The following is a 144,179-nucleotide window of genomic DNA, read 5'->3' as shown; positions in this document are numbered from 1 at the left end:
GAAATGAATTGATCCCTGGGATCCAAGAGTGAAAAAAAAATTCTTGAGTGATTACAATGCACTAGGCATTTCTTACATGGATGCGTCATCATAACCCCATGAGGTAAGTACTATTTTTATACTCATTTTGTGTGCTCAGTCGCTCAGTCGTGTCTGACTCTGCGGCACCATGGACTGTAGCCCGCCAGGCTCCTCTGTCCATGGAATTTTCCAGGCTCGAATACTGGAGCGGGTTGCCATTTCCTACTCCAGGGGCTCTTCCCGACCAGCATCTCCCGTGTCTCCTGCACTGGCAGGCAGATTCTTTACCACTAGCACCACCTGGGAAGCCCCAGACTCATTTTGCAGCAGTGGAAAGCAAAGGTTGAAAGGATAAAAAGCATCTCCAAGGTCAATCAGCTGGTAAATGAGGTATAGAAATGTGACGCTGAAGGCCATACTCTTAACTACGACATCGCCTTTGTGGCCAAGAGGGCTCCTTTCCTGACACTTCACAGCGCCCATGTTCTCACACTAAGGAAACCCAAGAGTCCTGACAGCCTATGTCAGTCATGGAAGTTTTTCTCAAGGAAAACTCACAATGTGAAGCTAAATCACAGTACCGGTCATCCCTCACCTGCTCCATCTTCCTCATCTGGCCCTATTCCAAGAACACGTCTGGCTCCAAAGCCACCTTTCGGGTGACAGACCTCCCATATGCAGCTTGTTTCTCAGAGCTCTGTCACTCCGCTCAGCCTTGCAATCTGGGAACCACGGCTGTATCCAGCACGCTGGCAGAGAGAGCACTTTCTGCAAAGTGTTTAGGGAATGAGGCAGACTGTACAATTCACAGGCTTGTTAATGAGAGCTGTATGTTTAATTCCCCATGCTCTAAGCAAGACCCAGGGGTATTCTTTTTTAACTCAGGAAAAACATAAATGCAAATAATTCCATACAAATAGAACTGTCCTGAATTAGAACTGCTCAAATGAGCCTGTGCACAATTATTCCAGCTCCTGATCATTACTAATCGAAGCTTATGTTTATACCATTACATTGTAACACACTCCAAACAAATGGGCTCCATCTCTGACGAAGGGACTTCTGTCATATTTTCTTTTGCTGAGTTTTATACATCCTAAGTCATTGTCAGCATTCTACTAAATTTTAAATTCAATTCCTTTTATTTTATAACTTTTTTAAAAATTTTATCTGGAGACATAGTTAAACAAAATCTGCTTAAACCTAAAGACCTGATATTGATCACATGGAAACTCTAGATAATAAAAAGAAACAAGTCAGATCACACTGTCTGGGTAATGCCGGCAACATGGAAGAAAAGTTCATCAGTAAAATTATTGCTCAGCTATAAATGTTCTTATCCCTTGTGGCTCAGGTAAAGAATATGCTTCCAACCCAGATTCGATCCCTGGGTTAGAAAGATTACCTGGAGAAGGGAATGGCAACTCACTCCAGCAGTCTTGATTGGAAAATCCTATGAAGAGAGGAGCCTGGCAAGCTACAATACATGGGGTCACAAAGAGTTGGACATGACTGAGCGACTAATACCTTCATAAATGTTTTCATCGAAACACACCCCCAAATAGTTTCTCTTAGATTTGCCATAGAGGACAGAGGATGTGATGTTGGCTTTTGTTGACCTGGGAGACGGATGAGCAGATTTAGAGGATACTAAAGACCATAACAAAGTCATCAGCTTGTGATGGTGCCAAGCCCTCCCTGGAGAGCAAGTAAGCTACCTGATTCCTTATTCTCTGAAGTCCAACCAGGGACACAGGAATAAAAGGTGTCCCCCCCACCCGTGGCTGCTTCACGTCGATGTGTGGCAAAAACCATCACAATATTGTAAAGTAATTATCCTCCAATTAAAATTAATTAAGTAATTTTTAAAAAATAAAGTAAACTCCCTGCACTCTCTTTTAAAAAAAAAAAAGTGTCCCCACCTGAATTCAGACTGAACGAAAATCATAGCTAGGCCTTATCAAAAATTAAATCCTCAGGAATGGTTACTAACAGAGGAGAAGCTGGGTGGTGTGGGTACTGCTTCTGGTACACTTCCAAACTTCAGAGATTCCACCAAAATATCTTTCATATCACGCTCCCTGAGCCCACAAAATCTGGTATAGAAATTGGCGCAGTGGGAGACGATCCACGGATGTCAGTCTTCCTGTGAATCTCACTGCAAAGACTCTTCCTTCGTCCCTACTGACACCTGTTCTTACCTGTAAATTACTATACAATGTCCACCACAACTTCCCCAAAGACAGAAGATGGCCTTCTTAGCTTCTCTAAATCAGTAATTTAATAGTTAGTGGAAACATGGGCTGTTCTTCACTGGTGTCTTTCAGGCCACCTCCTGATCCATTCCACTCTGCCTGCTCCACCGTGATTTGGGCTGGAACACCTGCTCCTCCCCCATGTCCAGTTTCTCCATTGCCTTCCCCTCCCTCTCTCCTTGAGTCCCCATTTGAACAGTTGCCTTATTGCTTACTATTTCTAGAACTCCCTTGCCCCTTTTAAAACTTCCACTGTTCCAGAGTATTTGGAAATTTTGTAAGATAAACTTGGGAAAGCCAGGGTTCTATCTCCAATATTGCCCTTAATTTAAAATATGTCCCTGGATGCTCTAGGATCTACCAGAAGTGAATTTCTCAACACAAGAATGACAGGTTCCCAAGCCCTGGGAACTGATTATATTTAGGTTGACAAATCAAATTACAGTGATTTCTCCTATAACAATGAATATGTGTTCCTAACTCTCTTCGTGTTATGGAATTTCGTGCAATAAAAATAATGAAATACAGCAGATGCTGCTAGTGCTTCAGTCATATCCTCTTACCCTCATCACTTCATAGCACATGGGCCAGACTTATCACAGCCTGTTCATGTGACTGTATTGTTTGGCTGAGGTCTCTCTGGCCTCTGAAGCCCTCTCTGCCTGCCCACAAAGAAGACTAGGAACGCTGGGAAATCAAGAACTCCCAGGAGCCGCTCTAACCAATGCCTAACAGGGGTGGGAGCATAAATACCCCAGCTGCCTCGCCCCCCAGGTGGGATAAGTCAGGAGCACACGTTCTGCACCGGCTCCTTCATTTTCTTCAGAAATCGCCTTCCAGCTGCCACAGCTGTAACTGTCCTCACACACCCTTTGCTGGCTGTCTCCTCCTCTCGTCTCATTTCCCCACTTCCTTCCAGCATTTCCTTCCTTCTCATTTAAACTACTTGCACTTGAGGTCCTGCTTCAGGGTCCTCTTCTGGGGACCCCAAGAGAAAACACGGGCCTGTGGAACAATGGGCCTGGGCGAGACACCCCAAACTTTTTCTGTTTTCTAAGTAATACACCATAAAGTAGAAAAATAAGAAGAAGGAGAAACAATAGCACTGTTAAAATGGTAAACGTTTTAAGTTCTTAATGCATTAAAGAAAATAACATGATTTGGCAGAATACCTAAACAAATAGCATGAATTTTTCTTTTCTCATGGAAGTATGCATGTGAAATCTATGATTTCTGAATTAAGAAGAAGAGGTGGAAGAAACAACATCTGAATTTTTAGGATGAAATGCAATGACATCACAGGTAGATGCCTATGGCTCATCGTTCTATATTCTTTTCTTCTACATTGACTTAAATTAGAAATCCAGGTTTGGGGGTTTTCTGCCAGTTTCCTCTTTTAATTACAAAAAGTTCTAGTTTGCTGTCTTTGGCATTAAGTCGTCATCTTCCTTCACTGGAGGTGCTTTTAAGCCCCATTTAAAGTACCATTTAAATAACTACCCCATTTAGATAACCACCACACAACTTATCTTAGAAGTGTGAATTTAATATAGGAGATTGTGTAAGTGGGTAATGGATGACTGAAAAGGCAAAGGGAAAATCTGGGCAATTTCAGGAAGCACTCACCACTCCTCAGTTCAACTCAGTTCAGTCGCTCAGTCGTGTCCAACTCTTTGTGACCCCATGGACTGCAGCACGCCAGGCTCCCCTGCCCATCACCAACTCCCAGAGCTTACTCAAACTCATGTCCATTGAGTCAATGATGCCATCCAACCATCTCATCCTCTGTCGTCCCCCTCTCTTCCCGCCTTCAATATTCCCCAGCATCAGGGTCTCCCGGGGCTAAGGAAAATGCAGACAAATGGAGCAGAACACAAGAAGAGCATCACATGACCAAACCAGTCTTCTGGGAAGAAGATTCTCTGAGACATAGACTTTCCAGTGTCTTTCCTGGCTAAAACCAGGAGAGTCTGAGGCAAACGGGCATGGCTGACCATCCTGGAGGAAACAGTGGTGCCTGACTGGTGGTGATGCCTCAAGTGCTTACCAGAGGGGCCCCACAGAGCTGGAACTCAGATCTCTGATTGGGAGGAACCTGCCAGCCAGCACTGGTACCTCTGCGCTGGTAAACAGACCAGGTTCCAGGAATGCAGGAAAAGCCTGGAAACGGGAACCAACTGCTGCTCCTCCAGGTTCAAGTCGCCCTCTAGCATCTCCATGGACACATCCCAGCAAGCAGCAGAGGCCAAAGGGCGAAGCAGAAATATGGCTTGCTTCACAAGCAGAGCACCAACGGCGGGTCTGAAATGAGGAGCAACAGCTTGATAACCAGCACAGCCACCATGATTTCCATGGTGTTCTTGGCTCACTTTTCACTTCCTTCTCTCTGTATCTCTCTGTGTCCCTCGTGTGTGCGTGTGTGAATCTCTCTCTTGCTGGCATTCCCTCTGATGATGACTCCTTCAGATCTACCACCTACCCTCCATGCTCATACCCTTTAAAACTTTTCATTATTTTCAGTTTCTCCTCAATACTTAAGACCTTCTTTTTTGCTCATCACTGGAATTCTTTATAAGGCCTCGTTCATGTTTCCATTGCTGTATTAAACAATTTTTTATCAACAAAACATGCAAGCTCAGGAGAATGGCATGATACACACTCGCAGGAGAACGTATAAGGATGAACTGAGGCACTAGAGAGAGGATGAGATGTGTGCTCCCCTCTGGGCTATTACAACCACCTGAGAAACATTTTCGCTGTCACCTGGCGTTTCTTGTTAGTGCAAAGCTTAGTTGCTGTGTGGCAAAAAAGATATCTCATTTGAGCAAAGCTGGTTTTGCATTTTGGTGATTTTATCACCCTATGTATTTGACACAGAAGAGTCAATTCATGCATTAGAGACAGGCATTTTAGCAGAAGGCTTGGAGTGAGAGCCAGGGCCACCTCCTAGACCTGAAGTGGAGAAGGACAGGACTCCTGGCCTCAGCCCTCTTGGGAGTTTCTCCACGTGTCTCACTGGAAATAACTTTACAGCCTCTCTTATCGTTCCTATTTACCTACAAGACCACTAAGCCAACCTATCCCTCAGGATTTACTTGATAACATCTTAGGCATCTTTCTTTACTGACTCCGAGCAGACAGGCAGGATTCACACAATGGGACTATCACATCTGTATTTCCCAGGAATTCTCAGACTATTTCAACCACAAATACAGACCCATCAAGTTAGCAGAAGCAAGAATTCATGACCCAGGCAACGCTATCAGGTACCCGAATTTCTCACTTCACCCTGCCTGAGTTCCTACCCCAGCCGCCCACCAACTTCCCAGGGTCTGGTAAGGGTCTGGTAGTCAGACAAAAAAGTTAGAATCCTTGACTTGCTTTTTCAAACTACTTTACAAAGCACAATGTACTGCAATAAAGACTTTTAACGACTTTCATCTTCAAAGAAACACCAAATTATGTTATAATTTATCTGAAACTTTAAATTATTTCTGGGATTGTTTCATGTTTTCAGTCTCTTGCTTCACACACATTACTCACAATTCCTGAGAGGGTCTTGGATGTGAGCTCGGCATTGCAAAATAGGTCACTGGCGTGCCCAAGCCTGATTCCTGCAGCCTGAAAACGTTTCCGTTTCAGACGTAAGCAACCATAAACTTTTTATTATGAAGGCAAATTTTCAGAGGCTTCTGCTGCATGTCTGAGACACCTTCTGGGTGCTGCTACCCAGAGCTGAGAGCTGATCATACCAGGATTGCCGTGAGGTCTACACACGAAACATCATCACCACTCCATTTGCATTTAGCTTTTACTTAATGATGTAGTCGTTGGGCAGGCACTCACTGAACCAAGGAAACAAATATATTTCTGCCTTGAAAAGCACCAAGAATACAAAAGAACTTTAAATAAGTTTCTCCCAAAAAAATCATTCTTCTGTCCTGGTGGGGAACATTTTCCACTTCTTCACAAGTGGGTTTCCTCCTGACTTTTGGGCTCCTTTGATTTTTACCCATGGTAGTCGAAGGCCCACCTGGGTCTTATGCCTTTAATGTCAATTAGCCACGATGACGGTAAAATCTGAGATATGAAAACAGTTCCCTAACCACAAGACAAGCAGGTTTAGGGAGCGCTCACACCCAGCAGCAGCAACCACATTTGGCCCTGGATCAAGGACAATATTGATGCCAGCCAGTTCTAAGACCTTCTAGGACCAAGAGTGCTTCCCAGGACCAAACATCTCAGACAGGCTCTATTTCGACTTCTTTAAAAGGTAGCAAGAAGTTCAAACCACCCCTTAGAAATACTCAGTGGCCAGGACTTCCCTGGCTGTCCACTGGTTAAGGCGTCACCTTCCAATGCAGGGGGTGTGGGTTCAGTGCCTGGTTGGGGAGCTAAGATCTCATATGCCTCCAGGCCAAAGGATCAAAGCATAAAACAGAAGCAACACTGTAACAAAATCAGTAAAGACTTTAAAAAAAAAAAAAAAATAGAAATACTCAGTAGCCCAGAATCCTGGGAACAGGCTCAAAGGCTTTGGGTAGGAAATTCACCAAGCACCATTAAACCTGGATGCGGATGTGCTTAGGTCACTCAGTCGTGTCTGACTCTTAGGACCCCATGGACTGTAGCCCTCACGGCTCCTCTGTCCATGGGAAGTCCCAGGCAGGAATACTAGAGTGGGTTGCATGTCTTCCTCCAGGGGCATCTTCCTAACCTGGGGATCAAACCGAGGTCTCTCACATTGCAGGTGGATTGTTTACCATCTGAGCTCCTTCTTCCTCTACCCTGTGCTATCCTGTAGTTTAAAGTGATGTGAGAAATCTGGAGGGGAGGAAAACCCCCTTTCTTTGCCCATGCTGGGGGTACACACCACACTCCCCACAGGAACCACAGGGGAAACCTCCATACCAACCGTCATACCCCACTGCCAACATGAACCACAAGTCTTACCCCACTTCTTACACAAAGTTCATTCCAAATGCTCTATACTAACCTTTGAGATTCCAACAGATTCATTTCAGGAAGAATACGCAAGTTCTGAGCATACTGCGTGTGGTGGTTTCTTTGTTTATTTGATCATTTCATTTTAACTCAGTCCAAGAACATACAAGCTCATGAGGAAAAGGACTCCGTCTGCCTCAGTGGTGCTCCCCATCACCTGTCTAGCACAAGACCTGTCACAGAGTAGACCCAATAATATTTGGTGAATGAATGATGTAAATGGAAGAAAGAAAGCATGCCCTAAAAGAAACCACTCCTAAGATGATTTGAGCTATGGACATACAAAATCAGCCTAGGTTAAAATCCTTTTCAATATTAAAAAGGTATCCACTTTTCAAAAAAACTTAAATTTGAAATTTTTATTCTTTCCTATTTCCTTTGAAATTATTTCTGAAAATTATCAGTTCCACTGCTTTATACACTTTATATGTCAAACTGTAATCCTCTTTCCATTTCATATATATCAATGATTGTATCACAAAGTGATACATGATAATATGCAAAACCAAATATGGCATCTATCTCGTCTCCCTGGACCTCGCTTCTTGAGGAAGGCTCGAACACATCACTCAGAAACTGTGTTTGTCTCAGTGAGAAGCTCTGTGAAAGCAGGGACCTAACTAGATCACCATCACCTAATGCATTGCCAACACATAACAATAGATAGTCAAGAAATATTAGGTAAATGTAATAGTTACATGGGCTCAGGCAATTGCTTCTATTTGGACGTCCTTCTTTTCTGTGAAAGGCATGAGTCTTACTATTTAGGGTAAATCCAGCTCCCTCCAAGAAACCACCCACTCCAGTGGAGATGCAGACATAGAGAACAAACGTACAGACACAGGGTGGGGGAGTAGGAAGGAGAGGAGTAGAGAGAGTAGCATGGAAACATATATATATATATGGTGGTTTATATATATATATATAAACCACCATATATAAAATTGATAACCAGTGGGAATTGGCTGTTTGACTCAGGGAGCTCAAACAGGTTATCTGTGACAACCTAGAAGGTGTGAGATGGGCTGGGAGGTGGGAGGGAAGCTAAAGAGGGAAGGGACATATGTATACCTATGGCTGATCCATGTTGATGTATGGCAGAAACCAATACGATATTGTAATAATCCTTCAATTAAAAAATAAATAAATGGTTGGACGGATCACCAACTCCATGGACATGAGTTTGTACAAACTCCGGGAGTCAATGATGGACAGGGAAGCCTGGTGTGCTGCAGTCCATGGGGCCGCAAAGAATTGGACATGACTGAGCGACTGAACTAAGCTGAAAAATAAATAAATTAAGAAAAAAAAACCTTTAAAAAGAAGCCACACACTCAACAATAATCTCTCCTTTCCTTATTCTCTCATAGCACATGGTATGTACTTATCAAATTAGACTGAGAGCCCCTGACAAGGACGTTCTCATTTTAAATTTTTTCTTTCTTTCACAGTGTTGAGTACAGTGCTTTCATGTGAAAGGGGCTTAGTTATAGTAACAGGAAGCTTTTGTAAAGACCAGTAATACTTTAAGTGATGGGCTTTGAACTATTTTAAGAGATTTCCATAGTGAATTCATTTAATTCTCACTACAACCCTATGAGATAGTTAATATCAAGATCCCATTTTACAGATGAGGAGACTGAAGCCCAGAGACACAAAATAATTACTGGCCATGATTCAAATCCAGATGCTCTGCCTTCCAAGTCTACTCTCCTTAACTAGAAGGAAACAAAACAAGCTAGATGGTCATTAACTAGTCAGAGGCTTACAGGATCAGCCATCCTTATGCACACAGGCACAAAAAAAACAACATAACAAATAAAAGCAGAAATGAACAGACACGGCCTGTAACTCACATGACTACGATGATAAGCAAGGAAGTGATGGATGCTTGTATGTCATTGAAGGGGTGCTCTGAGGTCACCCATGGAGAAGATTTTACAAGGTTGTGAAATATTTCCATTAAACATTTCCTGTCCTCTTACCCATCTGATAAGGGTTACACATCCATGCACGATGGATTTTTCTCCCATTCATCATTATATAGTGCACTTTAAGACTTTTCAATCATCAAGTATTTTAATTCAATACAAAATGTCCCTAATACCTCAACAAATAAATAAACAGGAGGTGTTGTTGGATGCATTCTTTTTACAGACATTGGAATTAATCATGAATTTTGCTCTTCTTTGTCAAGCATGCTTTGCCATCTTAAAGGAAAGTTGAATAGGTCACAGATTTGAGTTGAGCCTGAACTGTAACCTAAATGACTTGGGTTGAACATGTTTGTGTCTATCAAGATCTCAAGTAGCATTAAAATGCAAGTGTGCTGCTCCTAAGTCATTTCATTGCCAGTATTACAGAGACACATAATGATGGAATTTACCTATGCTTCACAGTGATCCTAGAATATTCTGTGTAAGCCATGTGCAGGGTTTCAATTACAAAGAGATCCTGGGCAAGCACAAGTCAAACGTTCGTGCTTTCATTTATTTTTGACTGATCCCAAATATTGGCATCATGTAGTGATTTATAATGGGATAAAAATCTCTGCTTCGTGAGTGTGTGTTGAGGATTTAAGAAGATGATACATGGGAAGCATTTTACAGGAGTGTAAATCACGGATGCCACCTGCTCAACAGGCAGGACAGAAGGTTTGCCTGCCCAGGCCTTCCCACCTCAGCGGCCGTTGCTCTGAGATTTGGAGACACCGGGGTCTGGATGTATTCCTTGGAAATGATGAGCCTACTTTTGTTACAATCTTATATTGTGTGATCTTGCGGAGGCAATTTTTCAACCTCTATGAACATTAAGCTATATATCCCCTGGGATCAAACAAATTTGCTTCAAGTAACTCATGCTCTAGATCTTTTCATGTGCATGCGACTCTTTGTGACCCCATGGACTATAGCCCGCCAGGCTTCTCTCTCCATGGGATTTGCCAGACAAGAAGACTGACGTGAGTTGCAATTTCCTCCTCCTGGGGATCTTCCCCACCCAGGGATCAAACCCGTGTCTCCTGCATCTCCTGCGTTGGCAGGTGGATTCTTTACCACTGAGCCAGCTGGGTAGCCCAGATCTATTCACATCTGATCCCAAAAACGTATGCACAGACTTGTTTGTAATAGCAGCCAATGTCCAGCAATAAGGGATGAGTTAGAAGGTATGGCTTGGGACTTCCCTAGTGGCCCAGTGGTTAAGAATACGCCTTGCAATGCCGGGGATGCAGGTTTGATCCCTGGCTGGGGAACTAAGATCCCACGTATCGGAGAGCAGCTAAGCCAGTATCCCAACTATTGAGCCTGTGCACCACAACGAGAGAGTCTGTGCACCACAGCGAAAGATCTCACGGGCTGCAACTAAGACCCCAGGCAGCCAAACAAATAAATATTTAACATAAGTAAATAAAGTATGACTCATCTGAAGAGTGCATGGCTGTGCAAACGTGGAAAGGATGCATGATCAATTTGGCACCACACTGAGATAGACAGATAAGTGAAATGAGTGAGGAGCCAAACAGTACAGACAGGATGCCCCTTGGGTGTTTTTAAAATAAGGAGAAGCAAACATATAAAATGGGTATGTGCACTGACTATTTCAGAAAGGATTCCCAAGAATGTGGGGAGAGTGGTTACCTGCGGAACAGAACCAGAGATTGGGATCTGGTGGGAAGATCTACATATCTTCATTATATGCCCTTTGGCAGTGTTTGAATTGTTCTTTCCACATTGAAGTACTACATTTTCAATTTAAAAGCCAGACATTATTTTCCCTACATGATTAGGGTCACCAATCGGATAGCATGACTTGTTTCCAGGCTTCCATGTGAGTTGAGTGTAATGTGGAGCCATAGGAACTGGACCAGGAATTCTGAACTCTGACTGGACACACACACACACACACACTGTCAACTGGTGTGTGCAAAATCCCTTGGTAAGGTAGCTTGCTGACCTAAACAATCATCCTTTTTGGGTAAAGTGTGTCTACCTGAAGGGAAGTTAAAAGCAAGCACAGTGGGAAGATTTCCCTGAAACTGCCTGGTGAAGAATACGTAGCTTGGGCAGGTTGGAACTTTTATTACCATTCAAAACACACCTCATCAAAACTGCCTAGAGAGAGGCTGTGCCAGGACAAAAACAAAACAAAACTTGAGCATTAATTTTTTTTAAATATGCATTTGTTCTTATGTTTCATCTCGTAGATACTGGTGTAAAACACTTAAAGAAGATGTCCACATTTGAAAACCTAAGCATGTTGCATAACTTGTCTCTAATTATACAGGAATGAATTATTAAGTGAAAAATGTAATTAGATGTTTAAAACATTACTGATAGCTCACACTAACAAAACAAACTGTGAATTATATTTTTTTAGCATATGATTCAGGCACCAGTTTTATAGATTTAATGTCCTTGAGGAATATCAGATGTCCTCAAGATCTGGAGTTTGATTTAACTGAAAGATACAGGGAAAACTTTGTAGCCAGCCAATCCCCCATCGGCTCCATATCTAAAGAGGATCAAAAGCGTGCGTTATTCCAGCTAAGGTTAGCAATAATTTATGCTGAATAAATTATCTGCAGTTTAGCTGCTTTCAGCCAGGGGCACAAGAAGTTATGCAATGCAAAAGGCTGCACACACCAGCATGTAGTAACATGCTGGGACCAAACCAGGCTGGGCCCATCAGAGGTGATCCGAGCCCAGTTTGTCATGGGCTTGGTGCAAAGCCAAGTCGCTGGCTCAACTGAGAGCTGAAGCACTTTCCCAGTTTCCACCCACTCACCTTGCCTAACCTATTCCTCACCTTGTCTGACCTGCACCATGAGTGTAGAAAGCATGCCTTAGAAATAAAATGGAAAAATAATGCACCATTTAGAAGTACAGCATAAATACACATAGATGAAAGCTGCATGCTCAAAAAGATGCTACTGATAAAAGTGACAAGAGGTAATTAATTTTCTAAACTAGAATGAATTCCAGATCTAGGGGATGCCTATAAATGCTGAGCCAAAGCTTTGGGACAGAAGTGGCAGGCAGCATGGGAAAAGTTCCAGAAAGATCCGCCCCAAGAATCCCCTTTTAGGAGCTGGAGTTACATGGGGACTGGCTCAGTGTCCTTGCCCTTCTGAGAGAACCTAGCCCACCTATATCTTTCCATGGTTGAGCCAAAAAAAGGCAAGACCCTTATCACAGGAACATGGGCTTAAACTGTCTAAAAGGCAAATGCATTAGTATGTTCAGTCACCTTGCAAGCTAATGACTAGACACTTGGAGCACAGGGGATCATTATTCCAGCATATCATCAGTGAACTCTTCAGAAAAGCTAATTAAGGGATCCATTAAAATGCTTACCCGAAAGTGAGGGTTTATCACAGAATCTCATTCGTATTTGAAGAATTTGCAAGATTTTCCCTCTGCCTGCTCCTGCCACCTTTCATTTCCTTTCCTGTGATCTCTAAAGATGAGCAAAATTAATTAGGGAGATTCTTATTTTCCTTTTATCATAATTTAGGTATCTCATTATTTCCCCCCTTCTCTAACACTGTTTGCTATGAACCTGACATGCAAACCCAAAAGAAATAGAGGCGGACAAACACTATTCATATATTCCTCTGTCAAGAGTAGCATCAGGTCACACTTGCCCAGAAAATTCCCTGTTCGCTTCTTTAACATCAGAAGTTAGTTGTTCTTTGATCATCTTTAGGTCTTTAAGTATCCTTTCTTGATGTCCTCCAAAGTAGGTACATGCAAGTTGGGGAAGGCATCCACCAGTAGAGTGTGGGAAGATACCCTACACGTTCTCTTTTACACGTCTTTTGTTCCTCATCTGATGATAATTATATTTTCTGTATATCTTACAATAAATAAAACATCTAGGTATCAATGAGATGGTGGGAGGGCATCACCAACTCAACGGACATGAGTTTGAGCAAGCTCTGGAAGCTGGTGACGGACAGAGCCTGGGGTGCTATACAATCCATGGGGTCCCAAAGAGTTGGACACGACTGAGCGACTGAACAACAATGGTAGCAATACTTACATATCATCAGTAAGTAAAAATAAATAATCACAAAGGAGGAATGTGGACTCAGAAGGTTTTACAGATGAGGCGAGCAGTCTTAGGGACCCACGGGCTGGCCCAGAGGACCATAGCATCAGTTTAGGATCGTCTGCCAAGTGCCGTCCACAGCCACAGGGGGCCCCTGTGGTGTATGTGCACAACACAGCTCTTTAAACTGCTCAGATTCTATGTTTGAAAAGAGGGAAAGCCAGCCGGATTCCCTAAGGATTCAGAGTCATCTGTGATTTAACCTTGCTCCTCTCATATTCAGGAATTTCTAAGGAATGAGTAAGTAAAATTGCTCAATAGACCCAGAGTGACTCCTCCCCCTGCACTGGGAAAACTATATAAAACAAACAGAAAATGCCAAACCAACTTGTAAGTTAGCTCACTGGATCCACAATCTAGCCTTCCTCTTTCCCTCAAAAGTAAGGTCTGAATGAGCACCGTCTTTTCTTTTTGACTCTGGGATTTTTTTCAGTTATAAAATAATATGTGGCTGCCATAACAAAGAAAGATAAAAAGAAAGAAAGTTGCCTGTGATGGCATTTTTTTTTTCTCTAAAATCAAAACTCTGTAGAGTCAAGAATCTACTGAGAAAAATATGTCATCATCACAATGGCTATCGTTTGTCCTAATAAGCCAGGGCTGAAAGAGACAGTCACTGTCTCTCACACAGTGGTAAATTTGGGGGACCAACAAGGCATCAGACATCAAATTCTACATCAATGAATAACCCCCGATGAGCACATTTCTATGTCAGTCAGCTCACAAAAGACCCTGGTGACTCGTGACAATGACAAAATCTTTCTGAATACTAAAAGTATTTCCCCTTCCCTTAATCTTTGCATTTACTACACTACCAACTATTAATGGAAAATTGATTTCGTTATTTCTGATGCTTCGTCTATCTTATCTAGGAAAAGTCAAAGGGAATCCCTATGGATACAGCCAGAGGGAACCATTCTTTACACATTTTTGTATATGATTTGGAAAGCCTGAGAAAACTGACAAATCACGAGAAAAAGAAATCTGTGTCCTGTGGAGTAAAACTCAGTACCTGGAAATTTCACTGCAGGAAGTTGAAATTGACAGATAGAAGCTAGCCCAGTTGCATAATATCACTTCACAAACTCACAGTGAAAAACGGTTCTGAAAGTTTAGCTCTGTTTCTCACAAATAGAATAAAATGACAGAACTCAAAGGGCATTAAGAGGTCATCTTTTCCAGCCTCCTGCCTCAGGCAAAGGAGGACTTCATCAAACAAGATAAATGACTGCAGGTACTGTTTTGTTTCCCTTTCTGTGTTTTAAATATTCAGAGAGATATTTAAATCCCTCTTAGTTACTTGGCTTGGCCAGAGTCCAATCAGCCTCTTAGTCATAGAACTTTTAATTGGGCTTGCAATTTAGTCTCATTTTCTCTTGTTCAGTTCTCTATAAAGGATGAATTGTTGATTGGTGTATTGTAAGAATATCCATTGATAAACTTGAAAAGAGTAGTACTGCCTTAAATTTACCGGAGTATAGTGAACTAGATACTCTAGCCAAACTATTTGCTGAAAATGACTAAAAATACTTAATGAAATATAAAATTTATCTTCTAACTTGCATCAGTGAGTTGATAAGAAAGTAAGGAATTCTCAGAAGCAAAAATCCAGGTCACAGCCGGATTCTGAATGAAGACCAGAGCCCCAAAACTGCCTCTCAAACTGATGTCAATAGGCAAACCAGATGAACTTAACTTGGTCTTCGAGGCCTCAAGGGGTACTGAAACAGCACACACAGCCTAAGATGGAACATAAAACAGGAGGTACACACTCCACCCCACATAAAGATACAATGCCAAAGGGCTGTATACTCAACACAGGTAAACCAAAAATAAATCCTCTACTCTCTAGGAGAGCACAAGTTAGATTATATCTTGAACTTCAAAGCTGAAAAAAAAAACTTCCCTGCAAATTTTTAACCACAAAGAAACCTGCCTCAGGTGAGCTTGGATTTCAAAATTAAAACAACCTGGCATTCTGGGAAAACAGCACTCTTATTTTAAAAGGATCCCAGGTTCGCCAAGCCCTACAAATATCTGGCTCAAGCAAAATTAAATCATCTATGAAGGACAGGACACCAGCTTCAATACAGATCTGGTGAAGTCCCCACAGATACACACTCAGAAAATAGGCACCACGGGGAAGTCACCAAAATCTCAAGGAAACAAGACACCCTAATTGTGGATTGAGTTTTTAGAAGACAGTAAGTTTCTGGTTGAATAAAAAAAACAAAGCATAAGTTCATAAACTCATAAGTATTTGTTGTCTGATAAACTAAAATATGACCATTTTTCAGGAGACACAAGCTTCACTACCACCAAATTATAGGAATAATTGCATACACTGATACATAAAGGAGGCTTGTTTATCTGCTGGTTTGACTATGTCTTCATTAACAATTTTCATTCTATCTACTCATGCACATGTATTGAATGTCCGCAAAAGGTGAGGGACCAGGCAGACAGATGTGGAAACGCATGGTTATTTCCCTCCAATGACTCCATTTTCCAAATAGGAAAAATGAGAGACAGGAGTTAGTGGTTTCCTTGTTTTTCATTTGCTTAGTTTTCTAAGCATCTATTAATTTTTTTTTCACATTTTATCAGATCTAAAAAATTCACCTCAGTATTATTTGCAAAAAGCTCAAAATTATCATATAAGCCATCATGGTTTTTTTTTTTCCTAACACCCTTCCACCCAGAGCCTCCTGTCCTCCTGATGATATATTGTTTGGAAATATAAACAAGTAGTAAAATGATAAGGAAAAGCAAGAGAATGCTTAACATAAAAGCATATGGGTTATATTTGGAATGAGAAGGAAAAGGTTTGGACCAGGAGGAATACAAATATAAAACCAGGAACTCAATCCCTGGCTGGGGAACTAAGATTCTGCATGCCATGCAACACAGTCAAAAATTTTTTAATCTCTATATGTGTAAATATATGCTATATATAAAATACATACATACATATATATATGACACATATATCTGTTAATCTTTTACATCAGGAAATTCTTTTATTTTGCCTTCACACATAACAAGATAGTTTAGCTGGGGACAGACTCCTATTTGATAATTATTTTCCCTCAGAATTTTGCAGGTCTTGCATTCAAGTATTGCTGTTAAGAAATGCAATGCCATTCTGATTCCCAATACATTTTTTTTTTAACTCTGTAAACTTCTCATTTTCCCTGTATCCTGATATATCATAATGAACCACCTCTATTCATTCTTTATTCATTCATTATGATGGATACTCAATAGGCCCTTTCAACTGAAAGATTTACGTTCTATAGTTGTAGAAAATTTTCTACTGCTAGTTCATTAATACTTCTCTCAGCTACCCTTTCACTCTTCTCTGCTTTTTGAACTCACCAGTCACAGGTTAGACCTCTGGGGTCAATCTTTCAGTTCTTATCTTTTCTCTTATTTTCCATCTCAGTTTTTTGGTGTTTTGTTCTGCTCTAGTTGGAGGAGAATTCAAGTTTATTTTCCAATCGTTCTATTGGGATTTTATATCACCTATCATATTTTTAATTTCCAATAGCATTTCATCCTTTCTGGTTACTCCTTTTCCAGTTTCCTATTCTTCCTTCATACATGCAGTATCTCTCCCTATTTCCTGAACTAAACTTTAGTTTTCTAGATATTTTCTTCAGTTTCCTGCCTTATATCAATTTCCTCTAAAGTTCCTTTTTTCTCTTTGTTTTAGTCTCTCTCATTTCACAGATCTCTCTCAAATGAGTAGAACTTCTTGGCTGTCTGCTTGTATTTACAACTGAAGCCCAAAAAAATCTAAGTGGAAGTTCTAGTTGCCTGGATTGGGCTTACTGGATAGTTTTCGCTAGAGGGTGATGGGCTATTAATATAATCTTTTCATTAGACTAACATAATGTCGATATGTAAAGGTCTTTTCTTTATGGCCATATTGTTTCTCCAGAGAAGAATCTATCTTCTGCCCCAGTTGGGTTTTGGGTGTGTGTTTTAGTGAGTGGGGGCAGAGGAGGTTAGGATAAAATGCCTGACTTCTAACGTGTTAGTATTAACCACGGAGTAGGGGAGGGGAACCAGAGGTCATTTACAGACATTCGCTTCATTCCTTGTCTTGAATTACCCACTCCATCCTTGCCCTTCCCTATGCCTGGGCTGTGCTGTGCTAAGGCTCTTCGGTCATGTCTGACTCTTTGCTACCGTACGGACTGCAGCCCACCAGGTTCCTGTGCATGGGATTCTCCAGGCAAGAACAGTGGAGCGGGCTGCCATGCCCTCCTCCAGAGCATCTTCCCAACACGGGGATAGAACCCACGTCTCTTACGTCTCTTGCACTGCCAGGTGCGTTTTTTTACCACCAGCACCACCTGGGAAGCCATATTCCTTGTCAGTAAATTCTAATTCTCTCTGGTTTCACTTGTCCAATATATAAACTTCTCACCCGCTGCCTGTTGAATTTGTCAACCGGACGCATAGGATGGGGCAGGACCCAAGGAATCCCACCACTGCATATACAGGGTTTCTGCCTGGTGCCTCTCTGCTCCCTGCCGTCCCTTCTCAAATCCTCAATATGCGCTTCCTCCTCAATCTGGGTTGCTTGCTCCTCACAGTCTCCCTCTTGAGAGCACCTGGGATTTTTTTTTCCCCTCTACTCTGCTCATTCAGCTGCAGCTCTAGGCTTCTTTCCTTTGCTGGTGTCTCCATTCATCTTCCTTTTGTGTTTGTGTGTTTACCCATTTTTACTCCTTTGCAGCCATTTTAATTGAATTTGGGGATGGAAAGGAGAAAAAGATGTATGGACATTCCACTATGACTGCAAGGAGATCCAACCAGTCCATCCTAAAGGAGATCAGTCCTGGGTGTTCACTGGAAGGACTGATGTTGAAGCTGAAACTCCAATACTTTGGCCACCTGATGCAAAAAGACCCTGATGCTGGGAAAGATTGAGGGCAGGCAGAGAAGGGGACGACAGAGGATGAGATGGTTGGATGGCATCATCGACTTAATGGACATGAGTTTGAGTAAACTCCGAGAGTTGGCAATGGACAGGGAGGCCTGGCGTGCTGCAGTCCATGGGGTCGCAAAGAATTGGACACAACAGAGCAACTAAACTGAACTGAACCAGAAAGAGTTGAGTTGAATGGGCTGGGTTATAACATGTGTCCATCATACAATACTGTTCACATTCTCTCTCAGACTTCCTTCAACCTATTTAAACATCTGGCTCCCACCTGAAAAGGCAGACACCATGTCTCATCTCTGTTGTATTCTCAAAGCCTACAACAATACATATTTGTTGAATGAATTAAATAAATTCAGAGGGTTTAATTCTTGATCATTCACAACAAAATCATGACGACAATTTATTTGCTGAGCACCCTGAATATGCCAAGACTGAGTCTAAACACTTTACAGATATTATTTTACCCAATTTAACCCTCATGACAGTGCTATGATGCAGATACTATTAATCATGCTTACAGATGGTAAAATTGTGGCTCAACTGAGCTAAATGATTTGGTGACAGACATACAATTAGCTAAAATGTGACCCAGCATTCATATGTAAATCTCAAGCCAGAAACCTTGTTTGTTCCATCTAAGTCTTTCCTGACACCCAAGCTGGTAAAAAATCTGCCTACAATGCAGGAGACCCTGGTTCAATTCCTGGCTTGGGAAGATATGCTGGAGAAGGGATAGGCTACCCACTCCAGTATTTTTGGGCTTCCCTGATGGCTCAGCTGGTAAAGAACTTGACTGCAATGTGGGAGACCTGGGTTCAATCCCTGGGTTGGGAAAATCCATCTAAGTATGCTGCTCCCCACCAAAACTTGACATTAAGAGAGAGTAGCAGCAAGACTACCTACACAGAGGCATGGCAAGAAAGGGCCTAAACCCAGAAAGCATGTACCAAATAGAGACGGGATACAAAAAGAGGATTTGCACCATGGTTAAAAGTCGCCAACCACTGATTTAAATTTGGCAGTTCAGACTTGAAAACTACTTTTCAAATTTCATAATTAATGTGCTTGCATGTAGCAGTTCTGAAAGTACTTTCCAATACTTTATCTTGTTTAAATTGCTAAACAAGGGCTCCCCTGATGGGTCAACGGCTAAGAATCTGCCTGCCAATGCAGGAGTCACAGGTTCAACCCCTGATCCAAGAGGATCTCACATGCCACAGAGCAACTAAATCCATGCACCACAGCTACTGAACCTGTGCTCCAGAGCCCATGCTCTGCAACAAGAGACGCCACAGTGAGAAGCCCGGCCACCACAACTAGAGAGTAGCCCCCACTCACTGCAACTAGAGAAGAACCTATGCAGCAACAAAGATAGAGCAAAGCCACAAAATAATAAATTTTTTTAAAAAGAAGCTATACTTCGAAAGTATAAAAATAAATTGCTAAACAAAACGATCAGAAATTGACTAGATGTGAATAAGGGGCTTTTAAGAATGAAGACTTTTTGAGCAGCATTTTTATTAGGCAAGGATAATATATTTCAGAAGAATATTTGAGTGACTAATACGACTAAAAATAGAGAAGTCAAATGCATACTGATTAACACAGTGAATTAAGTATCCCCAACTGTAAGTATGATTCTACATCATATTCCCCAGGAAAATATTTGGACTTGGAATTATCCGTTGAACAACATATTTTCATTCAAAAACATATTGAAATATAAGCAGCTCTCACACGCTTGCTTTTAGAATCATCGAATTTTGGCTTTGTTGAAATTACTTCTCCCATGGCTTCAATTTTTTCTGCATACACAATTTCATACCCAAATTGTGAAACAAAAACAGAATTTGTCTCATGGCAAATGATGCCATGCAACTAGATTCAACATATTTTGAAGCCTGACTATAGATGAAGGTCTGTGCTAAGCATTCTAGCAGATTTAAAGCTGAACAAGGCATGTTTCCAAACATTAAGGGAGGAAGCATGTACGTACAACACAATACAAGGCGGGCGTGGGCAGCACTGCGCTGGATATAGACAGGCTGGCTGTGGGCGTTCAGAGAAGAGGGAGCTATCAGAACCGAGAGGTTGAGGGGATGATGAACTGGCCTTGGAAGCATGGGGGCCCTCAGCAGGCAGAGGCAGGAACAAAGGGCACACGTGCAGGGCACGGTGGGCAGACTCCCGAAGGGGAAGGAGGAAGCAGGTAACACTTGCAGATCAGACAGAAGTGGCTGGGGCATGGATTGGAGGCCTGGGGCCGCCATCACAAGGCACCGCAAACTCGGCAGCTTGAAACAACAAAAATTTATTTTCTCAAAGCTTTAGAGGTCAAGAGTCCAAAATCGGGGTGTCAGAGGGCTGGGTCCCTCTCGAGGCTCTGCCTGAGAAACCCCTTCCTGCTTTCCTCCTACCTTCTGCGGGCAGCTGGCAACTCCTGTGTTCCTTGCTTGGGGCTGCACAATTCCGGTCTCGGCCTCCCATCCCCACGTGGCCCTCATCTCTCTGCGTTTCTGTTACCCATCTTCTTCTTCTTCGCTTCCCTCCCCTCCCTTTGCATTTTCTTCTCTTATTCTCAGGACTTATCTTTTGGTTTAGAACCTGCCCCAACCTGGAATGACCTCACCCTAAGATCCTTACCTCTACAAAGACTCTTTTTCCAATAAGTTACATTCTGAGGTTCATATTTTTATGGGGGCACAATTCAGGCCTCAACACGGCACCTCTCACATAAATGTATAACTTCAAAAATAAATTTCCTGGGAATTCCCTGGCAGTGCAAAGGTTAGGACTCACTGCCAAGGACCCAGGTTCAGTCAGTCCCTGGTTGGGGAACTGAGATCCCACAAGCTACACGGCATGACCAAATAATAATAATAAATTTCTTTGTATTTATTTTTGGTTATGAATTGAATCAAAAAATATCCAGGCAATAAATTCTTAAAGACAATCTTATGGTCATGTTTCTGAATTTAATTTTTAACCAGTTGGGAGGGTTTTGAGATCTTGGCCAGGTCCATATGACTGATTGCTGAGGGACACTTTCCCAAGCCCGCCACCCATCACATGAGTGGAAATACTAGCCACCTTGTATTACGGGATTCGCAGCTGTTCCAGAAACTGGTGTGAGTAATGCTGCCATGTGCAACTCTGCGCCTCCCATACCAAGAGAACTGATCTCCACATTTGAAAAATGCTCTGCAAAATCCTAAACAAGGGACCAACAGACATGAATCGAAAGCACTGTAAAAATTAAGGAAGAATATAAAGTCTAAACTAATCCAAAATTTGCTTTATGCACAGGAAGCATTTAGAAGCTGATTCTTAAGAATGGATTTTGCAAAAAAAAAAAAAAAAAAAAAAGAATGGATTTTGCAAGGCATTTCATAATTGCCTTAATTATGAAAAACACTTTTTATTGGATTAGGGGTACAATTCAATGCTCTTTGGATTCTGGATAAAGGACTCAGTAATTGTATAAAATGATAGACAGGCTTTCAGGCTTCTGCACTTGTTTTCTGACTCTGATTTAAGTGTGAAATTGATCTGAAGTCTGTATGGGTCTTCTATCAAGTATACTCAAATGTAAGCAATGTGGTTTCATTTGCACTAATTCAGTACAAAATATCCTTTTGCTCTGCAAAACGCAAATGCATCTCTTAGAAAAGAGAGTCCAATTTATGTCATGCTATAATCATAGCAGTTCTAAACTAATTTAGCACCCTGAAGAAGTTAATTAACATCATTAAAAAGTGCATCCAGTCAAGTATAACATGTGACCCAAATAAATAACTGAATGAACTTTCCTACTCTAGGGGTGACATGTTCCAAGGCTGTCCTCTTTCATCAGACTGGCCAACAATTGTTTGAAACATCTGACACTGACCACATTAGATGATTTTCATGAAGGTGTAAACCTACATGGCAGCCTAATAAACAACTTAAGTTTCATGGCTGACATTGATTTATACATCTTCTAAAGACATGGTGCATGAAATGATCAGAACAGTCAATAATGCAAGCAAAATGTATGGGCTTGAGATAAGAGAGCAGAAAACAAAATCAATGCCTTCCAGCTATTAACAGCAGGCAGCAGAGTTCATAATAGATGGCATTAAACTTGAACAAGTTGCATCATTCAAATACCTCAGAGAAACTGTCATTCCAACAGTAATTGCAAGAATAGCACTCACATAAATGAGTATATATGGCTTCAGCTTGGTCACTGAAGGCATTTTACCAATGAAAAGCTGCTTGGATGAATTGTTTGGGGTGCATCCTTATTGCAAAAATTTTAAAGGAGGTCACTAGGCCTACTAATAAGTATCATTAGGTGCATAAAATTTAGATAATGAAGAAAGTCAATATAATGCTATAAACCTTCACACACAAAACAGATGCACAAAGGGCAAAGCAATCAGCTGCAAATGGATGATTTTTTTTCCTTTAAAGGAATGAAAATGCATGGAATTAAATATTGCTATCTTGTAATCAACACAGTCATTTTTAAGCCCTACAGGTCAGATAAGTTTCTGTCTCAGAAACATGAAAAGAGTTCTAGCAAAGTATTCAGTGTAGCTGAGTGGCTGAGCGAGCACATTGCCTTAGAGATCAAATCGACCTGTGCCTGAATCACACCTCTACCACTTATTAGCTTTTTCATTTAACCTCTCTGGGCCTCTGTTTATTCATCTGTAAAATGAGATTAATTGTAAATACCTCAAAGTGTTGTTGTGACAATGTAATAACAGATGTTGGAAGAGTCCCTGAATAAACAGTTTCTGTCTTTATTTTCAGTATATGTATAAATTAAACCTTATACCAAATTTCTTAGAGACTGTTAAATTGACGTAAGTACTTCAAAAGAAGGTCAGCCCTTAATAATCTCTACTTATTACAAAATTACAATATTCAAATCCATAGCAGCTTCCTTAAAGAAGCACATGGTCAAACTGCTCTCTGGCAATTTGAACACGCTCAGGAGAATGATTCGTGTACAGGTTTATTCTCCACTTCATCTTTCTTTAAACATTATCCAGGTAAAGGAGGATTCAGATAATCCTCACGCACATTTTGCATTTAACCTTGAAATGATTTCAAGTATCAGAGGATCTTTTCAAATTCCAGGTCAGCCACCCACAGCTTTGCATCTCAAGATCACATTCTATCACCCACCAGTATTGCTGCAACTTCAAACATGACAGCACCATTTGGAATTTTGACTGCTTTTTTTTTTTTTCATTTAGGCAGCATGCATTAGTGAAAAGTCACATGGCATATTTCTAATGGCAAATGGTAATTCTTTGTCACACATTTGTATAAATTAGCACCTTTTTTTCTTCGTTTGTGTCATGAACAACCATTGCACTATGTAAACATTTTGTTGAAATACTGTAGAGTACATGAAAATGATCGCTTGTTAGGAATGCAAATGACTGTTTCAGGGCACTGAAACTAAAAATATTGACTTTCGGTGCTGGAGAAGACTCTTGGAAATCCCTTGGACAGCAAGAAGATCAAATCAGTCAACCCTAAAGGAAATCAACCCTGAATATTCACTGGAAGGACTGATGCTAAAGCTGAAGCTCCAATACTTTGGCTACCTGATGCGAAGAGCTGACTCATTGGAAAAGACCCTGATGCTGGGAAAGATTGAAGGCAGGAGGAGGAGGGGATGACAGAGGATCAGATGGTTGGATGGCATCACCGACTCAACAGACATGAGTTTGAGCAAGCTCCAGGAGATGGTGAAGGACAGGGAAGCCTGGAATGCTGCAGTCCATGGATTCGCAGAGTCAGACACGACTAAGCAACTGATCAACAACAGGATATCAGGACTAAAATATTGGTTCTTGGTAGGAAAGTGAGCATGGCCCTGGCCCTGGGATGTTATTCAGCAGTTGAAATAGAAACACTCCCAGTGTCTGCACCAGTCAGAAAGGTGATCCTACAGCAAAGGCTGAAAAGTACAGCTGCTGCTAGACCCGGGTCTGCAGCACAGAGTCTTCCTGTTCAAGCAAATGTCTCTCCACTGAGCTTCACAATGAGCCACCAGTGGTTCTTTATACCTGATTTTACACCTGAGTTTTGTGAAGTCCAGCACAGGAAGCTCTGGGAAGACCAGTGCGTGCGTGCGTGCTCAGTCGCTTCAGTCGCGTCCAATTCTTTGTGACCCCATGGACTGCAGCCCGCCAGCCTCTTCTGTTCATGGGATCCTCCAGGCAAGAATACTGGAGGGGGTTACCATGCCCTCCTCCAGGGAACCTTCCACACCCAGGGATCGAATCCACACCTCCTGTGTCGCCTGTGTTACAGATGGATTCTTTACCACTAAGCCACCGGGAGAAGCCCAGCAAGATTAGAACTTGAGGGTAACCTACCATCTACCCCTCGAACCCCCTGCCCTATACTAGAAATAGGCTGCATAAAATGTAATTTGCCCATTCTTATTTTCTGAGTACCTACGGTAACGGCTGTACTGACAAACCTACCACTGAACACTTGGTGATTGGGAGACATGTGGGCAAGCTGGGAAACTGATGGTCAAAGAAATACCCCTAAGTAATAATGCCACTAAAAACAGAGAACTGAATCACTGGTTTGATCATTTGGGTTAAATCTTTAAATCAACCCAGTGGTTTGAAAAAAAAAGGAGGGTGTACATTTAATAATACCTGCTGCTGCTGCTGCTAAGTCACTTCGGTCGTGTCCAACTCTGTGCGACCCCCATGGACTGTAGCCCACCAGGCTCCTCTGTCCATGGGGATTCTCCAGGCGAGAATACCAGTGTGGGTTGCCAAGCTCTCCTCCAGGGGATCTTCCTGATCCAGGGATCGAACCCACATCTCTTACATCTCCTGCACTGGCAGGTAGGTTCTTTATCACTAGCACCACCTGGGAAGCCCTAGTAACCCCAGAACTTTCTCTAAAAGAAAATCATATATAAAAGAAATAAAATGGTACAAAGAGAACTATTAACTTTCAGGCAGCAGAAAGGATAGTGTGGGCCATGGGGCAGCTTTCAGACCCTCTCTGCTCCAACCACAACAGGCACTTGCCTCCAAAGACTTTCCAATCCCATCAGAAAAGCAAGGATAACAAAGATCCAATGGCAGAACAATAGGAGGGACTAGGTAGCTTTTCTATATTAAAGTAGATGATACAATTAAATTCTGTAGGAGTTCAGAGAAGGGAAGTGTTGTTGGCCCCGAAACAGCAGGGCCCACTAACCAGGCAGGGGCTTCTGCCAATCACTGATGGGGTCAGTCTGCTTATTTCTGTGCCTAAATGCCACCTTCATGCCTCTGACACGTCACTCCCCAAATTCAGGTGCCCCCGCTCCCTGCTCAAGACCCTCCATCTCGGAGTGGTTCAGCTGGAGCTGTCCCTAATCACGACGGCCACCACCCCACAGCACCCAGGCACCCCTCTTCCACTGACCACCTCTCGCCATGAGAACTATCTATCATGCCTTTGTACATAGCCAATACTGAGGAAAATGGCAACTCAGGATCTTTCACGCACTGCGTGTAATAATAGAAACGGGTTTGCCTTCTTTTGCACAAACTAACCCACTGTCCTTCCAGAAATCCTTCTATGGTAGTTTACTCACTAAGTCATGTCCCACTCTTGCAACCCCATGGACTGTAGCCCACCAGGCTCCTCAGTCCCTGGGATTCTCCAGGCAAGAATACTGGAGTGGTTGTCATTTCCTTCTCCTTTATTAGAAATCTTTCTAATAAAATTCTAATAATTTCACTTAAAGAAATTATCATAGATGTTGATAAGTTTTAGCTATAAGGATATCCATTGTTCATAATAGTGAAGATCTGAAAATATCCGAAGTGTCCAATAATAAGGAATGCATGGAATGGAATATAATGAAGATGTCAAATATGATGTAGTAAGTAAATACTTATGAGTATAGAATATGCTTATTATACATTAAGTTGGAAAATACAGACTACTACATGATAGACACAATGTGATCTTACTGTATATATGTGTGTGTATATATATATATACACTATTATATACATACTATTATTTATATATATACTATTATTTTTATATAAGTCTTATAAATTAGATATGTATATAACAGTAGCTTACATGCACAAAAGCTGTCTGCCATCAAGTGAAGTACATTCATAATTTTACTTGATTGCTTTGGTATTTTTCTGACTTTTCATTGATAAAAGAAGCAAACCAAAGATGCTTATAATGACTATTCCTGCAAAACTAACATTTTCCTTTCTATCATGAAATATTTTACACCCACAAATGAGTTTATGGAATAATCTATTAGCCATCTAAGTATCTACCCCTAAGCTTGCACAACTCTATTTTTGAGCAACTTTGCTTTTAGCACAGGGATGTGAGAGATGAACAAAAGTAGGTCAGAATGCTGAAATGCTACATGGATTTACTCTCCAGTAATGAGAGGTTCCTTTCTGACTCCCTTAAACTCAGCTTTTAACTGCCCAGACTATCTCTAAAAAACCCCCTTTCTCCCAGCCTCTGCACCAGTAATAGTAACATAGAATGTAGCACAAAGAACCGTGATTTTTCCCTATTCAGGGAGCTGTTATCATCTGCTGCGGTAAGCTGGCCACAGAGCTTGGGCCCAAGCCTGCACACGGCTCACCTCCTGATTTCCTTAAATCTTTTTGCTTCTATCAGCCACAGGGAATGGGGACACTTAGAGGTAACAACTGACAATTTGAGCAGAAAATACAGAGAAAAGCTGTGTAAAGCAAGTGGCTCAGATTATAGCTGTTGACTTCTAATATTATTTGATAGATGAGGCCGCTACAATTATCTACTGCTCATGGGTTCCATTACTGGAACAAGAAGCACACAAAATAAGGGCAATTTCCCCAACAATATATAGGACCACTTAACTTTGTCAAGAGCCATTTCTGCAAGGGAAGTCCTTCTTGTAAAAGACATGAAGATAATGTCCTGGCAACTTGACATAAGCATTTACTTCATCCCACATTAACTGCCTTTTTTTATTTCTGCCATGCTCTAGTTAAGGCCAAACTGGATATTATTTTTAACTAACCATTTGTTTTAAAATGCATTCTTAGAATCTACCATTTTTCCCTAAAATTAAGTAAAAGGAAAAAGAACTCTAATAAAAATTTGAAAACCCCTCAACAGGTGAAAGAGTGAACAAAATTTCTTTTCTAATTTTTTCATGAATCTCCCTTGCAACTAGGTACCTCAAAACTATCAGACAGTTTTCATCCTTGAAAACAAAATCACTCTGAGATTTAACCTTATGTTACTAGTTAGAGATCAAAAAGAAACTCTGTCTCTAGAGGAAGAAGAAAGCAATACACGTTTGAAAGACAAATAAATAAATAAGGTGCCTGAGCTGTGAACTGAGTGATTGCACCCATGTTAACTGATCATTAATTTTGCATGTTGGATTTGGATGGCGTCATTGGGTGGGATGGGTTTCAGAAATGCTAGAATTGTATCAGGAATTATACACGTTCCCCCACCTTTGCCTTGGAGAATGGAAAGAGGAAGGAGGAACCTGAGGGAGAGAAGAAAATGTTTAAATCAGAAAAACACAGGATAACTCAGGATAGTGAAATTCTTATGAGAAATAAATTCCCATTCATGGTACTCTAGAATGGGGGGAGGGGGCGGTGGAAAGCTCACCCAAAGAGCCTTGATTATGTCTCCCAAACAGAGTCCACGTGTGTGAGCTTAAATGTTGCCTTATTTCCTAAATTAAAATCTTCCTGATGTCTTTCCCTCTTTATTCTTTTGCTTTGATGCATTTCCAAGCCAAATTACGGGGAAGCCTAAAAGGCGTACAGGATATCTGTAAGACTCCTTTCCTTCCCTTTTCTTTTCTTTTTTATCCCACTTTTCAACTGATAAGCAGTAGCCCAGGCCTGACTATTGGCAGGGCTGTGCTCCCTCTCCTCCTGCCTTGACCACATGCTATAGACAAATTCTCACAGGTACTGATCCAAGAAATGCCCAAGTCTGTTAAATTCTGGGTCACTGTGAGCATCCGTACATGGAGCTAGCTAGTCAAAAGGCATGCTCCTCTTCAATAATGCTCAAGAGAGATGCTTAAGTCTGTACAGTTTAATTATAACATTCAAGATTTTTTTTATTATTCTTTCTCAGCTCCCGAAGTCTTTTAAGTATCTTTTAAAAGGGCCTCTACACAAAAGGTAACTTCATCCAGGAGAGAAAGAAACTCGCACTTGGCCATACCACTTCCACTTGGGCATTGATTAGATGTCTTTTTTTTTTAACAAATTCAAAAAGAAAGGGGACACGATTTAAAACTAAAATAGAACCAGGCACATTGTACAAAGGATTATTTCAAGTAATTCTCCTTGAAACTATAACAAAGGAATGTTTCCTGGGGATTAAATGGACTGTCAGGTAATCAGAAAAGTTCTTTTAGGTTTTTCCTCAGGAAGAAAAAGAGCACTTTGGATGGATTTTGTTCCTGGCATTTTGTGACACTTTACAGCTTATTCCCTGGTGCCACACCGATTTATTTTATTATTCATGAGCTCCGTGAAGGAAGGAATGATCTTAGAGGTCCCCAGCTGGACCACACTAATAGATCCTTCTCCTATCCTCCATCTACTGTTACTTTAATATGGATAAGATTGTTTTATTAATGAGAGCAAATGGGTTTCCTGAATATCAGCCTCTCCTTTGGTCACTCTGGAACCTGATATACTTGATTAATTGATTTTCAACTTTTTGGATACCCACACCATTTTTGACACAGTACTTTTAAAAAAATTAGGACATAAATAAACAAAAGCTGTACTTCCAGGAAGTTACGTTCTAATGAAACAAGACTGACCTCCATTACTAATTGATGACGCTACAGTCAACTATCAATTATTCATGTCAAGATTATCCATGACACACTTTGCAGAGCATCCATTGTGGATTTCTAAATCCCAGGCTTTGCTCCTTCTCAGCCATCCAGACTTCAGGGGCACAAGGTCAAACATCTCACCATGCTATAGATTTAGCTGCAGGGGAGAGCAAGCCAACTTTCCTGTAGATCTCAGTCCTCATTCAGGGAGTGGGCATGGAGGACTTGGAATAAGGCAGTATGCTAGGCACTATGGGAAAAAATGAATTAAGTGTCTATTAAGCAAACCAGATGCCCACGGATAGGAGGGGCTAATTCTGCTGGTAGGAAGGAAGAGGAAACAGTTTCAATGGAAAAATGACACTTAATCTGAGTGCTGAAAATTGAGTGGATGTTGAGAGGCAAGCCAAGGGAGAAGACATTCTACACAGATTATGAGCAAAAGCATAGAAATGTGAAATAGCACAGTCCACTATGGACGTGACCGTTATTTAGCGTGGCCACGGGGCTGGCAGTGGGGCGGAGGGTGTGAGTTACTAACAAGGATGGAGCTGAAGAGATAAGCAAAAAGTGGCCTCAACAGGACTTCTTTATCTTGGGATTTGAAGGGAAAGAGAGGAGTTTAGTGTGATCCCTCTCCTACTCAGTACCTGGCTTAAGGAGCAAAGTAGGTTGCATCACTGAGACTGGGAAGGCTCGGGGTCTGGGAAGAAAGTGTTCAGGGGAGAGATAATGAGCTCAGTTTGGGACACGTTTCTCACTATGGCGCTGAGAGCCATTAAGAGGTTACAAGCCTTAAGATGACACCTGGACTCCAGGAGTGAACGGTGTTGCTGTCTTTGTGGTCGTTCAGTTGCTAAGTCGTGTCTGACGCTTTTGTGACCCTAGGGACTATATTCCATCAGGTATCTCTGTCCATGGGATCTCCCAGGCAAGAATACTGGCATAGGTAGCCATTTTCTTCACCAGGGGATCTTCCTGACCCAGGGATCAAACCTGCATCTCCTGCAATGCAGGCAGACTCTTTACCACTGCGCCACCAGAGAAGCCCCCAGGAGTGACTGCTATTGGGCTAATAGCTAACTAAAGCTGACAGATTATTCTCTCGCACACCTCCGTTACATAAGATAGGTTACCTGTAAACGTGTGCAGTTTCTTTAGCCTAAATGCAGATGCCTGTACAAATTCAGAGAGAAAAAATTCAAAAATCAAGGACTTACTACTTCTGTTGCCTAATCTCGATTTTTTCAACTGAGTGTAGCACTCATTCTTCTACTTTACTCTGGACATCTAGACACTACCTGGATAGTATCTAGACAGTATCTGGAGACAACTTCTCAGGTCCTAAAAAAAACCACATCACAATTAACATTAAAGTGGAACCACATTGATGACAGAGGGAAATGGCACCAAAATGTCTAGGATATGTCACTAGAATGACAATATGTTGCCATTCATGTATTCATTCATTCATTCATGCATGTATTCAACAAATATATATTGAAAAACATATTCATTCAACAAATATGCCCAGCCAGAGAATGAAGGAGACCCCTGAGATCCTGCCCTCTTGGAGCTGACATTCTAGTGGGTGGACACACATCAGACATCAGTATTTGGTGTAGGAAGAAAATGAGCTGGACTGAGATGCCTGGGGATGACAATTGTGTAAGTGGGGTAGTCAGGGGAGGTTCCCCTGAATAGATCACACTGAACTCTAGTAGAGCTGAAATTTCAATAGAGCTGAAAACTAAGAAGAAAAAGAAAAAACAGACCATGATCAGAGGGGAAACATTCCAGAAAGAAAGAGAGCAAAAGAGCTACGGCTGGAACTGGAACTGATCTAGGATATTCAGGAAACAGAAAGAAACCAGGAAGGATGCAGCAGGCAAAGAGGAGAATGAAGCAAGTTGATGCAGGGAACGCAGGGGAGCCCATCCTGGAGAGATGGGGGCAAGAGTTTCCACGAGGTCAGGACCAAACTCCGGTCCCAGCCCTTGTCAGACTTCAGTTGTGTGACTTAATCTCTCAGAAACATTTTTTTCCCCAAATCTAACAAAATAGGAATAATAAATATGTTTATCACTCAAAGAGTAAAGGAGAGAAATGATTCAAACTGGCTGGCACATAGGAAGAGCCCAATAAGTGTTTGTTCCCACCCCTTATCTTTTCTTCTTTGGACAGCAAAAAGGAAGCCCAGGTAGATTGTGCAAGTTTTCAAAAAAGTGAGCCTTTTCTGGTCTAAATGTGTGAGATCTTCTTTCCAGCAGTTCCTGATTTCTGGAGCTGACCTTCAGAACATCCTCTTCCAGGAACCCCAGGGCCAGAGGTCAGGGTTGTCGAGATAGATCAGGTGATGTGATGGTGAAAAACGTTCCCAGGTGAGCCAGAAGACCTTCACATTAATTTCCTGTGTAACCCTGGCATTTGTGAGCTGAGGTCTCACAAGTTAAAAATAAAACAGTAGCTAACTCTGCAAGATGAATGCTTTTGAAAATCAACAATTACTTTGAGGTCCTTGAAGCAAGGTACTTTAAAATGCAGGTTGTTCTCCTTGATCTTCACGGGTTTCCTGCTCCCCTAGAGTTTGGGGCGGGGTGCGGAGGGGAGGTGGAAGGACAAGGGAGGCATCAGGGAATACAGAAAACCCCTGACTTACCAACATTCCTCCCAGCTCTTCTCGATGGCAGACTGAGTCATTTCTGAAATCTTCTTTACTTAAGACTCTTTTCCTTCTTGGTCACCTCCCCATCGTCCCTTCGTCATTCCCAGAAGCCCCAGACAGGTCTGGCCCTGCCCTGTGGTTCTTATTCCCTCCCTCCGGTTTTAGTATTTCTTCTCAAAATTAATAGCATTTCTTTTTCTCCATGACTAACACTCTGTGAGTCCATGTCCTCCAGCCACACAACAAACTCTGACTCAAGGGCCAGACACCAGGCTCTTCTGCTGCCTGTGTTTCAGCTGGGTACCCTGGCAAAAGAGGAGGATGGGAAAAACAATCAAAGCTCACTCACTGTCACAATCAGTGGACCTGATTGCGACTTTCTTTAAACGTTGGCAAAAAAAAACATTTGGAGTTGACCTATGTGCAACTTTTGTCTCCATTCCCATGGAAACTCAAGCCTTAGTCTTACTTTAATATTTGCTCAATAAAAAAGACGCTCATGGGTTTTAGGTATAAATGATAAATTGCAGTAAGCTGAATGATGTGTATCAGTCCAGTTCAGTCGCTCAGTCGTGTCCGACTCTTTGCGACCCCATGAATCACAGCATGTCAGGCCTCCCTGTCCATCACCAACTCCTGGAGTTTACTCAAACTCATGCCCATCGAGTCAGTGATACCATCCAGCCATCTTATCCTCTGTCGTCCCCTTCTCCTCCTGCCCCCAATCCCTCCCAGCATCAGGGTCTTTGTGCGTATGCCCCCCTCCAAAAAAAATCTGCCCATGTCCTAATGTCCTAGTGGCTCAGATAGTTAAAAAAAACAAAAGACAAAAAACAAAAAAACCACCTACCAATGCAGGAGACACAAGAAATCCAGGTTCCAGCCCTGAGTCAGGAACCCCTGGAGAAGGGAATGGCAATCCATTCCAGTATTCATGACTGGAGAATTCCAAGGACAGAGGGGCCTGGTGGGCTACAGTCCATGGGGGTCAGAGAGTCAGACACGACTGAGCAACTAACAACTTTCACTTCCTAATCCCTGGGACCTATGAATGAGACCTACTTTGGAAAAGGGGGTATTTGGTAATATAATTAAGATGAGGATCATGAGATGAGAGTGTCCTACATTAACTGAGTGGGCTCTAAATCCAGGGACAGATGTCCTCCTAAGAGTGAGGTAGAGGAAGATTCCATGAAGAGAAGAAGAGGATGCAATGTGATCACGGAGGCAGAGATGGGAGGGATGCAACCATGAGGCATGGAGGCGGATTCTGAAAGAGACAGCCATGAGCCACGGAAGGCAGGCAGCCACCAGAATTGAGATGAGGCACAGAATGGACCCTCCACTAGAGCCTCTAGGGAGAGTGTCACCCTTGATTTTGGACTTCAGGCCTCAAAACTGTATTAACTAATTGACACTTATATCTTAGATGGTTACTGAACTGTGAGAAAATACATTTCTGTTGTTTTAAGCCACTGAATTTGTGGTAATTTTTTACAGCAGCTACAAGAAACCTATACGCTGTGTTTAGAGGAAGCATCGAAGATACGTGATTTCTTCTGGATAAGGGATTTTACATAGTGGCTCCTCCTATCAGTGGACAATCTAAACTTGATCTTCAAAACCACAGACTCGAGTTTCAAAACCAATCGTCTGTGTTCTGGCAGAGGCACGGTGAGGCAGAAAATCCACTGGAGAAATTATCATAACGTGTGTTTGCTTTAAACCTCAGTCATCAGAAGACTCAGGAATCAGTCATTAAGGAGACCTGGAGAGTAGTTCATTAAATGCTAGCATAGTTTAACACTTCAGGGGGAGAGTGTTCTAAAATGATCCATAAATTTTCCTGCCAATCAGAGGTTATATAAACTATAAATAAACTTATCTTAATGAGAAAAAAAAGAACTGAATACATTTAAAATGAGAATCCATTACCATGGTATGCTATGGCTATGGCTGAATATAGATACAGATTTTTATGTGGCCTGTGACTCCATTCCCTTCCAGGATCTCACTGCCCCAGGTCTCTAAACTGCATCAACTAAGCAACACTGTTATCTTCAAGGGTTGTTAGACTACAGCACAACTCTCTCTCTTCTGCCTTACACACACACACACACACACACACACATACACACACACACACACACACCCCCTTCATTCTTTCTGGATTCCCAGAAAACAAACGAGTAAGAACCAGTGAGCACACCTGTGATACAGTGCACTCTTTAGGCAATGCCTCAACTGGCAAATAGCACAGACAAGGGCAGATGCAAAAAGAGGCTTGAGAGTGCCCTGGGTCAGGAAGATCCCCTGGAGAAGGGGAGAAGTATTCTTGCCTGGAGAATCCCATGGACAGATGAGCCCAGTGGGCTGTGGTCCATTGGCTGCAAAGAGGCAGACACAAGTAAGCAACTAACACATTTTTCAGTAGTGACTTCTGGTAATTACTGCTTCTATCTGCTCGGTTGTTTCAGTATATCTAAGAGCAGGAGTAAAGAGGAGAAAAACCCCTGTGGACGAGCAGAGGTGCTGTGACAGAAGTCTGCTGTCCCCTGAACATCAGACTGAGGGACACACAGTCAGCCCTTTAGGTGTGGTTCTGAACATAGGGTTCAAATATCACTCATAAAGGCAGAGGAGAGACCCAGCACCATACGGGCTCCTGTCTGTGAAAAAAAATAGGGTCTGGACACCATTGGTTGGTGAGTAAAGAGAGGAAAACATTCACACCCGTGACACTCAGTGGCAGAGTAATGTTATAAAAACAATCTGCTGCAGAATCCTGAAAATTTTTAGAAAATACTTCTTGCATTTAGTTCAGTTCAGTTCACAATGGAGTACAAATAAAACAAGTCCTCTATGTACATTAAAGAGTACTATCAACAAGAGTAATCATAATGCTTAGGACACAATAAAATAAATGAAAAAATGTTATAGAGATAAGAGGAGAAAAAGCTACTGTATACACCTTTCTCTTGAAGAAGAGAAGAAAGCAGAAGAGCACCCTTCACCTCTGAGCATGACACCTACAGAAACAAGTCAGAATATCCTTCTGAAACCTTCAGGGGAAACAGCAAACATGAACTATAAGCAGAACCTGTTTGTTTCTGTGATTGCTCTGATGTCAGGCATTGTGATAAGCATAAAGAACTTTCCAAAACTTTTCAAGAAATGAAAACACAGCATATAGCCACAGTTTATATACAAGTCAAAGGAAGCACAAAGTAACAGAAAATAAAATACATTGCATATAACAGTAAATTTAAATGATTAATGAACTGAGAATTTGCAGGGTACGGAAGATTAAGAGAGAAAAAGAAAAAAGGGAGAGAGGAAGGAAGAAGGAAGAAAGAAAGGAAGTGAGGAAGGAAGAAGAAAAGAAAGAAGGGAGGGAAACAGAGAAGGTAACATAAAGCAAAATGTCCTCCAAAAAGTCAAAGAATAGAGAAAGAACTATCAGGCAGTCGTGTCCAACTTTTTGCAAAACCCTGGACTATAGCCTGCCAGGTTCCTCTATCCATGGAATTCTCCAGGCAAGAATATTGGAGTGGGTTGCCATTCCCTTGTCCAGGGGATCTTCCCAACCCAGGAATTGAACCGGGGTCTCCCACATTGCAGGCAGATACTTTACCACCTGAGCCACCAGGGAAGCCTTGAAATAATAATAATAGGAGTAAAAGCAGGACTCCAAGATGAACATCAAGTGAAAGAATTCAAGGCGGAAAAAGACACTAAGTACTTGTGGTAGAACAAGTTCATTTCTAATAATTCATCTTAAGTAAATTACTACAGATACATTCAAAGAGACAGCTCCAATAATGATCATTGCTTTCTCTTTATAATATAAGCAAATTGAAAATAACCTAAGTGGCTAACAACTAATCAAATAAAATACTGTAAAACACAGAACAAGATATTACAGAGCTATAAAAATATGTTTCACAGGCATATTTGGTGACTTGAGAAAATACTCAAGATCTGTTCTACAGTAAATTAAAAACAGGTTGCTCATCAGCCTATATTATATGATCTGATTTTCTTTTTCAAAAATATATCTATTCATTAACACCAAAAAAAGTAATCACAGCGAATTACATGCATTCTTGGACATCTCTTCCATAGGTGCATTTTCTTTTTCCTGCTGTGTCGGTTCTCTATATTCATGTCAGCCAATAACTTTAAGTTGGTTTATGTCTAAATATTGTTAAACTAAACACTGTCATACTTTGCTTATTAGATAAAATTTGCATAATATATGTGTGCTCAGTCACTGTCGTGTCCTCTTTGAGGACACTTTGAGACTCCATGGACTGTAGCCCACCAGGCTCCTCTGTCCACGGGATTTCCCAGGCAAGAATACTGGATTGGATTGCTATCCCTTCTCCAGGAGATCTTCACAACCCAGGGATTGTTTCCTACATTGGCAGGTGGATTCTCTGCCACTGGGCCACCTGGGAAGCCCTTTTTATATAACATAGAAGAGTGAAAAAAAATTGCCTCTTTTTTTTGCTACTGCTCTCTTACAATCAACCTCATCAAAGTCTCCATAGGCTGTATGATTTATATTAATAAACAACAGAAATTCATGTCTCACAGTTCTGGAGGCTTGGAAATTAGAGTGCCAGTATTGTCAGGTTCTGGTGAAACCCTCTTCTGGGTTTCAGACGGCCATTTTTTCATTGTGTCCTTGTCACATGGAGAAGAAAGCAGCAAGAGAGGGCCCTGGGGTCTCTTTTACAAGGGCACTAATCCCATTCATGAGGGTTCCACCCCCATGAAAATTCAACATATGAATTTGGGGAGGACACAAATACTCAGTCCATAACAGAAGGGTTTTTTCAATTTATTGTTACTTTTAAATGGCTCTATAATGACACTGAAGATAAATATTGTGCAATGCCTTATAATAAATTCCATGAAGTGATTCAAAGACTATGAACGAACGTCAAAGATTTGAGATATATCGACATTGTCACACCGAAAGGTTGAAGGGGCCCACGGTAAGGTCAAATGAGACTATAGAGCCACCTAAAACAACACTAGGGGCTTGACTGTCCCAAAAACACCTGGGTAGAAAGTGTATATAGTATATTTGGAGCATCTCCAAGCTTACGTCCTGATTTGGATAGTATTAAAATTTATTTACATTTCTTGATTAATTTTTTGAGGGCTATGACACCATCAGAGTACCCATAGTTATTAAAGAACTCACTCTTCCCTAGTACTTGAATAGAACCTATACTGTTGATAATTATAAAGACCCCCTTAGGGTAAGGATTATTAATTTGGATTTAAACTGAAGTTCAGTTTTTAAATTATATTCCAAAATATGATGTTATTATTTCCCTTTATATGTAAAGACACCAAGCAAAATATACAATGTTACCACCTGCTACTAGTTCAATACTATTTCCAAAATTAAACAATATAAAAAAAGAATTCCCAGAATAGAGACCAAAACAGAAAAACAAGTTCTGTATGTAGGCTAAACCACAGCAATAACAAGAATATGAAGGTGTGATTAGGCAACATTGAGAGATCAGCTTTTGTGTTTTTCTCTTGCATTTCCATATTTCTGCAAAGGTATGGAATATTCTTTGATTACAGTTAAGAAACGGCAACTTTTTATTGTACTGCATTCTCAATAGGTTCCAGTGAAATCTTAGAACTGACATGACAGATAGCTCATCTCAGCACTGAATTATGACCCCCAGGGTAAGTTTTAGGAAAGTCTTCTGAATCCAATATATTCCATGGAAAGAGACAAAGTAAACTCACTAACACTAACATACATACATACTATGTGAAGCTTCCCTTGCGGCTCAGCTGGTAAAGAATCACCCTGCAATGCAGGAGACCTGGGTTCAATCCCTGGGTTGGGAAGATCCTGGAGAAGGGAATGGCTACCCACTCAAGTATGATAGCCTGGAGAATTCCATGGACTATCCATACATACTATAGAGAATTTATAAACAACAATCTTGGTATTAAGACATCATCTGAACTTTTAGAAGTGGTGAAATATTTTATTTTAAATATGCACACTAGCAATGGAAGTTCTCCAGCACATCTTAAATTTCACCACATCCTCTCCTTCAACTGCTTTCTGTAAATAGCAGCAACTTTGGGTTCTGCAGATGGAAGATGCCAGGGTAGCATGGGACCTCACACCAAGTGAACATCATCCAGACCAGAAGAAAAATCTTCTTTGCTGATATTAAAAAAAAAAAAAAAAAAGAACTATGCTCAAAAACTGTTAAGCCTTATGAACAAGCTGAATTCTTTTTTAAAGTCTATAATATATAATCATCTATTTTTAACATAGACTTTTCCAAGTGGAAATTCAGAAAACCCTAGGAACAAAGCTTGAGATACATCATCGGAAGCTCACACTCTATCAGTCACAATCATGCCCAGTTGCTTCAGTCACGTCCGACTCTTTGCAACCCTATGGATTGTATCCCGTCAGGCTTCTCTGTCCATGGGATTCTCCAGGCAAGAATACTGGAGTGGGGTTGCCATGCCCTCCTCCAGGGGATCTTCCTGACCTAGGGATCCAACCAGTGTCTCCAGCATCTCCTGCATTGCAGGTGGATTCTTTACCACTGAGCCACCAGGGAAGCCCATCAATCACAGTGGAAGAAAGTAAATCCCCTGGGTCTATAACTTAGTCATCCAGGTAAAATGTCCTAAGCACAAGGCACAAGGAAGGGAGGGAACAAGGAAAGGAGAAGCCACATCTTCCTCAGCTCACACTGGAGGGCCTCCATTGCTGATCATACGGTCAAAAGGGAGCCATAACTCAAGGCCCTGGGAGAAACTTACTGGGCAAGAATAAGGCAGCTGTGTGAGGATTTGATCAGAGAAATAAGGGCTGTCACTCTTGTTCTAATAAAACTCGAGTGAGGCATCTTTAAGGTTTTCATGCTGAAACAGAAGAAGCATGTGAAACTCTAGAAAAACTGACACAATAGCTGCTTTATGATGTCTGGAAACTCTGCAGGTGGGTAAAACTTAAAAAGCAGAGTTTAACTTTGACCAGGTGAAGCAGTAATTAATAATACATAAGACGAGTGAGTGGTTATGCTTATATTCTGTGTGAAACCCCTCATAGAGCTAGATGTGGGCCTTCAGATTACATGTTCAGTGATTTAATCGTTTTGGCTACCACAATAGTTTCTTCAGGAGAAATCTTTTGAACAAGAGCCTTAAAAGTCACTAATGCAGAAGAAAAGGAGAACAGTCCAGGGAAGTACGGAAGGAACAGAACTCATCCACCAGGCCCCAACCAGTCCAACAAGCCACATGTGGACTCCATAGAACGCGGCTTCAAAACCATTAACCTGGTCCCACACTTTCTCTTTACAACTGAACACAGAAAGAAAGAAGTATGTTGGGGAGGAAAAATTATGGATAAAACATAGGCCTTCACACATTCCTGCGACAATCCATCTAGGCACTTCCTGGAAAGATCTATAAACGAGATAGCACAGACAGGATACTGAGGAGGGAACCGTGGGCCACAGAGCTTACTTTGCAAATCCAGCCTATTTCAGTATTCAAAATTGCCAACTTAGAGACTGGGAAGATTCACCACTTAACTGAGGAAACAAATTTAGACTTTTTTCCTAGAAATAGATGGCAAAGGCAGAAAAATGGCATCTTCAACATGTTGACAGAAAAGTAATTGACAACCAAGAAATTGATACTCATCCAAATTATCATTTGAGTAAAGACAACAAAAAGACACTTCAAGGCATATAAAGACGAAAAGAATATACCAGCCAAGGATGTTGTTTAAAAAAGAAAAAAAAAGGAATTCGGCAAGAATAAAGAGAACACAGAAGATGTAGAGCTTGAGATGAACAGAGGACTTTGTTAAAGGTAATAATTTAATTAAGTATTGTCTATTTAAAAAGTAAATAATGGGAGGGGGGATCGGGACGGGGAATACATGTAAATCCATGGCTGATTCATGTCAATGTATGACAAAAACCACTACAATATTGTAAAGTAATTAGCCTCCAACTAATAAAAATAAATGGGGAAAAAAAGTAAACAATAACCCTACAGTCATATAATAATAATAAACTAATAATAAATAATATTAAATAATATTTACTAAATATTTACTAAATAATTACTAAATAATATTTACTAAATAATAGTAAATAATAAACTACAACAGTCAATAACAATTATTTAAGTACATGTGTTAATATTGTTGTAGTCATTGAAAGAAGAAAATACTGCATAACTACAGACTTATTAAAAAAAAAAAAAAAGGATAGTTAAGTAACTACCTTAAAATTAAGAGTAACCTCCAAACACTGAAAATACACTTTGCAGTTTCCAAATCATCTGAAGAAAATGAAACTTAAAAACTATAGCAACATAACAAAAGTCAGGGAAGGAAGAGGGGTGGCAAAGGAAAAAGATAGTAAAAGGAAACACAAAATAAGATGGTGGAAATAAGTTCAAATATATAAGTAATCCTAATGATTGTACTTTAATGGCAGAAAATGAAGAGAAACCAAAGAGCCTCTTGATGAGGATGAAAGAAAACAGTGGAAAAGCTGGCTTAAAATTCAGCATTTAAAAAGCTAAGATGATGGCATCTGGTCCCATCACTTCATGCAAATAGATGAGGAAAAAGTGGAAACAGTGGAAGATTTGATATCTTGGGCTCCTAAATCACTGCAGATGGTGACTGCAGCCATGAAATTAAAAGATGCTTGCTCCTTGAAAGGAAAGCTGTGAGAAACCAAGACAGCATATTAAGAAGCAGAGACGTCGCTTTGCAAACAAAGCTCTGTATTGTCACAGCTATGTTTTTCCAGTGGTCATGTACAGATGTGAGAGTTGGACCACAAAGAAGGCTGAGCACCAAAGAACCGATGTTTTAAACCATGGTGCTGGAGAAGACTCTTGGACGGTAAGGAAATCAACCAGTCAATCCTAAAGGAAATCCACCCTGAATATTCATTGGAGGGACTGATGCTGAAACTGAAGCTCCAATGCTTTGGCCACCTGATGCAAAGAGCCGACTCATTGGAAAAGACCCTGATGCTGTGGAAGGTTGAGGGCATGAGGAGAAGAGGGAAACAGAGGATGAGATGGTTGGATGGCATCACCAGCTCAATGGACATGAGTTTGAGTAACCTCCAGAAGATAGTGAAGGACAGGGAAGCCTAGCATGCTGCAGTTCATGGGGTCGCAAAGAGTTGGACATGACTTAGCAGCTCAACAACAGCAATGATGGAGGACTTCAAAAATAGTTATTATGTAGCTGATTATTATAACTTTATAATAATATCAAGAGAGGCTGGAGTATTTGTATACAGATAGACAAATGATCCTTTGAAAAGTAAAAAGAAGCCTAGAGAAATAAACATGCCTATATGGAAGCTGGAAACTGGATATGTGACAGGAGTGGTAGCACAAATCAGTGGGGAAATGTTGAACTTGTTATTGAAAGGTGCTGGGGTAACTGATTACAAAGTGTGTTGGGTGTTAGGGATAAGTCGATCCCCATCTCACACCATATGCAAAATTAAATTCAAGGTAATTAAAGATTTAATATGGAAAACAAAATCCTAAAAGTTTTACAGGAAAATATAAGAATAGATATGTGTGGACTTTAGGTAGAGAAGAATTTCTTAGACAAGATAAAAAATACAAAGCAGAAAAACTGATAAATCTGACTATCCAAATTAAAACTTCTGTACAACAAAAACATGATGAACAAAATTAAAAGACAAGCGACAGGTTGAGAGAAAATATGTTCCTCATATAGTCAAAAAAATTGACTAGAGACCAAGAAATACAAATAACTCCTAAAAATCTATTAAGAAAACAAACAAAAAAGGACAGCCTAATGGGATGTGAATGGGAAATCAGCAAAGAATATGAAAAGGTAATTCACAGAAGAAGAAAACCAAAAAGCCAATCAATATGTGTAATTACATCAAACTCACTAGTAATCAGAGAAATACAAACTAAAACAATAATGAGATACCATTTCACACACTTCAGGTTGGCCAATATTTATACTCTGACAAAATTCTGGTGAGGGATAATGTGGAAAAACAGGGCTCTCATAGTCTACTGATGGGAACACAAATTCCTATCAACCTTCAAAGAGCAATTTGAAGATACCTCTGCCATGACTCAGCACATTTCACTCTTATAAACTACGCCATAAAACAGAAGTTCAGGACCCCTTTACATTCTTAAAAATCATTCAGGACCCCAAAGAACTATTATTTATGTGTGTCATATCTATAAATATCAATATTATTAAAAATACAAATGGGAGATACCTAATATATGTTAAGATAACATTTCTACAAAAAAATAACTATATTTTCTAAAGCCAACAAAAATTAGTAAGGTTTTGCAAATCTCTTTAATATCTGGTTTAAACATAGCTGAATTCTCAGATCTGCTTCTGCCTTCAGTCTTCTGAATTAGGTTTTCTGGTTGAAGTATATGAAGAAAATTTAGCCCTGTAATTGGAACAGATCATTTACCCACGCAAAGTCATGTAACATGATGGGAAATACTGATGTACTGAGTTCTACAGACTTTCCAAGTATGGACACACTTCATTCAGTTCAATTCAGTTGCTCAGTCGTGTCCGACTCTGTAACCCCATGGACTGTAGCACGCCAGGCCTCCCTGTCCATCACCAACTCCCAGAGTTTACTCAAACTCAAGTCCATCGAGTCAGTGATGCCATCCAACAATCTCATCCTCTGTTGTCCCCTTCTCCTCCTACCTTCAATCTTTCCCAGCATCAGGGTCTTATCCAGTCAGTCAGTTGTTCAAATCAGGTGGCCAAAGTATTGGAGTTTCAGCTTCAGCATCAGCCCTTCCAATGAATATTCAGGACTGATTTCTTTTAGGATGGACTTGTTGGATCTCCTTGCTGTCCAAGGGACACTCAAGAGTCTCCTCCAACACCACAGTTCAAAATCTTCAATTCTTTGGCACTCAGCTTTCTTTGGAGAAGGAAATGGCAACCCACTGCAGTATCCTTGCCTGGAAAACCCCATGGACAGAGAAGCCTGGGTGGGCTACAGACCATGGGGTCACAAAGAGTCAGACACAACTAAAGTGACTTAACACACACACAATAACAGCTTTTTTTTATAGTCCAACTCTCACATCCATACATGACTACTGGAAAAACCATAGCTTTGACTAGACAGACCTTTGTTGGCAAAGTAATGTCTCTGCTTTTTATACAGTATCAAAAGATGTGTTATTTATTAACTTTGTGTTGTGTTGTGCTCAGTTGCTCATTTGTCTGATTCTTTGCAGCCCCATAGACTGTTCACCACCAGGCTCCTCTGTCCATGGAATTTTTCCGGCAAGAATATTGGAGAGTGGTTTGTGATTTCTTTCTGCAGGGCTATCTTCCTGACCGAGGGATCAAACCTGAGTTTCCTGTGTCTCCTGCATTGGCGGGTGGATTCTTTACCACTGTTCCAAATCAGAAAATGTCTTTAAGTGTTGGGAAATATCAGCCTCACAGTGGCCAAATTTTCCAAGATTCTAAGTTTCACTTGAAAGTTCAAATTTTATCATTGGAAGAAAACACTGCTAGTTGTTTTCCTCGAAGCGAAAGCCTTTCTTTGTTCATTTTAGAGAAAATGTCTGCCAGGCACCCAGTAGTTCATCTGTCAGTGTAGGACAGCCACAGTTTGTCATTCGTGCAAGTAAAGATGGTGTTCCGTGAAGAAGCAGCTAGTTCAGCTTGTAACTTAAACAGCTGCAGTGTGCAGCCAAAAGGTTATACAGACACTCGACTCTGTGCCAGACAGAATTTTAAGACATGTATTCAAGAGTTGAGATTTAATAAAACTAATCCATTTTGTTAAACATTAAGATCGTTTTATTAAGTACTCAATGCTTCACCAGGGACATTCTTAAATGAATGACTTTCTTCTCTGTGAGTGCAGAGTGATGAAGAAGAAAATGACTGCCAGCACCATTTCTGCCATCTCTGATTCATTCTAAGGCAGCAATGGTTTCACTAATCATTGCTTTTCCCCATCAGTACAAATATCAGAGCAGTGAAAAGGGCAATTAACATCTCAGTATGATCATGAAAATAGTTTCAATCTTGAAGACTCCCTGGAAAAGGTAATATGGACCCCCGTGAGTCCATGGGCCACACATTAAGAAGTGTGTAAGGGAAACTGTCCTAGGGAAACATATGCATACGAACAAGCAGGCATTATCAGTTCCACATTACTTGTATAACGATAAGCTGGAACCCATCCAAATGCCCATCAACAGAAGAACAGATAAATAAAGTAGCACACATTCATCCAATGGAACACTAGACAGCATTTAATCCTCAGTGAACTAAAATTATATCCATCAACATGAATAATTCTCATTAACATAACGAGCAAAAAAAATTTACAGAAAAAATAAGTACAGTATTATGCCACTAATAAAAAGTCAAAAAGTTTGAAAACAATTCTATACTATACTAAACACTATATTTTAATACCCTATACTGAAAATATAAAAACTTACATGGGAATGGGAATGACAAATACTGAGTTTGTGATAATAGTTTAGGGGGAAGAAATAGAAATAAGATCAAAGAGAAGTTTATAAGAGGGTTCAAGTGCATCCTAATGTTTTATATAACCAAAAAATATATCTAGTAATATAGCATCATGTTAAGATTAATAAAGATGTATGATGAGTATTCCCAGGTGGTGCAATAGTAAAGAATCTACCCGCCAATGCAGGAGATGCTGGGGATGCAGGCTTGATCCCTAGATCCCTGGAGATCCCCTGGAGAAGGAAATAGGAACCCACTCCAGTAGTCTTGCTCAGTAGATACCATGGACAGAGGAGCCTGGCGGGCTACAGTCCATAAGGTTGCAAAGAGTTGGACATGATGAGCACACAGCTGGTAGGTATATATGTGTTCTTTATGGTAACTTCTATTCATGTGTATATATTTGAAATCTCTCATAATTTAAAAAATTAATTCTAGGTTTATGAATTTTTTTCTTGGAGCATCCTTTCTGCTTTTAAGAGTATCATTAATAAATATAAAATTGATTAAACTTATGTTCCATAGACTTGAATGCAGAGAAGAGTGAAATTGTTTAAAATGTGCAAGTTCTATGGACAAAGGATTGTCTTCAGAGGCTGAGAGCAGACATGTCTCTACATCACCAGAGAAACTCCAGAGCCAGGGAAAAATACTATAGGACTGTTCCATTCTTGATTCCTATCCACACCCTGCTTGATTATTTGTGAAATTCACTAGGATTAATTCACACTGACAATTCTGAAAAAAAAAGAGAGAGAGAAGAATTTTGCAGACATGCAGAGTGGCTGTTTCAGGGAGAAGGGGGAGGTATCACATGTTAAGGGGGTACCAAATGCCATAGGATGAAAATTGCCACACATGTTTAAGCCCTGCAAACTTCCGCAAAAATGCTAACAGGATTAATTTCCTTTTGCATTGTAATTTAAATTCAGTGAACTTTAATCTTATGTGTGAAGTCTTAACTCTCTCCTAATTAAGAAGCTTCTGCATATGTTATTTGTTACACATGTTTCTAGAGGTTTTTGTTGTTGTTGTTGTTCTTAAAGAGATAGTATTATATCCTTCAAATATTCATGACTCCTTGATTAATCACAGAAAAACTAAGCAACCCTTTTGGTTACTTTCCTTATCATTTTATCTCCCATTTCATCATTAATAGGACAGTTCCCAGAATGTGAGCAGAAAAAAAAAAAAGGAAATTAAATATAATTATAGGAATTTTACTAAGGAGTTTGACTTAATAAGTAGAAATTGCAACTATTAGATATTTTAATTTTATGGTAACATATCAATTTTATGTATTCATTCCCTGGTTTTACCCTATCCCAGCAATTAACTTATAGTCAATGTACTCAGTCGCTCCATCGTGTCCAACTCTGCAACCTTATAGAGTGTAGCCTACCAGGCTCCTCCATCCATGGGATTCTGCAGGCAAAAATACTGAAGTGGGTTGCCATGCCCTCCTCCAGGGGATCTTCCTGACCCAGGGAAGGGACCCCCATCTCCTGCATTTCCTGCATTACAGGCATACTCTTTACGGCTGAGCCACCACGGAAGCCCTTTAACACTTACATCAGTGAGTTACTGATGGAAGGGCAGTGAACTTAAGGATAATGGTCACTCCAGATAAAAGGAAAAAGAAGACAGTCCAGTGACAAGCTCTGAAAAAAATAAGCAAGTTGCCCATCCTCCTTCGCTTTTCAGCAATAAGAAGAACTGAGGACCGAGCTCTTTATCTCTCTAGCTGGTATCTGCACAGAGTATTCCAATCATATTTACAAACGCCTTGCACATTATTTATTCCTCACAAATACCTTATACCAAAGATGGGATATTTAAGATGCTGATCAGATGGTGATGAGTTCTATACTCTGGCTTAAACCATATCATCCCCAGTACTGCAATCAGTATTTTCTTCCTGTGAGTTAAATTCTCGTCCCATCAGTATGCTTATCATCCACAGCAACTCAAGAAGAAACAGGGTAAATGAGATTAAGAGGGAGTACTGCATTGGGTCTCATAGGAAGATGTATATTAAATAAGTAATTGTCAAGGTAACAGGATATTTAAAGTGACTTTTGCTAGACTTAAAGCTGAGGACAAAGATAAGTCACAGAGAGAGAGATGAAACTGGACCAGATAAATCCTCAGGATTTATCAAGAATCAGCCAACTTCATTTAAAAAATTAATAAGACCAGAGAGAGAAGATAAGACTGAGAAAGAACTAATAATACAGCTGGATGGGGGCAAATACCATGAGTCTTCCCTCCATAAGTAAAGACAGCTCCAAGAGCTTGTCTCCTAGAAGTTAGGTTTGTCTTTGGCACTTCTCACGCTGGTTGGCCATCTGCCTGTGCAGTGGGCTTGCTCATCCGCCCTCTCTGGGGTGGGGGGAGAGGGAAAAGGAGAGGACTGGAGAGACCACAGCAAGGCAGGGAGTGGAAACCACGCAGAGGAGCAGCCTGCTTTCACCAGTTGGTACGGTGAAGACGCACGGCTCTTCCTGATCGGGCGCATGGAAGGGGTCACGTGGGAGCAAGGATGCAGACCCGCCATGCAAGGGGCTGGCCTGGCCACCCAGGCAACCTTCATGCTCATGCAGAGGCGGTGGGGTGTTCCACAGAGGCAGGAGCTGAAGAAAGCTTCAAGGAGGTCAAGAAAAGAGACAATGACCTCCCACACGGAAATCTATACAGGAGGCTAAAGACCTCTGAAGAAGTCGCACCCTTAGAGAGAGCCATGGGATTTTAAAAAACTGAAGGCCTTCAAAAGGCAGGGAGCAGAGAGTGAGAGGCGGGTCCCTACCTTTCCCCACTGATCATCCTGGGCCTGAGCTGAGGAATCAGGGGGTTTAGAAGGAGGAGAAAAAGAACATGTTTTCAACTGAACTGACATGGATTTTTAATAACTGAACGGGATCACAGATCTAAGAAATCTGCCTAAACTGGGGTGGGGAGGGATAAATTGGAAATCGGGATTGATATACACATGCAAATATACATAAAATAGATAACTAATAAGGACCTGTTGTATAGCACAGGAAACTCTACTCAATACTCTGTCAGCACCTATATGGGAAAGGAATCTAAAAGAGAGTGGATATATGTATATATATAATTGATTCACTTGGCTGTACATCAGAAAAGCATACAACACTGTTAAAAAGAAAAAAAGAAAAAGAAAGAAGGACAATAAAGAAATCTGCCAGAGTTGTAATTAAGGGCTGGGACTGGAAGAGTCAAAAAAAAAAGAAAAGAAAATCAATGATTAATACAGTAGTTGAAAGAAACAAAAGCAAAAAATCACAAATCATGTCTTCTCATATCCTTACCAAATTCAGACTGTGCAATAAACTGATTGCATAGACCACTGAGTGTTGGGAGAACATAGACAGGGGTAGTTCAAGGGGAAGAATGTAGGCTGAAGAGGGATGAACCCGGCAAAGGTGGGAGAGGTTGAAGTGAGGGGGGAGGTGTGGAAGCAGCAACCCTGAATAATCATGGCAGAGATGCTGCATTTATTAATGCACTCAAATGAACAACATTCAACAGACAAACCGCTTGCTCAGTTTTTGTTTCCATACTCCGCTGCCCCCCACCTTCAATCTTCAAAGCGAAAGCTGTACTCAATGCCAATTTATAGAACACTGCTGAGTTAGCGTGTGGGCACAGTCATGATTAAGAGCTGGAGCGCTACAGCCAAAATATACAAGCCAAATTCTGGCTCTTCCACTTAGGAACTGTGTGCTTCTGTTTCCTCATCTGTAAAATGGGGTAACAATAGTATCTTCCACTTAGGAAGGTTGAAGGGATTAAATGAGATAGCTAGAATAACGCCCTCCATCTAGCAAAAGAGCAGGAGATGCCATCAGATGATTAACTGAAGCAATGTACATGAATGCCCTTTAAAAACTTAAATTACAGGTACCTAATGAATTGCCGTAATTGAGTTTTGATGCTGTTTAATTCCATGAAGCAATTCTCTCATGGAAGTACTCTACCTGAAGAAAAATCCTAAGTATTTCTGTGCGGGTGCTACACAAAACTCATGGCAGACAGAACTCTTTTGAGGAAACTTCCATTTACTTGACAAGAAATTGATTTTCCTGGCTATTTTAAGCATTTCAATATATGAAGCATAATCAAACCCATAAATACGTAAATAATAGCCAGTCACCTATAAGCCAACACAAGTAATGTACTCTGAATAAGTACACATAAAGAATGCAATCCACCAAGGGCCCTTCATTTTAACATTCTAATGAAACCATTCTGTTGCAAAGTGGGTATCAAAGTTATTTGAATTATAACTAAGTACATAGTAGCTGCTCAATAAATCTCTGTTGAGGCTGATGACGACACAAGAAATCCTGCATATTCAAGGAGATGGTTTTTCACTCTGGACCTTTTTCCTCCAATGAATGACTTTCAAACTGGTTTCTAAATGTGTTTACCTCCTTTGTGAGTCCCATTTAGCACAGGATAGGCTGGATCACTGTCAGGAGCAACTGAAGGACAAAAATCAGAACCACCATTTATTTTCTTGTTAAAACGAAAACTGCACCATGAATTTTGAACAAATTTAATGCATAAATACATATTTTGGGCAATTCAATGCCAGGCTTATCCAGTTCAAATGCCACCATATCATAAAACCAACCCATCACTGTCATTCACTTACACTGTCAATATCTGCAAGTTATTTCACATGCATTTTCATTTTTCCTTAAAGGGTAGATACTACTAATCAATACTTTCCTCCACCCTTCTCAAGAAAAATTACTCAGAGTCCATAACTCCAGCATCACAAAGTTATTGTCACTTTCTGGGGCCCAGTTGCCTTCTTTAGGCACTCAGCCTCAGCGACTAGGAATCAGTACCCAAGTGAATGTGTGCTCAGTCACTTCAGCCGTGTCTGACTCTGTGAGACCCCAGGGACTGTAGCCCACCAGGCTCCTCTGTCCATGGGATTCTCCAGGCAAGAATACTGGAGTGGGTTGCCATTTCCTCCTCCAGGGGATATTCCCAACCCAGGGATGGAACCCACATCTCTTATGCCTGCTGCATTGGCAGGTGGATTCTTTACCACTAGCACCACCTGGGAAACCCAGTACTCAGGCAAACGTGTACATTTATAACCTATCTACAGTACACATACAATCTCTTGCCATTTTTGATGCATTTAAGTGTGGCTTTTTGTAAAAATAATATGGTCCTGGGCTGGTAAAAAATGGAGACCGAGAATAAGAAAACTTCAAAGTGATATTAGGTTATGCCTCCAAGATTACAGATGGGAGAGAGAAGGAGGGGAGGGGAGGAGGACGGTGGGGGGTGAAGGGAGGGAGGGAGAGAGGATAGACAGATGAAAGGATGGAAAAGAGATGATAGATACATAGATAATAGAAGAGCGAGAAAGAGATAGAAGATACACAAATATTTTTAGATGGAATTAACAGATGTGGGTGGAAGCTGAAAGGAATCAGAAAGCTTGATTGTACAACAAGTCAATTTAAAAGTATTGACAGACTGAGTCTGTGGTCATCAGAAAGTCCAAATAATACAAACAACAATGTTATTTGCTAAGGGTTTCCTCTGCTGCAGGTACTGCCAAGCACCTCGCCTACGCTCTCTGTATGGATCATGTAATCAACTGCTCAGAACCTTTTCAAGTTACAGAGCAGCAGCTCAGAAGGAAGTGAGACAGTTAGAGGCATGAGCCAACACACCTTAGAATTTGGTCCAGAGGACAAGTTCTGAAGCCTTCCCAAGAAAGACATCAGGGCCTCAGAATTAGTGGGGAGGGGACTAAGATGGAATCAGCATTGTATACCCATGAAATACTGGGACAATTTCTCTGCACACTCTTTTGATTGACAAGATACCTCATTTCAGAAACACTACCATGAACTTAGAAAATGTTTTAATGAAATTTTACTGTACTCATCAGAAGATACCTATATATATTTGAGAGTGGTAACATACATATGATGCCAGAAATGCAATGATTCAAGTGATGGATAATGTTTATTGCTTACAAAATGGTCATCCAGCCCAATGTGGAACCCTAGAGTGCTGGCAGATGGTGAGCAGAGATAGTTCCAGACTCCACACTCTCTGGCTGGGTCACTTTCATCACTGTGAGCCTCAGCTTCCTTTATCTAGAGAATGAGGGTGGTAATACTAATCTCATAAAGTTACTGAAGATTACATAACATTTATTAGGTTGAATCATAGCAAATTGCTTACATACAACTGTTTTGACCAACAAAAATGGCAATTTCCTGTGCTTCCACGTACTACATATAAAGTGTCTGGTGCAGTCTGACTCATTCCATAGCAGTGGGGGTAGGACAAGGAGGAGGAGTTACCAATTCATGGACAGGACCATAACTCCAAGGCTCCCGCTTCCCCACCCACCCAAGTGTCCGCGGCCACCAGCAGAGAACAGGACGCCTGAGAATCTGTTAGAGAAGACTCTCTACCGTTGGTTTTGCTACCACCATTGACACTTCTGGTTGGGTAAAAAGCTGAATTGGTCACTGGGAGATTCAAGGGTGAATTGAAGGTATTACCTAGCTCATCTGTGCCTGTGGAAGAAGTGCAGCTGAGGGTTGGCATTATCAATGAAGCTTATTTATTTGTTTAAATTGTGGCTGCGCTGGGTCTTCATGGCAGCACACGGGCATTTTCTTCAGCGGTGGGATGGGGACTCTAGAGCACATGAGCCCAGGGGTTGTGGCTTGTGTGCCCTGCAGCATATGGAAACCTAGTCTCCTGACCAGGGATTGAACTCACACCCCGTGTACTGGAAGATGGAATCTTAACCACTGGATCACCAGGGAAATCCCCCACGAAGCAAATTTCTATTGCACATGAAGCAGTGGTGAACGGGAAGAGGGCTGAAGGAGGCAAAATCACAGGGATCCAGGTGGTGCCGCCTCTGCACGGAGTCACATGGAGAAAGCCAACAAAAGGTGGACGTGGAGGTCCAGGATCACACAGCCTGCAGACTTCATGGGGGACGTGTTCTTCAGATGCTCTTGCTATGATAAAACTTGCCCTCTCTTTCCTGCTTTACAGCAAAAACGGCTGGCTGGTAGATTACTGTTGAATTCTATTTCCGACAGTAAACTCTGGGGCAGGGTGGGGGTCACATGTGCACGCGGGGAGCACATGCTCTAGGCTACGGGCTGAAGTAGGTTTTGTCCTTTTATTCTACTTTATACCACTGTCTTGCTGCAGGTTTTAAATCTTAGCACAGGTACGAATTCAGGATTTTTGATCAGCTATGTACCACCTGCCAGGACTCAGTATGCCTCACTCACTGACAAATAGACAAATCCCTTGATTTCTTCCTTCCCCTGTGATATGGAAAATGCATTTGTCAACAGAATAAAAGAATGCTAGGAAGGAAAGCGTCAAGATCAGTGTCACACTAGACTAAGACTTATTTATGTTGAACATAGTCATCAAGGTATTAGCGCCTATTTTTATTAACAAGCTTCATCCTTTTCTAATTTTCAGAACCCCACAAAATGATGTTTATGTAATGATCCTGAAACTTATACAAAATCAGAGTCACTAGTATAAAATTATTTCAATATCATAACCTTATCATTTACTGTATTGTTAGTTCCGTGCAACAATAATTAAGAGATTCATTTTTGAAAGCCTGATTTATAAAACACAGTACAAGTAAAGATGAATAACATCTGATTCATGGCACCAAACAGCTCACAGTTTAATTTAGTATTTCTAAAACAAACAGATAGGAGAAGGTGTAGCATCGAAGACCTCACCCACCAAAGGTTCTGATTCAGAGAGCCCGAGCTGGGGTGCAGAGTCCAGCACTCCCTACGCTCAGAGAAGCTCGTTTTATGAGCTGGGCACGCCACTGAAAAGTCTCTGACCACACGGACACATCATCATTAGGGATCTGAGCTGTTCCCCAACCTTCTCACAGCCCACAAGACAACACTAGCTCATAGAAATTAATAGCGAGAAATTGTTTCTCGAAGAAGGACCTACTTTATCACAAAATTAGTGCCATACTGGGACTTTTTCATAGTCAACTCCAGCTAAGTGATTATGGTTAGGTTAGATACACTCTGAGTCCATATAATTTAAGTCCATTCCATTTCATACTCCCTGTAGTGAACACCAAGAAGGGCCTGAACATCAGTCACCACACCTTCATATTCAGGAAGACCAATATTAGTTCTCTATCAAATATCTTCCTTTCCGGGCTCTGTAACCCTATTCCTTTCATCTCCTTAGCATCTCCTCCTAAGGTTTATTTCCCAAACTAATTATTTCCACTGCTATCCTCCAGATCCTCTCCATATTACCTAAATCTTACCATCACTGGCAACTCAGAGCGGCCAATAACCCACACCGTGATTTTATGTGAAACAGAAAACAGCACCCCTTCAATAGGACACTTTACTTCCATCTCATGGAACACTGTCACAAACACTAATTTTGTTAGGACAAGCTACTGCTGGCAGAAATTTGCCCTAATCAATATACAACTATGTAATGTCTGTAATGTGACTGGCAGCCACATGAATAGATAGATAGATAGACAGACAGACATGCAGACAGATCTAGTTTGCCTGTTCTCTCTGAACACCACAGTTGGTGGCCCCTGGTGGCCCCTGCCCATAAACTGGGGCTTCGCTGGTGGCTCAGATGGTAAAAAAAAAAATCCACCTGCAGTGTGGGAGACCTGGGTTCAATCCCTGGGTGGGGAAGATCTCCTAGAGGAGGGCATGGCAACCCACTTCAGTCTTCTTGCCTGGAGAATCCCCATGGACAGAGAAGCCTGGCAGGCTGCAGTCCATGGGGTCACAAGAGTCGGACAGGACTGAGTGACTAAGCCCAGCACAGCAGATAAACTGAGATTTCCTAGGTGGTACTAGTGGCAAAGAATCCATCTGCCAAGACAGGAGACACAAAGGCCTGGGTTCGACCCCTGGGTTGGGACAATCCCCTGGAGAAGTAAATGCAACCTATTTCAGTGTTCTTGCCTTGAGAATCCCATGGAGAGAGGAGCCTGGTGGGCTACAGCCCATGGGGTCACAAAGAGTTGGACACGACTAAAGCAACTTAGCCTGCATGCACGCAGATAAACTGGAGACATTTGTTCAAAAAATTCTGCTCTAGGTCCCAACACTGATAGCTTCCACCACTATGGAAATGGAGGTAGGATAGATCTCTTGATGATAATTATAACTTACATCTTCAGGCAAAATTCCATTTTTCCCTAAGTTGCTGCTTTGTGGGTGGAATGTTTGGAAAAGGTTGGATTACTAGGAAATTAGTCTTTTTATTGGCACCTTATTTATGGAAAAGAAAGAATAGTGTCAGTTCAAGTTCTCACTATTTAACTAGGGAAAAATGAAAGGTGGGTAAAATCTGCATAAACACAATGGCAAAGAAATATTTTCTCAAGAAGTAAACTGCAGTGTACAAAGATGTGTAATAAGGGCTGTAGATGTGCCTTAATCTCCAAAATGAAGTGGAGAATTAACGCAATCAGGCTTTCTTTCTTTTTTCCCTCTTTTTTTCTCCTACTCTCCTCACTTTCAAAGAAAAGGACTATATGAATAATTGAAGCTAGAGGATTTTTTTCCTTGAATAATTCAGGAAATTGCCTCAATTTTCCTCTTTGCTTTTCACTACATTTACTTGTGTAGACTCAGAACACACCTGCATAATGAAACGACACTGCTACTGCACAATCAACAAAGTATCTTTTCTCTTGTCTTAATTTTTCAATTGATTATGTGACACTTAACCATATCAACCATGAATTGATCTGAACCCTTAAGGGAAAAAAAAAAAAAAACCTGGACTAGCCATGGTCCTGCCAAACCCTTAAGTTCTAGCTGCTTGATCCAAGTGTTCAACTATTTCAAAGCAGTGAGCGGCATTCTTTCCAACTAGTATATTTTATTATGTTATTAACAAAATTGGCCTGTCCCCTTATAAATCAAGAGGATCTCAACTTAATTCTGGAGAAACTGGACACAATATACTGCAAGAATGATTCTGAACTTCTTTTGAAAGCCAGTAAAAATGTTGATCAGCATCAGATCTATCACAGATTCTGTATCAGAAATTTGGTTTCAGATTCAGAAATGGTTTTGAGTCACCACAAAACACCTTGCCTCAGTCGAGTAAGTTCAGCTTATAGGGCTTTATCAGTAAGCTTTTTGAAGTCAGATCTAACACAAAGATTCCTGTTTGCATCTACAACAAGATTCCTATTTAGATACTACCTCATTACTGAAATGGAATGCTGAAATGAAAGCTGAAACTCCAATACTTTGGCCACCTGATGTGAAGAACTGACTCATTGGAAAAGATCCTGGTGCTGGGAAATGAAGGCGGGAGGAGAAGGGAACAAGAGAGGACGAGATGGTTGGATGGCATCACCGACTCGATAGACATGAGTTTGAACAAGCTTCAGGAGTTGGTGATGGACAGGGAAGCCTGGCGGGCCGCAGTCCATGGGGTCACAAAGAGTCAGACACGACTGAGTGACTGAACTGAACCAAATCATTACTGAAAGTGTTTCAAAATGTCCAAAGTGGTTACAAATATTTCAACATATCTTTTCACTCTGGTTGCCACATAATTCATGGAAACTTCCCATGTTACTATTTCTGAATAATTCTTCCTCACTAATTAAGCACTAACAAGACATATGCACAATCTTGACTTAGTCTAGTGGCCTCCTCCTCAACAACACAGCCATAGTTGTTGACTCAGAAGGAAGCCGAATGTCAAGGACTTTTCACCCAGATGGCGGATGTGGCTTGCTTTCCGTTGCCTTGCTTTATTAAACACGGCATGGGCCCTGAATGAAAATCAACCCTGGTCCAGCAGGGGGCTGAAGTATTAAATACCACCACTGTTAGTATCTGCACAACATGTGTATGTGTTTACATGAGAGTGATTAATTGATTCACTGTTCTAGAATTTTAACCTCTTTCTTCCCTCTCCTCACTTCCTGGCGATAATTTGTTGCTCCCTACAGCTCTATTTGGGCCTCTCTGGTAGCTCAGTCAGTAAAGAATCTACCTGCAATTCAGGAGATCATCTGAATGCAGGAGATCGGGGTTCGACCCCTGGATTGGGAAGATCCCCTAGAGAAAGAAATGCTAACCCACTCCAGTATTCTTGCCTGGGAAATCCCATGCACAGAGGAGTCTGATGGGTCACAGTCCATGGAGTTACAAGAGTTGGACACATCTTAATGCCTAAACCACCACAGCTCCATTTATTTTTAATTCAGTTTTTTTTTTTCTTTTAGTCTTTCTTTCCTTCTTTTCCACCTTTCTTTCTTTTTGCTGTAAATACACTTTCCCCTTTCAGTCTTTACCTTTTTGCTGACTATCTGCAATACACTATTTCCTCTTGAACTTTCTTGTTGGAAAAACAGTTTTTAGCCTTAACTCAACCCTTGACTCAACCCCAGCACATATAGGAAACCTCTTAAGCCTCTTGCTCTGCTATCAGAAAGGCTATATATGTCTTCAATCCATTCTGAGTTGATGTTTGTATATGGTGTAACACACTGGTTCAGTTCCACTTTTTTACATGTAGCTGTCCAGTTTCCCTAGCACCATTTAGTGAAGAGACTGTCTTTTCCCTATTATAGATTCTTGTCTTTTTTGCAAAAATCAATTGACCAACTATGCATGAGTTTATTTCCAGGCTCTCTGCTCTGTTCCATTGTCTACTTTTATGCCAATACCATACTGTTTTTATTACTAAAGCTTTGTAATATAGTTTGAAATCAGAATGTGTGCTGCCTCCAGCTTTGTTCTTTCTCAAGATCGCCGTGGCTGTGTAGAGTCTTTTGGGTATGTTAATTAACTCAATGGGGAGAATCTTTTCAAATGTATGAAAAATGAAGTGAAATTGCTCAGTTGTCTCCAACTCTTTGCAATCCTAAAGACTATAGACCACCAGGCTCCTCTGTCCATGGAATTCTCCATGGCAAGAATACTGGAGTGGGTAGCCATTCCCTTCTCCATGGGATGATGAAATATATTAAATTTGCAGGTGATATAAGTAAATGCTTGGCTCACTGCTTGGCAACACGGAAGTATTCACCACATGTGAGCTACCGTATCAGGACACATCTTCTAAAGGAGATACGTGCACACCAGGGCAAGTGCTGCAACCACCATCCTGATGGCAATCACAGTCATGACAGCTGAGCCCTGATGACGCTGACTCTGTGTCAGGCACAGTCATGATGGCTGATATCCTCGTGGCTATGACGTCTGCATCCCAGGGGCAGTGGCTGTCTCAGATCCTTGGCAGATTTCTACCTGCTGCGTCCTGTGAAAACGAGATTTGGGGTGCAATGGGAAGGGGAACAGCAGCCCATGCATGTCAGTGGACATGTGACACCACAATTGACTCAACAAGAGAGGACTCAAAGTGTCAAGGCCTGTAGAGCAGAGAAAATGTGTGTGGAGTGGACACCAACTAGGAGATGCTGCTCTTCTGGACTGATTAGTCTAAGTCCCCAAAATCTGACCAGAGAGTGGGGGGTGGCACCTCTATTAGATCCCCAAGGACTCAGTAGGGCGCAAGTCTCGTGTGCAGACTTCTGCTGCAGGCAAATACAGATGTTTCCAGCATCACTCACGGTAGGCTGCCTTGGAAAGTTTAACCTCTGGTCCACTATGGCCTATCCTAAATGGGTAATCAGACCTGCAGGTATTAATTAAACTTATGGTTCTATTTATTGTAGCACTCTGGGGACTGAACAGACAGCAAATAGCAATAAGTACTTCTGAATGTTCTCTTTGGCGTAATTACTGTTCCATAGTTAGTCCATCAAATTGATGTACAATCAACAAGGCTCTACGCAGTTACACTGCTCATTTAGAGTGAGTGTTCAGGAGCTGCCAACATCTTTCACAGAGTGCCTGCATCCACTGAAGAATCAAACAGGATGAACCCAAGGAGTCCTTTAATCTAGCCCATCACATCCAGTTGGGCAGGGAGAGTCTCTCTCCCCCAGCCAGCACCTTTCTTTTTACCCATCACCCTGGATTGGCGCCGGAAGGTCCTCAGGACTAACTACATCAACACATGCGGCCTACACAGGACAGAGGGAAGGGCAGAGTTATCCAGCATCCCCTGGCTTTTAAGCCCCATATACAACCACCAGGGATAATTAAAGGATAGATTCCTGAAATCTAAGGGTACTTCAGAGGCTATCTAATTCAACCACCTCATTTTATTCAAGATGAAACTGGGACCATAGAAGCAAAGTGGCTTGACTGGGTCACACAATGTCTTAGTAAGGGAGTATTGGGCTGCAATAAAGAGAGATCCACTCAAGGTAGCTTAATTAAGCAAAGGACTATTTATCATAAGAATACCAAAGACTCCCAAGAATTCAATCGAGGCTTTGACGGAACTGGAAAGTCACCAGACTCTTGTTTCTTCTTCCTCCTGCACATCTGCTCCCTTCTTATATCTGTCACGCTCTTAATTCTTGCCCCTCACAACTTTGGTACAGGTTGTCATCATACCAAAATCTGCTCCCAACTTCAAAGCCCAACACCTCCTAACCACAGGTTTCATGTCTCTTCCAATGTAGCAAATTACGAATTTGATTAGCTCATCTTGGGGACAGAGTTCAGGAGGGATACAATCCACTGTGGCTAGGACGGTGGGCCGGTTAGGCCCACCCCTCAGGACTGTGCAGGGGAGCAGTCCTACTGGGGAGGTATGAGATAGACAGACACCCGAAGGAGTAGTGGTCCCAACACTCACATCCACGCTGCATCTAGAACCCGTCCTACCACATTGCGTGTGTGCGTGCATGCTCCATCACTAAGTCGTGTCTGACTCTGTGATCCCATGGACTGTAGCCCACCAGGCTTCCCTGTCCATGGTACTTTGCAGGCAAGAATACTGGAGTGAGTAGTCATTTCCTCTTCCAGGGGATCTTCCCAACCCAGAGATTGAACCCACATTGCCTGTGGCTCCTGAAACTCCTGAATAGGTAGGTGGATTCTCTACCAATAAGCCACCTGGGTGATGGACAGGGAAGCCTGGCATGCTGCAGTCCATGGGGTCTCAAAGAGTCCGACACAACTGAGCGACTGAACTGAACTGACAGAGCCGCCTGGGAAGCCCGTATTATATTATTTCTCAATTTCAGTGCAAGGATTATCTTTCACTTAAAGGGGAAACAGTTCACAGCTATAATGGCTTAAAAATGGTAGTTGTATAATGGTGGCCTTAGAGTGACCAAGTCCAAAACTGGAAGTAAATCATTGCAGTTACCTGGCTTCTTGAATCTACATTAATAAATATATTAGAGAGAGACCATCAGGAACAAATACAAGTAATCAAAACATGAATGTTGGACTTCCTTCTCCATTTTCCTCATGTAAATAGCATGTTTCAGTGGTGTTGGAAGACCTTTATCAGGTCTTGTAATCCAAGTGATGACCAGAATGCCATAAAATCACTTTCCTCTCTTGGAAAAATCTAATAATGATACATAACAACCTCAAGTGTCTGAACTGCTTCAATTTGCTATTACTCTTTAGGAAGGAACAAACTGTGTGGTTTTAAATTCAGATTTAGTTCTCTTTCTATTTCCTCCCATACATCAAATTTCCTCCTGCTTAGTGAATGAGGCAAATGCAACATTCATTCTTCCCTCCTGATCTACCTCTTTTGCTTGACTGCCCCTTTCCTTCTGCTCTGTTTTAAAGGGGAAATAAGAGAAAGATGAAATGAACCCATGTAGGCAGTGAAAGCAAAAAAAAAAAAGAATGAAAATTATAAATACTGGGTGAGAGCTTGGATTGTAGTATTTGAAAGGAAAGTCATGTAAAAAGGAAAAGGTGCTGAGCCAGTGCTTAGAAGAACCATCCCTGGTCCTGGGTGTGGGACACACTAGCTGTCTGACTAGACAGAATCACTGTGGGTCCTGAGTGTGGTTTTGTAGCAATGTGCTAGAAGAGACCTCATTTCAGACACGCCTGGCCAGAGCTTCAGGAGGCTCAGTCACTCTAGAAGGCCCTGTCCACCCCCTACACACACACACACACTGGGCACACCTGAGATTGTTACCACCTGTGGGGCTGAGAAGCAGAGGTCAGAAAGTGGAGACCCTTGTTCAGTTCCTGCTTCTGGCACCAGCTAGCTTCTATGCAAGACATTTAGCACCCCACCCTCTTTCCTCACTGCAAAAGAGGAACTTTGGATCAGAGGGTCCTTGATCAAGGTCAAGAGCAAGACCTTTCCAGATTTCAGGCTCTGAAAAGTCGTGGGCATACTACGGACACTCTTCCCAGGGAAATGTACACACTCCAAGTGCTGTGTACACTTTTAAGGCTGTCATCATCTACCTGCTGAACCTCTTATTGAGTCATAAACCTCAACTTAATATCCACTGAATTAGACAAATTCTAAGGCACTTTCAGGTCTGGGAGTCTGTAAATACCAATTATCCCCAAATCTACCTATGAAATGAAAGCATTTCATCATCAATTCTACTTCTCCTTTAACAGATGAAGAAACTAAGGATCGGAGAGCTTGAACTCTGTGATCAGAGCCTCTGGGGCTGGAATGAGAACCTGTGTCCCTCAGCTCAGGTTCCCTGGCACAAGTGCTGCCTAACACAGGTGAAGCCTGTCTTCTGGGGGCTCCCTAGGCTACGGCTTCCCACCCCAGGAGCTCTCTGTTGCCCTGGGTCTGTTGCCCAAATCTCCATCATGAAGGAGCTGACAAGATATGGTCCTGGAGTTCCATGCATTCCAATGAGAGAGGCTGGATGCCACCTTGACAACTAAAACATCTATTGGCTGCAGCACGAGCCAGTACTAAGAACTGTGAAAGCGTGACTTGCTCAGTCATCTCTGACTCTTTGCGACCCCATGGACTGTAGCCCTCTAGGCTCCTCTGTCCATAGGGTTTTCCAGGCAAGAATACTGGAGAGGGTTGCCATTTCCTTCTTTGGGGGATCTTACCAACCCAGGGAGTGAACCCAGGTCTCCTGCATTGCAGACAGATTCTTTACAATCTGAGCCACAAGGGAAGCCCAGTGTATAAAACCAGTGCATGGCCTGCAAAGAAAATTGTGGCATGGATACATGTATATGCGTGGCTGAGTCTCTTCACTATACACCTGAAACTATCACAACATTGTTAATTAGCTATGCCCCAGTACAAAATGTTTTTGGTGTTAACATAAATAAATCAATAAATAAAAATTTTTTTAGAAAAAGAAAACTGTTCTGCAACAAACAGTTCCACCTCAAAGGGCAGGCAAACGTGATTCTCACATGCTGTTCCAAATAGCACCAGCAGAACTCCACCGATGCCAAACAATCCAGAAAAAGAAAACGTGCCTCCTCTCGGATCAGTTTGAGCGATCGCTTGAGAAGACGACAGAGACTTCATTTCTGCCCTGTCTCACCTAAAACCTCAGGCTTTTTGATAATAATACTAAAGAGTCATGTCACATTCCATAAATCACACGTACGGGAGGAAGGCTTGAAGCATTTTCTCAGATTTGTATAAAATCCAGATTTTTTTTATTTTTTTCTTTTTTGCCAGTCTCGACGAGCAGTGGGTGTCTGGGTAGGTGGATTGAGTGACATGTTAGTGAGAAAGTTCCCTCCCTGTGTGGAGCTCCTCAGAAAAGGAGTCAGAGAGAAACAGCACTTGAGACAGTGACAGGCAGATCATGTAGCACTGCCAGTGAGGAACAGGCGCTTAAATCTGTCAGAATCCCGAATTCAGAGCAGCGCTGGTACAGACACGAGTGAACCAACTCTGTCAGCCTCTGTCAGACTGTGCCTCGTCCCGGGTGAGCCCCTAGGGAAGCGTCTCAGACCTTTCTCTCCTCTCCTGCAACGTCCTGTGGCCAGTGGCGACCCTGGAAGCTCCTGGCCCGGCGAGAGCATCCATCCCCTTCCTCAGTTCCCGAGGGAGTCCCCCGCCAGCCCCCCCAGGGCACGTTACCTCCTCTACCTGCCGCATTAGAAAGTAAACCGTGTGAGCTGCCAGAAACTCAGAGAGTCTGAGGACATACCGTGGTGGCACAGCCATGACACAAGAACAGATGGGAAACTTCTCAGGAACAAAATGTGCACACAAAAAACGGATACTGGCTTTGAAGTGTATATTCACGGTGCCGCTTTCAAGCCTTCTGAGAAGCCCAGGCTTGAATGTGACCTACTTAGCGGTATTCTTATTTATGTCTCCGACGAAGGAGCTGTATATTTAGCAAACGAGGACTCTCCATCGCCCACGCCCGCTTCTTCACATTTATAGAGCCGAGCAATTTTCGCTTGTTAATTTTTCCCCAGATTGTCTCCATAAAAGTAGATATATAAGTTAAACACTGTTAAAAATCCATGAGTTCCAGGAATCCTGCATAAATGCGCTCAGACTTTCATTGAGTGTGTGGGTTCATGTTGCTTAAAAGAACAAGAAGGAGGCCGACAGTCAATCCGTATTTGTTCATCTTCTCACAGTTGGCAAACCAGCTGCCTGGCTTGTCTGTTATTAACGCTGCAGTTCAGATTTACGGAGGCTCCAACATGCAAACTGTGTAAATTTCTGCTAGCAGAGTCTACGTGTGCAAAGTGAGGTATAGAAGTGAAGCTATTATCTAGCTGACACCAGCCAAAATAGAAATTAGTTTCAATTATCTAAGTTTTCAGCAAAAAAGCCTTTTTAACCTTCATTATTATCAGGATAATTACCTTGACTCTCACCCTTTGTACATGTAATCAAACCGTACAGTTTTAATCCCTTGGAACAAACAACTGCCTCAAATCTATTTTGGAATCAGTGGGTATAGAAATACTAAGTGAACTACATACACATAAAAAGCCCACCTTGAAAAGAGAATGTTGACTCTAGCAGCTTTGCTGAAAGGAGTCTTCCAAAGAGAAATCTTCTTTAGCAAAGTAGTTGACACAAGGATGTCGCATCCCTCAGCGGTGAGATTCACACTCCCTTGGATTTTGCTAGAAACAGAAAAGATCAATTTTAGGGAATTTAGGCCCACTGTTTCCACGCATGCTAGAACAAATCCTTTTACTTCCAGATAAATTGGCTAATACCACCCCTCCTTACTGAATAGGGAAAAGATAGGTGAGACTAAAAACTAATGAATAGAAGGCCTTAATATATTATGTACTTTCTCTTCCAATTCTCACTACAGGTCTGTGTTCAGTGTTTAATAGCATGATCTCATCAGCACAGCTGTCATCTTCTCAATTAAGCAAATGTGTGTGGAGGACCTGGCTGTGGTCATGGCTGTGCCCCTAGCACCCCCACGTTCTCCTGAGCTGTGGCCACGACAGTTGGATTCTCCTGCACACAGCACGTGGCCCAGAGGCAGTAGCAACCATCATCATCACCATCATCATCACCATCACCGCAAGCGACCTTCAGCGATGATCTCACCTGAACGTGTGACCTTGATGTACATGCCTCAGCCCCCTGTTTCTCACCCCAGACCTTGTGGCTTCTGCCCTGGTCTAAACCTAGAGCCTCCCTCCCTCCTTTTAAAACAATGAGCTCCATTTCTAGGTAAAACTGTCGACTGCAGGCTTGCTATGTTGGCATCCTCTATTTAACCTACTTAGTTCAGCATGGTTAGATTAAAAATAAACACGTGCATCCAGGGTGTTTCTCTCATCTCCAGCTCGCTCCCAGGTCATGCTAGGGAGAGCTCACTGGGACACAGCAGGACCCCTGGACCCAGCTCCTGTAGTTCTGGCTGATGGATCTATGATGCAACATCAAGTCTCATGTACACCTGGTCTCCACATTTCAGTGGGCCTACCACCGGCGTGAGGATTAAGTTAGGTGACGCTTGTGCACGGAACTCAATTAATCACTGGCACAAAATAAGCAATGGTGGAAGAATATTGCTGCAAACTCAATTATGTCTCCCTCAGAATTCATTTGCTAAAGCCCTGGTCCCCAGTGTAATGTTATTTGGAGATGGGGTCTCTGAGGAGTGATTCAATTTAGATGAGGTCATGAGGGTGGGGGCTTCCCTGGTGCCTCAACAGTAAAGAATCTGCCTGCCATGCAGGAGTTGCAGGAGATGCAGGTTCGATCTCTGGATTGGGAAGATCCCCTGGAGGAGGGCATGGCAACCCACTCCAGTACTCTTCCCTGGAGAATCCCATGGACAGAGGAGCCTGGCGGGCTACAGCCCGTGGATCTCAGAGTCAGACATGACTCAGGGACTGAGCATGCACACACACACGCACAGGAGGCTGGGTCCCTCAGGATGGAATCAGTGCCCTTATAGGAAGAGATCCCAGAGACCCACTGCCTCTCCCTGCCACGTGAGGACGGAGCAAGAAGGAAGCAAGGCAGGAGAAGACCCTTACCAGGAACCTGACCATGCTGGCACCCTGATCTTGGACTTCCAGCCTCCAAAACTATGAGAACTAAATGCCTTTTGCTTAAGCCACAGCCCATGGTCTTTTGTCACAACAGCCCACGCAGACTAAGACAAATACGTCCTCATCTTACATGTACCTTATTCCTTCTTAGCCCCCTCCATTCCTCATTTTTCCAATTGTTAGCAACATTTCCACACATATAATTCCATGCTTCAAAGCTCTTCTCCTTCCTGAATCAATCTGAATATTCTGAATTACACTGAACTGAAAGCTTGACCTACTTGACCTATCAGGAACCTACTATGTGCCAGATGTGCAAGGCAGAGCCTTATAAAGACCCCCATGCCCTCCAGTTAAACAACTGCCCTGGGTGTTCCTGAGAGCTGCCTGTAAGTCCTGCTCGCATCAGCTGAGATGCTGAGTTCAGAGAGTGAAGCAAATGAAATACAGCTATGTTGGCTTCTGCTCCATTAGGAAAGGGAAAAATCAATGTTTGCCAAATGTAGAAGGACAAAATCAATAGCAAAAGAAATTTTATTTTCAACCTTCTAAGGGAGTATTACAAAGAAGAGAGAGTGAAAATTATTATTATTTATTGATGTATATAGCACCTTCTGAAAGTCTCAAAGTGTTTTATGGAATTACAAACTGCCTCCGTCCCTCTCTGCGTACAGATTGCTTTGTTCTGCTCATACGCAGCGTCTCCAGAAGGGGTGAGTGCAGGAAATACGAGAGCAACACAACACCACAGCTATGGGGCTGATTTCTTCAAGGTGATGACTCATTTATTTATGAAAAAATCAGAAAGCAATAATTACTAGTGCAATGAGATTCCCACACTCACATCTTGTGGAAAGTTCCTGAGGAAGAAGCCACCTCTTTAGATTTTAAGTGGCATCATAATATACGTGGTTTGGCAGAAAGAGGGGGAAAAAACCCTCTCCCCACTTTTCTCCAATGTTCTTTCGTTGGAACAAGCAGCACATTTGGGGAGAATCAGCCACCTGCTGCCAACATCTTAATGCAGTTCCTGGCAGAGGAGTTTTGATGGATGGCTTCAAAGCCTGGAGTGTAAACTACTGAACAAAACTTTCAGGAGGATGAAACGTCAAAAGAGCGAGAGGCTGCAGGAAGCAGGGCTGCTGGAGGCTGGCGGCTGTCTGAGAAATCCACAAAAGGAAGAGTCAAAATAAAATCCTGCAAGGGTAGAGTGATTTCAACTTTTCAATCTCCTCTCACCTGGGTTTTTTTTTTTTTTTTCCTCATTTCAGTTGTCACAATCCTTTGAGAGAGAGAGAGGGCAGGAATTATTAACCCCGTTTTACAGAGGTTCCTAGAGTGTAAGTGACTTACCCCAAATCACTCAGCTCTTTATTGGCAGGGCCAGGGATGGAAGCTGGTCTTCTGGACATTTAGTCAGAAGAAAGGTGAGAAATTAAGGAGCTCAACGTGCTACCTCAAACAGGAATGCCCTCCCCAGCATGCCTGAGACTCAGGCAAATCTAGATATGTCGGATTCATCACTTCACAAGAATTGCATTCGGTTTTTAAATTATTATTCAGTCTTTTAGTTTTTAAAAGACAAAGATCAGTGTCTATATAATGCTCTCTGATTTCTCCTCACTGCGCCATCTAGAATGACCCAACCTCATCTCACTTGCGCTTGAGGACCCATAAGGGAGGGAAGACTGCTGGGTATGCACCATCACCCATGCTCGGACAAACGTCTCCAGCTTCCTCGATAACTATGCCTAGAACAGGGTCTCCAGATGTCTTCCTCTCTTATTCTGGACAGTTCCAATTTGTCTCTATTACATATCAAACTATTATACATAGAGCCTGACAAAAATCCCATGTGTCATCTGACATCATGAGACAGCAAGACTATGTCCTCCCATTTTCTGGATACTCTCAGGCTTGCTCTTTCATACCATGGACTTCAAGTGACCTACTCAAAATCCAAGGTGTTTTCCCAGCAGCTGCAAGATTTTCCAGCCACCAAGCCCATGTTCTGCACCTGTGCCTTTGGTGACTCAGCGAAGGACTTGACATGTAGAACCATTACATTCTCTCTTTTTATTCATGCCCCTTGTTTCAGTCTAGCACTTTTTTATGATTCTCGAGACTGCTCTCTAGCACACTCTTTATCCTGCACAGATTTGTGGGCCAGTCTTTTCATGTCTTCATTCAAATTATTAATAAATCAATCCAATGAAACAGAGCCTAGAGCAGAATCCTATAAGAGGCCACGGTTCAGCCCCCCACTGATGAGTGTTAGCTCATTAATTCATATCCTTTGCTTATTCAACTAAGAATGAATTTGCTCAGTCAGTATTTGGTTCACATGCTTCCTTTCAGGCACTGGTCTAGGGTCAGCCACAGGCAATCACTACAAGAGGAGTGAAGTATGTGAAATCCCCTTGGATCCACTCCATTGGAACCTGCTTTGCTTTTTGTCCATGTATCTGGGCTTCCCCTTAAGGACCTGTTTGGTACTGGGTTTCCCCTAAAGCCTGATGCCTTTCCTCCCATCCTTGTAGTCAACTTTCCTCTAAGGTCGAGTGCTCCGGGTTCTTCATCCCAATGAACCAACTTGTCCACTAGAGACCAGTCTCTACTTGAAAGTTCTCCCTTCAAACCAGCTGATGTTATTATTCCCTTTGATGTCCTTTGCCCTTGAGGCTAGCCCATCACTCACACAGCTTCATTGCTAAAGAAATTTTCATTGTAAGAAACTCTATCAAAATCCTTTATAAAAGGAACATCTACCATATAATAGCATCCCATGACCTATGAAGTCTAGTGACCTTATCAGAAAAAGAAATATGTTCACCTCTATATGACTGGGATTCCCTTGTTGGCTCAGACAGTAAAGAGTCTGCCTGCAACGCAGGAGACCTGGGTTCAATCCCTGGCTTGGGAAGATCTCCTGGAGAATCGAATGGCAGCCCACTCCAGTATTCTTGCCTGGAGAATCCTATGGACAGAAGAGCCTGGTGGGCTACAGTCCATGGGGTCACAAAGAGTTGGACACAACTTAGTGATGAAACCACCACCTCCACCACTACTGCATGACTGCTGAATTACAGTTTGTATACATGAAGCAAACTCTTGTATAGGCTTAGCTCTCTCTTCTGGAAATGATCCCTCTCTCACACACCATCTGCATAGTTTTTATGCCGTCAATGTGATCCCAAGTCCAACATCAGTCAGTTAGTCCTGGTGGTTAATTGCTCCAAGCTAAGCCAATCACATTTTTTTTTTTTTTTTTTTTACAGACAGTAGTAGGAAAACTGAAGCAGAGCAGCCAATTTCTCTTTGGTGACTGGACTCAAGATGTGGTGCTTGGAAACTGGAGACACCATGCTTACAGCCATATTGGCTGGGGGATGCCTCTTACTGGTGGGGGGAGAGAGAACAGAAAAAGAGGGAGACAGAAGGGTGGGGAGGTACAGAGATAGCCAACCAAACAGAGAAAGACAAGAGGGGCGGGGGTGGTGGTTACAGAGAGCAGACCAAGAGAATTTTAAAACCCCAAGATTGTGGTCCCTGTTTTTCCGGAGATGGGGCATATTCTTCCACTTGGGTTCCAAGAGTCACCGAAAATCTTCTTTAAAAATCCCCCTTTTTGCCCAAGTTACTTTGCATTCACATTCTGTCATTGGCCTCTAAAGAGTTCTAAGGGATATGGTGAAAGACACTAACCCCACCGCAGCCAACTGCCCCACCTTTCAGGACTACACCAGTAGCATCCTTCAAGCTCATGCAGTCCTACAAAGAACTTATAAGCTTGCACAAAAGAAAGACAAGTGAATATGTCTCTTCCTCACCCTCCCAATTTGAGATCAATCAGGGCCATAGGCTTCCCTGATAGCTCAGCTGGTAAAAGAATTCACCTGCAATGCAAGAGACCCCAGTTCGATTCCTGGAGAAGGGAACGGCTCCCCACTCCAGTATTCTGGCCTGGAGAATTCCATGGACTGTATAGTCTATGGGGTTGCAAAGAGTCAAACACAACTGAGAGACTTTCACTTTCAGGGCCATGATACCAACAGAAAGGCAAAACTTTCATATTTTTTCATCTTCTCAGTGTACCAACAACTAAAACTGTTCCTTTCTATTCATACTGTTTACTTCAAAGTCTACTTGCATTTGCTTTTCGATAGCCTCTTCACAGCACAGGAAAGTCCCTCTAACAGGCCACTGTCCAATTCATGAACTACTACAGGCTGAAGGGAGAGAAAAGTTGGAGAGACCGAGGCAGCTGAGTGTGTCTGCTTATTTTGGTTGCTTTGAGTTGAGCCATGAAGGAGTTTTCCAACTGATCAGACCCTCTGGGCATGGCACAAATATTTCACAGTCTTGTCAAGCTTTGGTCCTCCTGGTCACAGCCCAGATGGGTGCCCCGGTAAATACTTGAGACAGTCACTTTTTTATTACACTTCCTAGTGACATCAAAACAGGCTTCCAAAAGGTACACAGGGCAAAAATTGAATGACCTCTCCACAGTTCCAAGTTCAGTCAGATTCACAAGCACTGACAGCAGCTAAATATAGAAATGGCTCCATCCTTCTGATGCCAAAAAGTATGTCCAGAATCTGCTTCCAGAGCCTCAGTGTCACAGGGGAGTCCCTGCCTTCCAGTCCAGGGGAGGGTGGCCTCCCTCCAGACCGGCCTGGGCATAGCAGCGTGAACATGATGCCCATCATGTCAAGATTATAGTAATATTCCCAGCAATTTTATTGAGGGTAAGCCTGCACCAGGATGGTCAGGTGGTTAAGGCATTGGACGTAGGATTCAAAGGACGTATGTCTACATGGGTTCAAACCCCATTCCTGGTAGTTAGTTTAGGGCTTCCCAGGTGGCTCAGTGGTAAAGAATCTGCCTGCCAATGCAGGAAACACAGGAGAGGTGGATTCAACCCCTGGGTTGGGACAACCCCCTGGAGGAGGAAATGGTAATTCACTCCAGTATTCTTGCCTGGAGAGTCTCATGGATAGAGCAGCCTGGCAGGCTACAGTCCATAGGGTTGCAAAAAGTCAGACACAACTCAGCGCGCACACACACACACACACACACACACACACACACGAACAAGCATAAAAATAGAGAATCGGAAATGAGGCCATAACCCAGCACGTGAAATGTAAGTCTCCTTTAGAGCATGTTGTTCACTTAAAAATTTTCCTAGAGTTTACAGGTTGCCCTGCCCAATCCCCATGCTAAATCACCTCTTACCAAGGCAATTTTGTGCCATCTCAACAATTTATTCCTTCACATTTTCATTTTCCCCATGGTCTCAGTCCCCATTCTTAGGGACTTATCATAGTACTTGTTGTAGGACTCTTGCTAGAAAATGACCAGTCTTTACAGAAGGTGTTAAACACTTATTGGATGCTCACAGTAACCTTGGTCTGCTCTGCTTTTTAAAAGCAAAGGATGGAGATGCTTACAAAGCATTTTCTGAGAAAGGAGTGTAAATTGCAGGAAACAGTGTGTAAATTAAAGGAACTGCCTAATATAATTAGCCACACAGGAAATGTAATGGGCCTGGAAAACAAAAGTGTAATTTATGAGGAAATATCAATTGGAATAATATAAATAATGGGCTTTTCACTGCGGTTTCTATTACTTGTGGAACTAAGGTAGTCATTAGGCAAGGAAGTGCTTATCCAAGTCTAGAAAGGTTCTCTGAAGGTGTGGCTTTAGAATGTCACACGACCTTCAGGAAAGATCCTTAATTAATTGTGTGAGTTTTGCAAGAAACATATGGGCCCAGCTGAGTTTCCCCACTCCTCCCAGTAGGCCGAGGACACCTATATGATGTGGCCTTGCTCTCAGCCAGGACCTTCAGGAAAATATTTCTGTGCTTTGCCTCCATCTGATGGGGAACCACTCCACTCTGGGCTCACACTTGTCAGTATCCTTCCTAAGCGGTCAGATTGGCAACACTGATGTGTCTGATATCAACCATCCGAATTATAATTATTATTGGCGTTCTCCTACGCCTCTCCATGAAACAATTTAGCCAACTTCTTGTCTTCACCCTCACCTTTTCTCTCTTTTGAAATAGTCTCTCGCCAGGAAAAAAAAAAAAAAATCTATGTATTAATTAAGCTCAGAGGCTTATTACATAAATGGAGACATAACACAAACTTCTAAGTAATGATGGACCACGTAAACTTTTACAGAAGCTCATGGTCATAGAGAGACCTCGTCTAATTGAAGAAAAACAACCTTAACTTGTATTGTTTTAGTGTATTATTGTTTTGTCATAAAAGTCTATTACTTACCCTAATCACCCTAACTCTAGACTGTAACAAAAGGGGCCAACAGGTAACCCAGAAAAATCATGGCAGTGAAATGCAAACCCTCTCAAGTATCAGTGCTTTGGAAGTTCTTTAGATTCAGATACCAAATGACAGGAAACTGAACACATTATTAAATGCAGCGGAAAACAATATGAACAACAGGTAGATTTTGCTCTTCTGTTCTTCTCCATTTGCTGTCTCCTAGGCTAAGGAGGCCTGCTCCTTCCTACAGCTGCAGCCTCTACTGACCCACTATCTTCCATCACTCTTCTGTGTCCTGGGGTGAGTGCTTCCGTCTACTCAGGCCCAGAGCCACGGAGGCTGCCTCCAAGGGGGCTCTTCTCCAGGGTCTCCAGCCCCACAGCTGGCTCCCTTCTCCAGTGGGATAAGTGGTCACAGAAACACACCTCCTCCCACCCTTTACAGAACGTAGCATCCATCCGCAAAGCCGTCTTTACACTCTGTCCCACACCACAGGGCAGCCATCTTCCCTCCCTGCCCCCACGTCAGAGGGCAGCCATCTTCCCTCTCTGCCCCCACGTCACAGGGCAGCCATCTTCCCTCCCTGCCCCCGCGTCACAGGGCAGCCATCTTCCCTCTCTGCTCCCACACCACAGGGCAGCCATCTTCCCTCTCTGCCCCCACGTCACAGGGCAGCCATCTTCCCTCTCTGCCCCCACGTCACAGGGCAGCCATCTTCCCTCTCTGCCCCCACGTCACAGGGCAGCCATCTTCCCTCTCTGCCCCCACGTCACAGGGCAGCCTGCAGGGTTCATAAAAATTACACCCCCTCACGCCCAATGCTGTAACTCTAAACACCTCAAAAACATGTTCCTGTTGAACAACTCAAAATAAGAAAGTGGAAAAGTACATAATAGAACATTGTTTTACTTCTCAGTCCAAAAATGGTCAAAGGTTAAAAATTCAGTTCTCCAGACCTTTCGGGTCTCATCTACAGGTCTTTTATGACCCTGATAAACAGGGGTGATGGGTTTCTTGACATCGACTGTGCTAAAGGTAGGGGGATTGACATTTATGTCTACACAAAGAAATAAAAAGCCCCAGCTTCTTCCTTATTCTTATTTCTGGCCATCGCAGATATCCTTCCTTATAATTACTTGGGCTATTGCTATTATAGCCATCATGTTCACTATTTACTATTATGGGTATTTAGAGGCTCATAAAAATGTGAGCTTCCTCAATGCTTAAACAGCACAAGAGATAAATCAGAAGCACAGAGCTTTGGCTGACACCGGATGAAACCTGACTGGGAACAGCTGGATTGCTCTCTTGACTAAATATTTACAAAAGGCGTGATTATATCACCGAGCGACACTGTGCGAATATAACAATTTATCAATCATCTTGTTTAACACGGAGCCCCACAGGAAGGGCTACATTTCCACTTAACAGTAAGAGTCTACTGTATGCTAATTAATTTACTTACTTTCACTTAAGGTTATTTCAGACGTGTCTGCCCTTGTGTTTTTATAAAGCGCATTTTACACAGAGACCAAACAAATATTTTATAGGCAAAAAAAAAAAAGGGTGGGGGTGTGTGCGATGTTAACTATAAATCTTGGCTCACACTCAGTCTTCTGGGGGTTAGAGTGGAGAAGAGCGGACTTGTTGAAGCACATTCAAGGGATCTGGCTGCAGATGTTGCTGCTAATTCTGGAGCATATGAGAAAAGTGAAAGGACAAAGGCCAGAAGTCTCTGGAATTTTAATTTTTTTTAATGTTAACTGGTTGTTATTTCCAGACACATGGTCTCCATGTGGTAGGTCCACCATTATCATTCAGTTCAGCCTAGGGGTGTGCTTGTGCAGAAGGAAGCAGAATGTGGTTCCAACCCTCAGGTGACCTTAGAGGAGGGGAGGGAGGTGGGAGGGAACTGGATGAACTTGTCCTGACTCATACCACATCACAAGTAACACAGGTGCACAAATTTCTAGGAAACCAGTTGGGAGAGGAATTCTGGGAAGTTGGCTACGTTGTCAACAGCATAGGTTTGGATCTTCCAGAATCTCTCCATAAAACGGGCAGAGCATGTAGATGGCAAAACAAAACACATTGATAACATTTGTGATGAACCTAGGTTACAAGGTTTCTCCACAAATTCTAAAATGCAAGTGTGTACATGCGTAGTTGCTTCAGTTGTGTCCAACTCTTTGCAACCCTGTGGACTATAGCCTGCCAGTGGGTACTGCTAAAGTATCTGGTGTTACTGGCACTTGTGAGGCAGAAAGCAGAGAGAAGGAACAGGGAAACCCAAAGAAACAAGAGGTATCCCTAGAAAGTGGGGTGGCGAATCAGAGAAGAATCTGGGAAGGGTTTATGCCCCCCACAGAAGGTGAGTCCCAGGGGCCTGTGGCAAGAAGTTTGAAGGGGCTCTCTCAACCCTCCACACTGACTGGTTTATCTCCAGGTAAGGCCTCCCCAGAGGAAACAAGGTCAGGAATGTAACAAACACTGAGCAGAGTAAGGACAACAGAGGCAAAGGGAAGAGAAAGAGCAAACTAAAGAGGGACCAGGAAATCTCAGAAGCAAACTGTTTCCTGTAACACTCAACAAAAGCAATGTAAGAGGGAGCTCCACAAAGTTGGCAAAGTTCTGTGAACTCATCCATCTTCTAAAATTCAGGAAAACTAAATTTACATAAAAATGAGTGGTCAGAAAAGATATAGGTCAATGTCCATAGAAAGTGGCTATCAGAAAAAAATGAAACGTTTATCAGAATAACATCCCAACTGACAAAAAGGCATGCCAGAAAGACATGTTAAAACTTTAATATACTCTTCCAAACACACCAAAGACATTAAGAAAAATGATACAAGATTTGAAAGAACAATAATTCAGAATTAGAAAAACTCAGAAACGAAGTGATAAAACTCATGAAAAAAATTATACATAAAAAGTCAAAATCAACATCAAGTGACATTTTAATAAAATTGCTGGACTTGAAAGAAAAAAAGAAAAAATCATTTGGACATTGGACAAAAGAGCATGTGACTTAGAATAAAATTGGGTTTTCATCAGACAATTACTATACTATCACCAGGGTTTCCCAGGTGGCACTGGTGGTAAAGAAACCCACCTGCCAATGCAGGAGGCATAAGAGATGTGGGTTCCATCCCTGGGTTGGGAAGATCCCCTGCAGGAGGAAATGGCAACCCACTCCAGTATTCTTGCCTGGAGAATACCCATGGACAGAGGACCCTGACAGGCTACAGTTCATACAGTCACAAAGAGTCAGACACAACTGAAGGAACTGACTGACTGACCATAGCAACTCTTGTGCCAAAGGAAAATAAGGAAATACATTTAAGATACTCAAAAAATGAAAACATGAGTGAAAAGTTTTATACCCAGCAAACCTGACCTTCAAGTAAATAGGGCACAAACTCCTGTTAACACACAAACCGCAGAGAACCATGGTTCCATGCACCCTTTCAAAGGAATACATTAGAAAACAAGATTCAAAGAATGACTACAGGGACATCAACAAAAAGACCTGTGATGAGCATAAACATGGAATAAATTAGCAAATTGAGACTAAAAGGGAATTTAAAGGAAGAGATTATATTAATAATATGCAGCAGTAAGTGATCTGACCATGTAAGTAAAGCACAATAATTTTTCAAATGGAAGAAGAATGAGGATAGCATATTTCCTGTAAATTGGCAGAAATTTACAAGTCTCTGTATACAGAGACTTGAGCAGACTCAGGCTTCATCTTTTTGGAAGACTATATAGATGCTGTTATTACATTAGGAAGAATATAATGTCTGGGTTTCTTTTTTTCTCCAATACAAAAATTATTTGATTTTTTTTAGTAATTTTATTTCACTGTTTTCAGTAATCAGAATTGGTTATGTACTATTAGTATTGCTATCCCTATATATTTTATGTGTAGGATGGAATAAAGCAAATGAGTAAATCCTGACAGGATTGGGAAAACAGCAAGACTGCAGATGGTGATTGCAGCCATGAAATTAAAAGACACTTACTCCTTGGAAGGAAAGTTATGATCAACCTAGACAGCATATTAAAAAGCAGAGACATTACTTTGTCAACAAAGGGCCATCTAGTCAAGGCTATGGTTTTTCCAGTGGTCATGTATGGATGTGAGAGTTGGACTATAAAGAAAGCTAAGCACAGAAGAATTGATGCCTTTGAACTGTGATGTTGGAGAAGACTCTTGAGAGTCCCTTGGACAGCAAGGAGATCCAACCATTCCATCCTAAAGTAAATTAGTCCTGGGTGTTCATTGGAAGAACTGATGTTGAAGCTTAAACTCCAATACTTTGGTCACCTGATGCAAAGAGCTGACTCATTTGAAAAGACCCTGATGCTGGGAAAGATTGAGGGCCAGAAGAGAAGGGGATTACAGAGGATGAGATGATTGGATGGCATCTCTGACACAATGGACATGGGTTTGGGTGGACTCAGGGAGTTGGTGATGGATAGGGAGGCCTGGCGTGCTGCGGTTCATGGGGTCACAAAGAGTCGGACACGACTGAGTGACTGAACTGAACTGAACTGATTCCTATATTAGAACTGTGCTGTGCACCCTGGGATCACTCTGGACAGTGGGGCCTTCTTTACACCCTGGAGACTGCAAGGACAAGTCTTTACACATGTGCTAACTGCATGAGGGATGGAGTATAAATACACCAAGGTCCTAAAATCCCCAAATTACAAAATAGGAAGACTTACCAGAGAAGTAATACAGGACTATGCAAGAATATTTATTCATGTTTACATTGCTGCAAATTTAAAAGAATGTTCCTCTTTGCTAGGTTTTCTTTTTAGAAATTAGTACTCCACAATACAAAGAAATAGAGGAAAACAATAGAATGGGAAAGACTAGCAATCTTTTCAAGAAAATTAAAGATACCAGGGAACATTTTGTGCAAAAATGGGCACAATAAAGACAGAAACATTATGGGCCTAACGGAAGCAGAAGATATTAAGAAGAGGTGGCAGGAATACACAGAAGAACTATACAAAAAATGTCCTAATGACCGGGACAACCACGATGGCATGCTCAGTCACCTAGAACCAGACATCCTGGAATGTAAAGTCAAGTGAGCTTTAGAAAACATTACTACAAGCAAAGTTAATGGAGGTGATGGAATTCCAGCTCAGCTATTTCAAATTCTAAAAAGTGATATTGTGAAAGTGCTACATTCAATACACCAGCAAATTTGGAAAACTGAGTAGTGGTCACAGGGCTGGAAATGGTCAGATTTCATTCCAATCCCAAAGAAAAGCAATGCCAAAGAATGTTCAAACTACCATACAATTGTGCTCATTTCACATGATAGCAAGGTAATGCTCAAACTCCTTCAAGCTAGGCTTCAGCAGTACATGAACCAAGAACTTCCAGATATACAAGCTGGCTTTAGAAAAGGCAGAGGAACCAGAGATCAAATTGCCAACATCTGTTGGATCATAGAGAAAGCAAGAGAATTCCAGAGAAATATCTACTTCTGCTTCGTTGACTATGCTAAAGACTTTAATTGTGTGGATCATAACAAACTGTGGAAAACTCCTAAAGAGATGGGAATACCAGACCACCTTACCTGTCTCCTGAGAAATCTATATGCAGATCAAGAAGCAACAGTTAGAACAAAACACAGAACAACGAACTGGTTCCAAATTGGGAAAGGAGTATGTCAAGGCTGTATACTGTCACCCTGCTTATTTAACTTATATCCAGAGCACATCAGGCAAAATGCCAGGCTGGATGAAGCTCAAGCTGGAATAAAGATTGCCAGGAGAAATATCAATAACCTCAGATATGCAGATGATACCACCTAATGGCAGAAAGCAAAGAGGAACTAAAGAGCCTCTTGATGAAGGTGAAAGAGGAGAATGAAAAAGTTGGCTTAAAACTCAACATTCAAAAAACAAAGATCATGGCATCCAGTCCCACCACTTCATGGCAAGTAGATAGGGAAACAATGGAAACAGTAACAGACTTTATTTTCTTGGGCTCTAAAATCACTGCAGATGGTGACTGCAGCCATGAAATTAAAAGATGCTTGCTCCTTGAAGAAAAGCTATGACCAACATAGACAGTTTATTAAAAAGCAGAGACATTATTCTTTTGACCAAGGTCTATATAGGCAAAACTATGGTTTTTTCAGTAATCATGTACAGATATGAAAGTTGGACTGTAAAGAAGGCTGAGTGCCTAAGAATTGATGCTTTCAAGCTGTAGTGTCGGAGAAGACTCTTGAGAGTCCAGTCAGTCAATCCTAAAGGAAATCAACACTGAATATTCATTGGTAGGACTGATGTTGAAGTTGAAGCTCCAATACTTTGGCCACCTGATTGGAAGAGCTCTAACTCATTGGAAAAGACCCTGACGCTGGCCAAGATTGAAGGCAAAAGGAGAAGGGGACAACAGAGGATGTGATGGTTGGATGGTATCACCAACTCAACAGACATGAGTTTGAGCAAACTCCAGAAGACAGTGAAGAACAGGGAAACCTGGCGTGCTGCAGTTCATAGCATCACAAAGAGTTACACGACTTAGTGACTGAACAACACAAAGTTTGATACTTAAGGCAAGAATGAAGGAACTGGGATGGAAAGCTAGCCTCTTAGACACCAATGACAAGACAGATCTCAAACCCAAGTGATAAGGTGATTAGCAAAACCAGCTCTGTTGAATTAATTCAGTTAGTTATATGTAGCAATAACACCTAGCCCCATTAGCTCTCACTGTGTGCCAGACACTGTGTGCTTATTTGCATTGCCTCCTTTAATCTGCACCAACACCCTTTTGAGGTACAAACTATTTTAAGTCCCATTTCACCAAAGAGGAACTGAGCCCAGAGATGGAGTAGCTTGCCCAAGGTCACACCATTAGATTCAGACCTGTGTTCTCTCACGCCACAGTCCCTCACTCTGAGCTCTCTGGTGTAACCGCTCAGTAAAACTGCATCATGTTAACTTAGGTTGTTATTCTGATTCTTCTTGATTTGTTTCCAAGAGTCCTGGGATAAAGCATGCCATTTAGATGTTGTGACACAGGCGCAGCTGACCCTGGGTGGACCCAACCAGACACCCCAAATCCAACCAAGATGAGGGGTAGGGCACCCCAATGGCACCCAGCAGGGCACTCACTGACTGTAACCCTAACAGTGGGGGTGGGAAAGATGTAGAGACGGGAGTTTGATTCCTGGCTCGGGAAGACCCCCTGGAAGAGGTCATGGCAACCCACTCCAGTGTTTTGGCCTGGAGAATACCTGGACAGAGGCGCCTGGTGGGCTACAGTCCATGGAGTTGCAAAGAGTCAAACACAACTGAAGCGACTTAGCACACATGCACTTAACCTCTCTGACTGTTTTCTTACTGAAAAAATAGCAATCTAAAACATCTCAGCACACAATAGTTCTTGGCAAGATTAACTAAGGTACTACGTGTACAACAGTCTGCAAACATTCCAAGTTCATCTCCCTCATCCCACGTCCCTCACCACCAGCATGGACTTCAATCTCACAGATATACAACATCAGTCCACGGTGGGAGTGTTGTCTGAGTGTGAGGCCACTATTACACTATTACAGTTTGTTTGGTTTTACTGCTTTTAAAGAATCCACCCATCACCCCAAGATCAACATATCTGGAATATTTATCCTTACAGCATTTTCAAAATTGGTCCAAAATCTCCAGTGGAATCTGTCCTGGAAAGAGTCTCTCTCTCCAAATAAGTCATGGTCATGAGAAGACACAGACTGTTAGAGCCAGACGTCTCCAAATACTGTCTGGAGAGCGGGCCTTTGAAGAAGAAAACTGAGCTTATTCAAAAAGGGTCCCCTGCCTCCTGCAGTGGGATGGAAAAGGGAAACAGCGGCCGTGCAGATGCTTCCCTGGGCTTCCTTCCTGTCTAGAGTGGATGGAAGAGAGATGCAGGAGAGAGATTTCTTTGTTCTGCACCGGGTGCCCTCCTGGGGAGGAGCAGCAGAGGAGGCTAAGAAGGGGCTGCCCCACCTGTCCTGCCCAGGGAGTCCTGGGAACACATACATCCCCTGGGGACCGGCCCACAGCCCCCTCCCCAAGCCCTGCTGTCCTCAGATTTCACCACCCCGGGGGAAAACAAGGGAGATGGTAAGTGCTATCTAAGGTCTCTCTCTCTTGCCAAAGCCCTTTGTAGGAGGTTATTAACTTCAAAGGAAAACCAACCTCACGCCTTCTTTCCCCCAGAAATCAGACAGGCCTGCTCTGGAACTGCCTACATCATGGAGCACCCAGGGAGGGTGGCCATAGCCTCCACTCCCACCCAGGCACCAAGGGACTTTGAAACCCACTCTAAAGAAAGAAAGGTTTCTCCCAACCCCACCAGAGGCAGGGGGGTTCCCTGGGTTAAAAATACAGTTATTAGTTAGGCTTCTTATAAGTAAAGAATTGGAATAAGAGAGATAGAACTTACAAACCATGCTACTAATATTTTAGCTTTTGGGGTCTTAAAAATACCCAATTTTATCTTAATGAGAGGATTCCTAACCCAGACAAACCCTCCCTCAAACTCTTACTACTTGTAACCCATAAATTATATTTTTAAAAACTTAGACAATAAAGCATTATAATTCCTATGTAGGGTTTAACCGAGAAAACAGTATTTGCTGGTCATTCCCTCTTCCCTCTCTTTGTGTGTGTTTGTATATAAATGATGCAACTTTTTTTTTAATTTTTTTTTATTAGTTGGAGGCTAATTACTTCACAACATTTCAGTGGGTTTTGTCATACATTGATATGAATCAGCCATAGAAATGATGCAACTTGAAAACAATATAACAGTACTGGTTTGGAGATGCCTCACCTTCCAAGGGGCATTCAGTCTTGGCTCATTCAGGGTTCACACCTCAGCAGTGGTCCCTGGGAGGCTCTGATGCTGGCGTCCCACCTCCTATCCCCTCACTGCTGTGACCCGGGTGCTCCCATCTCTCTGCATCTGTGTCCTTCCTCTGAAATCACCACTTATTGATACATCACACTCTCAAATCCTCTCTGGAGGTTCTTGGACTTGGCTGTGTCTCATGGGTAACACCTCAAACAGCCTAGGCTGCTCTGCTGAGGCTCTGCTATCTCCCCCACGTAAGTTTGGGGACACAGCCCCCCACCCAGAGAGTCACTAGATGTTACGGCCTCCTGGCTCCCCTGACCCAGCAGAAAGCCCTGGAGCTACTCCTCAGGGCTCGGGTTCTCATAGGCCTGTCTTGAAGAATTCCAACTCTGTAGGGTGCTGGTGTGGGGCCTGGTGAGCTCCACAAGGAATTCTCAAAGAAGATGGCAACTCCAGGAGTGGAGGTCGCGGTGCTGAGACCCAGGGTGGGCCCTCCAGGGGCCCTGAAGGACACAGGCCCGCTGACCACGGTGCTGATCCTGGAGGGAGCTGACATGAAGTCTCCCCAGGGCCCCTCTGTTGCCCCCAGGACCTCCAGTGTGTGGTCAGGTGCTTGTCAGACTGCAGGTCCCCGCCCACCCTGGGGCCGTGACGGGTGACTCCCTTGTTCCCCGGTTCCCCAGCATCCCCAGATGAACATCATCAGCCCATCGGCCTCCTAAACTCCCAGAGATGCCTTTGTCGCCTTCTGTGATTGCATCTCACTCTCTGGTTGGAACAAGTTCTCCTGCCATTTTTCCTCTGCTACCGTTCACAGCATGTTTCAGTTACACCAAGGGGAAAGGACACTGTGAAGCCTGCTTTGCTGGGAACGTTCAGCCTCTGTCTAAAGTCTGAGCAAAGCACCGTGCGGAGGCACGGCGTGTCCCGCCCATGTGAGAGCATCACACATCTCTGGGAGCTCCAGCCAACAAGAGTCTGAATTACAGTGAAGTCCACCTGATCGTTCTGCCCCTTGACACTTCGGTACCATACATTAATGCGGTGTGTCTGACTGCAAATTCAAGACCATCTAAAAATAGATTCTCCCCTGCATGAGTTTAAAGCCTTGAGGCTCTTCTTCCAATGTTGATTACCTTGGTTTTGCTATAACCAAGATATAAATGCAAGATATAAAAACAAGAAAAATAATCTTTTAAGGTTAATAGCTTTGAACAATTAGTATAAACAATCATCACACATTTGATATTTTCTGCAATATTAATTTCGAAACCAATCAAACTATTTTGCTAAGCCAAAGTACTCAGCTGACTAAGAATTACCTTTTTTTATCCTCATTTCATCCAAAGAAGTGAATATGTAACATTAACTGTGTCATTCACCATGTTAGACCTCAGCCATTTTGGTCCCTCAGCCATTTTGCCCCCATTGGCACTGACATGTAATGGTCATCGCTACATGAGGCTGAGTCCAGACATGTTCACTATCTGACCAAGAAACAGCCTTCCCTTCCTTAAGCTCCAACTATGCAGAAAACACTCAACAAGCATTTGTGGGCTCAGGAGCAGAGCAGAACAACGTTTCAAGGGCTTTAAGAAACAATGTCACCCTGATGTCTTTAGCCCCAGGACCTAGCACAGTGAGTGGACGGCAGTAGGTGTTCAACACTCAACTGTGACTGTCGAATAGGCAGCATCTACATGGACAAGCAGACAGAACATTTAGTCATTCCCACTCCCTGCAGCTGGGTTAACATTGTGCCAGAGATAAAACTTGCATTTCTATAGTTTCCTCTTCCTAGGATGAGGCATAAGCATCTATGTACAGTTCTTGTTCATGGGGCCACGAATAAACCCCAGTCTGACAACTCAAGCCTAGTGCTTGGGAGACAGAGAAGCCGATCTGAGGAATCACCTGAGACACCTGAGAGGTGGCTGGTGCCCCTTGACCAGGCTGAGACCAGGGTCCGCCCCCCGCCCCTGAGAGAGATAAGAAGGGGCAGTCAAGCACCCTTGTGTCTGTGGAGACAGCCGAGACCCTACAAGTGGTGGAGGAAGTGAGAGCAGCCGTCTTCATATGTCTGAAGTCAAGTCCTTAGGGTGCAGAACCCTCAGGGAGATGTCCTTAGCAACGAACTAGGCCTGATGGAGGGCTGCCAGGACTGCCCCCTCGAAAAGCTAATCTACTGGAAAAACCCTCTGTTCTATGTTTTCTCTGAAAGTTTGACTCTTCTTTTATAGTTTAAAAGTTTTAACTGAAGTCATAATTGTTTGGTTTATTCCTGCTGGCAGCTAGAATGAGTCAACTAATTTTTAATAAAATGAGAAAAAATTATTTTCAGGTAACATTCTATAATTCTTTTTGGAGATATAAATGTAACCATGGTCAAAATTGCTAAAAATAATGTTTCTGAATCCCAATACCCTAAAAATATATTCACATTTAATAACTAAAGTATTATAACTTAATTATTATTATATAAACATTTTATTCCAGGTGCAGTCTCTAGACTACCCATGTTTTATCCCTATTATCTCTATTTTCTGTAATGTAATGTAAATAAAGGAATGAAATTCTTCATAGACATAAATTTTTAATGTAACAATTTTCCCTAATTTGATTAAGATTACAACTCTCTAAGGGCTTCCCTTGTGGCTCAGCAGGTAAAGAATCAAGACCTGGGTTGGATCTCTGGGTTAGGAAGATCCCCTGGAGAAGGGAAAGGCTACCCACTCCCCTCCAGTATTCTGGCCTGGAGAATTCCATGGACTATAGTCCATAGGGACTGTATCTCTCTATGTGTAACTCTCCATTGGGGACTACAACTCTCTAAATATTGCTAACACATGAGATCCAAGTCATACTAAACAGGAAAATAGAAAAAAAAAAAAAATGGGAAAGAACTGCCTTTATTGATGAAAAATATAAAGTATTTTGCACAGAAAGAAAAGGTTGCATCGTTTCAGATTTCAAACTTGAAAAGTAATTTCTGGAATAAAATTTGTGAGCTTGTTTGGAGGTTCTAGCAGGGGAGCGCAGTTACTCGTATACCCTTGACCGAAGACCGGTCCTCCTCTATTGGGGATGGTCGTCCTCTTCGACCGAGTGCGCAGCTTCGGGAGGGAAGCACATGGAGCGGCGAGGGAGGAAGGGGATACCCGCCTAGCCAGCCAGATCAGCTGAATCAACCCTGGCTACCAATGGGGTGACAGATGTCACAACCAGATCACCCTTACATCCTGGAATAAAATTTGTGATTGAATTCAGAAAGTTTGCGATCGCATCATTAAAGCTGTTGGTCAGTTTACTACCAATACCTATAAACCTAATCAATTTCCCTTATCTTTTATCTTTGGAAGGTTAAAGAATCCTGTAAACCTCAGCAGGAATAAAAATCTGACCAGATGGGTTTTATACTGGGAATGCAAGGATAGTTTACTATTAAGGACTGTATTATATGACATATCATATCAAAAGATCACATAAGAAAAATTTCACTCAGTGCAGTCAATGCCAAAAGCCACTTGGGAATGCTCTATTCAAGTTCTGTTAGAAAGAAAACAGGAGGAAAGAAGGAGCAACGAAAGGAAGGATAGACTGGTGGAAGGACCCCACTTGCTGCTAAGTCACTTCAGTCGTGTCCGATTCTGTGCAACCCCTTGGATGGCAGCCCACCAGGCTCCTCTGTCCCTGGGATTCTCCAGGCAAGAACACTGGAGTGGGCTGCCATTTCCTTCTCCAATGCGTGAAAGTGAAAAGTGAAAGTGAAGTCGCTCAGTCGTGTCCGACTCTTAGCGACCTCATGGGCCACAGCCTACCAGGCTCCTCCATCTGTGAGATTTTCCAGGCAAAAGTACTGGAGTGGGGTGCCACTGCCTTCTCTGGAAGGACCCCACTCAGTTCAGTTGCTCAGTCGTGTCCGACTCTTTGTGACCCATGAATCATAGCACGCCAGGCCTCCCTGTCCATCACCAACTCCTGGAGTCCACCCAAACCCATGTCCATTGAGTCGGTGATGCCATCCAGCCATCTCATCCTCTGTCGTCCCCTTCTCCTCCTGCCCCCAATCCCTCCCAGCATCAGGGTCTTTTCCAATGAGTCAACTCTTCGCATCAGGTGACCAAAGTACGGGAGTTTCAGCTTCAGCATCAGTCCTTCCAATGAACACCCAGGACTGATCTCCTTCAGGATGGACTGGTTAGATCTCCTTGCAGTTCAAGGGACTCTCAAGAGTCTTCTCCCCACTACATATCATCAATATAACAAAGTCTCTGTATCTCACATTACCAGTTAACATTTAATTGCAAAACACTAGAAAAACCCAGATAAGAATATGTGCTATCACTAACTGTGTAACATTCTGCTGGTAAATTCTAATTAATCAATAAAACATGAAACAAAAAATACACAGATGATATTTTATAACATGATATATAACATGTTACAGATTATTTTTATATTATATTTGAATCATTAACTATAGCAATTTGTAAATAATATGATTATACATACAAAAAGCAAGAAATGTTTCTATAAACCTTGAAACTTAATAACACTATTCAAAAGTTCTTAATATGAGGTATATATACAATAATTAATCGCTTTTGTGTATTCCAGCAACAAACAGAGGTTCTAAAGGAAGGGAAGATCATGCACAGAAAAATTTTAGAAATAATTTTACTATAACTGTGTGATATTTGTGTGAAAAAATCTAAAACTTCCCTGATGCACATAAAAGAATTGAATGGGAACAGTGATAGAGCATGCTTCTCAGGAAAAGACAGTAAAGATGTCACTTCTGAAATGAATCTTTATCTCTGTCAGAATCAAAACCAAATGTCACTGGATGCAAGGAATGAGAGAGTGGGAGACGCAAATAAATGATTCAGAAAGATATCTGAAACAGTGAAAGATGCAAATGGCTGGGTAAGTTTTAAAGGAAACTAGCAGCAAGAATTTTCTTCTGTCAGATATTAAACCATATCATGAGGCTAACTACGGCAGCATGAACCTGGCATAGTAACCCCTCTGCAGAGCAGCAGACTGAAAATGGGATGCCCAGAAACAACCCCCATATATATCTGAAGTTCATAAGTGAAAAGAAACCATCCCAAATAAAGGAGGCTGAAACAAAAACTCCCACTGAGAGGATTGGCTGTTTTGGAAAAAATTAGGCTTGAGCTGAAATTCAACTGTACAGCAACATAAAATCCAGATGTATAAAAGAGTTTATGTTTCAGACAAATACAGAGACAGAGGGACACAGAGAAAAAGAAAGGAGGAAGGGAAGAAAGCTAAGGAACAGGGAGAGAAAAGAAAATGTGTCACAAATGTAGACAAATTCAAGATAGGGCTGGACTTTCTAAGCATAGAAGCAGAGAAGAAAAAATCTTTAAACAGACAAAAAGATCTGACCAGGTAAATTTTTCACAAAACATTTTCAGCCTGTTTATAAATATGGAAAAAAATGTCAACCAACAAATCAGGAAAATTATTTGCCATTAAGTCTAACAGATAAAAGTTATAGACCTCTTTTAAATCAATAGGATTTACATATATATAATAATCATATATCACTTTTTTAAATTCAAAGGAACTTAACAGAAATTCATAGAATGAAAATTTTATTTTCCAAAAATTATACTCACAAAAATATCATATACACAAAAATATTTTTAATTGTGTGTTATTTTGCCCTATTGGATTGGTAAAAATAATCTTAAAGTAAAGTACTAATTTTAGATGCTGGCAAGTGTTCACACCATAAAATGGACAGTCTCATACACTGTTGAAAAGAATGCAATGGATACAAACTTTCCAAACAGCAACTTGGAAATATCTACAAGGAGTTTTTTCCCAGTAATAATACTTTTGCAAATATATCCTAAGAAAATAATCACAGACATGGACAGAGATTTATGTTCAGGAAAGTTAATTATGCATTATTTATAATGGTGAAAAATTGGACCTAGTCTAAAAGGGGAAGGGTTGAATTTATTATGGCATATATTGACTGTATAATGAAATATAAGTGATATAATAGAGCTATGAAAAATCATGTTTCATAAGACAATATAACAGACTGCTGAGAATATGTTACACAATGTCAGGCACAAAATTTTGTGTAAATACCAAAACACAGACACACAAACACATGAACTGGAAATAAAGATACCAAAATGTAAACAATGCCTCTTTCTGAGTAGTTAGGTCATGGTTCATTCTCTTCCAACAGTTATCCATATTCCCTAAGTTATCTAAAATAAACATATGTTACATTTAGAACACTGTCATAAGTAAATAATCAATGCTTACTTTGTGCCAGGCTCTAGTCAAAGCATCCAGTACGTATTATCTCATTTAATTCTCTCAACAAACTTGTAAATTAGATAATGAGTACATTATCCTCATTTTATCAGTTAAGAACTAAAACTAAAGGAGGGTAAGTAACTCACCCAAGGTTACAGGATAGATAGTGGATAGGCGGGCAGGTTGTAAGTGGTAAAGTAGGTAAACTCAGGCCCTGTGACTGCAAAGCCCACACACGGTTACATCAGGCTACAACAGTGACTGTCAAACATTCTAGTCTCGGATCCCTTTATGCTTTTAAAAATTGTTGCAGCTCCCCCATCAGAGCCTCTGTTTACTTGGTTATTTCTATTGATATGTCTCACTATCTACCATATTTAAAATGACAGCTTTTTAAATTCACCTCAAAATAGCAATGACAAACTCGTCACATGTTAACATAAATAATACATTTTTTATTTTTAAAAAACTCTAATTCCAAGATAGAAAAAAATTGCAGTGAGAAGAATGGAATTATTTTATCTTTTTGAAAATCTCTTAATGTTGGCTTAATACAAAAGAATTGAATGCCTATATCTGCTTCTGCACTTAATTTATTGCAAATTACATGTCATATCATCTCTGGAAAACTCCACTGTAGATTCATGAAAGAATAAGAATAAATAGGCCCCAAAACACCTATTATTATCATATTCTGATTGTGGTTTGGATCTTGTGGGCCCCTTGATAGAGTCTGGGGGACTTCTAAGGATTTTGGAACCACACTGAGAATCACTAGTCCACACTGAGTTTAAAAAAAGAAAAAAATGATAAATTGACTAAAGAGTGTTTATTGTGTATTAAACACTCATTATCACTTCAGATTCTGAAAAGTTTCCAGCACCACAGTTCACAGGGAAACAGGGATTCACTAGCCCAGGGAAAAATTATCTTCTAAGATGCCAGTTGCCTCCAACCCACTGGTTGAGCTGAAACCAAAAACTGAATCAGGATAGAGTTCTGGAATTCTGTTAGCCTTGTACACACCTGATCAAAAGAGGCAGGACACTGCGCATGCCCAGCAGAGAGAATCGGCCCCAAGGAGCCAACCCTGCTCCACACAACCAGAGGAAACCCGTGTGAGAAGCCAGTTCGCTGCGTCAGAGGAATAAGCTGTAACGAGTCATCAGTTCATTCATTCAGTGGACATTTCTTGACCAACCACTAGTTTGGGCATTGTGCCAGATGCTGAGACAGAAAGTGAAGAGGAAAACAATCTCATGTTCATCATCACTCAAATCCTAGTACCGAACACAGTACCTCCCATATGATAGGTGCTCAATAAATGCTGAGGAGAGATGGGATGGATGGAGGGAGGGAGGGAAGGAGGGGATGGAGAGGGATGGATGGATGGATGGATGGGTAGATGAAGCAGCCTAGCAACTGCCCTCAAGTAGCTCATCGTCCATTGAGGAAGACAGACATATAAACAAAGAATTGCAATACCTTGTAGCCAGTGTTTGAACTGAGGTGAACAATAGATATTCAACAAAATGTAATTTCCAGCAACTGCCCATGAACACCAACACCTTGAAGATGCTGAGAGAAGGAAAGTGGAAGAAGCTGAAGTGGGCTTGCTTCCGGGGGAGAAGTACTGGCAGGAGTCAGGCCACGCGTGGAGGCCTGGCGCTGGCAGGATGAGCAGGTACTGGGTCATGGCAAGGACCCAGTCCCTAGAACTGAGCCTGGCGTGGTGGCTCAGAACTAGGGGAGAAGCCTAGTTACTAGAACTAAAGTAGAAAATTGGAAAATGAGGAGTAGTAAATTCGACCTGATCTGAGGGTGAGTTAGCAGAATGCCCGAACCAGGGTCTCTACCAGCCTTTCTGTATGGTTTCCATAGGGGGAACAGAGCTCCCAGGCAAAGACCACTCAGCCACCCACAGGGGGAAGCCTGGAGGGCAGTGGCCAGATGGAGGCTCTCTTCTCCTACCCCACCACCTGCCTCTCTCTAGGCAGCTCTCTATAGCTAACCATTAACATTAATGTTCGACCACTGTTAATATTCAGTTCAGTTCAGTTCAGTCACTCAGTCGTATCCAACTCTTTGCAACCCCATGGACTGCAGCATGCCAGACCTCCCTGTCCATCACCAACTCCCAGAGTTAATATTAAGTAATACTAAAATAAATGAAACAGTTGCATGCACAGCCCAGAGGCCAGAGCATAGGCACTTGACTACATTTTAATTCAACAATGCAGACAGATAATAAAAAACATCTACTGTATTTCAAATTCCAAAAGCAACCAAGGCTATAAATTTTCTTGGAGTCAGGGTATCAGTTAGTCATTTCAGTCACTCAGTCGTGTCTGACTCTTTGCGACCCCATGGACTACGGCACGCCATGGTTTCCTGTCCATCACCAACTCCCAGAGCTTGCTCAAGCTTATGTCCATCAAGTCTGTGATGCCATCCAACCATCTCATCCTCTGTCATCCCCGTCTCCTCCCGCCTTCAATCTTTCCCAGCATGAGGGTCTTTTCCAGTGAGTCAGTTCTTCGCATCAGGTGGCCAAAGTATTGGAGTTTCAGCTTCAGCATCAGTCCTTCCAATGAATATTTAGGACTGATTTCCTTTAGGATATAGACATATAATAAAAACATCTACTGTACTTCAAATTCCAAAAGCAACCAATGCTGTAAATGTTCTTGGAGTCAGGGGATAAATAGGATGAAAAAATTTTGAGAGCTGTGTGGGCAGAAGCAACATAAAATTCTCAGTCTAAAAATAGTTGGCTTTGTTGCCACCGTGTTTTTGTTTGGTTTTGTTTTGTAAGAAGTAAAATCCATTCTCTTGCACTTCTAGGTATGAGAAAGGATTTGCAAACTGTAAATAAAATCTAATGAGCCTGAATGCTCACCATATAACACTCTTCACACCAAACTTTCCAAGGTACCTCTCCAAGAAACTAGAACATCTCAAGGGTGGCAAGTTAAATAAACCTATCTATCTTAAGTTATGACCAAAAGTAGAAGCTCTCCAGCCACTGAGGTAAGAGAGGAAAAAGGAGTCTAGAGCCATCTGCACACGCAACCAACCCATGGGGTTTTGCTCCTGTGTGTGGATCAACAGCAGTATAGTGCTACCATATTCCAGAACCTTCTCTGACCTGCCCCACCAGGAGAAGCACACAAGATGTCTATTTAGTGGGCTTCCCTAGTGGCTCAGATGGTAAGGAATCTGCCTGCAATGCAGGAAACCTGGGTTAGATCCCTGGGTTGGGAAGATCCCCTGGAGAAGGGAATGGCTACCCATTCCAGTATTTTTGCCTGGAGCATTCCATGGACAGAGGAGCCTGGTGGCCACAGTCCATGGAGTCTCAAAGAGTCGGACACAACTGAGCGACTCACACACACACACACAGTGGATAGCTAATTCTCTGGTCTGCCTTGCCAGAAGCACACAAGATGTTTATGTAATGGATTCACTGTGACGGTAATAGGAGTTGTTTTCAGTGCCTTGTAAGATCAATCAAAACTACAACAAATAAATAAATAGAGCTGATTATCAACTGAAACAAGGAAAAACAACTGCCCCAGCCAATCTGGCTTTTCAGATTTGAAAGCTTTATTAAAGTCCGTGAGGACACCTACCAAATGCAGAATACAGGCTATTAAAAAGTCTTCAAAGAGAGAAAGAGAGAGACCCCATTGATTGAAAGCAAGGCAACAGAGATCAAAATATGCCCCTAGCGACACAGGGCAAAGCATCTTACACTTCATACTCTGTTTATTTATAAAGAAGCCCAGGCTATAACTCAGCGGACTGTATATCCTGCCAGAATCCTCTGTCCATGGATTCTCCAGGCAAGACTATTGCAGTGGGGATGCCCTCCTCCAGGGGATCTTGCTGACCCTGGGATCTAACCCGCATCTCCCGCATCTCTAGCATTGGCAGAAGGATTCTTTAGCACCAGTGCCACTTGGGAAGCCCGTAACTCAGCGAGCACAGCCACAAACTAGCAGGCCCCTCTGCCTCCATCATACCCTTCAGGCATGACCACAGGCCCCAGATCTCAGCCTAAGAGCTTAAGAGAGAACTGGGGGTCCCATATGGCAGGGAGGGAAGGAAAAAAGGAAAAGAAGGAATGAAGGAATTCTTTTCTATGCTGAACTTGAAAATCAAAGAAATCTTTCCCCTTTCAGGTGACCTTTGTCAGCTCTCTTTCCCAAGGTAAATTTCATCTCCACTAATCTCACAGGCTAATATTAAAATTAAATATGGCATACTGCTTCATATAACATTTCTCTCTATGTGGCGATTCTCAAGACTGTATATTTACCTAAGCAACTCCCACTGGAGTTTCACTTTGGGCCAGATCTAATAGCCCAAGAAAAGGGGATTACTACTATTTACATATGACTTAATCACACTTGCAAACTGCCTGTCCTTTAAGTATAACTCACTTTAGGCAGATGCACACAGAACAAGGCATCAGTTACAAGATCTAAGCAAGATGCTTTCAATTAACTAAAGCTGCAGTACAGTAAATGATACCTTGGGAACCTCAGAGAGACTGCATCTTCCGAAGGGCCCCATTTATGGGAAGTAGGAGCATAATTTAGGCACTGGAAACACTCGGCTCAAAATAATTAAAGGAGTAAATGGATTTGCAGAATATGCTTGCTTCAGATCTGCCTCCCAACCTGGACATGCTTTATTAGACCTAATTGAAATTGTGGGTAGATACTCGAAGAAAAAGTTTCCTGAAAGAAATAGGAAACCACATTAAATTAGAAAGGATTTAAGTATTTTCCTTTATATAGAACCCTGGTTTACTTTGAAATAGTGTAATATTAAAGTTTGTAATAGTGAAACCAATTCTTGGAGAACTGGGTCTTGGAATGGAGGTGGGGAAATAAGACAAAGTGGCCTAGCCAATTAGCAAGAATAATGCAGCAACCCATAAATAAATAAATGAGTAAATAAGGAAGCAAAGCTTTAGAACCAGTGGGAAAAAAAAGATCAGTGATTATCAGAGATTCGGAGGAAGGCAGAGTTGAACAGGTGGAGCACGGGTGAAACTATTCTGGATGGTGCCGTCATGGTGGATGCCTAACATTATTGTTTTGTCAAAACCCACTGAATGTACAACACAAAGTTGGAACCCTAATTAAACAGTGGACTTCAGTTAATTAATAAAATGTATCAGTATTGGTTCATTAATCTTAATAAAGTTACCACACTAATAGTGCAAGATGTTATGACGGGGACCAGTGTGGGGTAGGGTGGGCTTCCCAGGTGGTGTCAGTGGTAAAGAATCTGCCTGAGATGACATGATCCTCTACATAGAAAACCCTAAAGACTCTTCCAGAAAATTACTAGAGCTAATCAATGAATATAGTAAAGTTGCAGGATATAAAATTAACACACAGAAATCCCTTGCATTCCTATACACTAACAATGAAAAAACAGAAAGAGAAATTCAGGAAACAATACCATTCACCATTGCAACAAAAAGAATAAAATACTTAGGAGTATATCTACCTAAAGAAACAAAAGACCTATACATAGAAAACTATAAAACACTGATGAAAGAAATCAAAGAGGACACAAACAGATGGAGAAACATACTGTGTTCATGGATTGGAAGAATCAATATTGTCAAAATGGCTATTCTACCCAAAGCAATCTATAGATTCAATGCAATCCCTATCAAGCTACCAACGGTATTTTTCACAGAACTAGACCAAATAATTTCACAATTTGTATGGAAATACAAAAAACCTCGAATAGCCAAAGTAATCTTGAGAAAGAAGAATGGAACTGGAGGAATCAACCTGCCTGACTTCAGACTCTACTACAAAGCCACAGTCATCAAGACAGTATGGTACTGGCACAAAGACAGAAATATAGATCAATGGAACAGAATAGAAAGCCCAGAGATAAATCCACGAACCTACGGACACCTCATCTTTGACAAAGGAGGCAAGGATATACAATGGAAAAAAGACAATCTCTTTAACAAGTGGTGCTGGGAAAACTGGTCAACCACTTGTAAAAGAATGAAACTAGAACACTTTCTAACACCATACACAAAAATAAACTCAAAATGGATTAAAGATCTAAATGTAAGACCAGAAACTATAAAACTCCTAGAGGAGAACATAGGCAAAACACTCTCCGACATAAATCACAGCAAGATCTTCTATGACCCACCTCCCAGAATATTGGAAATAAAAGCAAAAATAAACAAATGGGACCTAATGAAAATTAAAAGCTTTTGCACAACAAAGGAAACTATAAGTAATGTGAAAAGACAGCCCTCAGATTGGGAGAAAATAATAACAAATGAGGAAACAGACAAAGGATTAATCTCAAAAATATACAAGCAACTCCTGAAGCTCAATTCCAGAAAAATAAACGACCCAATCAAAAAATGGGCCAAAGAACTAAACAGACATTTCTCCAAAGAAGACATACAGATGGCTAACAAACACATGAAAAGATGCTCAACATCACTCATCATCAGAGAAATGCAAATCAAAACCACAATGAGGTACCATTACACGCCAGTCAGGATGGCTGCTATCCAAAAGTCTACAAGCAATAAATGCTGGAGAGGGTGTGGAGAAAAGGGAACCCTCTTACACTGTTGATGGGAATGCAAACTAGTACAGCCACTATGGAAAACAGTGTGGAGAGTTCTTAAAAAACTGGAAATAGAACTGCCATATGACCCAGCAATACCACTTCTAGGCATACACACTGAGGAATCCAGATCTGAAAGAGACACGTGCACCCCAATGTTCATCGCAGCACTGTTTATAATAGCCAGGACATGGAAGCAACCCAGATGCCCATCAACAGATGAATGGATAAGGAAGTTGTGGTACATATACACCATGGAATATTACTCAGCCGTTAAAAAGAATTCATTTGAATCAGTTCTAATGAGATGGATGAAACTGGAGCCCATTATACAGAGTGAAGTAAGCCAGAAAGATAAAGAACATTACAGCATACTAACACATATATACGGAATTTAGATAGATGGTGGCGATAACCCTATATGCAAAGCAGAAAGAGAGACACAGAAGTACAGAGCAGACTTTTGAACTCTGGGGGAGAACGTGAGGGTGGGATGTTTTGGAAGAACAGCATGTATACTATCTATGGTGAAACGGACCACCGGCCCAGGTGGGATGCATGAGTCAGGTGCTCTTGCCTGGTGCACTGGGAGGACCCTGAGGAGTTGGGTGGGGAGGGAGGTGGGAGGGGGGATCGGGATGGGGAGTGCGTGTGGCTGTATGGCTGATTCATGTCAATGTATGACAGGACCCACTGAAATGTTGTGAAGTGATTGGCCTCCAACTAATAAAATAATATTTAAAAAAAAAAAAAGAATCTGCCTGCCAATGCAGGATGGGAGAGAGGCGGGATCACACCCTGGGTCAGAAAGAGTCCCTGGAGAAGGAAATGCCACCTCAGTATGCTTACCTGGGAAATCCCACGGACAGAGGAGCCTGGCAGGCTAAAATTCGTGGGGCCACAAAGAGTCAGACACGATTGAGCAACTGAACGTAGCACTGTGGAGTTAAGTACATGGGAACTCAGTACTCCCTGCTCAATTTTTCTGGAAGCCAAAAATGGCCCTAAAAGATAAAGTCTATTAATTTTTCTTAAAAGGAGTGGAAGGGGGAAAGGCAAGACGGAAGTTAGCTGAAGTTAGGAGACCAACATAGAATCCAGATAGGAGAGAAAACAAACATTGCAGTTTGCTGTTGTTGGGATATTAAATGTCAGGACAAAGCATGAAGATTAGCAGCTGGGCGTCCTCCACATTCTGTTCAACTTTCTGTAGGCTAGTGCCCTACCTCAGGGGTACATATGGTCAGGATTAGGAGCATTGCTCTTTTAGTTGCATACCTTTCATAGGGCAATAGTATTTATTGATGAGTACACCTCAGAATATAGAGAAGAAAAACTGTGCCTCCTGAAGATGATACTTGGAAGAGATCAAACTTAATATCTACCTACTTTGGCCTAAACATTGATACTTGCATTATGAAAAATAAATACATAAATAAAACGCCTACTTACCAGGGAGGTTGAAGACCCAGTTTTGTCACATGCCCTGAATTGAAAGTCAAGCAATTTAAATAGCTGGAACTTTCTTTTCTTTTTTTAATTCTCTTTTTTAAAATTTTTATTGGGGTATAATTGATGTGGGCTTCCCAGGTGGCTCAATGGTAAAGAATCCATCTGCCAATGCAGGAGACACGGTTTCAGCCCTTGGGTTGGGAAGATCACCTGGAGAAGGAAATGGCAACCCACTCCAGTATGCTTGCCTGGGAAATCCCATGGACAGAGGAGCCTGGGGGGCTACAGTCCATGGGGTTGCAAGAGTCAGACACGATTTAGCAACTAAACAACAACAAAATAATTGATTTACAAAGCTGTGTTAGTTTCAGGCATAGAGCAAAATGAATCTGTTACACATATACCGACTCTTTTTTCAGACTCTTTTCCCATATGGGACATTACAGAGTATGGAGTAGAATTTCCTGTTCGCTACAGTAGATTCTTAAAATTAGTTATCTACTTTATATACAGTAGTGTGTGTGTGTCAATAACAATCTTCCAATTTATCCCTCCTTCCCCCAACGCCCACCCCCCCAAGCCGGTTAACCATAAGTTCATTTCCTACATCTGTAGCTCTGTTTTGGTTTTGTAGATAAGTTCATTTGCAGTAGATAGAACTTTCTTATGGTTTTCTCATTTTCTCAAATTATTAATTTTTTAAAATTATTTTTGGCTGCACCGGGTCTTCATTGCTCTGCACGGGCTTTCTGTAGTTTCTGAGCAGGGGCTGCTTTTTGTTGCGGTCTACAGGCTTCTCTCGTGGAGCACGGGCTCTGGGGTGCAGGAGCTGGAGAGTGTGGGCTGGTAGTTGTGGTGCTGGGGCTTGGTTGTCCCGTGACAAGTGGAATCTTCTGGGAGCAGAGATCAAACACATGTCCCCTGCATTGGCAGGCAGCTTCTTATTCGCTGTACCACCAGGGAAGTCCCTTTTTTTCTCAAATTCTGTATAAGCTAGTGTCACTCATACACACTTGGGCCTCAATTACCTACTTTCGTTAGGCATTTTTAGAAATCTAAATTAAATACATGGATTGAGCCAATTTTTTGACCTAATTTTTTAAGCTTCACTGTGAAGTTTATTGTAAACACTAGTCAGCTAGTTTCTTCTATTTATTAACAGTGATAGCTAACATTTATCAACAATGATAGCTAACATTGCTCTAAACAAGAGAAACAAGTAGCCAGATAATTTTTTAAATGAGTTAATTCCTATTTTATTCTCATTGCAAGAGGAATCATAAAAGAATGAGACACTATTTTTCCCCTTCGCTTTTCACTCTGCCTGGATGGTGGTGGTGGTGGTGGGTTCAGCTAAGGGGACTCTAACATCCCTCTCATTTGAGGACCAGAGACACAGAAGTCAAGCAGGCACCTGGCCAGAAGCCCCTCACCCGCTAGGATCGCATCTGCACGCAGACTTAGGAGGAGAGGGGTCGCAGGTGCTGCTGCCGGAGCAGAGATGCTTCTACCTGGGAGCGGGGGAGGGGTGCTCCAGAGGAGGGGGGAGTGGAGGTGAGCGGAAAAGGCGGGTCCCCTAAGGGGCTGGGGTCTGTGCACAGCTCCCATGAGGCACCCAGCGAGCTGGAGTGAGATCTCCGTGCTCCGCTAACCACCAGAACAGAACCACCAGCCTCGGCCAGGGCACCTCACTGGCACTGTTGGTGGCAGACTTCTAGAGCTCTTCCTCTGTTTTCTGGCACCTTGTACGGATGGAACTTTTATGTGGTCCCGTGATGGGGAAAGGCAACCAGGCTCTGCTGGCTCAGGAGAATCAATTGTTAAATTTTCAGGCCTTTTGTGAGCTGGTTGGTTAAGCACAGTCATTATTTTAAAATTAAATCATAAAAGCTTAAAACTAAATAAATTATATTAAATACAAAAAGCAATAAATACTTAAAACTAATCATTTCTTCAGTATTTGACTACATTGGACTATAAGTAAAATCTGTGCTCTTGGGGTCATTTACCCTGGCTGTACCTGAATAGTAGAAATACCATCGTGGGGCCAGCTCTTGCCAACTCTGTGTACAGTGATGCCACATTGGTAGCTTGGCACCAACCTGACTGACAGTATTTGCACCACAGACATTAGCAGCCCCTACAAATCAGGGCTTGATGTTCTGAGACCAGGAATTAGCAAATTGTGGCCCACAGGACACATCTGGCCCACCACCTCTTTTTATATATAAAGTTTTATTCGAATGTAACCATACTCATTCATTTGTGCCTTGTCCATGGCTGCTGTTCCCGCTTCCTTTCTGCAACAATGGAATCGTGTAGCTGAAACACATACACTATTATGTGTAACACAGATAACTAATGAGAAGCTAGTGTATAGCACAGGACACTCCACTCAGTGCTCTGTGCTGGCCTTAATAGGAAGCAAATCCAAAAAAGAGGGGACAAGAAATTCACTTTTCTGTACAGCAGAAACAAACACAACATTTGAAAAGCAACTATGCTCCAATAAAAATTAATTTACAAGAAAGAAAGACAATATGGCCTGCCTACCTGGTCCTTTACAGAAAAATTTTGCTGATCCCCAGTTTAGACTTAAGAAAGTGATGGATAAAATGTTAATAATGCAAATTAAACTTTAAAATGTGCTTTATCTGTTGCTTGGAGTTGTGTTTGAGTGGCACAAGAAATTAAAGAAATATTCTTTAATATTCAAAACTGTTTTCCAATTCGGTAAAGAAGATACTTATATCTATTGATGCTGCAAATTAATGAAGCTCCAAAACACAGCTTTATTATATCACTTCCATATGACTGAGCAATAAAATTGAAACTATCAACTGATATCTCTGTCCAAACTAAATTCAGCATCCCAGTTGTTAAATATTTAGCAACAAGAACATCACTGAATCCTATGACTGAATTGCACACCATTTTAGTGGATGACAAGGATTTCTGCTGACTCTGTCTGGTTTTCAAAAAAAAAGAAAGGATTCTCACACATTTCTTGCATTTAAGTATTGAAGAACATATTTATAAACTGCAGTATATAATATGTCATTGAAACTTCACAATAATATAATGAGTCTGGAATTATAAAGTCCATTCAATAGGTGGAACAGAGATTAAAAAGGTTAAAAAACATCATACAATAGTGAAGCTAGGATTCACACCTAGATTTATTGAAAATCCGAGTACACTGACTTCAAATTATACCTTTAGAAGGCATTGTTAGAGAAAATGCATCATAGTTTTTTTAAAGTAACAGTGAACTCAGTTATACTTTAAAGTAAATTTGTATTTTATTAATTTCAATATCATTATACATGAAAAGGTAATATGTGGAACATTTATTCTATAGGCAGTGTTTGGATTCACCAACCCCTTGAAATAATTCAGCAGTGACCACAGAGCTCTGCAGTCAAATGCTAGAAATTTTGGAAACAATAACTATCATTTTTCTTTTTTAAAAAAATATTTTATTTATTTAACTGCTGCATGCTGCAACTAAAAAGGAAAAGATCCTGTCGCTTATCTGTAAGATCCCTCTGCTGAGAAACCAAGTTCCCCACCATATACTTGATCCCTGACTTTGCTCCCTTCCCCATAAACTGCTGTTCACGGTGCTTCTAGAATAGCCATTGGCTTCTTTCGATATTCCATCCAGCCTGGATTGCACAGTGTGGCCCTGTGGAATGTCTTTCATGCTTTGGGGACCCTCCAGGGCAAAAACTGAGGGTGGAATGGCTGCTTGCAAGGGCTCCATGTTGAAAGAGGACAGACAGACAGACTCAGGAAGAGGAAAGCAAGTCGGAGTGACCAAAGTAAAGGATTTCAGAAGGGAGAAGTAAGAGCCCCGGGAACAGTCTTAAGTGGGTAAGTTACATGGTCTGATTCATGCTGTTTTTCGTTTTTGGTTTTGTTTTTTTTAATGATGTCACATCTGTGAACCACTGACTGTTACCATATCCAAAGCTTCACCTTCCGCCCAGAGAAGAGGAGGCAGGGCCCAGCTCAGAGAGTGGGCTTCCCTCAGCCAAGACCAGCCCTGGAGACCCCTGGGGAGGCCCACACCAGAGGGCAGGAGAGCAGAGTGACCAGAAGCTTCTATAAAAGAAGCCAAGGAGAAATCCGAGTGTGACAGGCCCCAGCAAGCGTGGGGCCGCGAACCCACAGCCAGGGCTCGGAAGGCAGGCGCAGGAGACGCGGCGTCGCCTCGGAGGTCTGGCGGGGTGGCTGAACCAGGCGCTGCCGTCGCCAGCTCTGTCTGGTGAGCACCCCAAGAGCCTGAGCAGAGGAGCCAAGTGTAAAGAGATATTCTGGACAGGAGTGAAAACTCCATTGTCCAGAAAATCAAATTCTTGGTTTTTCTCTTTCACTTTCTTGGGTCATTAATAGGTGTGGTTTTGACAACAATGGACTAAAAAAAAAAAAAAAAAAAAAAAAAGCCATATAATGAACTCAGTAATGCTCAAAAATTATTTATGTCAAGAAGGTGAACAGTCCAGCGGCAGGGTCTGGGGAGGAGAAACAGGCACCATGTTGGGCCGGGAAGGTGGCAGAATCAGCCCCTGAAGCAGCTCAAGAAGCAGGCCAAGGACATGGACGAGGAAGACAAGGCATTCAAGAGGAAACAGACGGAGGGGCATAAGACACTCAAGGAGCTAAAAGCAAAGGCCACCATGAAAGGCCCCCTGGCCACGGGTGGAGTTAAGAAATCTGACAAAAAGTAAGCTGTTCCTTGTGCCCAAGGCCATGATGACCCTTAGTTCCATTCCAGTTTAAACATCTGGATTCCCAGCCATGCTATCTGTTGCCACCTATAGCTGGAATCCAGTGTTGTCTTGGAACCTACTGTACATTTAAGAATAAGCTTTTGTTTAAAAAGTATATATATATGAATAATCTGGACAAAAGAAGTGTGGAGGGGGAAACTGCATTATTCTTTATATCTGCACCGTGTGTGATGCCAAGTCCTTGCTACACATTAATCCCCCATTCCCCCGGGCAGTAGTGAAGTTCAGGTGAGTGTTCATTTACAGCAGACAGAACCGGAAGGCAGGTAACTCCTGACCGCCACCCCTCCACTACCCTCCAGGAAATGCGGAAGGAAGGCAGGGAAGAGGCTCAGATGCTGGACTGCATTATTGGGTGAGGAGAATCATCTTGCATATTTTGCCCTTGAAATGAACGCGCGTCCTAAACAGAAATAAACCTGTGCAAGGTGCTGTGATGTTTCGCCTACCAATTCCCTGCTTCATCTCTAGGGTCTCACACACGCTCCTAATGTTACACTGAAAACAATTTCAGAAGAGTTGCCGGTGATCACCTTATTGCCACATCCTCTGGCTCCTTTTAAGTTCTTAGTCTCCTTCGTTTCCATGATACTAGACTACCTACCCTTGTAACCAGGCCTCTGTCAAAAAAAAAAAAACAGAATGATTTGATGTCTACAATATGCAGATTGAAGGAGAGGCAGGAGGCCAAGATAACATTAGTGTTTCAAGTGTGTGTGTCTGAAACGTGTTGCCAAAACAGAAACCGGGAAGTGGGGAGGGAAACATGGTTTGGGGGGAGAGTTGAGATCCATTCAGCGGGTTCTTGGAGACAGAGAAATCCAAATCAGGGCAGGGGGGCCCTCGAGACAAAAAGAATTGCAGGAGGCCTCAGAAACAATGCAGAGAAAAAAGATAGGCCGCTCTGAACTCCGCCCCTCTGCCTGCCGCCCACAGACTAGTCTTGCTGAAACAAGGCTTATTTTCTCTAGTTCGACACTGGCTCCTTGTTGACTGCATTCTAAAGGCCTCTCTGCCTGCCTCCCCGGGTCCCATGAAAGCCTCTCATTTTCCCACTCGATTGGAAGCTGCCCTCAGACAGCCGGGCCTGCCTTGGGCGGGGCGTCTCTCTCACCTGGAAGGGCTCCCTTCTCGCCTGCCCAGAAGGTGGGTCTGCTTATCTCAACCTTCTCTCCCACCCCCCACAGCCTCCTGCTGGCATTCTCTCCCCCGCCTTTCCCCGGGAATCAGCAGGCGCACAGAACTGATTTCTTGGAGACTTCCTCTTCTCCCCTCCCTCTGCCTGAGTGCTCAGGTTTTCCCCGACTGTATTGACAAGAGGGCTGTCTTTCACCATGTCTGTGATTCTCTGACACACCCTGAGGTCAAGCAAGCGGGGAATATATTTTTGGTTGATTGATTGAGAGCCTAATACGTGAAAATGTGCCTTGGTAAAACTAAAAAAAACTGATCGTTTGCAGTATCAAAGGAGTTCCTGTTTGCAGAAATGAAATTATCCATTATATATTCTTTTTTATTGTGATAAAATAGAATAACATAAAATTTACCATTTTAAAGTGTACAGTTCAGTGGCATCAAGAATATTCACAGTGCTGTGCATATATATAGCCATCTCCAGAACTTCTTTCATCTTTCCAAATTGAAACTCTGTACCCATGGAACAATAACTCCTCATCTCTTCCCCAACCCCAACACATCTGGCTAGGGCTGTCTACTTTTTGTCTCCATAAATTTGACTCCCCTAGGTACCTTGTCTATGCGGAATTACAGAGTACTTGTCCTTTTGTCACTGATCCATTCCACTTAGCATAATGTCTTCAAGATGATTGCATATCCTCTCAGCTAGCTCCCAGCTTGACTTAAAATTCATTCATTTCTAAAAATTTGACAACTGGTATGGGAAGAACAATGACCACATGGAAAGAAATTAGGACTAAACAGAACAGGTGTGGGCCACAAAAGACCCAAACCCCTACCCCGATTTCAAACTGGAACTCTTGCACAGCTTCTCAGCCATATCTCCTTTGGACTATAAGGAAGACCATATCTGAAGATAATGTAGTGGAAGAAACAGTTCTGTGCCCAACGTGGTATAAATTCTTTATCATCTCATTTAATCTTCAGGACAACTCAGTGAGTCACAACCATATTATCTTCATTTTACAGATGAAGAAACCAAAGCTTTAAGAGGCCAAGTAACTTGCCCCAAATCATAGCCAGTAAATACTGGAGTTGACACTCAAAACACTCAGACTGATGTCTACTTGACCCCAGACACCTCTCCCTTAAACACCCAATGCTCACTCCCCAGGGCCCCACTCCACCTGGAAGAAAGGAAAACAAGGAAATCAACTCGATGATCCAAAAGTGAGACCTGAAAAGAATGGCTTGTAGTATTTAAGAAAAGCATGCTGAGAAGGTGACTTTAAAACAGGCTGAGTGTATAAATTGTGATCAGACTATTAAAGTCTCTTTTAAAGAAAGAAGAACAAATGTGCTTCAAGGGTAACAGAGGAATCTCATTATTAGATGGGTTATCATAAAGGTTGCAAGTTCCCTTCCCCCAGAGACTGCAGGAGGAGAGGCGGGACCTGTCGAGATCAGGCTGCCTGGAGGCAAAGAGGTGAACCAGGCAGTCTAGGGGGACTCCCCCAGCATCAGAAGTCCCCGAGGTAATTCTAGTGAAGCTTTTGAGTTCCTGGAAGAAAGGCTTCCTAGAAACACTAGGTAAAGTGTCATAAATATGCATGTGTATTTTATCCTCTGTCATCAGTATAGTCCTACTGGGTGGGGTGCATGTCTGACACTTTCAAAATTTAAGGGGCAATGTCCCCTTTGATTACAGGGCATTCTGCAGTGAACTAACTTTCAAACTAACTCCAACTTGCATTCGAGCAGTGTCTTTTAAATTCAGACTGAGTGGTAAGTGTGCCTTGAAGTGAATATTTCACTGAACAGGGAAGATGCTAGCTTTTAATTTTAAAGTCCTTACAGCTGGTTCGATATGCATTGCCTCAGAGCCTGAGTTTGTCAAGATATGTAAACAGCGAAACCCAATGTGCTTTTCTGGGAATGACCCGGGCTACTGAGGCAGACTAAGTGTATGGAAGGTGACTCCCAGGACATTTTACACACAGAACTTCTTTAAGAGGAAAAATGAAACTGTGAGCATGCGCATTCCCAGAGACAGGAAGCATGTAAACACAGCTGGCATTCTCAGGGATAAACCTCTGGTCAGAGATGAGATTTTTTCCTAGAGTAGACACATCACTTTTTATTCATTCTGCCAAATTCTTTAAGCCTCTACGGCCCATGCTCAATTTCCACTCTTCCTGTGGTTGTAAAGGGACCCCAGGCGAGGTCCGCCTCCTTCGATCAACCACCTAATCTGAGAAGGGAGCTTCTCGGCCACTGCCAGCACATCTGTCTCCTTCTCGGGTCCTCCGCCTCCCCAGACCTCCTCGTCTGTCAGGGTGAAACCCTCAGTACAAACGACGTTTCAAAACGGCATGCTTCCTGTAGCCTCTGAGATAACTTCACCTGAGGCTTCATCCAGAGTCTCATTGTCTAAAAATGCTATTTCTTATGTCGTAATTATGTAAACGTCTGTGTGGATTCAGACTGGTATTCGCTCATCTTTATGCAAAATGGAATTGGCTCCAATGCAGTGCTGTTAAGAGTAGGGCAGAGGAGGGGTGGAAAATAATGAAGTAATTTCTGCAAATATTGAAATGTGGAAATTCTATCTTCTACAAATGTGGTTATACTGAATCCCCAGGATGAATGTCTTTCTGCCATTTACAGAGCAACTGATGTCAATGATGTACTTCTCATCTTAGAATACAGTCTTTCTCAGGATACATTCATTGTATTGATGAAAGCATAGGAAGCTTTTGAACTATTGGCAATTTTTTTATTAAGAGGAGTCAGAATATATATATATATATAGTGTATATGTGTGTATAATATGTGTGTGTGTGTATATATATACACACAACCCCCAAAATCAACCACTCAAGGCAATCCAGTTGTTTCAGCTACCTTTTCAGTCATGAGGGACAGGGCAACACCATGAGAGAAACTAATGGTATAGAAATACAGTGACTATTAAGACGGACAGAAGATCAGACAGTTAGATCATGACCCGGCCATTCTGGGGGATGTCTTCTGTCTTCTCCCAAGAAGACATGAACACATTTACATTCATGTACCATCAAGCTGCTGAATGGCTATAATTTAAGCAGCTGGATTAAATGAGTAAAGATAATCTCCCAGAAATTCACCCCAAAACCAAAGCCAAACTTAAAATCCACAATTAGTGCTCATGGTGGGGATGCAGCATTGGTTTCTGGTAGACTTTTAGACTTCCAAACGTGATGTTGTTTGTTCTATTATAGTATCGTGGGTGAGTCATGACAGTTACCATACAGAAGAAGGTAACAGGGACAAAATGGGGCTCTCAAATTTGGAGACAACATTTCCTCTTGCAGTTAAATTATAAAATTCGTATCTGCAGACAAAAGAAACAGGCAAAGCCTCCTAAAACTAGAGAAAGACAGACCCATAGGCTTGTAGGACATGACTGTCACCTGGCTAATGAGGTTAAATATCTAAAGCAAGAATACATTAGTCAGGAGGGATGGACAGTCATGGAAAGATGGAAAAGAAAGAGACTCCCAACTTGACTGAGAGGGGAGAGCTGCCTGGTCCAGGCACCCAACAGCCATCCCAGGGGCAGGCCAGCTTCTCTGAGAAAGATGACTAGGGCGGGTTCTCAGAGCCCCATGTTAGGAGTTCATGCTCACCTGCAATCTTCTGATTATAATGCACGTTCCCAGGTTACAAACACATTTCAAAACAATAAATCAGCGTTTTGATCGAATATCAGCGTTCCTGAGTTGGGTTAATGTGGGTCCATCCCCATGAGACAGAGCCACTGGAAACTGTCTTCCTCCATTTTTCAGTCTTTCCCCATTTCTCAAAACAATGAACACACATGAAATACAAGAGTAAACATATAAGGCACTGTTGATTATTCTATATGAATCACTGTGACAACACCACAAGGGCAACAATAAGCATAAGAGTATTCCGTCTGGGGGAGAAATGTCAAGTTAATTCCCCCTTTTGTCATCTTATAGGCAGTTTGAATGCAGAGCTGGAATTTTCCATCTTATGTTTATTTTGTCCTTCACAATGCCTGGCCCAGTGCTGGGTGTATGAGCTTGCAGATTGGTGTTAGTTTATCAAGCGAATGAAGGGCAGCAGCTGAACGACATTTACCACCACTGCAAGTGCATGACACGAATGAAGCCTCGGACACCAGTGGGCCCCGAGGGATGGTCCTGGCCTCTAGACAGAACCCAGGCGGCTGCCGTCCCCAGAGGGCAGACAGCTGGGTCACTCGATGCGTTTCTCTCAACCACATGCTCTTTGGGCTCCGGCAGAGTATGTGAAGGAGGAGGAATTCCCGGGGACACAGGGGTCTGACGGTGAGCTCGCACGTGCTCACCCTGGACGCCTACTGAGGTCACTGCTGGTACGTGGCCATCTCTGTGTTCAGACGTGACTGTCAGCGCCGCAGTGAGAAAGCATTGTCAGTTCTCTCTCCCTGCTCACTGGGCAAGAAAAGATTTTTCATTTCATACATCATTTACAACTTGCTCCTGTGATTCTAAAAAACCAGTGGGCTTTATCGAGTTAATGAGCAAGAAAAACATATTTGGTGAGCGTGTTAATTTTTTGAATGTTCTGTGGCGCCCAGGACATTAGGCAACGTGCATAGGGCAGCTGGGCACACCAGGGAACCCCCGTCCCCTCAAATTCATTCCACTCGGCTGTGGGGGCACCTGGCTATTTACTAATAAGTCAGAAAATGTGTCTTAATAGAAACAACAGCAAATACGGCACTCACTTTGCATTCTCTGCGCCGTCTCCACTTGGGAACGTTTGGGACCTGGGGAAAAGTCACCATTAACCTGAGGTTCTCTTCCACGGGCCAGTCTTCACAACGAGAAAGGGGGACAAGTCAGCAGCTACGAGGACAAATCAGGTCAAAAGAGGAAAGAGAGCTCAGTGAGCCTCAGGGCTTGGGATCTGTGAAATGATATACGATAATCCGTCTAAAGAATGATGTAGTAATGAGGTGAAAGCCCAGACACTTGGATGGAAGGGCTTTGTCAAAGGACCAGAATAAGACAGTGAAATAAGTCTGCATTTATCAGAGGATCCTTTTAGAGCTCTTATTCTTATCTATCAAAATCTCTGATACTCCGGTCTAGTTAAATACATCTCAGAATTAATCTGCCTGTAAAACCACTGGACCAAGAGCATCACATCACATTTTACAGATTCTCTTTGAGTTTCACCTTAGGCTGGACATGTAAGACTGATCCCCAGCAAGTTCATGGTGCAGACAAAATGCACACCCAGAACCGACAGGGCATGTATATATTTTTCTCATCTCTTTCCACACATGGAAGATGAGTAGATTTGGGTCTTAGTACTAAGATGGGGAGATGTTTGAGCTATTCCACTATTAAGTAGAAACACAAAATGACAGCTGCCACTTCACAACTTAGAATATTCAGCATAAAATTGACAATGAGTAGGGACAATATTTTAGTGCCATTCAATTCATTTACAGTCAATTTGTGGACTCCCACCTATCACAAAGATAACCAGTCATAAACACACACATGTGTGCACACGCACACACACACACACACACACTTTTCAAAACTCCCAAAGAGCCTGAATACGGTAGATGGCAGGGGAGACAGAAACTGCCTGTTTTCTAGATAAGACAAAATGTAAAACAGTCTATTTCAGAAAAAATACAAAAGAAGTATCACAATTTGGGAGAGTAATATATTTGTGTTTTGTTGGAGAGTAGAAATACAGGAAACAGTTTTGTACTCCAATATTTAACAGCATTTCGTATTCTTTCTTGCTTTGATTGTGTTAAACCTCTACTTAACAAGACACCCAATTTGTAGTAACTAAGCCCACAGCCAAGCTATTATCTCGGGAGGGCTGGGACTCATTCACACCCTAAGAGGAGCTCTATCTCTGATGCCTGGTAAATGGTTAGGAATGTCAGTAAGAATATCTTTTTGCAAATAATTTTTGGAGAAATGGGAAGAAGAGGGTTGAGAATGCAGACAATGTGAACGAGGCCAAGGAGAGTGGACTCCCGGCACAACACTTCTGTGTGTGTGTGTGTGTGTGTGTGTGTGTGTGTGTTTTCAAATTTATTTTTAATTGGAGGATAATTGCTTTACAATATTATGTTGGCTTCTGCCATACAACAACGTGAATCAGCCATAAGTATACACACGTCCCCACCCTCCTGAACCTCCCTCCCTATCCCACCTCTCTAGGTTGTCACAGAGTACCCTGTTGAGCTCCCTGTGTTATATAGCAACTTTCCATTATCATCTATTTTACATACAGTATCGTATACATTTCAATGCTACTCTGTCGATTTATCCCACCGTCTCCCTCCTCTGCTGTGTCCACAGTCTGTTTTCTATGTCTGCATCTCTATTCCTGCCCTGCAAATAGTTTCATAGGTACCATTTTTCTAGATTCCATATACATGCATTAATATACAATATTTGGGAGAAGGCAATGGCAACCCACCCCAGTATTCCTGCCTGGAGAATCCCAGGGACAGAGGAGCCTGGTGGGCTGCCATCTATGGGGTCACACAGAGTTGGACACGACTGACATGACTTAGCAGCAGCAGCATACAATATTTGTTCTTCTCTTTCTGACTTGCTTCATTCTGTATAACAGGCTCTAGGTTCATTCACCTCACTAGAATGACTTAAATGAGTTCCTTTCTATGGCTGAGTAATATTTCATTGTGTATATACACTATAACTTCCTTATCCATTCATCTATCAATGGGCATCTAGGTTGCTTCCATGTCCTCGCTATTGTAAATACTGCTACAGTGAACACTGGGATACATGAGTCTCCTTCAATTACGATCTTCTCAGGGTATATGCCCAGTAGTGGAATTGCTGGGTCATATGGCAGTTTTATTCCTAGTTTTTAAAGGACTCTCTATACTGTTCTCCATAGTGGCTGCCTTAATTTACATTCCCAACAAGAGTGTGTGCATGGTTTTAAATGCTCTCCTCAGATGTCCCCCAGGGTAGGAAGGACCACACCACTCTCCCTGCATTATCCCACATCTCCTCACTCCACAGGCTGTACCAGAGGCAGGTGGGTCCAAGAGTCCAGCCTATACATGGACCCAAAGGGACACCCTCATGTCCTGCAGCACAACCCTCACTCGGGCACAAAATAACTCCCCATCTAAACCTCAGACTCACTCTTCTCAGCCCAGAGAAATAGATTCCGCAGATCTAAAGTATAAAAGTACGGCCTAGCCAGGCCTCTCTAGAGGCAACCTCAAAATTCCCAACTAAACTCACACAGGTGGGAAGAAACGGTAGTAAATCACAGAGGGAAGACCCAGGCAAGAGAAAGCTGCCCGGAGCTGACCTGGGTGGGGAAAGAATATTCTGGTGAGGCTGGAAGAGGGCCTGCCTCCTTCTCCCACTGGAGCACTGGTCTAAAAGGTCACCCGGTCCAACAACCATGAGGCCCCCAGCTCTCAGTTAAGCCCCATGGTGGACGTGCCCTTCACGACCCCTGTGAGTCACAGACTCATGTAGTCCCCTTCCCCTGAGAGCAGGTAGAACCTGTGATGTCCTTCTGGTCCACAGAGAACAGCAGGGCTGACCAGATAGTCCTTCCTGTGATTATGTCACATCCTATCTCCGTTCTAGCCAAGGGAATGAGATTCTCTTGATTGCCTTGGGAGGCAGAATGATCCCCTCTATCCCAGCAAAGATGTCCATGCTTTAATTCCAGGAACTCATCAGGTAACAAAAGAGACTCAGCAGATGCGATTAAGATTACAGACTTCTAAGGAGATTACCCTGGATTATGTGAGTGGGCTCAATCTCATCATATAAACCATTAAAAACACAGAAACTTCTCTGGCTGGAGTCAGAGAAACGCTGCAGTAGAGAGGCAGGTGAGATGCGGCCAACAGGAAGTCAGAGAGACTCCCAGGGTTAAAGGATTCAAGGCACTGTTGCTGGTTCTGAGATGTAGGGGCCAGTGCAAAGACCAGAGAAAGGTCCAGAGAAAGGTCTCCAGGAGCCAAAGGTAGTCCCCAGTTGACAGCCAGTAAGGAAATGGGCTACAGTCCTATAACCACAAGGAACCGAATCCTGCTAACAACCAGAGTGAGCTTAGAAGCAGCTAAATTCCCTAAAACCTCCAGAAAGGATCACAGCCCTTGTGATCCCAACATCTTGTGGGACCCAAAGTAGAGAAACCAGTTGAGTCAAACGGTGCCCAGACCTCTGCAGAACGGAAAGCATAAAGTCATACATTGGTGGTGTTTTAAGCCACTACATTTGTGGTAATTTGTTGCAGCAGTGAAAAGAACTGACAAACTGGCCTTGAAGAAGTAGGCTTCCATGTTGTCAGAGCACCTAGTAAGGAGCTGACAGTGACACCAACTGACAGAAAAACGAGACCTCAGTCCCACAACCAAGAGCAACTGAATTCTGCTAACTACCACGTGAGTTTGAATGAGGACTTTCCAGTTCCAGATGGAAACTGGCCTCGCCTAATGACTGCTGCCTTATGAGACCCCAAGCAGAGGACCCGTTAAGCTGACTGATGAAAATTATGCCCAGACCCTGACTGATGAAAATTATGTGACAGGAAATGTACGAAACTTGTTGTTCCGTGGTTACACAGGTATTGGTAACTAACACATGCTCTTCCAAAACTGTGCGTTTATGCTTCTTCTGGACCACCTCATCCCAACACCTAAACCAACCATTTCTAATTCAGGATTGAGGCTGGTGCAGAGACTGGTGTATAACATATTAGAGTTCAGAATACAGATCTAACATGACTGGCACCTATAACATGCAAATATAGACTTATTTCCACCAGAATTAAAATCAGATGCCTCTAAGGTGGAAGACCACTCTCTGCTCTCTCCCATTAACTACAGTATCACCCTACCTTCCAAAGGCAACATGGGCTCCATGATGAGGACACAAACCATCGATAATCCCTTTTTCACAGAGCCATGTAGGAATATTAATCTATCGCTTTATTTCTAAAGTATTTTATCCCGCTTGGCAACACTAACAGGCAGAACCCTTTTATGTTAAGTGACAGAAACTCCAACTCAAACAGGCTTGAGGCATAAAAAGGGAAAGACTGGAGAGTCAGGTGCAGGCGGGGCTGCAGCCCTGGTCTCTGTCCAGCTCTGGGTTCTCCTCTGAGTTTGTGTTTTTCCCCAACTGGCTCCTCTCTTGTGGCAAGATGGCAGCCAGTAGCTCAAGAACTCACCCTCCTTTCACCCCAGAGGTTGCAACACAAGCTCGGGGCCTGACTCCCACTGCATTTAGGCCATGTCAATCCTGAACAGTCACCACGAAGAAGAGAGGATTTGCCGATGGGCAAAAGCCAGGAGTATAAGCTGAGCGGGTCCCTTCCCATCCCTGCAGACTGAGAGAAGGGAGGGAGTGCTTTCCTTAAAGAAAAGTTAGGGAGCAGCATCAAAAGAAGGAAAGCAAATCTCAAATGGGCAAAACCAAAGCTCTCTGTTTGGTGAGCACCTTTATTTACCAACTGTGACTCTAACTGGCACTGGGCCATTTTCAAGCACCCAGTGAATTTTCTAGGAGAAAAGCAATCCTACCACAAGGACGTCCATCCATATATGCTGTCTAGACTATGCCATGTCCCAGGAGGTCCCTTCCATCCTTACAGTCTGTGATTCTAGTTGGAGACTAACTGGAAAACCTGTCTAGACTCCCAAGAAAAGTGTTTTTAAAATTATTTGGGGGGACTTCCCTGATATCCAGTGGTTAAGACGTCATGTTCCAGTGCAGGGGGTACAGGTTCAATCCCTGGTCAGGGAGCTAAGATACCACATATGCCTGGTGGCCAAAAATCCAAAACATAAAACAGAGGCAATATTGTAACAAATTCAATAATGACCTTTAAAATGGCCCACATTTTAAAAAGAAAAAAAAACTTTTTAAAAAAAAAAAAGGAACATTCGCCTGACTGAAAAACCAACCCCGTGAATTCCTAGGTGCCCCTCCTGGATCATCACCCCACCTTCTCTACATTCAGTCATCTGCCCCTTGGTCCACGGCTATGAACTCTCAGACACGGACTCTCTGGACCTCCCTGCAAAGGGAGGGATGTGCCAGGTGGCTGGGCAGGGCGCTGAGCCTGCACTTTCTCTGCTCCCCAAACTTTGTTTTTCAAAAGCCCATTTCTTCCAACAAAGCAGTTACGAGTCCTGAGTCAGTTGAAATATAAAAACAAAGATACTTCTGAGTTTTCTAAACACACACTAAGAGAAAAGGTTGTTTTTTAACTTTCAAAAAAGCAATGAATCCTTTTGGTGTTCAAATACAGCCAAGCAGAATTTAGCTACAACTTTCCCCTGAGTGCTATTTTATGACTGAGATCAGGCACCAAAATTTTTTCATGTGAAAGGATTTTTTTTTTCTTTCAAGAAAGAATTGGAAGAAAATGAATAAAAGAGCTAAACAGGAAAGCGTTCTCAACCATGGAAGTGGCTGATGTTAGGATTACCAGCAAATGAATTGTTCAGACCTTCCCTTTGGATGTCATTTTTGGATTCAGATGATAATTTTAGCAGAAATCACTCAGACTTCCTTGAGGTAGAACCATCACTAAATCTTTAACCTGTTTCAGAGATACATTGTACTGTTCTATTCTTAGCGCCCTGTGTCTTCTTTAGCATAATCTGAGGGAGGGGAACACTTAATCTCCCTGCAAGGGTGCCATATGCATTATTTTCTAGTACCTATGTATAATTATCGGTGTTATTTAAATAATCAATTTCAGTGGAACGGCAGGATTTGCTTCAGTTGCATTTAAATCCTAATAAAGCTCAATAAGAAGAAAATGAGAAAGAAAGAGAAAATATTGTTCGGAGGATTAACAGAACACTCCAACAAAGGGGACCTTTTTAATTTTCATGACATGATAAAGTGATAGCCTTTTGAATAGACAATTAGGCTCATAAACCTGATACACCAAGGGCTTAATTCACAAACACACGTTGCCACTAATATTTTACATTTGCAGAGAGCTGTATGCTTAACAGGATTAGGATACAGCAAATCATTCATTATTAACGGGAATCTACACTGCCTGGGTCTTCATCCCTAGACAGGCCAGTATTTAAATCAAATAGTTTAGCACAATTTCAGGAGCTTAATTCACATAGAGATTGCTCCTGGAGAGATCTGGATTTCCTTGCACAGAACGGGAGATCCTTCCTGCGTGCCTCAGCTCCTGCTGCCCAGAGGATTTAGGTTCTGGCAGCTTTGTGTCTTGCTCTGTCCTCCCCAAAATAAGAAATAACCACCTGGCTAGCCCTCCTCAGGAGGTCATTTGCTTCCCCCCAAAAGACTGTAATCTGCACCAGATTCCAGGCACGCTGTTTGCACTTCTGCTTGGATCAGCAATTCTACAAATGAGGGACACACACCTCAGGGGACTTCAGACCCAACCTGGTGTAGATCAAAGGGAACTCAGAGAGTTGTCATTTCAACACCTCTGTCTCAAAGGCACCGTCATCCATGGGAAGGATGCAGAAGGCTTCCCTCCTTTGCCTTGAGGAAACACGGGCTCCACCAGGGAGTACCAACACGATGTGACTTGAGGGAAGGCAACAAGGCAGGTTAGTCGTCTTTGTTACTGAGCAGCTAATTGTGTCAAGCACAGAGTGACCAACCGTCCCAGCCCTGTTGGGACTGCAGGGTTCCCAGGGCAAGGGGTCTCTAGGTTTAAAACAGAAAACTCCTGGGCGAGCTGGTCGCCCTTGTTGTTGAGTCACTCAGTCGTGTCTGACTCTTTGTGACCACGTGGACTGCATGCCAGGCTTCCCTGTCCTCCCCTACCTCCCGGAGTTTGCTCAAACTCACGTCCATTGGGTCAGTGATGCCATCCAACCATCTCATCCTCTGTCACTCCCTTCTCTTTTTGCCTGCAATCTTTCCCAGCATCAGGGTCTAGCAAAGCTATACTCTTTCCCTTATTCCATAATGGAGGTTCACTGTGTCATAACATTAATGCTATTCTCAATCGTATGAGAAAGATGCTCCCATTTCGAGATGAAGAAAATCAGCCCCAAAGATGTTAAACAATTTACTCAAAGTCACAGCCAGGAGAGCTGAGATTCAATTCCAGATCTCTGTGGGGGCTCTGACGGTCACCTCCAGCTCTGCTCAGGCCACCAAACACCAGCTAAACTGGAGAGCCGTGCTGCGCCCCCAGGGTCACAGACTCCACCACATGGGCACTCGAGGCTTCCTAGGCCTTAGATTAAAGCTTCAGATGATCTGAAAACTCAGCAGGCCCTTCAGCAAGGCCAAAGGAAGGGCCAATCCAACCAGCACGTCCCCTCCGACTCCACGGCCCAGCAGAGACCATCCTTATCTGAAAGAGCGGGAAACATCAAAACCACCAGGGATATTTTCCCAAATAAAACTCTCTCCTCCACCAGTGGGGGGATTTTGAGTCAAAAGGCTTCATGATATGAGAAACAGATAAAAGATCCCAAATTCCCCCAAACCATGAAAGCTCCTTCACTCTGCCGCCCTGGGCCAAGGACTTCATTCTCTAGGACAGGTAGCCACTGTGTCTCATACATGTGACTGGGGTGGGTCTGGCAAGCTTCCTTCAGGGGTTGGATAGACCATGTTGAAGGCATACTTGGGGGGAGAAAACATCCCAGCTCTGCTACGTGACCCTGGATGAATCAGTGGCTCTCCTGGGGCATCCACTTCCTCTGCAGCGTGGGGATGACACTAGCTCTCCCGGGAGAGCGGACATGCAGTGCTGAACCCACTGTCTCCCTCGTTGGTTCCCATACCCGTTCCTCCACGGCTCCCCACTTAGCCTCGGCTGAGGTTCTGAGCAAGCACATTGTTTCATTTGGGAGGAGGTTCCACCAGGGGACAGACATCAGGGAAACCTGCCCCTTGGCTCAGGCCAGTGGACAACTGTCCATTTTCTGTTCATTCTGCATCTCGACTACCTTGGAACAATAGCATCCTTCATAACCTTCCAGGAGCGAGTCCAATGAGAGAGGCTTCGCTGGGTACAGCTGAGAGGTGAAATGATAAACTTAAGAAGGAAGACATTAAGTGGCTGACTTCTCTCAGAAAAGGTGTGTTCTCTTTACAGAAAGAGATTAATCAAAGTTTCTTTCACTAGCAAGAGCACAAATTGCATGAATCATTAATTATGGGCAACACTGGGTAGTAACATATATTCAACCTCTAAGATGCAGAGTTCTTCAGGCCTCTCATGTCCCAGATGGGAAACTTTCTAGTTTGTGGAAGAACACAAGGTTTGATCTGTGTTAATTCCCTCTTCAGTCTCCTTTTCAAGTTTCTTGGCCTTTAGGGTTCCTCAGGACTGAGTTCAAATTCTACTTCTTTCTTATCCAACATGTCCTTTTTAGAGGGTCTCATCCATCCTCATGTGGGGTCTAAACCCAGCCTTCCTTTCTGAGGCTCAATTACCATTCTTGACTTAGAGGTCTACAACCATCTCAAATGCAGCATGCCTGTTATGGGTTTAATTGTGTTTCCCCCACTCCCCCCCCCCCCAAAAAAAAGATATAACCCCCAGTACCTGCAAACAGGACCTGACTGCAGATGTCAGTGGCTGAGGAGAGGTCATAGTGGAGTGTGGTGGGCTCTGAATCAACATGAATGGGGTCCTTGTGGGAAGACAGAGATGGGGAGACACAGAGACTCAGGGAGATGTCCCAAAGACAGAGGCAGAGGGCACAGTGATGCTCCACCAACCACGGGACACCCGGGGCCACCAGGAGCTGGGAGAGGAGAGGAGGGGGTCCTCCCCGAGAGACCTCAGAGACAGCCCAGCCCAGAAGACACCCGGATGCCAGACTTCTCGGCTCCAGAAGATAAATCGAATAAACAAATTGCTTTGCTTTAAGACACCCTGGAGAAGGAAATGGCAACCCACTCCAGTATTCTGCCCAGAGAATCCCATGGACAGAGAAGCCTGGCGGGCTACAGTCTATGGGGTCAAAAGAGGAGGACACGACTCAGCGACTAAGCACACACGCCAGACACCCAGTGTGCGGCACTTGGCTCCGACAGATCTCGGAAGCTAACACAGTGCCTGGCCCTGGATTCCAGTGTCCCCTCAGTAAACAGCGCTTCCCGCATTTGGCTGTACCCACCAGGAGCAATACGGGAGACCTGGGTTCGATCCCTGGGTTGGGAAGATCAGTATTCTGGCCTGGAGAATTACAGTCCATGGAGTCACAAACAGTCAGACACAACTGAGCGACTTTCACTTTCACCAGGAGCCTGGGCCACGTGCTGGCCTGGTCGCCTCCCTCGCTGGCGCCCTGTGCATCCAGCCCAGCCCAGCTCTCTGCAATCCTACATCTCCTCCTTCAGCCCCATCACCTCCACCTGGGGACACGCAGCGACACCTAACTGCTTCCTACACCTACTCTGCCTGCTGTGGCCTCCCCTCCATGCAGCGGTCAGACAGACCCTTCTAAACGCGGGTCGCCACCCTGCTTATGAACCCTGGGTAGTTTCCACAGCAGGTCAGATGACATGGGCTGTGGAACCCTGTGTGACCGGCTTCACTGCCCCTTCGAGCTCATCGCCAGTCACCTTGATGGCTAACTGGGTAACACTGGCCTTCAGGCCTTCTGTGGAGGGGTGGGGGGGCTCTCCCCGGGTCACCTCCATTCACCACAGGTCTTGGGCCCAGGCTATTCCCTTACAGAGCCACTCCCCCTCTCAGCCCTCCTGTGAGAATCTCTTCTCACCCTTCATTTTTCCCTCCTGGCATTTGTCACAGTCCTTAGCCACATATTCATTCGTGTGGGGATTATTTGCTGTTGCTATTGTGGTTTTTTTATGTCTTTCTCTCCCTCACGACAGGCCCCATGTGACCAGGGAGAAAGTCTATTTGTCCTTCTGGTGTTGGCGGAGTGAAGAACAACGCTGGCTCCTCGGAGGTGCTCTATAAATACTGAGGAATCGTCCGTCATAAACGCCTCTCTGCAGCGCGATGTGGGACAGGGATGCGCTGACTCTCAGGTCAACACGATCCATCGGGCACCAACACGAACTCTCCGTGAACACTCAGAGCTGCCGGGAGACCTGACGGCACCGGCTGCCGCCTGTGGGGACACGGCTGGGCCTCTGGTTTCCTGAGCTTCCACAGCTTAGAGCCTGCTCCGGGTCATGGATTCCAGGCTTGGGATACTGCCTGACTGGCTCTTGGCACTTGGCGAAGCTCTTCCTGAAGAGCTTCTGGGGTGATCTGAGGAGACCGACAGCCACCACCCCAACCCTGTGCGGGAGGCCCTGGAAGTCTCATGGCACAGGGGAGGACCCAGTGCCCACAACTGGCAGGGCTGGCTCTGCCCTCCTCACTGCTGGAGAGTCTCTGAGTCCGGCAGAAGAGCGCTGTCAGAGAACGCCTCCTGGATAAAGCAGTGAAGACTAGAACCAGGCACCGGTCCTGCCACACAGGGTGATGGCCGAGCTCCATGAGAACCTCTTCCGGGGTCACATAGCCATTTCTGAGTGTCACCAGCGGTAACGGGCAGGTGAGCATAACCCTCGGGACAAGAGGAGAAGCACAGCGGAATGTCTCCTGCCTGTCGGTCGTTAGGGCAGTTTCAGCGATCCGCTGCAAATCAGACAAAACACTGGATTCTTTTTTTTCCCCCCACCAAATCTATAAGAAATTTTCATTTCCTCAACCTAGCAAAGAAGAGTATTCTAACAGAGCCAGGGTCTCCACCTCCGAATTGAAGCCACGGCTCTGGTGTGTACAGTGCAACACTTGCCTCCCCTCTGCTTTTCCAGGCAGAAGATCCGAACGAACGAAGAAAAGCCAAAGCAAGAACGGGCGGATTTGCCAACTTATTCATCTGTGAAGCACTTGTAGTAATAAGAGCTGCACCTAAGAGCTACTCAGAAACTAGGAGAGAGGGCGCCGTGGTGACTGGCCTCAGCCTCGTGATGGGCTCATCACCGCTGTCTGGAGACCAAAGGTGGCCACCCCATCGCACGGTGCCTCCCTGTGCTCACCAGTCTGCGGCAGCTCCAGGCAGCTTCTCCCTCTGAACAAAAAGCAGCTCTAGCGCGAGTCACCGGCTCCCTCTGCACCTCTCAAGTCCAGCATCCCTGCCTCAGCCCCCATGACCATCTACTGTGTCCGGGGTCTCCAGCCTTCTCAATCCCCTCCAAGTCAGAAGGTCTTCCCAAATATAAACCTGACACCTGCAATTTCCAAGCCGAACTGCAGCCGAGGCACCGCCTTCAACTCACACGGCTGCCACAGGTGTTGGATTTTTAAGGGATATGGCAGAATTCAACAACTGTCTGCATAGCGCAAACCACGAATTCAGGCAGTTCTCATTTTCCTCGTGAGATCACCCCACACTCCTTCCAAGGACAGCACATCTTTGTGAAGCTGGGTACCCGGGCTGATGTGACAGAAGCAAGCATCTTGCTAAATACCCCAGAGACAGGAAAGCAAGGACTCAGCAGATGCTTCCGCATCGAGGTTCACAGGAGCACCATTCACAACAGCCAACAGGGGGCGGCAACCCAAACAGAGGGACGGCCGTCAACAAAGGACAGCGAACCAGATGTGGTGCGCGCACACATGGGATGGTGTATAGCCCTAAAAAGGAATGCAGTACTAACACGGGCCGCAACACAGATCAACCTTGAAAGCACCACGCTAAACAAGACAAGCAAATACAAAAGGACAAATATTGTATGATTCCGCTTTTCTGAGGCAGCTGTGTGTATTAGTCGCTTAGTTGTATCTGACTCTTTGTGACCCCATGGACTGCAGCCTGCCAGGCTCCTCTGTCTTTGGCAAGAATACTGGAGTGGGTTGCTATTCCCTTCTCCAGGGGATCTTCCTGACTCAGAGATCGAACCTGGATCTCCTGCATTGCAGGCAGATTCTTTACCATCTGAGCTGAGGTAGCTAGAGTAGCTAATCTCTTATTAGAGTCAGAAAGAATAACGACTGATCAGGGTTAGTGGAGGGGAAGATTGGGGAGTTAGAGTTTAATGGGTTTGATGGTGGTGGTTGCACAACATTCTGAATGGGCTTAATGTCACTAAGTTGTTCACTTTAAAACGGTTACAATGGTACATTTTATGTTTTGTCTGCATGTTCACTGTCGCTCAGACATGTTCAACTCTCTGCGACCCCATGGACTGTAGCCCAGTCTGCCAGGCTCCCCTCTCCATGGGATTCTCCAGGCAAGAATCCTGGAGTGAGTTGCCATTTCCTCCTCCAGGGGATTTTCCTGACCCAGGGATCAAACCCACATCTCTTGCATTGGCAGGCAGATTCTTTACCACTGAGCCACCTGGGAAGTCCTATGTTTTGTCTATTTTACCACACAAAAAGTAAAATCTTGCAAATATAAATATGAAAGAGGAAATGAGGCTGGTGGTGTCCAATAGGATTCCAAGGTGTGAGAAGCTCTTCTATGCTCAACTAGTTAAGAAACTGTGCTTTAAAATGCAATGAAAATTTTTTTCATTCAATTTATGCATATTAATTTTCAAAAGGCCACTAAGTTGCTAGGGCATAAATATTTAGTAGGTTGTTTAAATATAACTACTCAACCAACTGAGCTGTTAAATATTCTTTGGGCACCATGAAAAATTACTAAGATACTAGAAAGTCCTGAACCAAGACAGATTCTATGAGGTCCACTCACTCACAGGACCAACCCTGAATTTCATCCACCCCCAATTTACAGGAATTAAAGAGAACAGAAGAACATGTTAAATGGTACCACTGAGAGCAGTCAGTATATCTAAACTGTGGAGAACACTATAGAACCCAAAATAACATTCTTCTTCAACAAATATACCACAGAGAAATACAAGGAGAAATAGAAAGAGAGAAGAAAGGGGTACAGACTATAAAATACTTAAGAAATATCAACAATTGTAACATATGAACATTACTGGATAAAAAAACTGTAAGAAACATTTTATACAGTTTGCTCATTTATATATAAAATCAGTTTGTGTATATATGTGTGTGTGAGTACATATAGGAATAAGGAGAAATTTAAGACTGGGTATTTAGTTATTTAGTGTTATTTAGAACTGTTACATAGTGATGTTGTTTAGTCACCAAGTCGTGTCTGACTCTTTGTGACCCCATGCTCTGAAACACATCAGGCCTCCATGTCCTTCGCTATCTCCTGGGGTTTGCCCAAGTTCGTGTCCACTGAGTTAGTGATGCTATCCAACCATCTCATCCTCTGCCACCCTCTTCTCCTTTTGCCTTCAATCTTTCCCATGATGATACCATGGTTATTTTTTAAAGGAGTTCTTCTCTTTCAGAGACACATATTACAATGTTTACAGAAGAAATAATCCAGGTAGGGGCAAAGGAGAGTGAGCGGGAGAAGAGAGAAAACCAAGTGAGCTGCGAATTGACCAGTATGGAATGTGGGTGATGGGGGACTTCCCTGGTGGTCCCAGGGCTAAGACTCTGTGCTCCCAATGCAGGGGGCCCAGGTTCAATCCCTGGTCAGGGAACTAGATCCCACACACTGCAATGAAGATGGAAGATCCCATGTGCCACAACTAAGACCAACTGGGAGTAGTCAAACAAATAAACATTTTTTTAAAAAAAAGAAAGAAAGAAGGTGGGCGAGACACATGCAGCTTGTTCGTCATGCCCTGGGCTTCCGCACAGGCCCGCAGCATCCCACCCCCCAAGCTAAACGCGTGTCTTCTGGCCAAACCCTGCTGGAGCAGCCCTCCGCTCGGCCTCCCAGGAAGATTCCCTGTGCCCTCGGGACGAGCTCCCGACAGGCAGGTGCCATGCCTCGGCTCTGCTCCCCCTCCGCCCACATTTCCCACCAGCAGAGTCAGGCTTCCCCTCCTCTCCTCGCCCCCGTGCCTATGGTGGCACACGCTTCCGTCCTCCCCACCTCCGCCTTAGACGGCATCCTCCCCGCCTCTCCTGGGCTGCTCTCACCACGCCCCTCCCCAGCACTGGGTTAGGAGCTTGTCCTTGATGCCTCCAGAGAAACATGTTTTCCCCATGGTAGAACCTTTTAAACAGTAGCGCTGTAAGTCCCTTACATACAAACCTTCAAGTTGCAGACTTTCAAAGAGGCAAACATGCATTTCCACGTCTAATCGGGTGAGTGAGTTCTGGTGTCTGGCATACATTGTCACGTGCATGCATGTTCTACAAGTGGCTACTGCGCTTTTGTGTACTTTATGGTACAGTACTGTATACAGTTGTCCATCATCAAGCCCATGATGTCCAGAAGCAAGAGGGTTGAAGGCTAAACTGAACCCAGCAAGGAACCAGAATCTGTGCCATCAGCGTCAGGTGTGAGTGAAACTGAAGCTTGCCCTCCATCTCCTGTTGCTGACGACCCTTCAGCTCTACTATCTCCCATGTAAGTCGCTCTTCTTGCCTGTTCACTGATGCCAGCCTCTGTATGCCAGCTATTGTACTGTACTTTTCAAGGTGCTATCCTATAAAATTGAAAACATTTTTTGTGTTTTCATGTATTATTTGTATGAAAAGTATTAAAAACCTATTCCAGTACAGTACATAAGTCCAGTACATAAGCTGATCATGTTAGTTGGCTTCCCAGGCTAACTCTACTGGATTTATGAACAAATTGGACTTAAAAACGTGCTCTCAGAATGGAACTCATTTGTATGTAGGGGACTTACTGTCCCTCACTTTCTCTTTATCTCGTTGAACTGAGCATCCAGCACACACTAGTTATCCAATAAACACCTGTTGAATGAAGAAATGAGTGGCTATACAATAAACTGAATAAATAAACTGATAAATATCATTATCACTTATTGTTCTCTCCTGTGGCAGTTTGTCGGCTACAGGGGCCCCATTATAAAGCTTTTGTTATAGGAAGAAATGGATCTCCCCTCCTACTTGAGACGAAGGACTTGAAATGGCATCTCTAAGAATGAAAAAGCATGCAAGGGTCAGGCCACCTCCATGTGTCAAAAGCTGGAGACATGAGGGATTGAGCCAACCTTGCAGTTTCAGAAAAGCAAGACCCTAATGAAGCAGCAGGACCAGGACAGGCCCCTGTCTGGTTCTGGGAACCATGACTCCAGAGAAATGCCACGCCTCAGCCCCCAGACACTCACCCAGCTCTGCGAACCGCCTCTCCTGGGCCCTCAGTTGGCTCACTCGCCTCCGGAATGCTTCTTTTACGCCTCATGTCTTGTGATTGTACCCCAGCTTCTGGATCTTTCAGACATCAACCATCCTTCACTTGTTCATTTTGCAAGAACTACTCATTGATCACTGATGGTCTCCAAGCTCCACCAGACTATGTGTGGGACAGGGAGACAAATCCCAATGTGAACGTGGCTCTCAAAATCTTACAGAGGAAGATAAGAGGGGCACAGAAATAACGACATTGCCACGCAGAACCAGGTTAGTAGGAGAAGAGGGGATGAGTCAAGATGCATGGGAGGTCATAACTGCACCAGAGTTCTTCCAGATGGGGCGTCTTAGGAGGAGAAGCAGGACTTGGAAGGCAGCCCTGAAGTGGGTGGGATTTGGACCAGTGGCATGTTGGTTAGGATGCTTCACGTGCAAAGGACAGCAGCTTCATCTGGGTCCTAACCAGCCAGGGGACTCGTTCTCTGGCTGAACCCAGAGACAGGTGTTCTCAACAGCTCAAGCCAGTGGGTCTTCCCCTGCTGCTGTGCCCAGGTGGGTTCATCATGGAGCACCCCGCCAGAAACAACAAAGTTTAGAGGCCCATTCCCGAGCCAATCCTGGGCCTGCCTGGTCACCAGGGTTGAAGGGCAGACAGCTGCCATCTGGCCATTTCCACCTTCTGGACTAGCCGGGTGGATGTCTTTCACATTCTCCCCACCACTGAGGCAGGCTGCGGACCGAAGAAACAGCCAGTCAGGTGGTTCCAAGCAGAGGTCTCAGGACAAGACAAGACAGATCTGAATTCAATACCTACCACACCTTTCTTCTACCCCAGTGGTTCTGAGTCCCGGCCGCATGTTAGAATTACCTGGGCCTCACCCCAGAGCAATTAAATCTAAGTCTCCTGGGGTTGGGATCCAGACACCTGTGGCTTTTGTTTTTAAGTCTCCCGGCAGGTACAGCTGCCTAGTGAGGGTAAGAAACGGGACTCTTGCTCGGGGGTTCTCCAATTTTAGCAGCAACAGAATCATCCGGAGGGCTCGTTAAATAACAGCTTCACCCCATAACTGAGTTTCGCCAAGAATGTGTGTTTCTAACGAGCTCCCAGGCAATGCTGCTGCTGCTGCTGGCTGAGACCACGCGGTCCCTGATCTTGATCAAGTCGTTATCTGTCTCAGAGCTGCAGTCTCCTTTCTCATCTGTGAAACAGAGATAATAACATTAATAGCCGCCTCACCGCTATTACTGAAGGGATTGGAGACAAGGTCCACCAGGATGGAGCACGGGGCCCACGGAGCTTGCTCGCCGATGCTCACGAGACAGAGGGCAGCACCACCAGTGACCCTGCTGTCCGCGTGTCAGCCGGCGGCCTGGGTGTGACCCGGGGCTGGGGCAGCACTCCCTCCCTCTAGTATTGCTTTGCTGTGTAAAACTGTCTTAGCACCAATAAAGAGGTGCATTCATACACTGGTTCTAATTCTCCAGAGTTTTCTTATAGAATGATGCTTATCAGAGGAAAAACATCTGCTCCACTTCCTTTAATCTCTAATTTATCTAATCTCCCTTTGTAAAAAGGTATATTGCTAATGAGTGAATTTCTGCCAAGGGAAAAAAAATGCTTGTTTCAATTACTTAGTTCTTCTCGTTGGCTTTACCCTCTGTGCTATATCACACAACATAAATATAATGCATAGGCCACTTTTTCCTGGCATCTCCATCACTGGTCACTGATAAACGGACCTTCAGAAAAGACAGATGTCACTTTCCATGTTTCGGCTGGAAGCACCAAACCCCCGCTGCTCGAGTACATCTCTCCCTTAGACAGTGTCCTTACTCAGCCCAAGGCACCAACTGGGGAGAGCCCTCCGGTGACAGCGACCATGGTGGAGAGCGGCCGCCAGAGGGCGCCCCAGAGCAGCGCAGCCTGCCCCCTCCAGGGCCGGGGACTCGGGCCACCTGGGCAGCGGAGTGCAGTCTGGGGTGTTTATTTCCTCCTTGGAAAGGTTGGCTTTTCCCCCAGAATCTGCAGACATCTGCGTGTGTGTGTGTGTGTGTCTGTCTGTGTGTGTGTGTGTGTGTGTGTTTCACTTTTTAAAATTTTAGTTTCACTTATTAAAATTTTAGTAACCAAATAATATGATGTGCTCCTATGTGTTTATGAAAATAAATGATGAAATCACTTAGAAGGATAGAATCAAAAGAAGGTAAATGAAATTTTAGAATTGTACGTCTGTGGGTTGGGGTGGGGAGTTGAAGGCCATCTGGGATGAACCCCTCATCTGACAGAGAAACCTGAGGACCAGTCACACCATCCTCAATCACAAACCGAGGCCAGACCGCTCCCAGGCCACGCCTGACCCTGAGCCTGTCCTCCTCGCCACAACCCCGACCACAGCCAGAAGATCCAAAGGCCACCAGTGACACCAGTTAGCCCCACCTTCCTCTTATTCTGTCCTCCGGTAGCCCACCAAGCAAATCAAAAAATTAACATTTCATATTACAACCTGAGTTTGTACCAGATCTCACAAAGTTAATGACACTTTCATTCTTTTTTTTTTTTTGCAATCTTTTTTGTATTGTGGTAAAATAATATAATATGTACCATGTTAACCATTTTCAAGTGTCCAGTTCAGTGGCATTAAGTACATTCACAACGTTACACATCACCACCACCATCCATCTCCAGAACTATGTCATCTTCCCAAACTGAAGCTCTGCCTCCATTAAACACTAACTCTCCATTTCCTCCTCCTCCAGTCCCTGGCATACACCCTTCTGGTTTCTGTCTCTATGAACTTGCCTGTTCTAGGCACCGCATGAAAGGAGGATGACAGAATATTTGTCCCTCTTGTGTCTGGCTTGTTTCACTGAGCATGATGTCCTCAAGGTTCAGTCATGTCTCAGCGTGTACCCAGGTCCCCTTCCTTTACTTGGCTGAATAATACTCTAGCACTTTCACTCTTGTAGCTGACACCCAGAAGAATGCTGCCAGGAAAAACGGAGGGCAAGCCACACCCTTATGTTTCAGACAAGGAATCTGAGCTCCTGGCTAACTCGCCGCACCCTCACAGTGCAGGTCTTAGACCCACACGAGGGCTTCTCTCTCACATCCAGAGCTCTTGGCTCTCCCGGGGCGTGGGAGACAGGCTTCCCCATCACTGGCCTGCACACTGACATGGAGAGACACTTCTTTCTGGGACATGAGTGCAAGCCCACAGCAGGGAGAGATGAAAAGACCAACTAGGCAGAAACAACCCCTCACACTAACATCTGCAGGGATTACACACCCCAATCACAAAGCTCTTCTTCTACAGACCTGGTTACAAAGGTAAGGAAACATGGGTGGGGAGAGAGGGTGGAATATTCCAGCTCACGCCAAGTGAAGTGGACTCAACAAGCTACCAACTGCACCAAGTCCCTTTAGGCTTTGAAACCCCTCTCTGGCCAGAGGTCCGACTGAACAGGACTTGGGACAAAGCTTTCAGGGGGCACAGATGCTGGGAGCCCTTGTTCTGGTGATGTGCCCTGGGGCAACAGTTAACAGACAGCTGCATCCTGAGTCAGACAGGGATCCATATTACAAGGGGATCTTGCAACCCACTCTGGGTGTGACGATGGCCCCATTATTGAGCTACTGTTATTAGCTATCTGTGTGCTTTTTGCACACGGCATCACTTAATTCCAATACACACTCCAGAGGAAACGAAAGCTTAAACCCCAAAACTTGCTCTTGCCTGGGGGTTACATGGATCACAAATATAGCCAGGACTCCCAGGTGGGGTCTTCCGATTGGGGAACCCAGACCGGCCCCTGCTGGGCTCAGTTAGCTCCTGCCACCCATCCCACCCAGCTGGCAGGGGCAGCCATCCTTGGCAGTGGGTACTCCCACTGCAAACCAAACCTGAGGCATCCTAGGCAACTCTGTGAGCCCCAGTGGGGCATGTCCTCCAGGCCGGGCCCTGCAGCAGGTGCTCTGAGGGACCAGGATGAGGCAGGCCTGGCTCCTCTGGAGCTCATATCTCATAAACAGATACTTGGTGAGTCCTCTCTTTGACTTATCAGGCTTCAGTTTTGGAGAAATATGTAGCATCAAACATGGTAATTCTCAGGTGTGTATTAAAAGAAATTGAGGAATTCTACTTTATGGATGGCAACTGATGAGAAAACAGAATGCCTTTATTTTTACTAAAACACTCTGTGCAAATATTTCAAAATTTCACGTAACGCTGTGAAGACATCTGACATTCCATGACATTTGTCATCTTGGTCCCCATAACTTCAAGTACTGAAGGGCATTACCAGAAGAAGAAGCAGTATTGTCTTGACTCTGGCCAAGATATGTTTTAAAAATCAAATGGTGAGTCTTCTGAGACCGTATTTACTCTAGAAACACTGAGAGAAACAAAAAAGAAAGCTCTGATCCATCCTGTTTTGTATGATAAATACTGAATTTTCTTGAACTCCAAAAATTTACATAAGATGAAGCAACATTCAGAAAAGGTTGGCTGATCCTAAAAGGATTAAAATCTGTCTCAGTGGTCCAGGAGCCCTTTGTAATTTCAGCTGCTCGTCGTCCTTGACGATATTTGCCAATTTTCTGATGTGAAAACAGTGGAGGTGTTCAGTGCCGCGCCTCCGTTTGGGAGTCAGCAGACATGGTGGTGGAAAGAGATGCTGTCTGATTTTTACACATTGATTCCCCCGGCTCCCACCCCAACGCGTTACCAAGGAAAAGGAGGCATGTTCTCTAGTTTGTGGAGGCAGAACACTCATATCAACCACCTGAGAAATACAGCGAAGGGTGCTTTTCCTTTCACTGGATAGCCTAAGAGAAAAACAGGATAAATTTATTACCCATGGAAAACATTCTAATATCTACGTACTCCACGGGTTAAAAAAAAAATGATGACACAAAGAAAGTTACTCTCAGGTTAACTTTGGGGTAATACCTTAAAAGAAATTGGAAAAAGAATTCTGTTACCAATAATATACTAATTGTTGTACCACTTGCCTACTTGGTAGAATGCAACCACATGGATGGTTCCACGGGATCTCAAACAGAACATACTCAAAACCAAACTCGTGATATTTTTCGGCCAAAATGGTGGTATCGTATGTTCCATTCATCGGTGATTTACATTCGTTCAGTAGCATCAGGCAGAATAGAAGGGTCATCCTTAAAACTCACTCTCCCTAGGCCCCCAAGTCGATCACCAAGATTACTCATTTTATCTTCAAAATATTCTCACATGTACTTCTCCCCATGTCCACCACCCCCTCCCCGCTGCAGGCGCCTGTCATTGCTCACCTGGAGCATCCAGAGATAACAGATTTACACTGATGAACCTTGGCATCTGCTGTAGTCCAGCCGCTACACTTTCCAAAATAGTCTGATTAGTCCCCACCAGCCCCATCCACACAGAAGACTCCTCAAGGGCCAACCAGAGGTGGCGTGTGCCATGGCTGAGGAAAAGTCCCAAAGGCATTTGGGGGCCTTATTCTTGCTCTTTGCACTTTGCCTTCAGAGAGGCAGGACTCCCTACTTTGAACTGCGTCTTCAACTTGAGTCCTGCAACGATGAGGACATTAGAGTGCCCCATAGAGCACAGCTGGCCCAGAGTCAAGACATCACACAAGCAAGAAACACACATTTGTTACTAGCAGCTATTGAGGTATTAGGATTTGTTTGTTACACAGCATTATCAGGTGAATGCTCACTGATACATGGGGCTTCTCATTACCTTTAGGTTAAAAGGCAAAATCCACAACTTGGCTTCAAAGCCCTACTTTCATTTCCTTAGATTAACTTCACTTCCCGACACCAGGCCTATGGCCCCTGAGATTGCAACTTACAAGTCACCTCTTCAAGATGATGTTAAAGAAGTGAAAGCCACTTCTTTCAGAAGATTTCAGAGAAGGGACCTGATCCCTTAATCTACCACATACTTCTCCTTCATAGAGTGTATCATATCCGTAATTTTATATTTATTTGCTTAGTCATTTGAATGCACTCTCTACTTCTCCTTAAAGCATTAATGACAACTGTAATTTATTTGACTATTTATTTAATGCATATTCCTCTTCCAACCATCACACATTCAGATACACAACTCTTGAAGTCGCATGAGAATACTTTCTGGTTTTGCTAACCACTGAAATTAAGGGCCAGCAAATTAGCAGCAGGTAATAGATGTCCAGCAAATTTTTATGAATGAATGAAATGACTCATAGGTTACCACGCACTGGTTAAAAGCATATTGTGAAATGCAAATGTGATAATTATTAAAAGCATTTGCTGAACAGAGTAAGATGATGACAACATTATTTCATCTAAGAGCGGTAACCAGATGACATAGTTGAGATGCCTCTGTGCACACACATCAGCTCCATCCCCAGCCTGCAAAGAGCAGGTAGTAAGTGGTATCTCAGTCTTGTATCAGGTGGCCTTACAGTTGTGGTTCCCAAACCCTCTTATGCATCAGAATTACCTGAAAGGCTCATTAAAAACACAGATTACTGGATCCCACCCACCCCCCAGAATTTCTGGTTTAAGAATATGTACTGCTAACAAGTTCCAGGCAGTGCAATGTTGAGAGCCTGTGCTGAGAAGTACTGCCTTAGAATTCACAAAGAATTTTCACTAGGGAGATGGGAAGAGAAGACAAGCAACTTCTGTGCCCATGGGGTGTTGCGCCAGGCTCCTCACGGGCTCCTGAGCCTACCGTGGTGGACATGTCTGCTGGGTCCACCTCCACTCCACAGCCAGAACCTGTGCTCCAAAAGGTCCATTCTCAAACACCACGTCGTCACAGACAAGCCCCAGGAATACCAGGACTAGCAGCCCAATGTCCCCATTTCTTCTTTCATATTATACTAGTAATAGGTATGTGTGCTGAGTGAAATTGGGAAAATGGAATGGGACCCTCACTTTCAATCAGTAAAAGGTTAAATTCACCTGTGCTTTAAGAATGAGCTATCTGCATGAAAAGTGACTATCCTCCAAGAGACCCCAGAAAACAAATGTTGTAAGGATGCTGAGAAAAGGGAACCCTTGTACACTGTTGGTGCAGCCACTGTGGAAAACAGTATGGAGGTTTCTCAAAAAGCGAAACATAGCACCACCACAATGATCCAGGAATTCCACTCCTGGATCTATATCCAAAGAATATGAAAACAATACTTCAAAAAGATATATGCACTCCAGTGTTCAGAACAGCACTGTTTGCAACAGCCAAGACATGGAAGCCACCCAAGGGTCCATCTACAGATGAATGGATAAAGGGGGGCGCTGAGGATAGGCCTGGAGGGTCTGGTGGGCCCCCAGCATCACCAAAGTTGTGACACCTGCTGGTAACAGGACCATCTCCTCTGTTTCCACTTCCTTCCAGGGCTGTCGAAATGTCATGGTCACTGGCCGTTTGGTCACTTTTGTCCAGTTACTGTAATGGGCTTAGTTATGGCCCTCAAAATTCATATGTTAAGGTCCTAACCCTTGGTGCCTGAGAATGCAACTGGACTTGGAGATGAGGTCTCTGAAGAAAACATTAAGTTAAAATGAGGTCACATGGGTTGCTCCCAACTCAATATCGCTGCTGTCCTCATAAGAAGTGAAAGTGAATCAGTCGTGTCTAATTCTTTGCGACCCCAGGGACTATATAGTCCATGGAATTCTCCAGACCACAATACTGGAATGGGTAGCCTTTCCCTTCTCCAGGGGATCTTCCCAACCCAGGGATCAAACCCAGGTCTCCCGAATTGCAGGTGGATTCTTTACCAGCTGAGCCACCAGGGAAGCCCAAAAATACTGCAGTGGGTAGCCTATCCCCCCTCCAGGGGATCTTCCTGGCCCAGGAATTGAACTGGGGTCTCCCGCACTGCAGGCAGATTCCCCAACTGAGCTCTGAGGGAAACCTGTCCTCATAACAAGAGATGAGGACAGACATGCACAGAGGGAAGACCCCGAGAAGATATGGCGAGAAGGTGGCCGTCTGCGTGTTGAGGAGGGAGGCCTCCAGAGAAACCAACACTGCCCGCCTAGACCTTGACCTCACACTTCCAGGCTCCGGAATGGTGGGAAAGTTAACATGTTGTTGAAGCTCCCCCCACAGTCCCAGTTTGTGATACGTGTTTACAGCCATCCTGGCCTCCACGTAAAGTGGAGTCATTAGATGGGGCGGCAGTCATTAGTCATTAGTGGGGCGGTAGTGAGGGAAGACGCAGCAGAGACAGCCCTGCCCTCCCTTGCAGGCTAAAGGACACGGCCTGAGTATAAACCTGAGGGAGGGTCTCCGCACATCTGTGAACCCGAGGTAGACAAGAGCCATGCTTTCTGCAAAGTGGATGGAGATAGGGTGACAATGCTGGTACCCAAGTTCCGGTGAGCCTCTCTCCCACGGGAGATGCCCACTCTGCCACTGAAGACTGATGACAGGTGATGAGAAGGGTGATGCTATCGGGGCCATCAATAACATATCAAGCACTGACCGGGGTCCACACAGTCATCAACAGATATGTGTCAGGCAGATACATAACACATCAAGGAGACTACCCACACAGAAATCCTGGTGGAAAAAAAAAATATGATTTTCTCATGAAGTCATCTACCAGTTATTTGTCATAGAATTACAACATTAAAGGCAAAAACAAAATCTCAATAATGCCTTAATTAAATAAGTAAACACTTCAGCAAAGTAAGAAGGGAAGAAGTAAACATTAGTCGCCCTCTCAGTCAGGACGGAGGCCCAAGGCTCCTCTCAAGCGTCAGCCTCACTTCCACCAGGCACTCAGCTCACCGGCCAGGGGTGTCCCTTGTCCTCTGCTTCCCAGCGTGGAGCCCCTCCCTGCTCTCCTGAGCACCCAGAACCCTGCCTTTCTCTGAAACCACCACAGCCCCAGCTCACGGCCAGGAGATGTGAGGCCCTCCGTGGTGGGCGAACTCCTCCCAGACCTGCCAGGATTCGGCTCCACACAGGACCGCTCCCAGCCGTGGACATACCCAGGACACCCATCAGCCACAGAGAAGCCAGACTGCCAACCCCGCATAACAGAACCACGGAGGCCTGCAAGCCACTGCGTGCAAAGGTCGTGTAAAGAAAGGGCAGTGGTGGCATTTAAGGACAACCTCTGGGGCCTGTAATCCTTCAGTTCAGTTTAGTTCAGTTTAATTCAGTCGCCCAGTCGTGTCTGACTCTTTGCAACCCCATGAGCTGCAGCACGCCAGGCCTCCCTGTCCAACTCCAACTCCTAGAGCCCACCCAAACTCATGTCCATTGAGTCGGTGATGCCATCAAACCATCTCATCCTCTGTCGTCCCCTTCTCCACCATCTTCAATCTTTCCCAGCATCAGGGTCTTTTCAAATGAGTCAGCTCTTCGCATCAGGTGGCCAAAGTATTGGAGTTTCAGCTTCAACATCAGACCTTCCAATGAACACCCAGGACTGATCTCCTTTAGGATGGACTAGTTGGATCTCCTTGCAGTCCAAGGGACTCTCAAGAGTCTTCTCCAACACCACAGCTCAAAAGCATCAATTCTTCTGCACTCAGCTTTGTTATAGTCCAACTCTCACATGCATACATGACCACTGGAAAAACCATAGCCTTGACTAGATGGACCTTTGTCGGCAAAGTAATGTCTCTGCTTTTTAACTTTCCTTTCAAGGAGTAAGTGTCTTTTAATTTCATGGCTGCAGTCACCATCTACAGTGATTTTGGAGCCCAAAGAAATAAAGTCAGCCACTGTTGCTACTGTTTCCCCATCTATTTGCCATGAAGTGATGGGACTGGATGCTATGATCTTAGTTTTCTGAATGTTGAGCTTTAAGCCAACTTTTTCAATTTCCTCTTTCACTTTCATCAAGAGGCTCTTTAGTTATTTTTCACTTTCTGCCATAAGGGTAGTGTCATCTGCATATCTGAGGTTACTGATATTTCTCCCAGCAATCTTGATTCCAGCTTATGCTTCTTCCAGCCCAGTGTTTCTCATGATGTACTCTGCATATAAGTTAAATAAGTATGTTGACAATATACAGCCTTGACGTACTCCTTTTCCTATTTGGAACCAGTCTGTTGTCCCATGTCCAGTTCTAACTGTTGCTTCCTGACCCTTAGTCACTTGTGAAAACATGCTGAACTAATCTCATAGATGCCACTGCCTTATCCAGGGGATCTTCCCAACCCAGGGATTGAACTTAGGTCTCCTGCATGACAGGTAGGTTCTTTGCCATCTGAGCCACCAGGGAAGCCCCCTCATAGATGCTAACATATCTATCTGTGGCTACTCCTGGCCCCAGTGTCCTTTCTCTGTTAATTTTTATGCATAATCAGAAAGATACCTTTTCGTGAGCCCCAAGTCCCACATCACTTTCCACATTTGCAGTCCCTGTGTGGCTAGTGGCACTCTGTCCAGTCCACCCCCCACGCCTGCCTCGTCACCTCCCACTGTTGGTGACCGAATGGCCAGGCCCCCCAAGAGTAGGCGGGGAGACAGGCAAGGGCATTGCTAGGATTGCACCCTGATCAAAACCCATCTTGATCCCTGAAATGCGCATTTCTCACTGAATCCCAATGATACACACTTGTTTTAGGATATGATTTAACATGAAATGTGCAACATTTACTCTGTGACACTCGGGTTTGGTCTGTACACTGATTCCACGGTGTGAATCCCCATGGAGGGTGGCGGTGGAAGACTGGAGCTGGCAAGAAGCACTTTCCTCCCTGGAGAGCAGCAGTCCCATCTCAGAGAAACCTTCTCAGGGGAGAGGAAGCTGGGGCGCACGGCAGGAAACTGGCCGGGCCCAAACTGGGGCCCCCAGGAGGCCTGTGCTGGGGGCACAGCCCCACACTGCAGTGCCGTGAGCACCATGCCGAAGGCCAGGATCACCTCCTTCCTCTCAGACAGACAAGAATACAGCCCCCTGCACTCTTTTCATCTTTCTTTTTCTGAGGGGTAACAGTGGCTGAGAACGCAGGTGTCAGAGTCCTGTATTAGCTCAAACCCTGAATTTGCCATTTCCTGTGATACTCTGGACCAATGCTTTTCAACTTTTAGTAGGTTTCATTTCCTCCTCTGAATATTAGGATGGCAGCATTTAACCCCAAAGTGCAAGTGTTAGTTACTCAATCGTGTCCGACACTTTGCAACCCCAGACGGTAATCTACCAGGCCCCTCTGTCCATGGGATTCTCCAGGCAAGAATACTGGAGTGGGTTGCCATGCCCTCCTCCAGGGGATCTTCCTGACCCAGGAATTGAACTCGGGTCTCCTGCATTGCAGGCAGATCCTTTACTGTCTGAGGCACCAGGGAAGCCCTTAACCCCTAAGAGTTTGTGAAAATTAAACAAGGTAACTTGTGTGAAGTACCAAGATTATGATGGCAGATAAGAGATTGATCAACAGCAGCTGCTGAAATCATCTTATAGTTATTACCAAACAGGATTCTTACAAAGATTAAATAAGGTGATGAGCCCCGTTGTGGTTGTTATAAAAGATAGAAAAGTCAACTAACACTGCACTCATTTTACAGGTGAAAAAACAAAACAGCCAAAGTAAAGGCACCGGCATGTGGCACATCAGTGCGGAAGCTCAAACCCCGGCTTCCTAATCCGCATGTGCTGGTCCCCGCTGTGGGCCTGTGCTGACGCTTTGGGGGGGCCCCAGGGAGAAGCCCCACAGCCTCGGCGGCAGGAACAGCAGTGCCTCTTCTCATCAGCACCAGGGAACACTGAGGCCGACACATGCCTGTCTGCTGAAGTTTCACCTTGTGGCCGCCGGCTGGGTCTGTACCTCGACCCCACAGTGCAGTAAAACCAAGGCAGACCAGGGTGACACGTCACACTGGGACTAGGAATACACACCTGACACCACTGCCTCGCACTGTGCGGGGCCTGCACTCAAATGCGATCACATGCGATACGCTGGGAATGATGCTCCCTGTAGTCGTGCAAACTGTGGGTTGAAGGGGTGAAAAAAGAGAAACTACTTCTTTCCTCCTGAAAGGAGAGGGAGACTGAACAGAAGAGGAGCAAATGAATGACCCACGGAAGCAGGACAACCAAGGGGTTTTATGGACGGGAAGTGCTAACGTTCCAGTCCTAGTTTGTCCGTGGTACTCAGTGGTGGGTGATGCAGTTCCACGCTGGTACCACACCTACATCCATCTTTGCACTGATGGCACTTTGCCGCATGGAGGGATTAGGGCATAGGTGAGCTGGTAAATGCTTAACAACTTGCTCTCTGGGAAATGAAAGCCTTGGTAGGCAGTATTTCCAATTCCTGTGCTGTAAATACTTCCATTATGGTCATTTCTGAGCTACCCATATGACCTACTGAAGTAGAGCCCGGAAGGAATGCACATAATTGGGGGCCAGGACTGACAAGAGTGCAGAGACAAAAGGGGGAAAGCAACAAGAGCTAAAAAGATTAAAATCCAAAGACAGGATGACTACGAAAAACGAAAGCAACTCTCAAGAATCTGTACATATAATTGAAAGGATATTGTTTTCCTGCTGTGTGTGTAAGTTTACACAACCCCAGTGAGCTAAAAGAGGTGGAGATATCTAAGAGTCACCCAAACAATGTGAAGAGATGGAACCTAGGAGCCAAAACAGCAGCAAAATCTCAGCCAAAAGCATTCATGAGTGGCTGAAGAGAAGCGGTCTAAAACATTTTCCTGGTTTATGAATATAAGTGAAACTGAGCTTCCCCAGTGACTCAGCAAAAAAGAATCCACCTTCAATACAGGAGATGAGACAGAAGCCATGGGTCCCATCCCTGGGTCAGGAAGATCCCCTGGAGGAGGAAACGACAACCCACTCCAGTATTCTTGTCTGGGAAATCCCACGGACAGAGGAACCTGGCAACCTACAGTTCACAGGGTCACAAAGAGTCAGATACAACTAAGTGACTGAGCATGCACACAAGCAAAAGTACTATAAGAAAAATCAAAAGGTTTAAGATTTTCTGAGCTTAAGAACAGAGCATACAAACCCAAATCCTAAGATATCTTCAGTTGTCTCTTGTAAACCCAAAAGGTTTGATCCTCCTGCCTGTTTCTTCCTCCATGAGATGAGTGTGTTCATGATGAACTTCCCATGCCATACCACCGTACATCTACTTGTTAAAGCAAACAAGCAGACAATAGAAGCTTCACTGAGGGCATTCTTCCACCTAATATCATTAAAGCTCAAGGTTCAAAAATAGCTTTTCTTTCAGAAAGATCAATTCTCAAATCCCTTAAAATACTGACCAAAAAAAAACCCTGAAAAACAATTTTAAAGAGTGCCATTTGAAGGTATTCCTACAATGAATAGATAGTTTTTCAGACTACATCTCCCATCAATAGCTAGAAAACGTGGAAAAATACAGGAAATGTCTGTTCAAAAGTATTAAGAGGACCACCAAGGAAGCAAAGACTTAAAAGACCAAAATCCTTCAGGAGAAAGCTATCTACTTTTTCCCTGTGGATACTTTTATTCAAAAGTAACAGATGAGAAGCTGAGCAAAGATTTCAAGGGTCAAACAGAGCTGGAGAGACAAAGATTAAAATATAGGACTCATGAAGAAGGAGTGTCCTTTCCAACTGAACAAGGCTTTCAGTTGGGACCCTTAAAGTGTTATTCTTTGAAAAATACATGCTTTTCCAAGTAGAAGTACATGTAAATATATTGTCATCATTGTTGTTCAGTTGCTAAGTTATGTCTGACCCTTTGAGACCCCATGGACTGCAGAACGCCAGGCTTCCTTGTCAGTCAATATCTCCTGGATTTTGCTCAAACTCATGTCCACTGAGTCAGTGATGCTATCTCACCATCTCATCCTCTGCTGCCCCCTTCTCCTTCTGCTTTCAGTCTTTTCCAGCATCAGGGTCTTTTCCAATGAATTGACTCTTCACAATCAGGGGGCAAAAGTATTGCAGCTTCAACTTCAGTATCGGTCCTTCCAATGTATATTCAGGATTGATTTCCTTTAGGACTTACTGGTTGGATCTCCTTGCTGTCTAAGTGACTATCAAGAGTTTTCTCTAGTACCACAGTTCAAAAGCATCAATTCTTCAACATTTAGCCTTCTTTATGGTCCAACTGTTACATCCATACATGACTAATAGAAAACCCATACTTTTGACTGTATGGACCTTTGTCAGTAAAATGATTATCTCTGCCTTTAAGATGCTGTCTAGGTTTGTCATAGCTTTTCTTGAAGCGGGAAGTGTCTTTTAATTTCATGGCTGCAGTCACCATCCACAGTGATTCTGGAGCCCAAGAAAATAAAGTCTGTCACTGCTTCCATTTTTCCCCCTTCTATTTGCCATAAAGTGATGGGACCAGATGCCATGATCTTAGTTTTTTGAATGTTGAGTTTTAAATTAGCTTTTTCACTCTCCTCTTTCACCCTCATCAGGAGGCTCTTTAGTTCCTAGTGTGTAGGCCCTTATAAAGACAAAGCTGAGCTGGAATAAGCTCAGTCCCTACACTTATTGCTATAAGAAGCAAGAGTAAATTCTCTTGGAAGGAAAATAAAAGCATTGAAGTCTCAAGTAATCTCCAAGATTTTATGTACAATGTTTATAATTTAATCAAAAGTAACTAGGAAAATTCAGTCAATAAAAAGACAAGGATGGACAAAAACCAAAAGAAACAAAAATAGAAACAAACCCATAAGAGACTGTGATATTAGAATTATATGATATAAATGTGAAAATAACTATGATTAACATGTTCAAGGAAGTAAATGAGAATATAGACAACATCAGCTAAGAACCAGAAATTACTTTCTTAAAACAAGGAACAAAGAGAAATCTTGAACAGGAAAATCAAAATTAAGAACCCAATGGATGGATTTACCAGCAAATTCAAAATGGTAGAACAGAGATTTAGTCAAGGAAGATAGTTAATAAGAAAATATCCAGACTGAAGGACAGAGATGCAAAAGAAAACTACAAAATATAATCAATGTAAGAGATATGGGACAACAAGAAAATGTCTAGAACTGGAGCTCAGAAAGAGAAGAGTGAGATAATCAGGTATGAGATGAGATGAATTTATATCATGCCAACTTAGTACTCTTGCCTGGAGAATTCCATGGACAGAGGAGCCTGGTGGGCTGCTTGCTGTCCATGGGGTCGCGGTCAGACACAACTGAAGCGACTTAGCATGCATGCATGCACTGGAGAAGGAAATGGCAACCCACTCCAGGATTCTTGCCTGGAGAATCCCAGGCACAGAGGAGCCTGGTGGGCTGCCGTCTACGGGGTCACAAAGAGTCGGACATGACTGAAGCAATTTAGCAGCAGCAACTTAGCCGAATTGCAACTAATTTTGCTAGAATGTTTTTCCTGCATAGCATGGATTAATACGGGTTATAAGAGACACTCTGTGCAAGGTTCGAAAGACGGAAGTAAGTTAGCGGCCCTATTCCTTTCACACTCAGAAGGTCACAACAGGGCACAGTGCTCTGGCGCAGTTCACATACCTTGTCATTTACCTGCTGACTCGCTTTGTAGGCTGAAGCATCAGCCAGTTCCTCTCAGAGTTCCTTCTGCTGTCTCTTTAACTCCTGGCATGGGCACATTTTAGCTCTATGTCAAAGGATGCCAGCTTCTTCTGCAGGGCACTTCATCACTGAAGTTGGGGTCCTGGAGGCAGTAAGAGACTGATATGGACTCCAGTTCTTTCTTGTGGATTCCCAGGTCTCCTCTTCCTCTCTATCTATCCTACTGACTTCAAGCTACAGTGCCCGGAACAGAAGAAACAACTTCCTCTATTTAACTGGTTTAGGCAATTTCATCAGGCAATTTCAAATCCCAATAATAAACCTGTTTATGTACATCTGTGTGTGTGTGTGTGTGTGTGTGTGTGTGTGTGTGTGTGTGTACATGTATCTCCTAGTGGTTCTGCCTCTTTGATTGAAACTTAATGCAGGAGAGAAACAATATTTGAAAAGATAATGGCTGATACTTTCCCAAAACTGATGAAAGACACCAAAACACAGATTCAAGAAGCATGACAGATTTGCTCCCCAGCATGACAATGCTAAAGATGCACACATCATAGAAAATATTTCTAGAAACAAAAAACAAATAGCATATCTTAAAAAGCAGAAAAAGAACAGCAAATTCTGGCAATGATATGTAGCTACAGGAACTTCTATTCACTGCTGGTGAGAATACAAAATAGTACGGTCAATTTGGGAGAAACTTTGGCAGTTTTTTACAAAACTAAGTATACTCTTGCCATACAATCCAGCAATCATGCTCCTTGGTACTTACCTGAACTGAAACTTATATCCACACAAAAACATGCACATAGATGTTTACAGAAGCTTCATTTATAACAGCCAAAACTTAGCGGCAGCCAAGACAGTCTTCAGTAGGTGAGTGGATAAACTACGATAAAACCATAAGATGGAATATCATTCACTGTTGAAAAGAAATAAGCTATCAAACCATGAAGACATGGAAGAAATTTTAAAGGATATTACTAAGTGAAAGTCAATCTGAAAAGACTATATACTATATGACATTACATGTTACATGGCATTCTGGAAAAGACAAATCTATGGAGACAGTAAGAAGATCAATGGTTGCCAAAAGATAGAATGGAGGGAGGGGTGAAAAGGCAAAGTACAGAGGATTTTTAGAGCAGTAAAGGTTATTCTGTTATCATACAACAACACTGGATGCACGTCATTATGCATTCTTCCAAAACTACAGAATGTACAACACCAAGGATGAATCCTAAAGTAAGCTATGGATTTGGGTGATAATGATGTGCCACTGTAGGTTTGTCGATTGTAACAGATGTACTACTCAGATGCAGAACGCTGATGGTATGAGGGAGGGAGATGAGAGGTATATGGGTACTCTGTACGTACTCAATTTTGCTGTGAAAATAAAATATAAAATCTATTACCAAAAAAAAAAAAGGCATGTTACCATCAAAGGAGCATGACTGTGGACGGTAAGACTGACCACAGACTTTTCAATGGAAACAATGCAACTCAACAGACAACAAAATGATATTTCAAAAAGCTGAAAGAATATGACTGTCAACTTCTAGAACTAGAGGTTGTTATACCCAGGAAAAACAATATTTAAAAAAAAAAAAGCAAGATGCTTGGGGATATATTAATAGAAAGTTACAAAAAGTATCACTTCCACACTATAACGAGGAAAATCTGGGCAATGTGAAAGCTCATTACGTTCATCAGAGAACTCAGGTTGCAAGACAATGAAATGACTCAAATTTTAAGGAGATACACACACACACACACACCCCTTCAGTAAAAGAGTTCTTGTTTGCCTGGGTAGATGCAAGTGGATATGAGTGAGAAGAGTTCAGCTACAGTAGCTGATGACCTGCTGAAAAGCAAGGTGTGTATACTAGCAAGTGCACAAAGTCCCAAGGAGTCCAAGCAATTGGAGGAATCAACACCCTATTCAGGAGTTTTGTCATTGGACCCTACCAGGAGCTCACAGAATTTGCAGAGTCCTACAAAAGTGCAGAATGGAGGAAAGGTACAAACCACCCACACTCTTGTGCTCTATCTCCTCTATGAAACAGAAGCCTTCATCTGTGGAGGGAAGGGCAAACTGGTGCACTAGTGAAAACACACTGCAGCTCAAAGGGAGCTAGGAAAAAAATGCCCCATCCCAGTGGGGAGACATGAGGGCAAGAATATGTGCTGGGCCCAGAACTGTAGTGAGAGGACAATACAGGTGCAGCTCGTTCTCTCTCTCTCTCTCTCCCTCTCTCTCTCTCTCTCACTCCATGTATTAAACACTTAAGGTTTGTTTGATTAACACAATCCAATTATCTTTCAGCTTTATTGAGGCAGATTGAGGGCAAGAGGAGAAGGGGGCAGCAGAGGTTGAGATGGTTAGATAGCATCACTGACTCAAAGGACATGAGTTTGAGCAAACTCCAGCAGATGGTGAAGGACAGGGAAGCCTGGTGTGCTGCAGTCCATGGGGCTGCAAAGAGCTGGACAGAACTTAGCAACTGAACAACAAAGGTGTACAGTATGATGATGTTCTATACCTACATATTACACAATAGGGTGCTCCCTTCTGCGTTCCTCAAGCTGGGCCCTGCCAGAATTTGATGGAACCCCCCCCCCCCCACCTTACCTCTAAGGCAGTCCATGTGTTTCTAGGATTGCTTCAGCTCACTGGAAAGTTCTTTGTTTCTGTAATTGCAGGTCGTGGTCATGTATAGCAGTGTCAAGTAAGATTTACTCACATTTTAAACAGCCATAAGCAAACGTGTGTATCCGAGTCCTACCGTAGTGGCCGCTGAGCGTGGCCGCTCCTGGAACAACAGCAGCACACAGGAAATGCACTTCACAGCACAATGAATCGCACACTCAAAGGGAAGCAACCGTTCCTAAGCACCAAAAGGATGCGTGTCACACTAAGAAACATCCCACGCACAGCCGTGCACACTTGCATTAGGGCCAGTTAACCCTAACCTAACCTAACCTAACTAACCCTAACCCTAATTGCCTAATCACAGGCAATATAAACTCGGAGGGGCCCTGAATTTGCTCTCAGAGATAAAAGTGGAGGTGGGGGGGAGTGAGGAAGGAGAAGGAAAAAAAACATAACTTTGTCTGCTAAACAGAAACATCTTATAGGAGAGTCCAGGGGCTGACTGTTAAGAATGAGTGACCCCAAACACACTTTATTCAACTGAATATCTTTCACCATCTAAAGCCCAACAAATAAAAAAGAGAACGGACAGGGGACAGTTTAAAGATAAGGTCACTGACATTGCAGAAAAGAGCACCATGAGCAGGACCTACCAATGTGCAGACATCAGTGGGGCTTACTTGACTCCAGCCAAAGTAAAATTCAGGTAGCATCCTAACATCCCAGCACTCTCCACTCCCCTCTAAACATACCCAGGGAGGGAAGTGTACAGGGGCAGGGCACACGGGGGAGAAGGCAATTGAGGTGTGCTGTTAAAAGGACTCTGGAACCTCCGGATGGTTTTGATCACAATAGGCTTGACTTTTATGGGTTTCATACTCTCCTTTGATAAACCTTTCATGGCCATTATAACCCTTTCTTCTTCAACTTCATTCCACATCCACTGTGTGGTTACATGAAATCTGTGATCATGGGTGCTTCTCCATCACAGAGGATAAGAAGGCCAGGGTAAGAGAGGAGGCACCCCACTTGAGCTCTCCCTTCCTAACACCCTCCTGGCTATGAGACATATTTGCTGTTTAACCCAACCAGCACATCCCAAGGCCGACTGTGGCCAGACACGCTGGGATCTGAGACTGCAGCGAGGAACAAGGTCTGACCCTCATCCTCAGGCAGCTCTTGGTCCGAGAGGAGCAACAGACACACCAGCTGACTTCGGGGTGGCCGTGAAAGTGTGACTAGTGTGGAGTCTGTTTGTTCAGGGACTGTGAGAAGCCTCTGAGCACCAACCATGACCACCACCTCTAATGACAGCAACTCACGTCTTCCCCACGAAAACCAACGTGCCCATCCTTCCCATGCTTCCATCAGAAACCACCTCAAATAGCAACCAGAATTCTCACGCTACTGGAAGGAACACAAAACAGTATGGCCACTTTGGAAACTGTTCTGCAATGTCTTTAAATATATACTTACCATATGACCCAGCAATACTAATCCTAGATTGGTACCCAATGGAAATGAAAACTTGGACCACACAAACACTTGTATTTAAATGTCCATAGCAGCTGTACTCAGAGTAACTAAAATTAGAAACAAACATCCATCAACTATTGATATATATCATGGCATGTTCATAAACAGAATATTACCCATGAACAAAAAATAACAAACTACGGATACACACAATGCAGGTGAAAGAAGACATACACAGTTTCGAGAAAAAAATTATTAAAGTATATAAATGATTTTAGGTTTGAAATCTTTGAGGGTACAAAAACTACATGAATAATTCAGAGTTTGTTCCTAAATGATGAAACCAAGAACTTTCTCCTTTTATAACCAGAATAGCATCAGAATAATGACCAAAATACAGGTAAACTCAACTCGACCTTAGGTCAGTTCAGGTTTACTTTATGGTTGATGTTGATGGTGTTTTCCTAAAATTGATGATAAGCCCATATCTGCTGTTGTTCAGTCGCTAAGTAGTGTCCAACTCTTTGCAACCCCATGAACTTCAGCATGCCAGGCTTTCCTGTCCATCACCAACTCCTGGAGCTTGCTCAAACTCATGTCCATCAAGTTGGTGATGCCATCCAATCATTTCATCCTCTCTCATCCCCTTCTCCTGCCTTCAATCTTTCCCAGCATCAGGGTCTTTTCAAATGAGTCAGTTCTTTGCATCAGGTGGCCCAAGTATTGGAGCTTCAGCTTCAGTATCAGTCCTTCCAATGACTATTCAGGGTTGATTTCCTCTAGGATTGACTAGTTTGATCTCCTTGCAGTCCAAGGAACTCTCAAGAGTCTTCTCCAGGACCACAATTTGAAAGCATCAATTCTTTGGTGCTCAGCCTTCTTTATGGCCCACCATATAAAACTGATGACAGGCCCACACTCAGGCTATTTTAAGGAGGCCAGACTAGTGCCTACCAAATTATGAAATTAATTCATGCTACAGTGTTAACGTGATACTGATCCTGGGTGTTTTAGAAACAACCCAAGTTAGGGCTGACATCCAGTTCTTTGCCTCTATAAATAATATCAATGACAGCAAAGAATCAAGGCATTAGAAGACCTGGACTAAAGATTTTCACTTCCCTTTTTCTCTGATCATTATAGTTTCAAGCAAAAGTCAACCCACACTACTGAAAGACAGAGTTTTGTTCAGTTTTTTTTCAAATGTCTAAACTGTCCTGGACTTTAACTGGTGCAGCTAAACTTAGTCTAAGGAGGAAGACACAGAGGAGCTGTCCCTGGACTTGGCCTGGCGAGGCTCCAGGTGGGGCGGAGTAGAAGGCACTAGTTCCTTTTGTACTTCACTTAGAGAAGAGATAGGAGTTAAGACGAAATTAATCCCTGTTCTTCAACTGAATCATAAAACATTTTCTGTTAATAAACAAAGAACTTCTAAGAAGGAAGTTTGCAGACAGCACTGTTCTCTCATGCTGCAAAAGTATCTTTGGAAAGTATCCGAAGTATCCAAAAGTATCTTTCCAAAGTATCTTTGGAAAGCAGATCCAGAGATCTTGTAAGAATGGTGGCTATTTTCTTTGTTCTCAAAAGACTCCCACCCGCCAAATTATTAGACAGTCATTAAAGAGGATCTCAGGATTTTTTTCATGGATTTCCAACAACATCAAATATCTGCCTATTTCAGGATACTCAGGGTAACAAGAAACTATTAACCTAACAACAGGCATTTGGGGCCTATTTGCAGCCTATGGGGCTTGGGGGTTATTTAAGAATAAGCTATTTTAAATCCCACCTATAAACTGAAAAATAAATATGTTAATTTTTCTGCCATAACCTCACTTCAAGTGACTACCCAGCTCTGAACCAGTTAGTTCTGAACCCTACAAAAGTCACTAACCTCTTGGGTTACCGTTATCTTCACTATACCGTGAAATTTAGACTGAATTAACATTTCTCAAATGTTCACATGAATCAGAATCACCTGGGAGATTTAGAAAATGAAGATTACTGGGCTTCTACCCTAATAACTTGATTTATTTGACCAGGAACGGAGCCCAGGAATCTATATTTTATGCAGTTTTCTTAGGTGATTCTATGCAGGTGGGCCACGGATCTGAAACACTCAATTAAGATAGTTGATGTTTCTTTCCAGATCTATTATCTTATGATAATGCCATTTACAAGCAAACCTACAGATGGAATTGGTATCAGTAAAACCAATATTGCTATCAAAACCTGAGCCAGAACAAAACATCTATAAAAAAAAAAAAATTTTTTTAAAGAAAGGACATTGAGTCCATAGCCAAAAACAGATTAATTTTTCAGCACTTTACATTTAAACAACTAGACAAGTTAAAAACACATTAAGTGTCATCGTATTCAATCTTTATAGGTGAAAGATTCAAATAGAAAATATGCATTTAACCATAAGGCTGAAAAATGACATCCTTTGCAGTTTTCCTCAGAAACATGCACATTTTATATTAGATATTTAACAGAGAATAAAAATCAGAATCAACCTTTACGGGATGGGGTAGGAGGTGGGAGGGAGGTTCAAGAGGGAAGGGACATATGAATACCTATGGCTGATTCATGTTGATGTATGGCAGAAACCAACAACATTGTAAAGCAATTATCCCCCAGTTAGAAATTTTAAAAAAAGAAAAATCAACCGTAATGGACCTGGAGAGACAGCGTGGCTTAAGACCACCTCCGTGCCCAAATAGTCCAACTCCGATGGCCAACCACACCATCTCCGAAGCCCAACTACTACCTTCTCCCCCTCGTAAAAATGACCTTCCTAGCTAGAACCTGATATTCTACAATGGAAGTTTTACTCTTTTGCTTTTAACCCATGCCCATGATTCCAAGCTGGCTGTAAATGTCCATGAGGGACTGAACCTGGGGTGGCAAGAAGGGGCTCCCAAACTACCACGTCCCAGCCCCCTCCAATACAGGCGCTGGTCACTGACCCTGGCAGTCTTCCCTCTGAGCTGAAAAGAGGCTGCAGAAACTTCTTCAGCTCAGTGCTCGGAGCAGTCGCATCCATTTGACTAGAGTTGCCCTCAATCTTCTCTGTCACTTAAAATCTTCATTCAATAAACATTTATCACACATCATTAGGTGACAGGCGGGAGGCCTAGATGATCTTCTGAGAAGAGGATAAAGAAGGGTAGAAAAAATATACTAAAGTCATCAAAGACAAACTCCATCCTACTTCACAATTTTGCCAAGAGTTGGGCATGGTAAAGTTATAGACTGTGCCCACTGATGGGAAAACAGATACATAAATTGTACTATATCTAGAGTAGAACAATACCCAGCAGTGAAAATTTAACTATAGCTACAAGCTACAACAAAGATGAATCTTGGAACATGAGTGATTTTAAAAGGAGGTGGAGGAGGAAAAGAAAAAAGGCTATTCCCTTTTTTTGAGAACTATGTGGAATGTAGGGGGAAGGATGGGAAGAAAGCACCTAAGGAGACTGAAGATATGACCAGTGTTCCATATGTGGGGTCGGGTGGTGGACGTTTAGGTATCCATTATATCCCAGTAATTAATAACATCCAGACAAGGATTAGTAAGGAGACTATGGCACGAAGCAAGGATTATGGTTAATCCAATTCTGTGCACTTAAGTCCATTTAGAAAGGACACACTGCAGCAAGTTTGCCAAGAAAGTGGACTAAGGATCATAAAAGCTACTGTTTCAGACTCCTCGGACCAACGTCAGGAATCCACCTCACCCTAGAAATTCTGTCAGGGCAGAAAGCGATGTGGACAGAATGCATTGCAGAATGGGCAATGCATGAAGTTCAACCGACTGGCCTGGGAAGAAAGTCTAGAAGCCAAAAAGTTTCTAACCATTTTGGTGAACTGAATTCATGCTACTCATATTTTCTTTAGTTTTGAAAGGAAGTCTGGAATACCCTTAGGAGCACTTCAGTTCTGAAATTGTTGGAGTCAATAAAAGAAATGTAACATAACTCATCCTAAAAGAACAAGAGAACTATATTAACAGATTGACAGTATTCATAGGTTAATTAGGAAATCTGTTGGTGCCGTTAAGAAACTTGGCACATTTTAATTCAGATTGACGTTCTCAAGATATAGATATAAGCGATGTTCACTCGATAATAGAGAGATGTCACTGAGCCTGTGAGAGACCAACGTCTGAAGAGCACCTACAGTCAGGCAGTGTGGGAGACATGTTCTGGACCACTATGGATGTTTTCCAATAAAACCTACGTCTTTGAAATTATTCAGGGTATGAAACTGATGCACACTTGAGTAGAGATGAAAGAAAGGAGTTAAAAGAAAAGGGCTATTAAGCTGATTTGAAATTGGTTAAAAAGGAAATCATCTAAGCAGTTCTATCCCATGGCTAACATTTTAAATATGGTCACCACAGCTGTAAGGGGAGGTTAGAAAAAGCTCCCTTAATTATTTAGTATGTTATCTATTGAACTGAATTTTAAAGAGTCAGATAAAAGAATAGATAACTGGCATGAGAACTGAAAATACAGTGACCTAAAAACTGAGAGATGGCTTTCAGAATGGTTGCATCTTCCTTTTCTCTTTTAGTTTTATTGAGATATAATGATGCTAGTGATAAAGAACCTGCCTGCCAATGCAGGAGACCCTAGAGATGCAGGTTTGATCCCTGGGTAGGGAAGATCCCCTGGAGGAAGGCATGACAACCCACTCCAGTATTCTTGCTTGGAGAATCCCACGGACAGAGGAGCTTGGCGGGCTACAGTCCATGGGTCGCACAGAATCGGACACGACTGAAGTAACTTAGCATGCACTGTGGAAGTTGAAGGTGCACAGCATAATGATCTGGTTTATACACATCATGAAATGATCACCACAGTAAATTTCGTAAACATCCATCATATCATAGAGCGAGACAGACACACAGCCAAGATGAGAGCTGACCCCAAAGCCTGGGCCCCCCATTATCAGGGCAATGGGCA

The sequence above is a fragment of the Muntiacus reevesi genome, chromosome 3, assembly GCF_963930625.1.
Source record: "Muntiacus reevesi chromosome 3, mMunRee1.1, whole genome shotgun sequence".
Lineage (NCBI taxonomy): Eukaryota > Metazoa > Chordata > Mammalia > Artiodactyla > Cervidae > Muntiacus > Muntiacus reevesi.
This window is presented reverse-complemented; position numbering follows the sequence as displayed.